The sequence below is a fragment of the Pantherophis guttatus genome, chromosome 4 (assembly GCF_059756535.1).
Source record: "Pantherophis guttatus breed Tessera chromosome 4, ASM5975653v1, whole genome shotgun sequence".
Classification (NCBI taxonomy): domain Eukaryota; kingdom Metazoa; phylum Chordata; class Lepidosauria; order Squamata; family Colubridae; genus Pantherophis; species Pantherophis guttatus.
In genome coordinates this window covers 33889907-34034085 of record NC_142066.1, presented here as the reverse complement: position 1 = coordinate 34034085, position 144179 = coordinate 33889907, and the positions used below count along the sequence as shown (strand labels likewise).

Sequence of the window (144179 nt, the reverse complement as noted above, 5' to 3'; positions counted from 1 at the left end):
AATGAATGAATTTAATTTCCCAAGTACCTGAAACCAGCCAACTGAATTTCATAAAAAGCATGGAAGATAGGATATTGATAATATTAGTGATGGATATTATCTTTACCATTAGATACGTGACAATGCACAGTCTTCTCAACAGCAATAAAGCATTTTTCCCATACACTGTCTGGAAAAGTATTCACAAACAGAAATGTCTTTGTGAATGTTTGCATACCATTCACTTAATTTAAAGGTACCTCAGAATAGGAAAAAGAACAAGAAGGAGAGGACAGTATTGACAGTTCAGGAAGAAAGAAAATAGTGTCTTAGTTCTGAGTTATGCCATGAGAAAAAGGGAAGTTTGAAAAAGGTGCCTGTTCATATACTTCAATTTCAAAAACTGAAACCCAAATGGAAATTAATTCATCCTTCTATATTAGAATAATGGTAAAAGAATATATTAACTTTTTAAAAAAAAAAATTGCAAACCATGCATGTTTCATTATAAAAAATGGTTTGCAGAAATGTGCATTTTAGAGAAGTACAATGTCTATATATTTGGAAACATCTAGATGACAATGTTTTTATGTGTACACCAAATCCAAAATGTTACATGATTTAAAGAAATAAGGGGGGAGGGAAGCAAAATATGTGGCAGATTCATTATGTTTGGCAGATTCATTCTGAGCAATGACACGTTTTAGGACAAGTAATCACATCTTTATTAATAATCAGGCAAGTACCCAAAGTGTGAAAGTTATGTCTTACATGATTAAACCTACTGTTCCAGACCATGAGATTTTCATTCATAGTCAGTTTTGGTTCTCCTAGTTCTTGGGAGTTGATCATTCCAACCTTTATTCCAACGAAAGACTTGTTTGGAAACAAAGCCCAATTTATAACATCAAATGCTGTTAGAAGCACACCATTCTGGTCAAAGGAAACCTTGTCCCCTATGGAATTGTTAAATGACACTTGCTTCAGGAAATAGAGAAGCTGAGGATGAAATAGAAAACAAATACTTCAGAAAGTGTTCCAACTCAGGGAACTGAATAAAGATGTGAATATTTCTTTCACCTATCCACTTCCAGACACACAGTATGTCCTTGGAGGGTGGGATAATTTCTTATAAGAGTCAGCTCCAAATATGTCTCACACTATTAAATTCTATCTCCTTTGAACTTATTTTAACCCAATAATTCAGGTTGTCTTAAGGAGCAATGGTGGAGCAGTAGCTAGATAGTGTAACTTGTTACTTTCAAATTAAAAGAGGAAACCAGACGGGATGGAAGGAGGAAGGAAGAACAAGTAAAAAGGAAGGAAGGAAGGAAGGAAGGAAGAAAGGAAGGAAGGAAGGAAGGAAGGAAGGAAGGAAGGAAGGAAGGAAGGAAGGAAGGAAGGAAGGAAGGAAGATTTCTGATGCTCTCAGCTCCCCATAAGGAAACTCAATGGGGAAATCAGCAGGTAATCAGAAGTCAATTTTACACTCATTGCTTTTTTGCTGACTCATGATCATTATGTTCTCTGCTTAGGTAAGGAAATATCTCTGAAATGAGATCTCAATGGGGCACAGATTATCTACCATTCATTGAGAAATCCAGTAAATGGCTCTCAAAAGTAAGTTGTACTTGAGAACTAATGAAGTGGAACACCAATAAACTATGAGAGGCTTTACATGATCTTGCTGCTCCAGCCACCTGATCAGTCTTATCAGATCACTGTACACTGATCAAAAGTCAAACATTCTGAGCTTGGTTGAGAATCAATAAGGGAATTAAATTGGGATGTAGTTTATTACAATTTTTATGTATGTTGTATGCTGAAGTGATCACATGGAAATTAGACCAGGAACTCCTTGATGTTGGAATGAAGACTGGTGGAAGAACTATAAATAATTTGGTATGCAGATGATGCAATACTATTGGCTGAAAATAGGGAAGACCTGGAAAAATGATGTCAAAAATCAAGGACAAAGATGAAAAAATAAGATTGAGTCTTAACATCAGAAATATAAAGACAATGACAACAGCTATAAATGGACATGAGATGTTTAAATCAACAAGGAGGAAATTGAATTTATCTTCTTGGATCTAAAATTGTTCATAATTGCATTTCTACTTCTGAAATCAAACTTAGGCCTCACCACAATGATTAACATGAGTAAGATCTGGAAAAGCAGAGATATTGGTATAAATATAAAAAGCAGACTAGTTAGAGCAATAGTCTTCCCTATAATGATGTATGGATATGAGAATTAACTGCTAAGAATGGCTGATCAAAGAAGAATTGATGTCTTTGAGTTGTGGTGCTTGTATAAATTGTTGTGTATACCATGGACTGCCACAGTAACTAGCAGAAAGGTGCTAAATGATATAAACCCAATGTCAGCCTCCGCTTTTACTGCTTCAGCTGCCATAAGAAACGGGTGGGAAACAGTTAGGGGGGTGAAGGAAGTGAAGGAAACAGGAGGAGTTTTCTAAGAAACGAAAGTGATTCTCCAAAGGAGCAGTCAGACCAACCATCATTACATTCCTGATGGATGACGCTGCCAGACGTGATTCCACCTGACCTTTGGGAGACCTGTGGATTGGATGATGGACGATGGACAGAGGGTGGGGAGATGCTTTCTAGATGCAATTTCGCATATTTTGCTTAGTCCCAGCTTTACCTGGGTAGCGATCGCTTCATTTTCAGTAAAAGTACTAATCTCTATAAAAATGGAGCTTGGGTCATTCTTTCCTGGAATTTGAAGGAAGCATACCTGACATTAAGCTGGGACTCACCCCAGTCATCCCGGACAAAAACCGAGGGAACTGAAATTCCAAATTATGTCAGACCGAGAAAGTGATGAAGAGATGGGGGCAGCGGTTTCCATGGCAGCCACTCTCCAAGCTGAGAGAGAGAATGCAGAATGGTTGGAAAAACTCCAGCTGGATTCTGAAGAAGCTAGATGGTCGAAAGGAGTAGGAAGATTGCCGGACTGGGGGGGAGACCCCCAGGGAGTAACGAGCTCCAGACCTCGTAAGAAAGAGGCCGTCTGGCTGCAGGAGCAAAGGGAAAGCCTCATGCTAGCACAAGCCTTGCAACTTCTCCGTGATGTGAAAGAGAGCAAGAAAAGCCGGGAGAGCCGTGAGTCTTTTGGGTTCCCTGTGGAGAAGGGAGGAGAAGGCCCCAGGGGGGAGCCAGAAGAGACAGCCTGTGGGGGAGAGGAAGAAGCTGAGGAGGGAACATCCCAGGCTTCTGCAGCTCAAGGGAGGGATGCAGCCGGCCAGGGACCCCCAGCCTTGCAGGGCCCCCCCTGCAGATATAAAAAGCCAAAAATTTCCCTCCCACCTGGGAAATATGATGGAAATCTGAAGACCTTGGGATTTTTCCTGACCCAAGTGTGGAACCACATGCAGGACTGGGGGGAAGACTACGTATCAGATGCTGCCCGAGTGAGAAGTGTCACAAACTCCTTAGAGGGATTAGCAGCTGAATGGATGGTGGTCCTCCACAATAATAACTCCCCCTTACTGAGAAATTACAGCCAGTTCATGGGGGCCCTTAGGAGGTGGTTTGAAGACCACTTAGCTGAACGAAAGGCGAGACTCAGGATGAAGGGCATCCAGCAGGGCCGGAGGCCTGTAGCAGAGTATATCCAAGAGTTTCGTGAACTGGCACCTTATATGACAGGGTGGTCAGAAATGGCTCTGTGGGAAAGTTTCAAGGATGAGCTGAATGAAGATATATACCGAGACTGCAGAAGTATGGGGTTCCCCGAAGACTTGCAGAGTTGGTACATAGTAGCTGAGGATGTGGAGATCCAATTGAACAGAAGCCAACTCCGAGGTGGACGTGCAGGAGATCAGTCATCTTCCTTCCACCATAAGGGAGCACCAAAACCGGCTGGGGGAAGAGCAGAATTCAAACCCAAATCAAAGCCTTTCACCTGTTTCAAATGTGGGAAGGGCGGCTGAATGTTTCTCCAAACCAGTGCCAAAAGCGGCTGACTCCGGGCCCAAGAAAAGTGACAAAACACCCGCCAAGACCTGCGGCACCACCCTGAAAGGAGAAGTTGTTGAGTTCACTCCCCGAAACCAGGGTGAGTTGGGAACTCCGACCAACGACGATGACAGCGAGACGGACTCCGATTCTGACACCGACGGTCGGGTGAGTCACAAGGAAGACCCTCTGCTCATCCCCGTAGAAGTAAGGGTGCCATCCACAGGGACCCATGCCCAAATGTTAGCTCTGTTAGACTCGGGGTGCACCAGGTGCATAATTAGCCCCAAGGTGGTGAGGAAATGGGACTGAGACTAAAAATGCTAAAAAGACCTATTGCATTCTGTCAGTTAGACGGATCGATTGCAGGAGGGGGCCCCGCCAGTTTTATGACTAAACCCCTTGAATTGCAGTTGGGAGATCATGTAGAGAATCTCAGATTTATTGTGGCCCCTGGCATGGAGAGACCCCTCATACTTGGACTGCCCTGGCTTCGTAAATGGAACTCACGGGTAAATTGGAAAACAGGGGTCCTGCGCATCCGCACTGCAAAACCAAATCCAGAGAAGGAAATCTCACCCCTGAAGGACAGTACAAACCCGGAAAGAGCGGAAGTAGCAATAGACTATATTGAGGGACAGGAGAAAATTCCAAAGGAATATTGGGATCTCCGTGAAGTTTTTAGTGAAAAGGCCTCAGACACGCTGCTTCCCCACCGGGCTACCGACTGCACCATTGAGATACTCCCCGGGGTGAAGCTTCCCAAACCGAAAATCTACCCCATGACCCCTCGAGAATTAGGGGAATTGCGGAATTTTATTGACAAAAATCTAGAATGGGGTTTCATCGAACGAGCCAAGCCCAAGGTGGCGGCACCAGTGATGTTCTGCGAAAAGAAAGATGGCTCCTTCCATTTGGTGGTTGATTATAGAAATATTAACGCTATTTGCGTGGAAAATGTTTACCCCCTTCCCCTCATGAAGGACATGTTAGCCCACTTAGGGACGGGAAAATTTTTCACCAAACTTGATTTAAGAGAGGCGTACTACCGAGTGAGAATTAAAGAGGGGGATGAATGGAAAACAGCATTTAATTGCCCACTGGGATGTTTCCAGTTCAGAGTGCTTCCTTTCGGCTTACAGGGAGCCCCTGCTGTATTCAAACAATTGATCAACGAAGTATTGCATGAGCACCTGTATAAGGGAGTGCTAGTCTACTTGGATGACATCCTTATCTACTCTGACAACATGGCCGACCATATGAAACTGGTGCGAACTTTCTTGAAAAAACTCAGGGCTGCTGAACTATATGCCAAACTTTCTAAATGTGAGTTCCACCAAGACAAAATCGACTATCTTGGATATCGCATATCGCATGAGGGAATAGAGATGGACCCTGAGAAGGTTCGAGCAGTATTGGAATGGGCCGCACCCAGTGGTCGGATTCTGGGGGTTCTAGGGGCTTTGGCTGAACCCTTTGTTAAATTGCTGGCTCGCCCCACCCCTTGCCCCGCCCCTCCACACTACTATTTATTGCCAATAAATGGGGCGGGCGAGCCAGCAATTTAACAAACGGTTTGGTGTTTTTTTGTTATTTATTGGCCCCGCAGCACACCGAACCGTTTGTTAAATTGCTGGCTTGCCCGCCCCTTGCCCTGCCCCGCCTCCCATCCACGCGGTGTCAGCCTACCCTAACCCAGGGCTGGACAATTGTGGCTCTTTTACAACGTTTGGACTTCAACTCCTGCCTAGCCCATTCTGGGGAATTGTGGAGAATTCTGGGAGTTGAAGTCCACAAGTCTTAAAGCTGCCAAGATGGGAGACATCAAGCATGAAGCTTGCCAAGTATCCTCCTTGAAAGACAACAGTTGAACATCAGGAGAGCTGTAAGAGGGCAGGGCTACGTTTGGAAATTTTCGCATTTTTGCAGGTGGTGCATTACGATCTGGTGTCTGCAATGGAGAGCAAAATCCGGCATATTTGAGGGACAAGGCAGCCCTCATCTCCTGTCGCTTGGGACTCGGGGCGGTAAACAGCGTCTGGTTCGGGGAGCAGCCGGATTTTGCTCTCCATTGCTCTCTCAGCCCCCTGCAAGCTCTCGTCTCTCGAAGAGCGCTCCCTGAAGTGGCGCGGGAAACTTTGGTTGGGCTTCTTGAGAGATGAGAGCTTGCAGGGGGCCGAGAGAGTAATGGAGAGCAAAATCCGGCTGCTCTCCAAACCAGACGCTTTTTACCGCTCCGAGTCGGTAGGAAACGCGCCGCAAATATACCGAGGTGGTTTTTTTGCTCTCCGTTGCAGACACCAGATCGGCCCCCTGCAAGAGATTGAGAGAGAGAGAATGGGGGAGAGAGAGAGAAAGAGAAAGAGGGGGGGAGAGAGAAAGAGAATGAGAGAAAGGGGGAGAGAAAGAGAAAGGAGGAGAAAGAGTGGGGGAGACAGAGAAGGGGGGAGAGAAAGAAAATGAGAGAGAGAGTGGGGGAGAGAGGGAGAGAAAGGGGGGAGAGAAAGAGAATGAGAGGGAAAGAGTGGGAGAGAGAGGGGGAGAGAGAGAGAAAGAGGGGGAGAGAGAAAGAGAATGAGAGGGAAAGACTGGGAGAGAAAAGAGGAGAGAGAGAGAGAGAAAGGGGGGAGAGAGAGAAAGGGGGGAGAGAGAAAGAGGGGGGAGAGAGAGAAAAAGAGGGAGGGAGAGTGCCTGAAGGACCCTATCCCGTCACTGGGAGTCCAGGTGCTTCAGCAAGTGACGCGCTCGATTCGTATTAGTGGTCCATGAAATTTAAAATTATGAACTTGGTGGTCCCTGAGGTCCAAAATGTTGGGGACCCCTGCTCTGGAGGATTTAAGTAGCTTAATTGTGCTTGCTTGCCAATACCAGAATTACAGAGTTGGAAGGGACCTTTGGAGGTCATCTAGTCCAGAGATCTCCAACCTTGGCAATTTTCTCTGCCTGGGCCTGATGCTTCCTGAGAGGCAGGGGGTCTCTCCCCAAAAGGGACCCCCTCCCCAAAAGGTGGCCCCAAAGCCCTAGCTCAGAGGTCTTCAAACTTGGCAGCTTTAAGACTTGTGGACTTCAACTCCCAGAATTCTCTAGCCAACATAGCTGGCTGGGGAATTCTGGGAGTTGAAGTCTGCCAGGCTTAAAGTTGCCAAGGTTGGAGATCTCTGGACTAGAAGATAAATGATGACCGGTCAAAAGTGTGAGGACCTTGCAGAAATCACTTTTTTCAGCCCTCTGAGTAGTCCCTATGTGCATAGGGACTACTCAGAGGGCTGAAAAAGTTATTTTTCACCGGTCCTCGCACTTTTGACCAGTCCTTGAACTTATGACTGTCCTCACATTTTATGTTTTGCGTCCTATCTTGTCACCATGGTGAAGAGAAGTAGTGGTGAAATGATTGACACGGTTGTTAAGAATGCCGCAATGAGTATAAATGTGAGGATGGTCATAAGTGCGAGGACTGGTCAAAAGTGCGAGGATCAGTCAGAAATGACTTTTTTCAGCCTTCTGAGTAGTCCCTATGCACATAGGCACGCCCACCCCGTCACATGATCAGCTAGCCACGCCTACCCAGTCACATGACCAGCTAGCCACACCCACCCAGTCACATGACCACCAAGCCACACCCCCAACTAAGCCACGCCCACAGAACCGGTTGTTAAAAAAATTGAATCCCACCACTGGCCGCGCCATGCACTCGCAAACAACTACAGAGTTTCCTGGGGTTTGCTAACTTTTATAGACAGTTCATCCCCTCGTTTGCCAAAATCACGCTGCCAATTACAAATCTTCTGAAAACAAAAGGTGAAGTAAAACCAAGACCATCAAAACCACTTGAATGGACTATGGACTGTCAAGCCGCATTCGAAAAGTTAAAACAGCTGTTTGCGGCTGAACCAGTACTCAAACACCCCGACATGGAACAGCCATTTGTAGTACAGGCTGACGCGAGCGACGTAGCTGTAGGAGCAATACTCTTGCAAAAAAATGCAAAAGGGGAGCTGCAGCCTTGTGCCTACACGTCCCGTAAACTATCAGAAACAGAAAGGAGATGGGCCATATGGGAGAAGGAGGCTTTTGCAGTGAGATGGGCGCTGTTAACATGGAGACATTTTTTAGAAGGAGCGAAACACCCTTTCGAGGTTTGGACTGATCACAAAAACTTGGAGGCGTTAAAAACACCACGTAAACTGTCCCCAAAACAAATTTGTTGGGCCCAACATTTCAATCATTTCAATTTTACCCTACGCTACCTTCCTGGTGGAAAGAACTTCATGGCAGACGCACTGTCCAGATTGCCTCAGTACAACAGCATCAAGAAGGAGGTGGTTCAGCCTATTATCCCTTCGACACAATTGGCAGCACCAGTTACTACCAGAGCACAGGGAAAGGTTGAGCCAGAGCTCTCGGAAGATTTGGTTCTCAAATTACGAGAAGCCCTGAAAACTGACGAGTGGTTTCACAACCACTCGAATGAATGTACACTCCATGATCGACTAGCATGGATTGGGGCAAAATTGTATGTTCCTGCCAGTTTAAGACCAACAGTATTACAGTATGCCCATGACGCTAAGACAGCGGGACACTTTGCATTTGTTAAAACTCTACACCTTGTTAAGAGACAGTTTTGGTGGCCTGTGCTCAAAAAGGACATAGAGGCATATGTGGCTAGCTGTCCAGTGTGTGCCTTGGCTAAAAGACCTCCACGGAAGCCACCTGGATTACTTCAAAGTGTGGCTAGACCGAATGCTCCATGGAAAGAAATATCCATGGATTTTATTGTGGACCTACCAGAGAGTGAAGGGTGTACTGTCATTTGAGTGATGACGGATTTGTTTTCAAAACAAGTGCATTTCATCCCTTGTTCAAAGATCCCTTCAGCAAAAACCCTTGCCAAACCGTTTATTTATCAAATTTACCGATTACATGGAGCTCCAAAGAGAATAATTTCAGACAGGGGTGTACAATTTACTTCCAATTTCTGGAAGGAATTTTTGAAGTTGATAGGCTCTGCCCAGGGACTAAGTTCCAGTCACCACCCCCAAACAAATGGGGCTTGTGAAAGGCCCAATGGGATTTTAGAACAATACATGAGATGTTACGTAAATTATCAACAAGATAATTGAGTGGATTTACTGCCATTTGCAGAAGTGGCATATAATAATTCCATACACAGTAGCACCGGTTTCACTCTGTTTAAAGTAGCATCGGGCCAAGATTTTGTACCGATCCCCGAACTACCTCAAGATGATCCCCAGAACCCATCCTTGATTGACTGGATTGAACAATTGAGGAGCACTTGGGCAGTAACTCAAAAAGCGTTAGATGAGGCGCACCGAGCCCATAAGGCCCAGGCCGATAAGAAAAGGTCCCCAGCACACGTGTATAAAGGTTTACCTCTCCACTCAGTACTTACAAACTTCCCAAAAGTCTAAAAAACTTGATCCCAAGTATGTGGGTCCTTTTCGTGTGATTAGATTGATTAATCCAGTAACAGTTGAATTAGAGTTGCCAAAAATGTTGAGACGAATACACCCCGTATTTCATGTTAGCTTGTTTAAGCCTGAACACTCGTCTCCTCTAAGATGGACCCAAAGCTCCCCTCCAGTTCCCATACTCATAGAGGGGGAGCAACATTTTGAGGTTAAGGAAATCTTAGACTCTAGGAAACACCATGGTAAAGTGCAATATTTGGTGGCCTGGAAACATTTCCCTTTGTCTCAAGCTGAATGGGTGAATAAACGGGATGTGCGGGCCCCAAAGAAAGTACAGCAATTCTACACCAAATACCCAGAAAAACCCTAATTCCTGTATATATTTTGTTTTCCCTTTTTTTTCTTCTTCTTTTCTATTCTAGGACTAACGTCTTTTCTGCAGAGGGGCCGAATGTCAGTCTCCGCTTTTACTGCTTCAGCTGCCATAAGAAACGGGTGGGAAACAGTTAGGGGAGCGAAGGGAGCGAAGGAAACAGGAGGAGTTTTCTAAGAAACGAAAGTGATTCTCCAAAGGAGCAGTCAGACCAACCATCATTACATTCCTGATGGATGACACTGCCAGACGTGATTCCACCTGACCTTTGGGAGACCTGTGGATTGGATGATGGACAATGGACAGGGGGGGGAAAGATGCTTTCTAGATGCAATTTCACGCATTTTGCTTAGTCCCAGCTTTACCTGGGTAGCGATCGCTTCATTTTCAGTAAAAGTACTAATCTCTATAAAAATGGAGTTTGGGTCATTCTTTCCTGGAATTTGAAGGAAGCATACCTGACACCCATACACATCACTAGAAGCTGAAATCATAAGACTATGCCTGATTTACTTTGGCCATGTCATGAATTCAAGTTTATTGGAAAAGTCAGTAATGCTATGAATGATTAGAAATATTTAAGTGAACATGTTTCCTGAATACCAATGAATTATTCTGGAACAAATTTTAAATTTCAAATTAACTGAGTAGGTACTTTCCTTGAACTAACTATATTAAATTGAATTGAACTACTATTTACTTAGGATTAAGTTCTATTTAACTCAATAGGAAATAATTATGAGTAAACCATTTAACATTATATCAAGCATGAAAAGAGAAGATATTACAAATTTTGTTTTTTAAAGAAAAGAAAATTACATCTTATATAACATTAATCATGTAACAACATTTTAAATAGGTCATCCAAGCATTTTATGTCAAAGAATGGATTGTGATCTTAATAAAAACAATTGCGTCTTATGCAAAATTTTGTAGAATTGTTTGTTACACAATAATAAGAGTAATAAGTTTAATAAATATTGATCAAATTCATATAGCCACCGTGTTATAAGAAACATTATACTAATACATGGATTCCTACTAACAGGTTTGCCCACTATAGTTTACTTAAAGAATTACTAGTATGATTTTATGGTATTAGCCCCACCACTGAGAATAAAGAACCAGTAGGCCTTTCAAATATACATTACCTCCCACGACTGCTGAGTCAGAGATGTCCATTTTTTCTTTTCCACCATCTTTTTGTACTTGAATCTGGAGGAATACATGGCATACAAAGCATGAGCCACAGCAAAGACAGCATTATAGATGCTGTAGCTATGCCCAGTAATGGTTTTCTCTAAAAGGTTTTCAGAAATGTTCTCCAAGTTCTCCAGTCCACTGCAGAGATTTCTATATCTACGGTTCAGAATCCAGTTGGGGAAGTTGCAGCCAAAAGCAGAAGACCAAAAGTCCCTCATTAAAAAATCTTCTTTCACATTGGAAGGCTTTCTGCCCTGAATAAATTCTTGAAATCCTTGTAGTCTACTGGAATGGATAGCCAAGGATAAAGCACCATGGTAGATTAGTTCAGCAGTTGTTTGACCCCGTTTATTACTATAGAATTTAAGTTCTAGCTGAGCAGTCAAAATCCACACTTTACCATTGATCTTGTTTGTTCTTTCAGTATCCTTTCCTAGACGTAACAACCTATCCAAAAATGCTGGAGTGCGAATATCACCAAAGAGAAGAAATATATTAGCTGTGCTGGTCATAATTCTATTCCATACTTTAAATTTCCATTTTTTAATATTCCCATATTCACTTTTCATTCCTATATTGTAGACTGTATCTATAAAAGCAAAGCAAATGCCACAAGTAATAAATTCTGGAACCATAATTTGAAATATCCATTCAGAATTTATTCCATTTGCAGTGAAAAATCCAACCCAGGTCCACCTGAAATAGAGAAGTAATTTGAGAATCTCCCTGTATTGATGAGCTTCATTTGGAACCATTTGGTAGAAGTAAGAGGTTTGGGTATGATCCATTGTCAATGGAGCAGAGCCATAGGAGAGCTAAAAAGATTGGTAATTGGAGAAGAGGCAAAGAATGAAATGGAATGGAACAAAATTAATGTGTACATCTGCTTATTCTTTTTTTATTGTTTCATATTTCATTGAGGAGTTCAAGGGAAATATCTATAGTGCTTTCTCCTCCATTTCCCCCCCTAGAAAGAATGCTTAAATAAATTAGACAGAAAGGCAGTGACTAGTCAAATCTCATCTAGATAGCTTCCAGGGCTAACAATGGACTAGAACACAATGTTCTGTTCTCTATTCGTTATTTAAAATTCTGCAGTGCGTATCGATCAGTACTTAAAACTGTAGAGTTTATCTTTTTGTTAGAACCAATTTTGTTAATATGCTAAAGAGTATTTTCTAAAAATATTGAAAATTCTTTTGGGTAAAAAAGTACCTTGTTCTAAGAATTTATCTTTCCCAAGAAGTATAAAGATTTGATAGTATTTCATAAAGTATCATTTTAAATGTTATGAAGTCTCCTCTTCTTTAACTTCTAAATTTTCAGCTATACTAGCAGCACTGAAAAACTTTTTAATACTGGAATAGTCTGGGCTGATATTTCTCAGAGGAGCTATGTTGCCACACCAATAAATTTGATACGATTACAGGAAATAAATCCAAATCTGTCTAGAGAATGGATCAATATCTGATAAGAAAAAAAGATAATCGGATCACTTCTAAATGCATATAATCTATACATATGTCCTACCTGAGGAATTTTGTAGATGCTAAAAATATTTGGGATCTGATAGGAAGATTCAATGCCAAGTCCTTCTATGATTGCAATAAGATTGTCTTTACTATCACAATGGTAATTGGGAAGAAATTGCTTCTTTGGAGAAATAAGTTGCATTGCAGAACGAAAGGCCCACCTGGTATTGATATGGCTGTCATAGATATGGAATCCGAGGGTCATGTTGGGTAAGAGCTGGGGATCTTCATTTATTTTCTTTATTGCAAAGTCCAAGGCCAGAATATGCTGGTAGTTTTGAGTCATAACCCTACAGTGGGATTTCCATTATGTGTCAGACTAATTCAGTTTAAAAAAAAATATGCCATAGTTTAAGAGGCATACTTGGTACAAAAATTGACAATCACCCAAAAGATAATATATCAGTTAGAGGAAGACAGGGATGGACCTCATCTATGTAGTTTTTAACAAAATTACATAAAATGTATGTGAAATTTCTAGAGTAAGGACAAATTAAGTATTTATCTTTTTTGGAAGAAACAAGATTCTCTGCCATAAAGATGAGTTCTACGTAGTAGTTTAGGAGTCATGCTTGATATAAAATTTTTAAAAGTTACCTCAGCATGATGGCCCGCAGCAAGCTAAAGGGTGAGATTTACTCCACAAGGTTACTATTTACAGCAGGCTATTTTTAGAACAAAGGAAAATTTAACATTTTATAATATGCAAGCTTCTGTTCTTTCACTCCCAGGTTGATTTTAGAATTCATAAATGTATCTGTTGATATGTCTCTATTCAGAACACTGGCTGATTTTGTCCAATCACCTTAAAAGGCTACTTTCAGGTAACTTTCTGCCAAGAAAGTTATATCAAACTTATGTGAAATCTCTGGAAGCTGAACTAGATTTTCATAAAATTTACATTGCTTTTTTACCTTATGCATATTTGTATATAAAGACTTTTTCTGATTGATTTAAGATTGCTACATCTTTCAGATTCCTCCAGAGGGATAAATTCAAAAACAATTGTACAGAGTAGAATTCTAATTTGAAACAACTGTTGAATTAAAAGAATCTTGGTATAAATGAATGAAAATTCATTCCTTAGTAAGAAGTTAATTATGCATATTGCTCTTTTATGTATTTTTCTAGTTATCTTTAGTAATCTTACTAAACTGTTTTCAAATGTAACTAAACATTAATCAATATTTTCACTTCATTAAAATATCTTAAACACTTTCTATTTAATTAATATTTCCTTGGAGAAGCAGGGCAGCAAAATCAGATTTGCAATATTATTGGATTTCTAGCAGAAGAACATACTATATCCCTTGGTGCAATAAATCATATCAATAAAATTGCTCTGCTGCATATAATCTATGCAAAGATATACTGAAAGCAAACCCAATTCCTTACTGGTACTTTTCAAAGTATGTTGGAGGTGGTGGTTTATCAAAAGTTTTTGGGCTGGAGACAAAGAAAGTGTGACAAACAAGGCCAGCAAGGAGAAGATCCCCTGGCTGAAGATACGTGTGAAAAATAGGATGGTGATCCACAATTCGACACTTTATATTCATCTGGTATGTCATGCGAGGCAGCAGTAGAACAAACAATGCTACTACTATCAACATACTAAGTACAAATTGACCCTCTAAACTGAAACACAAATGCATGTATAGCTACATCTATGAAAAGAAGAGCTAGATTTAAATGAAAATTGAAATATAATGACTAAATCACAAGGAGCATATGTTTGGAACAATCTGACTCAAAACCTATCTGTAAATCATTTTTAGTCCTGTGTTTATATATACTCGCCACAAACATGCATGCGTGTGCACATACACACACACACACATACACACACAACCACATAAGGATATGCTGTTATACTTGTAAACAAGTTGTGATAAAATCAACAGGGACACTGGAAAGCAATAGAAATAATTATAGTTGTTTGATCGTTGCCTAAAATTGATGAATCCTGAATGAGAATTAGGTTTTTTGTTATCTTTTCTGATCTTTTATTATACTTTTGTGGTTTGGCAAATATTTTTTTAAAATTTACATTGTTACAAGTAATTATTTTTCCCTTTCTTGGAGAAAAATTGAAAGAATAAAGACACATAGAAAATGTGCAAACATTCAGGTCAGCAGTTTTAAATAACTAAAATACCTATATGATTGTAGATATAATATTTATAAACGTAGACTATCCTTGCCCGTTTTTTCCTTCTCCTCCTGTTCCTTCTCCTTCTTCTGGTAGATGTGTGTCTTTCTTTCATTCTGTAAGGTCATGGCAAAAAATCTTATATGGATTGGAAAGCTCTGACAATAGTTTGAAAGTGATGCACAGGGATAGTATTATTCTGCTGGTTAATTCTGAGGGCTGGTGTCAAATAAACTCTGGTTCTACATGAACAGGCAATTAAAAAACACCTCATTTTTATATCTGGTCAGGTATTACATGTTCTAGACATGGAGATATTTCCATCACCCCATTGCCATGATCAAATTATATCACGATTCAGAGGCAACTGATAGCAACTTTTATTTCCAAAATTTTACAATAACCAATAGTATAAATAAATTTCTGTAAAAGAGGGGAAAAACAATTCACAAAAATCAATATTACTATTTTTTAGTATTCCTGTCAGATATTAATATATTAATCTATCTTAAACAATTATAGTTCCCTAGGTTAGCATAAAATAAAAAATTATATCATATATTTGAGAAGGTGATTGATAGCTAAACTTACATGGTATAAAGGGACTTAAATACTAGACTACTCAGCACTAAATGAATTCAAATTATTTCCAGAAGGTGCTTTGGTAGTTTAGCAGTAACCCCAAATAGATCCTGGATAAATCATTGGCAAAATCTAAAAGAGCAAGATGCAATTACCTGAAACAGTGTCTTCCTAGGGCTTCTAATTAGAACAGAATAGAATAACAAAGCTGGAAGGCAACTTGTAGGTCATCTAAGTCCAAGCAGAAGACCCTAGACTTGGGGTGTCAAACTCAAGGCTCACGGGCTGGATCCTGGAAATAGAAAAGGACTGGCCCGAGGTGCCTCTGGCAGCCAAAATGGGGCATGGGCAGGGATGAAATACTCCTGATTCAGACCGGATCGCCCGATCCAGTAGCGATGACAGCGGGTGGTTCGGAGAACCAGTAGCAAAAATCCCTGCCCACCCTACATGCCCAGCTGAGCCACACGATCATCAGAAGCTTTTTTTTTTTTACTTTTAAAAGCATTTTTTCTTTGGCCAAAGAGGTTGTAAATGCTTTTAAAAGGCTCTGGCGATCCCAGCTGAGTTGCCTCATTGTCAGATGCTTTTGTTTTCATCCCGTTGTGAACCGGTAGTAAAGGTAAGTAGAACCCATCCCTGGTTTATACACTCATAAATGAAAAAAAATAAGAAAAATCAGGGAAAGAAAAATACTTCTTTAGTTTCAGGTTTCTAGTGAGTTTTGAATTAAGTGCACTCTGCATGGCAGTTCAGTTATAATCACTATACCAGTGAACAAGACCTTCTGTAAAATGATAACTTCAACACATTTTCTTGAGAAACAGCTGAGGAAATACAGGAAAGGTTTTTGCTTTATTTATTTTATTCTAAATTTATTTTTTTTAAATTTGCATTTATTTCGTTTTATTGCTTTCTGATTTATAGCAAAAAAGGAAAAGAATAAAACACAAAGATAATAATGGTGCAAATACAATGAAAATATTATTCAAGTATGTATGTTTTTTAATACATTTATATGACTATCATTTTTATTTTTGTTTGTTTTTAATCAGCAGTATATTGTATAAAGTCCATATTTCATTATATTTTTCATACAGAGTTTAATCTATAGGTATAGATCTATAATCTATAATCATAAGTGGCAAAAAGTGCAATCAGATCTTCAATCTATTGAATAAATCAAGTCATATGTATCTTTCCAGTGCTAAAACATCAGTCTTTTGTCCATAATAAGCTTACAGAGAAGGCATTTACATTATCTGGTTATCATAATCCATGTACTACTGTATATAATTCCAAATAATATTACCCTATGAAAACTTTAGTTCTGTCCTAAATTTGGAGGCATAATTACATAATTCACCACTTTTTCCAAAACATTTTTAAAGCTGCTGGTTTCTATCTTTATATCCTTAGCTTTGTACATATATATTCAATTTAACTTTGTATTATATAACATTGTAGATGTGAGCCTATATCAATATCTATATGTATATGTAAACAGTATATGCTCTGAAAGAAGATGAAGAAAACAACTGAAAAAATGTTGTTTTGAAGCAAAAAGTTGGAAAGGTAGCACATTTGTCAAATGAAAGGACATTGCAAACTGAGGTATGGATCAAACTTTAGTGTCTTGAAAAACACTGGCAAAGTATCTTACCCAAAAAGCCCAACTGCTTTGGAGGCAATTCAGCATAATCAATTGATAGGATTAGTTTAAGGGTATGGTGAAGATTTGCCTTTTGTTAGTGGTGAGAAATCTTTCAAGTTCAGTGCAGACTGTCAAATTACTAACCTATACAATTACTGCAAGAACTTATCTTAGAAGAGAGTGAGGGAGCTCTATTGCAATTGTGCTAAATTATCTAAAAATTAAAAACTAGAATTAAGTAAATTGTTTTTATTAATTTCCATTTTAATGCCTGTCCATTGATTTTAATCACTTGTATTTTATTGTGTTTTAGCTGGAAAAGAAAAAATTAAAATGGATATAAATACAACTGAGTGTGACCTGGATAATTTTCTTTTTTTGCGGTTTCAAAAGAGACTTGCTAAATATTAGAATAATCTTGTGACAAGAGACAAAGAAAAAATAAAAGGAAATAAAGTTCAAAAAATTATTTGAATGTATGAAAAGTTAAGATTGTTACACATAAAATGAATGAATATAAAATTGATTTATTTGATCAAAATTAAAATAGGGATGCTCCATCCCTAGTAACCTTTAATGGACTTTTACTGACAACAGGACCCTAACAACAAAGTTTTACCTACTTATTTCTACATAAGAAATAGGACATGGGAAGAAGAGGTAATTTGTTGTATTTTAAGAAGGGCTAATAAATTTCTAAAATTATATTTGTAATGAAAATTATTACTTTTCTTTTTTATCTCTCTCATTTTTTTCTTTTCTTAACTTCCAGTCTTTCTTTTTCTTCTTTTTTCAGTTTCTACTAGTTTTTATTGCTATGGGTATAATCTTTATTAAATACTATCATACCAAAAGCAAACATACAAATCCCATCAGAATCAGCCAAGATAGGGTGACGTCAGCGTGATAGGAACCGAGGGGACAGCGCTCCGTTCCTAGGTCCCAATTTTCGGTCTGAAAGCTGAATTTTTTTAGCTCTATTGACCACGAAGAGGTCAATAGATAAAAGGGAAAATCCTGAGGACCTCGGGAGTATAAAAACTTGCCCCGAAGGTTCAAGGAAAGTCCCTTAATTCAGCCCGGAAAAAAACCAACCTCTTGTCGGTTGGCCAGAACGCTGACGGTTGCTTTTAAAAAAGGGAAGCGAGGATTGAGCAAACAGCATCAATAAGAATAACTAATTACTCTTATTCTGAAACATTTAAATATTTAAAACATCGGATACATAACTAAAAAGAGAAACTGATCGGCAAAGCAGAATTGTTAAGAAGAAACGGAGTGAAAATATAACGGAGTGAGTTAACGAGGCTAATTGAAGTGTGAGGGGGCGAAACTGACAGGCAACGGAGCTGAGGCGATTTTGAGGAAGTGCAACGGAGAGGTGTGGATTGGAAATAAAACACATAGTTATAGATTTACCAGACAGAAATTGGGAAATAGACAAAGATTATTCATTTGGGGAAAGAAATACAGATCCAAGTGTTGGACTTATTTTAAAAAAAAAGAAGGTGGTGCGGAGACAATAAAGAAGAGACGAAGAAGAAACAGTATCTAGTTTCCGGAGTGACTGTGAGGGATTTAAAAACTTTGTAACGGTGGCAGAGCTTCAGTGAACAGATACTGTAACTATATTAGAGTATTAACTTGCAAATAAATAAAAAACATTGAGGCTCTGGAAGAGGTGTTTAAAATATTTTCAGAAGGCAAATTGAAGGACTTTGGAAACAATTACAAACTAGACGACTGAAAAGACACAAAACCAAGTGAGGATTGCAAAGACTTCAATTCTGGAACCTAATACAACGAAAGAAATTTATTTTATTGTTTGAAAGACTTAATTTATTTGAATTATTTTAATTGAATTATTTTAATAATATTTTAAGTACTTTTAAGTACTTTTATCTATTTGTTTGTTTATTTATGTAATACTTAATGTTTTAATATAGAATATAGTATATAATATTATAGCCCAAATAGCATAAGGTTTAGGATTACTTAAGTTTAAATGTTAAATATATACTTTTTAATATATTCTGGAACCTAATATAACGAAAGAAATTTATTTTATTGTTTGAAAGACTTAATTTATTTGAATTATTTTAATTGAATTATTTTAATAATATTTTAAGTACTTTTAAGTACTTTTATCTATTTATTTGTTTATTTATGTAATACTTAATGTTTTAATATAGAATATAGTATATAATATTATAGCCCAAATAGCATAAGGTTTAGGATTACTTAAGCTTAAATGTTAAATATATACTTTCTAATATAAGTAAGAAAAGTTGGAATATATAAGTTTTGAATAGATATAATAATATAACACATAGCATATCTGTTTTTTCTTATTTCTGTTTTATCTTGTTTTTCTATTCTAATAGTTTTTTTATGTGACACAATTTAATATTAATTTAAAAATTGATATGGTGTTAAAAGAATGAATTGAAAATTGATTATTAATATTGATATATATTGATTTAAATAAGAATAAATTTATTAAAATTGATAAAATTTATTAGAGATATAACTAAGGATTTAATAGAACTTATTAGAATTAATAATATATTTAAATAGAATATTTAGTTTAGAAACTGAAATATGACTTGCTGAGATATCATATTTTATCCCTGCTCCTTATTTAAATTTAATTAATCCCTCATATAATGATATTATAGTTTGAAATTTGACTGTATTTGAAAACTAAACAAGTGATATTGGCTTCTGTAATTATCAGAAGGAAAATCTTACTATATGCTATAGACAGTGCGTGAAAATTTGGGAATTATTAAATTAGAAAATTAAGACGACAACTACTGGCTTATTAATAATGACAAAACCAGGTAAAAAGGCAATAGCCAACCAAGCAATGTCTATTACGTCATCAACACAACAGAAAACAATAGACACAATGTTACTTTCAGAAAAAGAGAAATCTCCTCAATCAATTAACATCAAAAACATTCACTCAGTATTATCAATGATACAAGAGACTATGAACAAAACACAGGAATCAATTGCTGATAACCATCAAGAAAGTAGGAAAAACCATGAGGATTTGAAAATGGACATAGGTGAAATTAAAGATAATCTTAAAAAAATGGATAATAAGATAGAGAAAATTCAACAAAATATTGCTAAAAATGAACAAAGGATCCAAAATATTGAAGATAAGATGGGCAAAGTAGAAAAAAAGATAGAAGAGTCAGAATGTGCTCAAACAACAATAAACAAAGAACTGGAAGATTCAATTTCATTTTTAGAAATGGAAAAGGCGTTATTTTACCTAAGATTTCAAAATATAGTGGAAAACAGAGAGGAAGATTTGAGAGATGTAATGGTGGGAATTCTGGCTGAAGCAACGTTAAAGAATAAAGAAGAAATTAATAAGGAAATTGATGAAATTTATAGAGTATTCACAAATTACGCCCGAAGAAACAGGTTACCAAAAGAGGTTCATATTAGATTTGTAAGGAAGTTGGTAAAAGAGGAAATATACAAAAAAATGAGAGAAAAACCAATTATATATAAGGGAAAAGAAATAATTACATTAAAACAAATACCAAGAAGAATAAGAGAAACAAGGAAAAATTATAACTTTCTGACAACAGAATTACACAAACATAAAATAATGTTCCGGTGGTTAACGCCAGAGGGACTGCTTGTTTCATGGCAAGATAAAAAATATAAACTTGATACACTAGAGAAAGCACAGCAATTTTTTGATAGCAACTTTTTTCCTGAGGAAGAACAAGAATCTGAACCACAGCAAGAAATTGCAAATCAGGAGAACAAACCGAGAAAAATACAGCAAGAAGAAAGAAAAAGAGGGGAGAAAGAAAGAATGGAAAGAGAAGGAGCAAGGGATAAAATACAAATTACAGGAAAAAAAAGACACTAGGAAAATAAGAACATCAAGAAAATAGAAATTTGAAATGGAGAAAGATTTAAAATTGATATCGATTAACATAAATGGACTAAACATTCCATCAAAGAGATCACGTACTTTTAGAAATTTACAAAAATTGAAGATAGATATTATAACATTACAAGAAGTTCATATTAAAAAACAACAACGCAGTTTATTAGAGAACAAAAGATTAGGAAAACTTTATACGGCACTAACAGAACAAAAAAAGAGAGGTATAGCAATGTACATCCAGAATCATATACAATCAAAGCAATTATTTGCAGATGAGGAGGGTAGGATGCTGATGGTTGAAATTGAAACAGAAAAGAAGAAGATATTACTAGTATCACTTTATGCACCAAATGGAACCCAAATTGATTATTTTAAAAAGATGCACAACAAAATTAAGGAATTGGAATACCAAAACATATGCATAATTGGAGATTTTAATGCAATTGTAAACATAGAGAAGGACTATAGGAGTTGTAAACATAATAAATCCAGGAAAAAAACACTTCCAGAAACATTTTATGATATAGTAGAAGAATTTCAATTACAAGATGCTTGGAGGGAACTCAATTATGATAAACAACAATACACATTCTATTCAAATCCACATCAATCGTGGTCCAGAATTGACATGGCTTGGATGACAGCAGAGCTTATAGCAGACATTAAACAAATAGAAATTACAACAAACACATGGGCTGATCATAGCCCCATTGAAATAACATGGAAGGGACACCAAAAGCGTAAAAGATGGATGATGGATAGAGATATTATAAATGACAAACAATATGTGGATATGATCCAAAAAGAATTGAAAATATTTCTACAAATTAATGTGAAAGAGCACACCAGTCTACAAAATCTATGGGACACAACCAAGGCATATATCAGAGGCTTAACAATTGCCTATACTGCACAAAAAAATAAAAACAAACAACAAATAAAACAAAATTTACAGACAATATTACATCAATATGAATTAGATCTACAGAAACAGCCATATAATCAAGAAATTAAGGAGAAAATAAATTTAACAAGGCATAAATTAAATTTGATCACAACAACAGAAATAGCAAGAAAAATAAAAATCGCTAAACAAAACCAATTTGAACATGCAAACAAAACTGGACGGTGGTTAGCATATAAATTGAAAATAGAAAAACAGAGGAATATTATAATACAGTTAAAAGATGTAGATGGTTGTTTATACCAGAATATTGAAGACAAAAAACGAATTGCAAAGGAATTTTTCAAAAACTTATACGCAAAGGAAGAGATTAGAGAAGAAAATATCATAGAATATTTAAATAAAATAAAGATTCAAGAATTAGAAGAAGAACATATAGAATTATTGAACAGACCAATCTCAATGTTAGAATTAATAGAAGCGAGAAAGAAACAAAAAAATAACAAGACACCGGGAACAGACGGTATACCGGCAGAGTTTTATAAGACATTCCAACAACCATTAGATGATATATTAATACAAGTTTTCAATGATGCATTAATGGAAGCTGAAATTCCGAAGTCATGGAATGAAACAATAATCACATTAATACCAAAACAAGATTCGGATCCCACGGAAATTAAAAATTATAGACCAATTTCTCTTCTCAATGTAGATTATAAACTATTCACATCAATTATAACACAGAGATTGAAAAACCTAGTCAAATACTATATACATCCTGATCAAAATGGTTTTATTCCGGGAAGACAAATTCATAACAATACAAGAACAATTATTGACACTCTGGAATTCTATGAGCAAAGATCGGAAAACCAGTTAGCTTTAATTTTCCTAGATGCGCAAAAAGCATTTGATAATCTCAACTGGACATTTCTATTAGCACAATTAGAAAAAATGAAATTTGGAGAAAGATTTATAAAAATGATTAAAAAGATATACAACACCCAAACAGCAAAAATACAAATTAATGGCGATACAACTGAACAATTTGATATAAAGAAAGGAGTGAGACAAGGATGCCCATTATCTCCTATATTGTTTATATTAACATTGGAAATATTACTAGAAGAAATCAGGAAAGATACAGAAATAACTGGACTAAAAATAAAAAATCAAGAATATAAACTGCAAGCCTTTGCAGATGATATAGTATTCATTTTAGATAAACCCATACAATCTGGACCAAAATTAATGATAAAAGTACAACAATATGGAGAAGTAGCGGGATTGAAAATTAATAAACAAAAAACTAAAATTATAACAAAGAATCTTAACAAGTATCAAAAAGAAGAATTGGAAAATATATTAGGGATACAAATAGCAAAGAAAGTTAAATACTTAGGAATATGGATTACAAACAAAATATCAACTTTGAAGGAAGACAATTATATTAAATTAGCTAAACAAATAGAAAAGGATTTGGAAAAATGGGCAAAACTCCAATTGTCTCTTTTAGGCAAAATTGCTACCATTAAAATGAATATTCTGCCAAGAGTGTTATACTTATTTAGGGTAATACCAGTAAACCCAGGAAGAACATATTTTAAAGATTTAGACAGAATGATATTAAAATTTATTTGGCAGGGGAAAAAAGCAAGAATCAAATTAAAACATCTACAAGACAAAAGAGAGAGAGGGGGAATGGGACTCCCTGATTGGCAGAGTTATTACAAAGCCTCAGCGTTAATATGGATAAAAGATTGGATCGAACTCAAAAACATAAGAACATTAATATTGGAAGGTTTTGACTTAACAAGAGATTGGCATGCATATCTTTGGGGAGAGAAAATTACAAAACAAGAACAATTTCGCAAACATATTGTAAGAGATAATTTGCTTAAAATATGGAATGAAATCAGAAAATATCACTATGATAGGATTCCTAGGTGGACTTCCATAATGGAAGCACATATTTATCCAAATACAATAGATACAAATAAATTAAAAACATATAAGGACATCTTAAATGAAGAAGGAAAACTAAAAACAAGAGAAGAATTGAGAATGCAAAATGTGGAAATAGAGTGGTGGTCATATTTGCAATTAAAATCCAGATATAAATCTGATATGGAAAAAACTGGAATTCAAATGGAACCAAATCAGTTGGATAAAATTTTATTAGGCCCCAATGAGAAATTAATAACCAAAATTTATAATTTTCTATTGGAATATAAACTAGCAGAGGAAGTAGTTAAAGAGAATATGATCACATGGGCGACGAATTTTGGGTATGCAATAGAATTAAATAAGTGGGAAAATTTGTGGAAAAATATTAATAAATTAACATTATCTGTACCATACAAAGAAAATGCTTATAAATTGTTCTATAGATGGCATCTACCACCGGCGCGAATTTCTAAAATGTTTCCTGGCACATCTCCACTCTGTTGGAAATGTAAAGCGCATAAAGGGACATATTATCATATATGGTGGTCATGTTCCAAAGCTAAAAAATTCTGGAACAATATAAAAATGCAACTAGAACAAATAATAACTCAAAAGGTGCCATTAAAGCCAGAAACTTATTTATTAGGAATACCTACAAGCAAATATGAAAAAGAAATAATATATTTAATAACACACATTTTGACTGCAGCAAGAATTATATACGCACAAAATTGGAAACAAGAAGAGGTCCCGACTCAAGAGAAATTAATATCCAAAATTATGGAATGCGCTGAGATGGATAAACTTACCAAGGAGATCCAAGGAAAAGAAGAATCTGAATATTATCTAGTCTGGCAAAAATGGTATAAATGGTTAGAGGGAAGTGGAAAAAGAAGAGAAGAAGAAAGAAAGAAAAATTGAATAAAAGAAAAGATATCAATAGAGTAAAATAAAGTTTTAAATCAAATGAAATTTAAGAAAGAGACACGAGATATCAATAAAATAATATCATTATATAAGGTGAGAGAAATATTGTATATTGAAGAATATAGGATATTGATATTGTAACAATTCAGATATTATAGGTAGATGTTATAAAGATGATGTTTGTTGTAAATTGTTTTACTTGCATTTATAAATGTATTATGTGGTTTCTTAAATTAATAAAAATTAAAAAAAAAAAAAGAAGTAATGTATCTGCTAAGAAAAAAAAAAAAAAAAAAGAATCAGCCAAGATAGTTTCAAATAGTTCATCAATAGACTTTTTTTTAAAAAAAAAAAAAATGTGCCATATTATCTTCTACATGTAAGGGAAGATGTAGATTCTTTTCTTCTTCAGTGCTTTCTCCACTTAAGCTGATCCCGGATGTTTAGTTCAGGCCTCACAACAATAATGTACCATTTGGGTAAAAATATAAAACTCAGCAATCCAGCACTGGAAGCTAAAATAGAGAAAATCTCAACAGCAACCATGTATTTTCCTTTAGTGCTCAGGTAAGTTGGGACAAATAACAACCACACACTGCAGAACATTAACATGCTGAATGTAATAGATTTGGCTTCGTTGAAACTGTCAGGTAAATTCCTGGCAAAGAACGCCACAATAAAGCTGGCAATGGCTAAAAAGCCCATATACCCAATCATACTATAAAACATGACAGGAGATGCCTCATTACATTGCAGGATAATTTCACCCCTTACTGAGTGCGTATCAGCATCCAGGAATGGGGGACTGGTTGACAGCCACATGGAACAAATGCCTACTTGAATAAGAGAACAAGAAATAACAATGGAACTGGCCAAACCTTTCCCCATCCCCTTAGTCCTCTTTGTCCCTGGTTGGGTAGCCATGAATGCCAGAACCACAGTGATGGTTTTGGCCAAAACTGAAGAAACAGCCACTGAAAAGACAATGCCAAAAACTGATTGCTGTAGGAAACACATCTCCTTCTGAGGCTGCCCAATAAAAAGCAAAATACAGAGGAAGCAGAGAAGAAGGGACGCAAGAAGAATATAAGTGAGATACCGGTTATTAGCTTTGACGATGGGAGTATTGTGATGCATTCTAAATGTTTTTAATAAGGCAATAGTTATTAGTGAAAAGAAAAGAGCCCCAGTGGTTAAACCGATTCCCATAGGTTCATTATAAGATAAAAATGTTACAATTTTAGGAATGCAGGCATTCTGATGCTTGTTTGGGTAAAGATCTTGTTTGCACTCAACACAGTTAGACATATCTGTAAAATAGAAGCTTAGTCTTAGATACACACATATATTACACTGAGATAATCCATATAAGTTTTAATGAGGAAGAATAGTGTTTTTTCTATAATAGACACTTTTCTCCTGGGAGATGGCCCATTGCTGAAGGAACTTACAGTATTTTCCTTATATGCATCTGGCCTGAATGCATTCAGTCTAATACTGGGTCTACTAATTTCTCTTATTCTTCATTTATCCCCCCCTCCCCCCATTGAAAGTGCTGTAGGAGGGAATAACCTGTGTGTTCATTAATAGAAAGCATTACTTTATGAAACCTCTTTTCCATATTCAGCAATATTCAGAACTGCTATCTACCAAAATCTAGGTCCAACCTCTTCAAATTGCAGCAACTTTATATTCTGTTAGTAGCTTTTTTCCACTTAGGTATTTACCCAGATTTCCAGTGAGATGACACCAGGAATTCCCTTATACTATTACCTCCTTCTTTAATCCTTTTCATTGTTACGATTTTCCTCCTAATATCTGCATGTTTCTTCTTCATTGGAGGATTAGTATCATTATATTATGAATTGTATAGGCAACTAGATAAGCTGAGATATTTTCTTATCTAAATAGATACACAGAATGCCATAGGCAGCCAATAAAGCAGTGACAGCGTGAGAGAGTTCTGATTTCCTGTGTATTAAGTTTTCCTTCCTTCCTTCCTTCCTTCCTTCCTTCCTTCCTTCCTTCCTTCCTTCCTTCCTTCCTTCCTTCCCCCCTCCCCTCCCCTCCCCTCTAGTCCCCTCCCCTCCCTCTCTCCTTTACTTTCTTTCCTTTAGTTTCTTCCTTTCTCTTTGTCCCTTTCTTTTATTCTTCCACCCTCCCTCCCTCATTTACTCTTCTTTTTTCCTTCCAAAGATCCCATAAACTGGTGGGAATGTCTAAGGGAATGCTGAAAATGAAGTTAACATAAGTGCAGCTGACATGGTAGCTCACTGGCAGTGATGAAGCAACAAATATGTTTCCAAATTTCATTTTCTCAGAAATGAAGAGTCTGTTTCATTGTTTAATTTAGCCCATTTGGAGTACTTTTCTTGGTGCACAGCAGTGGTGAAATTCAGGGGAATTTATCCAGCTTGTGTGATCCGGTAGGGCCGGTGGTGGGAGGCTCACCCACCAGGCCGAATGTCACCATGTCCCATTTTTGACCCTCACATTTTCGATCTGGTAGCGAAGGTAAGTGTATTTTACCCCTGGTGCACAGTTTCACCCAACTGAAGATTACAACACTTCAAATAGGTACAAGTATTTTATAATATATAGCTAAGGATATAAATGGCAAGAATAGCACATAATGGATCTTTCATAGAAGCTAATATTCCACATAAATCATGTGTAGAATAGCAAGTAATCAAAGAGAAAATCTCTTTGATATTTAAACAATTTGCTTTAAAAACAGTTTTAGAAAGCTGCATTTTTAATGTGAGGGAGGCATTTTCTACAAGGACTCAGCAGACCTTCTATTAAAAATAAAAAATGGGAAGGAAATGAAATTTGTCATGAGTTGTACATTGTTGTACTTTGTATGTTTCAAAGTTCAACATAATTTCTGAAACTTGCACAACTCTGGTTCAAGTCTACAACAGGACAGTACTTCTTTACAGAGTCATTCAGAAATGGTGTGAGCACAGTCATATCCCTTTAAATATACCATTTCCATTTCAGTGTAGTCAAGGTCATTTTCCTATTTATTACTGTTTCTTGGCCTTCAGGATTAATTCAGGATTTCCAGGATTTTGTACTTTATTCTCTGATAATAAAGTACTCGGAGGCTTCAGCTAGTGCAGAATGCGGCCGTGCGGGTAGTGATGGGAGTGTCCTGACACTCCCATGTCACACCCCTCCTGCGTGACCTGCACTGGCTACTGGTTGCCCTCTGGGTGAGGTTCAAGGTGTTGGTGATTACCTCTAAAGCCCTACATGGCTTAGGCCCAGGTCATCTGGCGGATCACCTGCAGCCAGCAACAGCTCCCCATCGCGTGCACTCCCCTGTGCTCACACACAGAGGGCCTACTTGGGGTTCCATCAGCCAAGCAATGTCGGCTGACGGCCCCTAGAGAACGAGCCTTCTCTGTAGGCACACCTACCCTCTGGAATCAGCTCCCCTTGGAACTCCGGGTGGCCCCCGACCTTTGCTCTTTCCGCCGTGACCTTAAAACATGGTTGTTTCGCCAGGCTGGCCTGGACTGAAGGGGTTTTAATGGGAATTTTAGATTCTTTTATTGTTTGAATTTTAATTTGGACTTGTTGTTGCTTATTGCTGTGAGCCGCCCTGACTCCTTGTGGAGAAAGAGCAGGATATAAGTCCAATAAATAAATAAATAAATAATAATATTAGCCCATCTATAGTTATTCACTGTTTAATACCATTTAAAGAAGATAAAAGATAACGCCATTCCTATTTGTTCAGAAATACACTTCATTAATTTTAGATAATATAGAAGAATGTACTCTATTCTCCAATCTTTTATTGCAGTTCTAGATTGAAATTATTCCTGTCCTAAGGTCTTGAAGAGCACTGAGACCATCTCTTTCTCCTTTTACTGCCCAGAAATTTCAGTAAAACTGTATCCTGCTGTATATGCTGAAAAAAGAATTAAGGAATAAAGACTGAGTTTACCTACTTAGGATGCTAACTAATTCACCTACTTTGGACACTACCCTAACCCTAACCCTACCTCTTTTTATTATGTAATAATATATTTTATTAGAGAGCGATTAAAATATATTTGTCTCTATAATATTTTCTTTCTATAATATTTGTCCTTCTATCACCTATCTATTTTCTCTTTAGGCTAAGAAATTTACTGCAACTTGAAACCAGTGTGAAAGAATTCAAACAATGCAATCTGCTTTTTTTTTTCTGAGGTAATAACACAATTAAAACAGTAAATTAAATTTAGTCAGACAAGTAGATGGGTAGAATTTTGTTTAAGCCCATAAGAAAAAGGTCCAATATCTAAACAGTAGAAGGATAAATTAGAGGAAAAAAATACAACTCTAGTGTGATCTTTGTGATAGCTCATGTACTTTGAGAAAGCACAGTATCTCTTACCTTCCCACTCAGAAATCTTGTCTTCTGGACAGGGAATGCAATCATAGCAGCAAAATGGCTCCCCTTCTTTCTTTTGTTTGCGGTAGCCAGGTTGGCACTTGTTATTACAGACTGAGAGAGGTTGCACCTAATTCACCAATGTGAGTAGAAATCAGAAATTAACAAATATTCACAAGAATAGTTATAGAATATTTACAGTTCAGAGGAGAACATGGCATACAATAACATTTCACAGGTTATTGTCTTCATAGTCCTTCAGGCTAAAATATTTTTATGCGAAATTATCCTTTTCTGACTTTGGAACAGTTATTCCAAGCTCACGGGAAGAATCCCAAATTTGAAATTGGCTATTATAATCCTTTCTATGAGGAAATTCACTCATTACTCTTTAACATTGGTTCAAATTCATAGTGCCAATTATTTCATGGATTGCTTTTAGGTAAAGTTGCTTGCAGATGTAGATTATGTATTAATTATTAAAATTGAATGCACATTAAAAAGCCTAATACCATTAATATTCTGTTTACAATGTTGTCAGATGGTAATATATAGTCTCCTCATACGAATTAATCAATAACCAAAATTGAAATATGAACAAAAATGAATTCATCCTCCAATATTAGAATAAGAGCAGTAAAAAGAAATTATTACAAGTAAGATAAAGTTATATTTAATATTCATATACATGCATGTCCAATTATAGAAATTGAATTGTGTAAATGTTCATGTTAGAGGAACATAATGTTTGTATGCTTGGGGACATTCAGATGAAATTTGTGTTTATGTGTACATTAAAATCAGTAACTGAACCCAAAATGTTACTAAGGTTAAAGAAATAAGAAACAGAGTAAAACAATAAAATGTTTGGCAAATCCATCATGAGCAAGAAATATATCTAGTCATATTTTAATAGAATTATGTCCTACCTCATTAAACCAGCTATGCCAAACAATGGGATTTTTGTTCATCATCAATTTGTGGTCTCTTGTTACTTGTGAGTTGATCATTCCAACTTTTACTCCAATTAAAGATTCATTTGGAAACAAAACCCAGTTTATAACATCAAATGTTGTTAGAAGTACACCATTCTGGTCAAAGGAAATCTTTTCCCCTATGGTATTATTAAAAGACACTTGCTTCAGAAAATAGAGCAGCTGAGGATAAAAGGAAAATTAATGCTTAAGAAAATGTTCCAACACATAAAACTGAACAAAGATGTGACCAATTGTGTCAGGCCCCCAAACTAGGAAAGATATCTGATAATTTCTTTCAAGCACAGTTCTTTATTGTAGCACACTTATAGTCCAAATTTTGCCAAGTGAAGTACTCTACTATACTCTTGAGAACTGTTAGGGAGGGGCAGTCTTTACCCTTTTTACCTCACACAAAATATCTGGACTGACCTGCTTCTTATTCGTCTTAAATGCACCCCCCCACCACCACCACTGGAAATCCTGCCTACTACATTCTATCACAATTTAATTTAATACTAAGCAATTTGTTACACCTATGCACTCACAGACTTAATAACATATAGTATATGTACTTAAGGTTAATGAGAGATAAAAGACAACCTCAAATGCCTCTCATAGTACTAAATTCTGTAACTTCTAAAATAATCTAACTACTTTTTAAAAGTCAGGTTGTCTTAATAAGCAATGATGAACATTTGTCATGCCCAGCACGACAATTATAATTTAAGTCCCCCCAAAAAACCACACCACATTTGGCAATAGATTATTCATAGTGTTGAGAAATCCAGTAAATGGGTAAAGTAAATGGATGTAAATTAGGACTTCAAAGATAACGGGAACATTGTGATCTTCATTCAAGAAGATTTATTCCAACTGAAACCTAAATAGTTTGTGTGAGAGCCAGTGTGGTGTAATGGCTAAGATAACAGGCTAGAAATCAGAGCATGAGTTCTGGTTCTGCCAGTGGTGGGTTGCTCCCGGTTCACACCGGTTCACAAAAACTGGTAGTAAAATTTTTTAGTAGTTCAGAGAATTTGTAATAACATTGGCTGGCCATGCCTCCGCCTGGTCGCCGCTCGCTTACCCCGCCCACCTCATCAGAGGCTTTTTCTTTTTTACTTTTAAAAGCATTTTTTCTACAACCTCTTCAGCTGAAAAAATGCTTTTAAAAGTTAAAAAAAGAAGCCTCTAATGATCGCACAGCTCAGCTGGGATCTCAGAGGCTTTTAAAAGCATTTTTTCTACAACCTCTTTGGCCAAAGAGGTTGCAGAGGGAAAAATGCCTTTAAAAGCCTCTGGCGATCCCAGCTGACTTGCCTGATCGTCAGAAGCTTCTAAAAGCATTATTTTCTGCAACCTCTTCAGCTGAAGAGGATGTAGGAAAAAAAAGCCTGATCATCAGAGGCTTCTAGAAACATTTTTTTCTGCAACCTCTTAAGGTTGTAGAAAAAATGCTTTTAAAAGTAAAAAAAAAAAGTTGGCCATGCCTACCCAGCCACATTACCCCTCACAAGCCACACCCACAAAATAAGCCAGACCCACAGAACCGGTAGTAAAAAAAAATTAGAACCCATCCCTGGATTCTGCCTTAAGCCAAGTAGGTGAACATTGGCCAGTCCCTCCCTTAGCCTTGGCGGGGGCAGGGGGGGCAATGTTCTACCATATCCAAACATATAGCCAAGAAAAGTGCAGGAACTAGTTGCCAGGAGTCACCTACAGGTACATAAATAACCTGGATGTGTTTGTGATATGAATGTGTTTCTTGAACACCAGTTAATCTTTTGGTAGTTAATTGTAACATTAATTAATTGAGTAAGTAATAGTTACAGCTATTATAACTCACCTTGTAGTAACTGTAACTGTAACTATACAAAACTGAGTTCAACTATAATATACCTAAAATTAAGCTCTATTTAAATTAATTGAAAGTAATTTTGGGTAAACCTATTTAGCATCAGGTTGAGAATGAAAAGAAGAGAAGCCTTCCCAAATTCTACATTAAACATTAAAGAAAAGGAAATGACATATTATATAATATAAATAATATTTTACATAGGATTCTCAAGAATGTTATGTTAAAGGATGTAGTGATCCCTACAAAAGTGTTTCAATTTAGCAAAATATTTCAAGTGTCTTTTTTATATACTACTTAAAATTAAAATAAAAATGGATCAAAATATTGTACACACAGTATCATAAACATGATTATGCTGACACATGGATTTTTACAATAAGTTGGCCCACCAGGGTTTATATAAACAACTACTACTATACTTTTATTGTGATAATGGTCCCACCATGAAAATAATGCATTAGTAGACTTTTTAGATTTATATTACCTTCCATGACTGCTGAGTCAGAGATGTCCATCTCTCTCTCTCCAACATTCTATTGTGCTTGAATCTGGATGAGTACATGGCATGGAAAGCATGAGCCACAGCAAAGGCAGCATTATAGATACTATAGCTGTGCCCAGTAATGGTTTTTTCCAAGAGGTTTTCAGAAATGTTTTCCAAGCTCTCTAGCCCAGTGCAGAGATCACTATTTGTATGGTTCAAAGTCCAGTTGGGGAAGGTGCAACCAAAAGCATAAGACCAAAAGTCTCTTATTAAAAAATCTTCTTTTGCATTGGAAGGTTTTCTCTCCAGAATGAATTGCAGAAATCCTGGCAGCCCATTGGAATGGACAACCAATGATAAAGCCCCAGAGTAGATAAGTTTAGCAGATTTCTGACCCTGTTTATTACTACAGGACTTAAGTTCTAGCTGAGCAGTCAAAATCCACACTTTACCTTTTGTTGTGTTTGTTCTCTCACTATCTCTTCCTTGGCCTAATAACCAGTCCAAAAACACTGGAGTTAGAAGATTACCAAAGAGGAGAAATACATTGGCTGTGCTGGTCATGAATTTATTCCATAGTTTAAATGTCCATTTTTTAATATCACCATATTCAATTACCATGCCTAAATTGTGGACTGTATCTATAAAAGCAAAACAAATCCCATGAGTAGCAAATTCTGGAATCATAACTTGAAGTACCCATTCAGAATTAATTCCAGTTGCAATGAAAAATCCAACCCATGTCCACCTGAAATAAAGAAGTAATTCAAGAATCTCCCTGTACTGATAGACTTCATTTGGGACCATTTGGTAGAAGTAAGGGGATTGGGTGTGATCCATCATCACTGGAGCAGAGCCATAGGAGAGCTAAACAGATTGATATTTGAAGAATTAACAAATAATGAAATAGAAAGGAACAAAAGCTGTGTGTGTGTGTGTGTGTGTGTGTGTGTGTGTGTGTGTGTGTGTGAGGGGTGTCAAACTCAAGGCCCGGTGGCCTGATCTGGACTGCGGGATGCTTAGATCTGGCCTGTGAGGTCACCCTGGAAACAGCAAAGGAGCAGCCTGCAATGCCTCTGCCAGAAAAAAATGGAGCTCCCGAACTCCGTTTCGCTGGCAGAGGGTTGCAGGAAGCCATTTCACCTGAAAACAGAGCTCAAGAGCCCGTTTTCACTGGCAGAATGCTTGGGTCACCATAGGTACCCCCAATACGAGTGATATTGAGCTGGCCATGCCCACCCTGGTTCCCCCAAAGGCAAACACAATCCTGATGCAGCCCCAATAAAATTGAGTTGACACCTCTGGTGTATATATATATATATATATATTTTCCCAAGGGATTCAAGGGAAATATCTATGCTGTTGCCTCTCCTGTGTTCCACAAAGAGAATGCTGTAGTAAATTATGTGGAAAGGCAGTGACTAGCCCAATTTCATCTAGAGACCTTCCATGGCTGAGAATTGACTAAAGCACGACATTTTAGCAATGGATGAACCTCTGCTTATTTCATTATATAAAATATAGCAATGTGTCTCTTTCTATATTTTAAACAAGAGACCTAATATTTTTTTAGAACCCAAACTTCATCAATACACTAAAAAATAAATTATTTACTATAATGTAGAGTTTGAAGTTCTCTTTGGATAAGAAAACATTTCCACTTTTTTGTGACTATCATTTAACATTACTCAGTAAAAAGAGCTTTTAAGGAAAACAAATTCTATTCTGATAAGTTATTCACAATTTTTAATATACATAAACATGTATAGAAATGCATTCATGCATACCAGCTATGAATACTATTTTGGAAAGGGAAGAGAATTTAATTTATGTTTGGTTATACTCACTTATTTCAAAATATTAAAGAATTTCATAATGGACATTTCTGGCAGCATATCTAATGTTAACCAGTTAACCAGATATCAACTGGGAGACAAACTCTGCAGCAAGTGGAATATCAAATAGATTCCTAACCAAACCTGACAACTTTGTCATCCAAAAGGTAGAGGAGGGAACTAGAGGAAAAGCTATACTCTACCTAATTCATACTAATAGAAAAGAAGAGAGAGTTGAATTTGCCGGAACTTTGGGCGAGACTGACCATGTCATATTGAAATTCAATATAAAGCAAATAGAACATAATCCAGCTAATGTCTTAAACTGTAAAAGAGCTGATTTAACAAATTCAGAGAGTGCCTAAGAAAAATTTCACGGTGAAAATCCTAAAGGGGAAAACAACTCAAGATGCATAGGAAACTCTGAAAAATAGGATCATAAAGTCCAGTCTAACACAATATTACTGAAAATGAAAAACAAGAAATCCAAGAAGAAACCAGCATGGTTGCACAAAGATCTCTCTGATAAACTGAAAGACCAAAAGGACAAGTACACTAAATGGAAATAGGGACACCTAACTAAGGCAGAGTCAGCATATAGCCCAAATCTGCAAAGATGAAATCAGGAAAGCAAAGGCTCAGATTGAACAAGGTCTTGCAGCCAAAGTCAAAGATAATTAAAAAGCTTCTTGCAAGGTATAAATAACAAGAAAAAAGTCAAAGAAACAGCAGAGAGAATGCAGAACTGCTTAACTCATTGTTTGCATCAGTCTTTATCAATCTCTGTAGTTATGAAACTATAGCCCAACCTATGAAAAATCTAACTGTAAAAACATATTGTAAATAAAAATTAAAATAAACAAGAAAATGGTTAAAAAATACCATCATGTTCCAGTGAATATAAATCACTGGAACCTGATGGTTCTGAAGGAACTGGCAGATGTTATCTCAGAACCATTATACTATAACTTTCAAAACTCCTGGAACACCAGGGAATTACCTGAAGATGAGAAAAGAACTGATGTGGTTCCCATCTTCCAAAAAGGAGAGAGAAAAAAAACTGACCCAGGAAACTACAACCAATAAGCCTAATACCAATACCTGGGAAGGTACGGGAAAAGATAACCAAAAAATAAATCTGCAAACATTAGGAACAAATAAAGTTATAACTAAAAGTTAGCATAGGTTTGTTAAAAACAGATCATGCCAAACCAATTTTATTTCATTCTTTGACAAAGTGACAAAATTAGTAGACCAGCGAAATGCTGTGGACATAGTATACTTAGATTTCAGCAAGGCATTTGACAAAGTAGACCATAATATACCTCTTGGTAAACTAGAAAAATGTGGGATAGACAGGTAGATTTGTAACTTGCTGACAAACCATATTCAACAAGTAGTCCTTAACAATACTACATCTACATGTGGGAAAGTAAGCAATGGGGTACCACAAGTTTCCGTCTTAGGCTCAGTACTCTTCAATATCTTCATAAATGATTTAGATGATAGAATAGAAGGGAGAGTTGTCAAATCTGCAGCTGACACTAAGCTGGCAGGAAAAGCCAACATTCCAGAAGACAAGTTCAGGATCCAAAAAGATCTTGACAGACTTGAACAATGGCCCTATCCAACTAATTAAAATTTAATGTGGAGAAAAGCAAGGCAGGACAAACCAAAGGTACAAGTACATATTAAATGAAACCTGGCTCAAAACAGGAACCCTAGTGGACAATCACTTAAACATGAGTTAGCAGTATGCAGCAGCAGCCAAAAAAGCTAATACAATCCTTGGTTGTATAAACAGAGGCATAGAATCAACATCATGTGAAGAATTAGTACTGATTTATAAAGCCTTAGTAAAGCCACACCTGGAATACTGCATCCAGTTTTGGTCACATTATAAAAAACATGTTGAGACTTTGAAAAAAGTGCAAAGAAGAGCAAGTAACATGGTTAAATGCCTGGATACTAAAATATGAAGAATGGTTGCAGGATTTGGAGTTGACTATTCTAGAAAAAAGGACTAGGAGGGACATGATAGCATTATTCCAGTATCTGAGAGGTTGCCACAAAGAGGAGGGAGTGAATTTATTTTCCAAAGCACCAGAAGGCGAGACAAGAAACAATGGATGGAAACTACTCAAGAAGAGAAGCAACCTGGAATTAAGGAGAAACTTCCTAAAGTGACCACTGGAACAGCTTGCCATAAGAAGTTGTGGGTGTTTCATCACTGGAAGTTTTTAAGAAGAGACTGGAAAGTCACAAGTCTGAAATGATATAGGTTCTCCTGCTTGAGCAGGGGGTTGGACTAGAAGACCTCTAAGGTCCCTTCCACCTCTGTTCTGATTGACTTAATGGTGTGACATCCTTTCCTGAACAAAACATAGCAATAATTCATCCTTCCCAGATAGTGTGAAGGTTTTGATAGGTATTTGATGGTTATCAGCTATTATTTAAATTTTGTGCAAGGAAAGATTTTTAATGCTAGAACTCTCTTGGCTGACAGATGTTGCCATACCAATAAGCTTAATATGATTACTGGAAATAAATCAATATCTGTGTAGGCAGCACTCTAATAACTGATGAGAAGAAATGATAATTGGATTACTACTAAATGCTTATAATCGATATAACTTACCTGAGGAATTTTATAGATGCTAAAAATATTTGGTATTTGATAGGAAGATTCAATATCAAGTCCTTCAATAATTGCAAGAAGATTGTCTTTACTATCACAATGGTAATTGGGAAGAAATTGCTCTTTTGGAGAAATAAGTTGCATTGCAGAACAAAAGGCCCACCTGGTATTCATAAGTGTATCATAGATATGAAATCCGAGAGTGAAGTTGAGTAAGAGCTGAGGATCTTCATTGATTTCCCTTATTGCAAAGACCAAGGCCAAGATATGCTGGTAGTTCTGAGTCATGACCCTACAGTGGGATTTCCATTATGTGTCAGACTAATTCATTGAAAAAAATACACTATAGTTTAAGAGGCATACTTGGTACAAAAACTTGACCAATCACCCCAAAAGATAATCTACAGATTAGAGAAAGGCAGAGGTACACCCTTTTATACAGTGTCAAACAAAATTAAATAAAATCTATGTAAAGTCTCTGGAGTTGATTTACAATATAGTTTACATCTACATTTTATGTCTGTATATATTTTATGTACAGAAATTATCTGATAGACTTAAAATCATTATATAGTTTTGATTCCTCTAGAGGAACAAATTTAGAATTATTTTTTTTTGGAAGAAATATGGTGATCTGCAATGAAGAAGAGTTGTAATTTCAAGCAAGAATTAAAAGAAACACTATGAATGAATAAGAATACATTTCCTGTTATAAAGTTAAACATTGTAAATGCAATTTTTAATGAAGAAAAACTTGAATTAAGAAAATATTAGCCTAAATGAATGAAAATGTATTTGCTAGTTGAGAGTTAAATGTATAATTATTGCTTTTTATGTACTTATTTAGCTAAATATAAGCATCATAGTTAAGTTGATAGTTTTTTGGTTTCATTAAAATTATTTTAAATACTAGTATGTAATTAATATGTCCTTGGAGAAGTAGAGCAAAAATAGATTTCCAATCTGTCCTTTATTTCTCAAAACAATTTACTTCATGACTTTACTGCAAACAATCACAGTCATAAATTTGGTCTGCTACATATGATCTGCACAGAAGCATACAGAAGTGAAGCTCAATTCCTTACAGATATTTTTCAAAGTTTCTGGGAGATGGTGGTTGATCAAAAGGATATGGTCTGGAGGCAAAGAAAGTGTGAGAAACAAGGCCACCAAAGAGTAGATCCCCTGGCTGAAGGTACTTGTGAAAAATGTAGTGGTGATCTACAATTCGGCACTTTATATGTGTCTGTCCTGTCATATGGGGCAGCAACAGAAAGAGCAATGCTGCTACTATCAACATGTTAAGTACAAACTGACCTTCTAAACTAAAGCACCAATGCATCTACGGCTACATCTGTGATAGCAATAGCTAGATATACATGAAAATTGAAATATAATGACAAAATCATAAAGAGTATATGCTTGAAACAATCTGGCTAAAATCTGTAATTTAGTCCTGATTTTATATACATACAATATATGCACGTGCACACACACACACACACACACACACACACAAAGATACAATTACATAGGAATACATGACTGTACTTGCAACAGGCTTTTTTAATAAAAACAAGAGGGAAATAGGAAAGCAATATAAATAATTATAGTTGTTTGATAGTTAGCTAAAATTGGTGAATCCTCTGTAGCATTGCTAAGAACTAAGTGTGTTACATTTCCCTTGAAAATTTATTGTATTCATGCTGTTCTGTAAATAAAAATAAAAATGTTTTTAGAAATACATTATTTCTAATAAAATTCATTATTCCAAAGAATGCTTTTTATTTCCTTCTTGGAACCAAATTAAAGTATAAAGGCACATAGAAAAAAGGCAAATTTTCAGGGCAGAAGTTCTTAAGTAACTAAAGTAGCTGGATGATGCACATATTATCTATGGGAAAGTTTAGAACTAGGACAACCTACTTTTTAGACAAGCATTTTCCTTCACTGAGCAAAGTACACAGTCAAAACAAAGACTTAAAATGATGGTGTCCATGTGCTTTATTAATTGGGGTAGATTGCATTGTTGTCACTGCAAAGCCAAAGTACTAAATCAGAACTCATTTATTATACTAAATCTTACTTTGTTCAAAAACCTTTAGAGATTCTCATGTATTTTTGCTAATATCCAATGTATCTGAACTTATTGTATCTGCCACAGACTTGATGTGTTTGGTGAAGGCTTCAACTTCCTGTGGTTTAATCTTAACCCAAGTATCAACCACATTTTACCTTTATACCAGTAAGTGGATGGAGTTCCTATGAAGGAATTTAGGGCTATGGTTTCCATCTCTTCCATGTGCAAATTTGACATAATGGGGAATATACATAAACCCAAAACTCAGCCGTATTTTTTTCTGTAGAAATCTTCATTGTATTTAAGATAGGTAGGGTTAGACAGAGGTCCAACATGGCACAAATGTGTCCTGACTGAGATTAGTTCTGATACCATATGTGCTATTTTGTAGCAGAGTTTCTGCATACACAGCACCTGCATCTGTTACGTGGTGTTCCTTACATCAGATCAACAAAGATTAATAGTATAGTAAATTCATTAACCTGCCACAAGGCTTTGCATTGTTGTTCTTCAAAAGACTAACACAGATATCCTATGTAATATGATTACCTAAATGTTTAAAGATAAATATTTCAATCTGGTTTTCTAATATAGTTTTCTTAAAAGATAGATTGCAGTTAAATGCAGGAATGGGATTTTTTGACCTAAAAGAAAAAACAATGTGAAGAAATATTTTTTCAATAAATAGTTATGAATCATGTAAGTATTTTATAAAAAACACAAAAGATAAACCACATATTTGCCACATATTTTTTTATTGTAAATTCAATTTGTCAGTAACTGGATAACTAATATAATTCCCATACCAATACATTGAAAAGTAGTCTCATATAAACTGTTTCAAAATTTAAAGAATTTAAAGAATACTTCATTTATGGAGTCATTGAAGGAGTTATTTGCCTAACTTCATTATAGAGGATGGACTGAACACGTGTCATCTCTAGGTTCTATATAACAGCAAAATAGGCCTTTAGTCTTCAGCCCTTCCTTCTGATCAATTGTTCTCTCTTATTTAGCTCTGGCCTCAAGAGAATAATATAACTTTTGGGGAAAAAAATAAATCCCAGCAAACCAGCACTGGAAGCAAAGATGGAGAAGATTTCCACAGCAACCATGTACTTTCCTTTGGTGCTCAAATAGGTTGGAACAAAAGACAACCACACACTGCAAAACACCAACATACTGAATGTGATGAATTTGGCTTCATTGAAAGTGTCAGGTAATTTCCTGGCCAGAAAAGCCACAGAGAAGCTGATAATAGCCAGAAAGCCCAAGTAACCCAGGACACAATAAAACATAATCACCGACCCCTCATTGCACTGCAGTATGATTTGTTCACTCACTGAATGAGTATCAGTCTCTACAAAAGGTGGAGAGGTCCACATCCAAGAAATGCAAATGCATGCCTGAATCAGGGAACAGGAAAAAAGTACTGAGTTGGCCAGTCTGGAACCCACCCATCTTCTCATCTTGGATCCAGGTTTGGTGGCTAAGAACGCCAAAACTACTGTGATAGTTTTTGCCAGCACACAAGAAACTACCACTGAGAAGATGATGCCAAAAGCAGTCTGTCGGATAAGACAGGTCACCTGCTCAGGACGGCCAAGGAACAAGAACATACAGAGGAAGCAGAGCAGGAGGGACACCAGAAGTGTATAAGTGAGGTTTCGATTATTGGCCACAACAATTGGACTGTTGTGATGCTTTAGGAATATTCCCAGCACCAGAGCTGTAATCAAAGAAAAGAAAAGGGCAGAGAGGGACAAACTAATCCCAAGAGGTTCTCCATAAGATAAGAAACTTACATATCTAGGCAGACAGAAATTTTTGTTTTTATTTGGATAGAATTCATTTCTGCAGTTATAACAATCTCTCATGTCTGAAAAAGAAAAATACATAGTTTCAATTCCTGTATCAAATCTATGTACCTAATGATGCCACAAACATAGTTTCTTGGAACTACTCTTTGCCTGAATCAGCAATCCAAGTGGGTCATTTTCAATTTTTTTCAAGGAGATCCTAGAAATATAATTTTATTACACTTCTTTATTTCAGAAAGTGATAATTGACTCTTGCTGCTATTAATTATAATTACAGAACCATTCAATTATTAATACTGAAAACTCTGCTACCTGAATCTTCTTCTCATGATGATCATGACAATAAAAATGATGATGATGATGATGATGATGATGATGATGATGATGATGATGATGCCCTAAAATCCGTAGAGGTATCTTTTTTCCCATTCCCTCCCATATTTTTTTTCTTCTCTATCATTTCAAAGGAGAACATTAACCTAAACGTATGCATCATTTATCCTTTCCTAAGCATCCTCTTTCTATTCAACACTTTTCTCTGAATTTTTAGCTATGACAAAAGCAGAAAATTACTGATTTATCGTTTTATTTATACCCTATCTTTCCTTTAACAGCTAAATGTAATATACAGTACATCTCTCATTTTACTTCCATAACAATGGAGACCCAATCAATGTGTCTATTTGGGAAAGACTACTGTGACCTACAATAGTTCATTTAGTGACCTTTCAAATTTACAATGGCACTGAAAAGTGACATGACATTTTTCACACTTATGACCATTACAGCATGCTGATGGTCATGTGATTAAAATTCAGACACTTGGCAAGTGACTCATATTTATGATGGTTGCAGTATCCCCATACACTGCAATCCTTATCCTACATGTGTATCAGTGGTGAGTTTCAATTTTTTTTTACTACCGGTTCTGTGGGTGTGGCTTGGTGGGTATGGCTTGGTGGGCATGGCAGGGGAAAGATACTGTAAAATCTCCATTCCTATCCCACTCCAGGGGAAGGATACTGCAAAATTTTCATTCCCTCCCCAATCCAGGGGAAGGTTACTGCAAAATCCCCATTTTCTCCTGATCAGCTGAAACTTGGGAGACAGAGAATAGATGGGGGCAGGGCTGGTCAGAATTTTTACTATCGGTTCTCCGAACTACTCAAAATTTCTGCTACCGGTTCTCCAGAACTGGTCAGAACCTGCTGAAACCCATCTCTGATGTGTACATATCACACATGATCAACTTTTACAACCTTCTGACAAGATAAGTCAGTGGGGAAGCCAGACTCACTTTACAATCATGTTATTAATTTAACAACTGCAGTGATTCACTTAACAAATGTGGCAAAGAAAGTCATAAAATGGGACAAAACTCACTTAACAAATATCTCACTTAAAAAAGTGCTCCATGGCATGGGACCTGGGTATCTACGAGACCACCTTCTGCCACTGATAGCCTCCCATCGACCGGTACACTCCCACAGAGAGGGGCTCCTCTGGGTGCCATCGGCTAGGCAATGTCAGCTGATGACCCCCAGGGGGAGAGCATTCTCTGTGGGGGCCCCTACCCTCTGGAATGAGCTGCCCCCGGAGATTCGTAGGTTTCCCGACCTGCGTACCTTTCATCGCGCCCTAAAAACATTATTATTCCAACAAGCAGGGCTGGCCTAAATAATAATAATATTTTACTATTTTAATGGGTTGTTTTATTAGAGTTTTTGGCCAATTTATTTAATTGTTTTAAATTGCTTTTAATTTTTATATTGTCATGGTTTTATTTCTGGCTGTACACCGCCCTGAGTCCTTCGGGAGAAGGGTGGTATAGAAATTTAATAAAATAAATAAATCTTGTTTAACAACAGAAAATTCTGGGCTCAATAGGGGTCATAAGTCAAAAACTACCTGTAATTTAAAATCACTTCATAACCTCTATGATTGAATAGGAATTTAAAACATATTTATACAGGTCCACATCTAACATGTTCTAGATATAATTTTCTGTGCATAAAAGTTCATTTATCTAATTTTTACCTTCCTTCTCTGAAATCTTTCCATCTGGACATAGAATGCAGTCATAGCAACAAAATGGCTTCCCTTCCTTCACTTTCTTGCTAGTACCAGGTTGGCAATTTTTGGTACATATCGAGATTGGCTGGACCTAATTAGAAATGTAAGAAGAGAATAAATTTGAGAATAATCATAGATTCAAAACAATTGATTTTTATTCTTCTCCCTTTGTTATTAGAGTTGCAGAACAATAAGATTGTAAGAGTTCACTTTTCTTTTACAAAATACAAAATCCTGTAGGTGGGATCTACTGCTGATCATCTGATTGCTGCATAAAGATGAATAATTACATGAATTTAAAAGCATTTTAATGTTTGAAAAGATTTTTCACTGACTTTCAATATATTTTTGTTTATTAGATTTGTTGGTCTGTTACATGTATTTTATTCAATGGACAAGATATCTAATAGATCAAATATTTAATAATTTAAAGTCTGTCAGACCATGTTCTTTTCTGATCAGAATTTGCACTTTCATTTTTTTTAAAAAAAATCTACCAAATATTTGGATAAATGATAAAATGATATCATTATCAAAAATTTCTACATACTAAAAATTTCTTAATGTGTATGTTACTTTTTGAGCAGGAAAGATTGTTCCTATTATTCTTCGCAGCTTGGTTGAAAATTGGAGGAAAAGACTTTGTTCTCAAAAATAAATCAATGTATATTCTGCTCTACATTTCCATCAACACATTTTCAGTCAATTTAAAGAAATGTTCAGATATTGTTTCAGTAGACCTTCATTTGTTATACCAGTGTATTTATATTACTTTTTCAATTATTGTCAATCAAATGTTATTAGAATTCATCATTAAACTGAAGGACGGTGAAACTTACTTGGTTAAACCAGCTGTGCCATACTATGGCATCTTTACTGATGGTCAATGCTTCTCCTAGAGCCATTCTTCCAATTTTCTTTCTATGAAGAGATAGATTTGAGGAAATAATCCAGTTGATTATGTCCATTCCAACCAATAACCTCCTATTCTCATCAAAGGAGATATAGTCTCCAGCACTGTTGTTAAATGAGACACTGCTGAGAAAGTGATGAAGCTGGTTTGAAAAGGAAAATTCAATTTAAGTCAAGGGGTTTTCCTTCCTTTTCCTGTCTTTCCTCTTCCTTCTAATTTAAGGGAAGCCATAATGAGGGGAACACTTCCTACCAGGCTTCTTCATTTGTGTTGCTTAATCGGGAAAAATCCTATTGAATAATTTATCATTGCTTTACAGAGATTTGCAAATATTGACCAGTCAGTTTCTCTGCTCACAGATTAGATAGATTTTTTGAAAGAAAGAAAGAAAGAAAGAAAGAAAGAAAGAAAGAAAGAAAGAAAGAAAGAAAGAAAAAATCCTTTACATCTTGGTCAAGTGTTAAGTTTACCCAAACAGGGTTAATGTTTTTGCTCTTCACTACATTTGTAATATAAAATTTCTTGTATTCAAAGGAAGGCACTACCACAGCACTGCACTTATACTGGTGAATTTTCCAACATTTTATTTTATTTTATTGCATATCATGATAGGCATAAAATATTACTGTTAAGCATGAACTTTCTCTAAAATTCAAGTTCATGTACAATGTACCTGCAAATTTATGGAGAACAGATGGAGAAGGTAGGGATAAAAGTTCTACCAGGTTCCCATACAGCTTTTTACCTGCAAAGAGTGCATCAGTTTGGATTGATCCATTCTTGCTTTTTGACTGAGCCTCGATGCAGTCATGGCATGTAAGGCATAAGCCAGGCTATAGACAGCATTGTATATACTGTAGCTATGGCCAATTGTATTCATTTCAAAAAAAGGGCCAGGAACGTTCTGCAGCTTTTCCTTGCCTGTGCAAATGAGTCCTACAACTTTATCCTGAATTCTATTTGGAAATGCACAATTAAAGACATGTTGCCAGAAGTCCATCATAAAGCCATCCTCTTGGTTACTTAATGGCTTCTGACTCTGAATGAAATCTTGAAACCCAGGAAGTTCTTTGGTGTGAATTGTAAAGGACAGAGTACCATGTAACAAGTTTAAACTCCAGGTCCTTTGATAGTTCAAAACACTGAGCTCCATTTGAGTAGTCATTACCCATACTTTACCTTTTAATTGATTGATATATGATGTTTGCACTCCAAATTCAGAAATGTGGGGAAACCATATCAAAAACAAAACAGAATAAGATACTCCATAGAACACCACTATATTGGCATTGCTGGCTGTGATAACTTCATACATTTTTGCTTCTTCATTTAACATATTTTCATGTCCAGCAGAGTAATCTATTCTAGGGAACATTTCTATGAAGGCAAAACAGATGCCTCGATTGGAAAATGATGGAAGAATATCATGCACAAATCTTTCTCCTCTGTCATCATCCATAGTTAGGATCCCAATCCATGTCCATGAAAAATAGAGAAGCAGAGAGAGGATTCCAACATGCTGAAGATCATCATTAGGGGCCATTTGGTAGAAAGACAGACCTGGAGTTTTGTGATTTATCACTGGAGCTGCTCCATAAATGATCTGAATATAATTCGTTAAAGGAAACAGATTACTAATGGCATTTCCATAGCAAATTCTGGATTGCTATACTTTCAAATCTACTACACTTTATACATATTTACAGGAATACTATGTACTCAGTATCTTCTGAGGTTCAGGCAATTTTAAAATACAGTTCAGATCACTTCTTGTCAACATTGGCACTATTAATTTGATCCAGTATTATCCCAGATACTGATATGTTTTTTAAAAATCTATGACCATCTCACTCAGAATCATACATCAATTCTAGCTTTATTCCATGTACACTTGCAATGATTATGAGATTAGAAGTGAGTCTTCCATTTTTTTTCTTCTGTTTTTATCGTGTCTGATTCTTAGAGACTGACTGGACAACACCCTGCAATTTTCTTGGCAGGTTTTTTAGAAGTAGTTTGCCATCTCCTCCTTCCTAGGCTGAGAGAAAATGACTATCCCAAGGTTACCCAGTTGGCTTTGTGCCTAAGGCAGGACTAGAATTCACAGTCTCCCAGTTTCTAGCTGAATCCTTAATCACAACACCAAACTGTCTCTTCGATCAATTTACTTAATGGTAAAAGAAGCAAAAAAATTAAATTATTTGAGACATATTCTTATGGCAGACATTTATTTCACCAAATAATGCCTCCTCCCAGACAGCAGTGGACAGAAGCTAAGATTTAAACCCATAACCTGTGTAAGCATTATAAAAATTAAGGAAATAATTGTTTTGGTCTTTATTCTGTAGATTCCATTAAAACAGGAGCAAATATTATATATTGGTATTGTAGCTTCAGGAAATAAGTTATGATATATATTCAGAAAGATTATATGTAAAAGAACATTCTGCAAAACATTAGTTGCACTCCTATCTAAATATACTTAAATGAAACAGAACGAAAATAATATGAAATAATTCACTCTACTTGATTACATCCCTGGCATACTGCTTGACATGTGCATGCACAAACCCAAAATGCATATATACTTGTGTATGATAGTAGTCAGTTCCAATCTGATATTAACCTGAAGTTTTGGGGGCTTAACTGTCTCCAACATTTCTAAATACAATTCTGAGAATTTTGATTTCACATATAAGAAAGGAAATTGGAAGGACTGTTTTGCAGTGCATTGCTTTAATATGCTGTTGAATTCACTCTGTCAACTTTATTCTTTGTGCCTCTTCAATCCCATCATAACCTCCCACCTCACTCTAACATCTTGTGAAATTTTCTGACAGGCTAGCAATGTTCCAGTATCTAAAGGATGCCATAAAGAAGTGGGGGTCAACCTCTTTTCCAAAGCACCTTAAGGCAGAACAAGAAGCAATGAATGCAAACTAATCAAGGAGAGAACCAACCTAGAAATAAGGAGAAATTTCATTGTGAATAATGATAATTTTCTGCAGAAAATAAGGAGACATTTTCCACAATTAATCAGTGGAACAGGTTGCCTTTAGAAATTGTGGGTGCTCAATCACTGGAGATTTTTAAGAAGAGATTATATAACCACTTATCTGAAATAGTATTAGTCTTCTACTTGAGCAGCGGCTGGGACTAGAAGACCTCCAAAGTCTGTTCCAACTCTGTATTCTGTTATTTTTCATCCTAGTCTAAAAACATGAATAAATTTTCTTGAGCCCATTTATCCAATCAAAGAGCTCCCATATCTTAACGTCAGCCTGAATCACCATCAAACTGATTATGGAAACCTTTATATCTGGCAAGAAAAATAATGTTTAATGGATAATTTCCAGGTTGCAAGTGATTCTAAGAGGAAAGAGTCTTTTGAAGCATTGTTGAGGAAGAAAAATGTAATACCTTGGATCAAGGCATGGGAAAAAAATGAAATTTAGTAAGTGCAACCAACTGTCAATATTCTCCCAACTAGCAATTGTTCCCCATTGAATCTGTACAGTATGCCTTGCTGAAAATGTTACTTCTCTATGAAGAAACGATAGATGAGTATTAAATTGTCTGCCGGACCATGACCTCTAGATTTTAAGATCTTGTGATTACACATTGAGTCATACAATTCCTTAAAATTAATATTTATAGGAAGGAAGATGGTAAATATGTTTCTCTTTCTGTTGATTCTAAAGAAAATGAAGATAAATGAGCCTAATATATTGTTTCATTGCCTTTATTGAAACATTTTCAGAAGAATACATGATTCATATTTCTTTCTTGTTAATTTCTCATTTTTCTCCTGGAAGGATTCCTATAGAAATTTGGCACAATAAAATCTTAGTTAGCTCACCATATCTAAATTTGCAATAGTATATTAGCTCTAATGCCCAGGTAGGTGGATCACCTAGTCAATGGATTCTCTAAAACATAAGCAAAGATCAATTGGGTTAATACAGTAGTGAAAGCTCTCAGAATTCCCAGGGTTGTATCCTGGAACTGAGAAATGAACAGCAATTAGAGAGAAGCAAAGCAAACCATTTCTATATTTGAATTTCCATGAAAATTACACAGGTAAATTTATAAGGTCACCAGGAATTGAGCTTCATCTGGAAGAGATTTTATCATTCTTCTAGTAATTGAGTAGGATATGTGGATTTCCAGAGGATTAAATACTTTCTCTCTGATACTAATTTCCTCCAGCCAATGTTTTTCAGGCTAGAATAGTTTGTTAAGTAATTTTATTTTAAAATGTTTATTTATAAATATATGAATACACAATCCTTCTTTTTCATGTGTGTCTCGTCTACACAAAATTTAAGACCTGCCAGGACCTGATCCACTTATTTCAGTCTCTTGAATAGAAAAATCCAATATGAAAGATAAGAATGAAATGTCTAAGAGTGATGAGGGACAATAAGATTGCAATTTTCTTCCTTCCTTCCTTCCTTCCTTTCATTTGATTTGCCTTTTATTCTAGGAAAAAACAATCTTAATATAAATAAAATAAAATAACAACAAAAATGAAGCCTAATTCCAAAGTTACAGTCTAAGAGAAAAGCCATTATCTTACCTGCGGAATTTTATAGGTATCCAAAATATTTGCCATATGAAGGGAGGTTTGGGCATCAAGTCCTCCAATGACTGCTATTAAGTTATTTTGGATACCACATTTATAATTGGGCATGAATCTATCTGATGTAGACATCAGCTGTATTGTGGCACGATATGTTCTCTTTGCATTGAAATAGCTGTCATAGATGTGGAAACCCAAGGAAAAATTAGGTAGCAACTGGGAATTTTTATTTATTTCCTTTACCGCAAATGCCAAAGCCAAAATGTGCTGATAATGCTTAGTCAGGATGCTAGAATAAGAGTTGCATTATAAATCAGCAGGATAGTTTATAGCCCACTTATTTCTAAATATTTCACATTAAATTTATGTTGTTATTATTATTGAAACAAACCTTACTCTGGCAGTTACATAAAGATAAAAGATAAACTTTATCAATGTAAGTTATTAAGTTTATAAGTAGAGAACTTCCTTATCACTGTCTTTTTTCTAGATGGTTATTTATAAAAATTATTTAATTATCCAGTTCAAATGCATATTGAGAATCACATACCCATGTAGTAATCATATCAAGCCAAGATATTTGGCCCACAAATACAAGGTTCATTCAATAGAAATGCAAAGGAGGGGTCCAAATGGTTTCCTTATCAGATTTTGACCAAACAGTGTTACTGTTTGTGTTACATGTTACTTTTTTAAAAAGGAACGTTCTAAAGACCCATGTTCATTTCAAACAAAGTCATATTTCCCAGCAGGTTTAAGTGCTGATCTGTATTGTTCAAAAATGGAAAAACCAGAACATGTAAGTACTGGATGTTATAGTGATTAACCAGGCTAGAAACAATGACTATGAATTCTAGTCTGTGAATTCTAGTCCTGCCTTGGGTACAAAGCCAACTGGATGACCTTGGATTACACCCTTTCATCCCCAAAAAGGAGGCAATGGCAAACCATTTCTGAAAAAAAATTACCAAGAAAACTGTAGGGACATGTCCAGGCAATTTCTGAAGATTGGACACAATTGAATGGAAGGGCAGGAAAAGTTATAGATAGGGAGAGACCAAAAGTACTGCCAATTTATGTTTTTTTCTACAAGAGATCTTGGAAGCAACTCTTTACGATTCCAAAATGACTGGATGACATGGAAAGATCTCTACTTCTGATCATGTACAATGGAAATCTATAGTGTTTGGTGGAGTAAGCAATGAAGCTAATTATCCCAAAGACAGATACACCTCTCATTTGATGGCAATGAAAATACAGCAGGTCAGGACATAAGAGAGCGGGGAGCAGGGTGACAAAAGAATTGCTAAAAACCCAAACATTTAAAGGTATTTAAAATCAAGCAGCTAATTTACTGCAAATCAATATTTGATATATTGTAGCAACTTACTTCCTAGTAAGCATGCAGCAGACTACTGAAAATATCCATCTTAAACTGTAGATTTAATGGGGACGGAGGATAATTTCATACCTAAGATCCTGGTAAACCACTGGTGGAGGTTCTACATCAAAAGTCAGAGGATCAGAAACAATAAAAGTTAGAGAAACAACAGCACCAATGATGAGATCTCCAAGCTCATAATACTTATGAACTGGAGGTTGTGGATCACGGACATAATATCCGAGTACATCACCATGGCAAACTATTTGAGAAAGTAGCAGCACCAATTGTACCATCATTTTGAGTACAAATATAAATAATCCAAATCAGACCTCTTTTTTAAAACTACAATGCTTTAATTAAAATCATGATTAAAATAATTTGGATGAATAGTTTCAACATCTCAAGTTTTTCAAGTTATTTAACTGGAATATATAAAGTAGGAAATCTGAAGAGTAATTTTGTTTGCTCAAATCTTTAGCTCTGCTAAATGTCATGGTCCTTTTGTTAAGGATAAGGTATTACACAGTAGAATTGACAAACAGCAGGATTAATTAGTGATTAACTCATAATAACTACTTTACACTTGGGAAATCCTTATGCTCAATTTGTTTATCACAAATGAATAGAACATTTCCAAGCCTAACAAGAGACAATTGAGTCTGAAATGACTTGTCTCAAGAAACAGATATAGAAATTATAGGACTATTATTTGAGGCTACAAAAAAAATGTTCACGCATAAAAGTCTGGTATTCTCTAAATGTTTTCAGATTTTAATACGTCAAATTCTGAGTCTATAGTTCTGAGTGTTGTCACTCTAATCATACAAAAGTGACAAGGTTGATGAAGGACACCCATAAATATTTCTGTTGCAATGCAGTCAGTTGTAAAAACTTGATAACTTATCAAAAATTGATAACCCCCAATAGACAGCGATGGCACCAGCTGGCTATATCAGGATGCCGGAAGCCACAGCCACTCGGTCTTGGAAGGGCTGAGTCGAAGCCTGTTACTCCCCATCCAGGTCCGCACGGCCTCCAGGCACCAGGACATCGGGATTATTATTGTTATGAATATTATTGTTATTATTTCTATAATTATTTATGTGTGTGCATGTGTGTATATGTTGCCTGGGTACAGTTAATTTTGAAAAATAATAGAAATAATAATAATATTCATAACATTAATAACATTTATTTATTTATTTATTTATTTATTTATTTATTTATTTATTTATTTATTTATTTATTTATTATTGCGATTTATATGCCACCATTCTCCTGAGCTCGGTGGGCAAATCATTCCAGAGAGTCAGGGCTCCCACAGAGAACGCTCTCCTCCTGGGGGCCATCAGCCGACATTGTTTGGCTGAAGGCACCCTGAGGAGGCTCACTCTGTGAGAGCACACAGGACGGTGGGAGAGCAACTGGAGATGGTCCTGCAAGTACTCCAGGCCTAAACCATGAAGGGCTTTATAGGTAAGCACCAGCACCTTGGAACGAATCTGGAATGTCACTGGCAGCCAGTGCAGCTCACGCATGAGAGGTGTTACATGGGAGTATCAAGAAGCCACCGTAATTACCTGCACGGCTGCATTCTGGGCTAGCTGGAGCCTCCGGATGCATCCCAAGGGCAGCCACATGTAGAGGGTGTTACAGTAGTCCAACCTAGAGGTAACAAGGGCGTGAGTGACGGTGGTGAGGGCATCCTGGTCTAGAAAAGGGTGCAACTGGCACACAAGACACACCTGTGCAAAGGCCCCCCTGGTTACGGCCATCAGATGGTCATCCAAGGACAGCCAAGAATCCAGGAGGATGCCCAGATTGCGAATCCTATCAGAGGGAGTAAGATTAATATTAATATTAACATTAATATATGTGTGTGTGTGTGTGTGTATGACACACAGATGACTTACTCTCTGGAAAAAAATGCTGTCAGGGATAACACACCGCTCTCTCTGTGTGTGTCTCTGTGTGTTCCACCATAACTCTGGAACGCCTTGAGCAATTTTAACGAAATTTGATACACAGATGACTTACTCTCTGGAAAAAAAATTGAAAAATTTTTGAAAAAAAAATGAGACTTGCATTCTCAATCATGATCAATAAGTCACAGGGTCAGTCTATTAAGTACTGTGGAGTGGATTTGAGATTACCTTGTTTCTCCCATAGATAACTTTATGTTGCTTGCTCAAGGCTGGGTTCACCACATAATTTATTTATTCTTCCTCCTGGAGGTGAAACTGAAAATGTTGTTTATAATCAAGTTTTGTCTTAAATTAATATTATACTTTATTTATTTATTTGTTTTAATTTGTATATTTATTTGTTTTAATTTGTATACTGCCCTTCTCCAGCAGGACTCAGGACGGTGAACAGCCAGAATAAAACAGAACATACAAAATTTAAAAACAGTTTAAAAATAATTAAATATTTTTGGCCACAATTTAAAACAACCCAATTAAAATCAATTCAATTTAACTGAAACAGTGGGATCAAGCCAGCCTGGCTAGGTGAAATAAATAAGTTTTCAGGGCCCAATGAAAAGTCTGGAGGTCTGGTATTGTGCGTATCTCTGGGGGAGGTTGTTCCAGAGGGCGGGCGCCGCCACAGAGAAGGCTCTCCCCCTGGGGGTCGCCAGCCGACATTGTCTGGTGGACGGCACCCTGAGGAGGCCCTCTCTGTGGGAGCGTACTGGCCGGTGGGAGGCTATTGGTCTCGTAGATACCCCGGCCCTAAGCCATGGAGCACTTTAAAGGTGGTTACCAACACCTTGAAGCAGACCCGGAAGACCACTGGGAGCCAGTACAGCTAGCGCAGGAGAGGTGTCACATGGGAGCGCCCCATTGCTCCCATAATCCCCCGCGTGGCTGCATTCTGGACCAGCTGGAGCCTCCGGGTGCATCCCAGGGGGAGCCCCATGTAGAGAGCATTGCAGTAGTCCAGGTGGGAAGTGACGAGTGCCTGAATGACCGTTCATAGGGAGTCCCGATCCAGAAAGGGATGCAACTGGTATATCAGGCAAACCTGATAAAAAGCCCCCCTGGCCACAGCCATCATATGCTCTTCTAAAGACAGCCGTGCATCCAGGAGGACACCCAAGTTGCAAGCCCTCTTCGTGGAGGCCAGTGATTCACCCCCAATAACCAGTGATGGAACCAGCTGGCTATATCGGGACGCCGGAAGCCACAGCCACTCGGTCTTGGAAGGGTTGAGTCAGAGCCTGTTTCTCCCCATCCAGGTCCGCACGGCCTCCAGGCACTGGGACATCACTTCAAGGCACTGGGACATTACCTCCAGACACTGGGACATCACTTCATTGAGGTGGCCTGGGGTGGAGATGTACAGCTGGGTGTCATCAGCGTACTGATGGAACTCCACCCCAAAGCATGGATGATCTTACCCAATGGCTTTACATGAATGTTGAACAGAAGGGGCGAGAGGACCGACCCCTGCGGCACCCCACAAACAAGGCACCTCGGGTTCGACCGCTGCCCCCCTGTCAACAAAGATTGCGACTGGTCAGAGAGGTAGGAGGAGAACCAATGCAAAATGGTGCCCCCCACCCCCAACCCCTCCAATCTGCGCAACATGATACCATGGTCAATGGTATCAAAAGCCGTTGAGAGATCTAGTAGGACCAGGATAGGGGAGCAACCCCTATCCCGAGCCCTCCAGAGATCATCCACCAATGCGACCAATGCCGTTTCCATGCTGTGCCCAGGCCTGAAGCCGGACTAGAGCGGATCTAGATAGACAGCTTCATCCAGGTACTGTGGCAGCTGCTGTGCCACCACACTCTCAACAACCTTTGCAATAAAACGAAGGTTGGAGACTGGATAATAGTTAGCCAAAATTGCTAACTATCGAATCAAAAACTTAATTTGAATAATATTTTACTAATTTATAAACTGTGCTTATACTTTTAAAACCCTGTAAATAAAATTACTTTGATTTGACACTAAAGATATAATTCATTCCTTTTTCTATCAAAAACAATGACTTGTATTTGAGGACCAACTTTAAAATCACAGGTGAAGGATTCAGGAATTATACCGATTAAACTGAACATGAAAGAAAGAAAGAAAGAAAGAAAGGAAGGAAGGAAGAAAGAAAGAAAGAAAGAAAGAAAGAAAGAAAGGAAGGAAGGAAGGAAGGAAGGAAGGAAGGAAGAAAGAAAGAAAGAAAGAAAGAAAGAAAGAAAGAAAGAAAGAAAGAAAGAAACTGAGTACAGAAAAAAAAGAAGAAGGTTAATTCATCCTGAATGAGATACATAACAAGAGTCATATTTTAGAAGAGACAAAAAAAGGGAGGTGGGGTTCACTTGTCCTTTGTATATACAGTATATACACACAAACACGCACATAAACAACTATTTGGCTTAGGGCCTGGATACTATGGGACCGCCTTCTGCCACCGATAGCCTCCCACCAGCCAGTATGCTCCCACAGAGAGGGACTCCTCAGGGTGCCGTCGGCCAGACAATGTTGGCTGGCTACCCCCAGGGGGAGGGCCTTCTCTGTGGCAGCACCTGTCCTCTGGAACGACCTGCCCCCGGAGATACGTAGGATCCCAGATCTCTGTGCTTTTCACCGTGCCCTTAAAACTTTTTTATTTCATCAAGCCGGGCTGGCTTAACCCCCCCGCCTTAGATATTTTTAATTGTTAATTGATTTTAGTTGGGGTGTTTTAAATTTATTGGGCCAAAATTTGTTTAATTCTTCTAAAAAAAATTTAAATTTTTGTATGTGATGTTTTTATTCTTGGCTGTTCACCGCCCTGAGTCCAGTGGGAGAAGGGCGGTATAAAAATCTAATAAATAAATAAATAAAATAAATTTTGGGTTATTTTTATGGACATTCCCATTCTTATGTATACTGCTTGGTAACTTCCCAACAGTTGGCATTTATATCCTACCTGGTTAAACCAATGGTGCCACATAATGGAATTTTCGTTAATGATAACTTTTTTGTCATCTGGAACTTGAGAATTGATTATTTCAACTTTTACTCTAGTAAAAGAGTAGTTTAGAAATAGAAACTAGTTCGTGACATCAAATGCTGTTAGAAACACACCATTCTGGTCAAAGGAAACTTCATGCCCTAAGCAATTGTTAAAAGACACTTGTTTCAGAAAATGAAAGCGCTAGAGGGAAACAAATGTTTAAGAAACTTTTCCAGAAAGGAGAAACTGAATATTTGTGAAATATATCCTCAAAACAAAAGGCTATATGTATATGTATATGCATAATCCAGGTTTGCTGAGGAATAAGCAGTTTTCTTCCTTCCTCTCCTCCTCTCACTACCCGCTTGGGGCCAGGAGGGTGCTCACGAAAGAAGAAGGAGGAAGCCTCTGTCACTCATTCCTCAGCAAGCCCAGATTTCCAAAAGAAAGAAAGAAAAATGGGTAGTGAAAAGCCCCAAGGAAAACACGCAAGTCTTTCTTAGACAGTGAGAAGACACACAGAGACAGGGAGCAAGAGAGACGATACACACATACACACACACACACACACACACACACACACACACACACACAGAGGGAGACTGGGTGATGGGTGAGCATCTTTGGAAAGGGCCGAATAGCAGAATCTGTCTCTCCTCTCCCCCTCCCCTCTCTGTATGCCTGACTGGCGGGAAACAGCGGGCGGCTACTTCCAGGTTTGTTCTCCACTCCAAAAAAGAGAGAGAGCTCCCAGGGGCAAGTGGGGCAGGGAATGGGTTCCTGGAGGAGGACTTTGACTTTGACTTTTATTAGATTTCTATACTGCCCTTCTCCCGAAGGACTCAGGGTGGTGTACAGCCACACTAAAACACATATAATTTACAAAATTTACAAAACCATTAAAATCAGATATACAAAAATTTGGCCCACAAATTAAAACTAACATACACCCATTTAAAATTCATATTCATGTTAGCCAGCCTGGCTTGTTGAAATAAAAGGGTCTTCAGGGCACGGTGAAAGGTGCGCAGGTCGGGGATCATACGTACATCTAGGGGCAGCTCATTCTAGAGGGCTGGTGCCCCCACAGAGAAGGCTCTCCCCCTGGGTGTCGCCAGTCGACATTGTTTGGCCAATGGCACCCTGAGGAGCCCCTCTCTGTGGGAGCGAGTTGGCTGGTGGGAGGCTGTCGATGGCAGAAGGCGGTCTGGGAATCCAGTCTCCCCCATTGTGAAGCATGCTAGCTTTAGCTGTGCGAGAGCAGCAGGCAGGCATGGAAGGGTATTGGGTCTTCCCACTCAACCCCACACCAGATGAAAGCCAGCCGGGCTTCTTCTTCCCTCCTACCCTTCCCCCTGCTCCCTTCCACCCACTCAATCCTACTTTGTATCAGAGAAGCATGCACTGGAAATGCATCTTCTGGCTTGCCAGTGCTTGGCTACAACTCTGTGCTCCTCAAATCCCAGCTTGCTGAGGGGGGGGGCAGCCTTGACACCTCTTCTAGCCCCCCCCAGCCATCGCTGCCTGGAAAAGTCACAGACAACAGAAAGCAGTGCACTTCAAAGACCTTCCATTGTGAGAGCCGGGCCATCCAACTTGTCAATAAGGGTGCTCCTGCTGAGCCATTGGCCCCTCCCCACTGGGCTGTTGTGCTCGGCACTCGGCAGGGGAGGGGAGCACTTCCCCATGCCACCCCCTTCTTTATTTTGGCCCTGCCAACAAGGGAAGTGGAAGGCCATGCTTGGGGGATAGCCCCCACCTGCAGGATCTGTCCCTGCCATTCTCTCACACCCACTCAGTGTCTCCATCCCCTGTGGTTTGTGGGAACCCGCGGTGAGCTTTGCAAGCCCTGCGGGCTGGAAGATGAGACTGATGGCACTCAGCCCCTCCCGCAGCCCGCATTGCCACATGAACTCTGCACAGCACAAGTGCTGGGGGCAGACAGGGACCACGTGGCTATGTCACCGGCATCACTTCTCTGCCAGCCGGCCCTCAACCACCCACCTGCTGGCCCGTGCCCTTCAACCTTACTTTGCAGTGAGCAGTTCCCCATGGGCTGGAAGATAAAGGTGACTGCTGGGAAGGATGGTGAGGGGGGGGCTTAATCACCACTGCTCGTGGGCTAGATAGATTGCATCAGCAGGCCAGATCTGTCCCATGGGCCATAGTTTGAGAATGCCTGGATTAGGGGAAGGCAAGGTCATATTCGTTCTACACAGTTGTCAAGAAATTTGTATGAAACATATGAATTCTCTGAGTATTGATCGTGACTTAAATTAAACTTTACACACAATTGCTTACTGGTAGCTTTCAGAGTACGTTGGAGGTGGTGGTTCATTGAAAAGTTTTGATTTGACTGAAATCTTTCACTAAATTTTAAATCTAAGTATACAGTTAGTTTAAATACTAAGTATACTTTAAATCTAAGTATACAGCCAAAGAGGTTGTAGAAAAAAAAATGCCTCTGACGATCCAAGATGAGTTGCCTGATTGTCAGAGGCTTTTAAAAGCATTTTTTTCTACAACCTCTTTGGCCAAAGAGGTTGTAGGAAGAAAATGCCTTAAAAGCCTCTGGCAATCCCAGCTGAGTTGCCTGATCATCAGAGGCTTTTAAAAGCATTTTTTTCTGCAACCTCTTAAGGTTGTAGAAAAAATACTTTTAAAAATAAAAAAAAAAAAAGTTGACCATGCCCACACAGTCAGATTACCGCCCCCCCCCCAGGCCATGCCCACAAAATAAGCCATGCCCACAGAACCAGTAGTAAAAAAATTAAGATAGGTTGGGTCAGACAGAGGTCCAACATGGCACAAATGTGTCCTGACTGAGATTAGTTCTGATACCATATGTGCTATCTTGTAGCAGATGTTTCTGCATACACAGCACCTGCGTCTGTTACTTGGTGTTCCTTACATCAGATCAACAAAGATTAATAGTATAGTAAATTCATTAACCTGCCACAAGGCTTTGAATTGTTGTTCTTCAACAGACTAACACAGATATCCTATGTAATATGATTACCTAAATGTTTAAAGATAAATATTTCAATCTGGTTTTCTAATATAGTTTTCTTAAAAGATAGATTGCAGTTAAATGCAGGAATGGGATATTTTTGATCTAAAATAAAAAACAATGTCAAGAAATATTTTTTTCAATAAATAGTTATGAATCATGTAAGTATTTTATAAAACATTCAAAAGATAAACCACATATTTGCCACATATTTTTTTATTGTAAATTCAATTTGTCAATAAATGGCTAACTAATATAATTCCCATACCAATACTCCTTTTCACTAGTTGAAAAGTAGTCTCATATAAACTGTTTCAAAATTTAAAGAATTTAAAGAATACTTCATTTATGGAGTCATTGAAGGAAAGGCCATATGATTATTTGCCTAACTTCATTATAGAGGATGGACTGAACACGTGTCATCTCTAGGTTCTATATAACAGCAAAATAGGCCTTTAGTCTTCAGCCCTTCCTTCTGATCAATTGTTCTCTCTTGTTTAGTTCTGGCCTCAAGAGAATAATATAACTTTTGGGGAAAAAAATAAATCCCAGCAAACCAGCACTGGAAGCAAAGATGGAGAAGATTTCCACAGCAACCATGTACTTTCCTTTGGTGCTCAAATAAGTTGGAACAAAAGACAACCACACACTGCAAAACACCAACATATTGAATGTGATGAATTTGGCTTCATTGAAAGTGTCAGGTAATTTCCTGGCCAGAAAAGCCACAGAGAAGCTGATAATAGCCAGAAAGCCCAAGTAACCCAGGACACAATAAAACATAATCACCGACCCCTCATTGCACTGCAGTATGATTTGTTCACTCACTGAATGAATATCAGTCTCTACAAAAGGTGGAGAGGTCCACATCCAAGAAATGCAAATGCATGCCTGAATCAGGGAACAGGAAAAAAGTACTGAGTTGGCCAGTCTGGAACCCACCCATCTTCTTATCTTGGATCCAGGTTTGGTGGCTAAGAACGCCAAAACTACTGTGATAGTTTTTGCCAGCACACAAGAAACTACCACTGAGAAGATGATGCCAAAAGCAGTCTGTCGGATAAGACAGGTCACCTGCTCAGGACGGCCAAGGAACAAGAACATACAGAGGAAGCAGAGCAGGAGGGACACCAGAAGTGTGTAAGAGAGGTTTCGATTATTGGCCACAACAATTGGACTGTTGTGATGCTTTAGGAATATTCCCAGCACCAGAGCTGTAATCAAAGAAAAGAAAAGGGCAGAGAAAGACAAACTAATCCCAAGAGGTTCTCCATAAGATAAGAAACTTACATATCTAGGCAGACAGAAATTTTTGTTTTTATTTGGATAGAATTCATTTCTGCAGTTATAACAATCTCTCATATCTGAAAAAGAAAAATACATAGTTTCAATTCTTTGCCCCAATCAGCAATCCAAGTGAGTCATTTTCACTTTTTTCCTCTCAAGGGGATCCTAGAAATGTAATTTTATTACACTTCTTTATTTCAAAAAGTGATAATCGACTCTTGCTATTAATTCTAATTACAGAACCATTCAATTATTAATACTGAAAACTCTGCTACCTGAATCTTCTTCTCATGATGATCATGACAATAAAAATGATGATGATGATGATGATGATGATGATGATGATGATGATGATGCCCTAAAATCCGTAGAGGTATCTTTTTTCCCATTCCCTCCCATATTTTTTTTCTTCTCTATCATTTCAAAGGAGAACATTAACCTAAACGTATGCATCATTTATCCTTTCCTAAGCATCCTCTTTCTATTCAACACTTTTCTCTGAATTTTTAGCTATGACAAAAGCAGAAAATTACTGATTTATCGTTTTATTTATATCCTATCTTTCCTTTAACAGCTAAATGTAATATACAGTACATCTCTCATTTTACTTCCATAACAATGGAGGCCCAATCGATGTGATATTTGGGAGAGACTACAGTTCATTTAGTGACCTTTCAAATTTACAATGGCACTGAAAAGTGACTTATGCCATTTTTCACGCTGATAACAATTACAGCATGCTGATGGTCATGTGATCAAAATTCAGACACTTGGCAAGTGACTCATATTTATGATGGTTGCAGTGTTCCCATACACTGCAATCATCATCCTACCTGTGTACATATCACACATGATCAACTTTTGCAACCTTCTGACAAGAAAAGTCAGTGGGGAAGCCAGACTCACTTTACAATCATGTTACTAATTTAACAACTGCAGTGATTCACTTAACAAATGTGGCAAGGAAAGTTGTAAAATGGGACAAAACTCACTTAAGAAATATCTTGATTAGCAACGGAAAATTCTGGGCTCAATAGGCGTCATAAGTCAAAAGCTACCTGTAATTAAAAATCACTTCATAACCTCTATGATTGAATAGGAATTTAAAACATATTTACACAGGTCCATATCCAACATGCTTCTGTGCATAAAAGTTCATTTATTTATCTTAATTTTTACCTTCCTTCTCAGAAATCTTCCCATCTGGACATAGAATGCAGTCATAGCAACAAAATGGCTTCCCTTCCTTCACTTTCTTGCTAGTACCAGGTTGGCAATGTTCAGTACATATCGAGATTGGCTGGACCTAATTAGAAATGTAAGAGGAGAGTAAATTTGAGAATAATAATAGATTCAAAATCCAATTGATTCTTGTTCTTCTCCCTTTGTTATTAGAGTTGCAGAACAATAAGATCTTAAAGAAACATTTCTTTTTCAAAATGCAATCCTGTAGATGGGATCTACTGCTAATCATCTGATTGCTGCATAAATATGAATAAGTACATGAATTTAGAAGCATTTTAATGTTTGAAAAGATTTTTCACTGAGTTTTAATATATTTTTATTTATTAGATTTGTTGGTCTGTTACATGCTTTGTACGAAACTGTGTTAGGAATATCTGTGTAATGCATCTACTTTCTATGTCTGTTTGTGTTTGGGCACCCTGAGACAGTCTTACAAGCATTATTTAAATAAGGAAGACTACCATAAGTAAGTTTTGTATCCAGTAAGGAGCCAGGGCCAGAAACCAGCTCCAGGAAAGCCACCAAATACACTAGTCTCTAAAACTTCTACAGCTATTCCACAAACATGCCCATACTTATTAAGGACATGCAAGACGGCAGAATCACAAGCAAGTGCTTGCATATACCAATAACTAGCCAGATGTAGTAGGTGAATAGGGTTAATCTTTAAGAAAACCAGAGCAGATCCAAGTCAACAGACTTGGGTGAAATCAGTTCTTATAGTAATTATACAAGCAAAGCTATTATGAAGGATAAATGATGCAAGATTTAGAAATCCCATTGCTGTTGGACTAAATCCCATTGCTGTTGGACTAACTCCTGACACTTTTAATATAATTTGTCTTTGGAATTATTTATTTTTGTTCTTAGCCTCTCTGATTAAAAACTCTTAATAAGTATGAACAAGTTAGAAGATAAATCTGATGCTGAAGTTTAAGGCAAATAAGCTTGTGAGGACTGGAGTGCATGCTTATACATATATCAATATGTAAACCAGTAGTGGTATTCACTTATCTTCTCTAATGGTTCACAAATGTGAGCATACACAAACTCACCTTGCTTGTGCACGCCACCTCTGTACATGTGCAGAGCGTCCATGATGACGTCCGGATGGGTGGGTGGAGACTCCTACCACCGCCATTACTGGGTCACCTGAACCAGGTAGAACCGGCTCAATACCAGCACTGATGTAAACTCATATGTGTTTATTGTCGCTAAATATGCACACCTGGAAAGATCGTAACCTAAAACCTAAATTTATATGTGACTTTTTGAACAGGAAAGATTGTTCCTATTATTCTTCACAACTTGGTTGAAAATTGGAGGAAAAGACTTTGTTCTAAAAAATAATTCGATGTATATTCTACTCTACATTTCCATCAACACATTTTCAGTCAATTTAAAGAAATGTTCCGGATATTGTTTCAGTAGACCTTCATTTATTTATATATTTATATATAATAATATAATAATAAGTAATAAGTAATATATTTAATATTAATATTACTTTTATATATCAATATTAATATATATTACTATTGATATTAATATTAATATTAAGTAATATTAATATAAGTAATATATTTATATTACTTTTTCAATTATTGTCAATCAAATGTTATTAGAATTCATCATTAAACTGAAGGACGGTGAAACTTACTTGGTTAAACCAGCTGTGCCATACTATGGCATCTTTACTGATGGTCAATGTTTCTCCTAGAGCCATTCTCCCAATTTTCTTTCTATGAAGAGATAGATTTGAGGAAATAATCCAGTTGATTATGTCCATTCCAACCAATAACCTCCTATTCTCATCAAAGGAGATATAGTCTCCAGCACTGTTGTTAAATGAGACACTGCTGAGAAAGTGATGAAGCTGGTTTGAAAAGGAAAATTCAATTTAAGTCAAGGGGTTTTCCTTCCTTTTCCTGTCTTTCCTCTTCCCTCTAGCTTAAGGGAAGCCATAATGAGGGGAACACTTCCTACCAGGCTTCTTCATTTGTGTTGCTTAATCGGGAAAAATCCTATTGAATAATTTATCATTGCTTTACAGAGATTTGCAAATATTGACCAGTCAGTTTCTCTGCTCACAGAATAGATGGATTTTTTTAAAAAAAGAAAGAAAGAAAGAAAGAAAATCCTTTACATCTTGGTCAAGTGTTAAGTTTACCCAAACAGGGTTAATGTTTTTGCTCTTCACTACATTTGTAATATAAAATTTCTTGTATTCAAAGGAAGGCACTACCACAGCACTGCACTTATACTGGTGAATTTTTCAACATTTTATTTTATTTTATTCCATATCATGATATGCATGAAATATTAGTGTTAAGCATGAACTTTCTCTAAAATTCAGGTTCATGTTCAATATATCTGCAAATTTATGGAGAACAGATGGAGAAGATAGGGATAAAATTTCTATCAGGTTCCCATATAGCTTTTTACCTGCAAAGAGTGCATCAGTTTGGATTGATCCATTCTTGCTTTTTGACTGAGCCTCGATGCAGTCATGGCATGTAAGGCATAGGCCAGGCTATAGACAGCATTGTATATACTGTAGCTATGGCCAATCGTATTCATTTCAAAAAAAGGGCCAGGAACGTTCTGCAGCTTTTCCTTGCCTGTGCAAATGAGTCCTACAACTTTATCCTGAATTCTATTTGGAAATGCACAATTAAAGACATGTTGCCAGAAGTCCATCAAAAAGCCATCCTCTTGGTTACTTAATGGCTTCTGACTCTGAATGAAATCTTGAAACCCAGGAAGTTCTTTGGTGTGAATTGTAAAGGACAGAGTACCATGTAACAAGTTTAAACTCCAGGTCCTTTGATAGTTCAAAACACTGAGCTCCATTTGAGTAGTCATTACCCATACTTTACCTTTTAATTGATTGATATATGATGTTTGCACTCCAAATTCAGAAATGTGGGGAAACCATATCAAAAACAAAACAGAATAAGATACTCCATAGAACACCACTATATTGGCATTGCTGGCTGTGATAACTTCATACATTTTTCCTCCTTGATTTAACATGTCTTCATGTCCAGCAGAGTAATTTATTCTAGGGAACATTTCTATGAAGGCAAAACAGATGCCTCGATTGGAAAATGATGGAAGAATATCATGCACAAATCTTTCTCCTCTGTCATCGTCCATAGTTAGGATCCCAATCCATGTCCATGAAAAATAGAGAAGCAGAGAGAGGATTCCAACATGCTGAAGATCATCATTAGGGGCCATTTGGTAGAAAGACAGACCTGGAGATTTATGATTTATCACTGGAGCTGATCCATAAATGATCTGAATATAATTCATTAAAGGAAACAGATTACTAATGGCATTTCCATAGCAAATTCTGGATTGCTATACTTTCAAATCTACTATACTTTATACATATTTACAGAAATACTATGTACTCAGTATCTTCTGAAGTTCAGACAATTTTAAAATACAATTCAGATCACTTCTTGTCAACATTGGCACTATTAACTTGATCCAGTATTATCCCAGATACTGATATGTTTAAAAAAAATGTCCATGATCTATGACCATCTCACTCAGAATCATAAAATCTATTCTAGTTTATTCCGAGTGTATTTGCAATTATTAGAAATGAATCTTCCTTTTTTTTTCTTCTGTTTTTATTGTGTCTGATTTTCAGAGACTGATTGGACAACTTCCTGCAATTTTCTTGGCAGGTTTTTAGAAGTAATTTGCTATCTCCTCCTTCCTAGGCTGAGAGAAAATGACTATCCCAAGGTTACCCAGTTGGCTTTGTGCCTAAGTTTTCTAAGTCAATGCCTTAACCATGACACCAAACTGTCTCATCCATCTATTTACTTAATGGTAAAGAAACCAAAAACTTATATTATTTGAGACATATTCTTATGGCAGACATTTATTTCACAAGATAATGCCTCCTCCCAGACAGCTGTGGACAGAAGCTAAGATTTAAACTCATATACTGTATAAGCATTACAAAAATTAAGGAAAATACAGTATTTGTCTCTATCCTGTAGATTCCATTAAAACAGGAGCACAAATTATATAATGGTATTACTAGCTTCAGGAAATAAGTTATGATATACATCCAGAAGGATTATATGTAAAAGAACATTCTACAAAACATTAGTTGCACTCCTATCTAAATATACTTAAATGAAACAGAAGGAAAATAATATGAAATAATTCACTCTACTTGATTACATCCCTGGCATACTGCTTCATATGTGCATGCACAAACCCAAAATGCATATATACTTGTGTATGATAGTAGTCAGTCCCAATCTGATATTAAACTGAAGTTTTGGGGGCTCAACAGTCTCCAACATTTCTAAATACAATTCTGAGAATTTTGATTTCACATATAAGGAGAGGAATTGGGAGGACTGTTTTGCAGTGCATTGCAATGTAGTGCATTAATATGCTGTTGAATTCACTCTGTCAACTTTATTCTTTTTGACTCTTCAATCCCATCATAACCTCCCACCTCACTCTAACATCTTGTGAGATTTTCTGACAGGCTAGCAATGTTCCAGTATCTAAAGGATGCCATTAAGAAGAGAGGGTCAACCTATTCCCCAAAGCACCTGAAGGCAGAACAAGAAGAAATGAATGCAAACTAACCAAAGAAAGAACCAACCTGGAAATAAGAAAAAATTTCATGTAAATAATAATAATTTCCTGATGAAAATAAGGAGAAATTTTCCATAATTAATCAGTGGAACAGGTTGCCTTCAGAAATTGTGGGTGCTCAATCACAGGAGGTTTTTAAGAAGAGATTGTAAATCACTTATCTGAAATAATATTAGTCTTCTACTTGAGCAGCGGGTAGGACTAGAGACCTCAAAATACGTTCCAACTCTGTTATTCTGTTATTTCTTATCCTAGTCTAAAAAAATTTCTTGAGCCCATTTATCCAACTAAAGAGCTCCCATCTCACAATGTCAGTCTGAATTACCATCAAATTGATTATGGAAACCTTTATATCTGGCAACAAAAATAATGTTTAATGGATAATTTCCAGATTGCAAGTGTTTCTAAGAGGAAAGAGTCTTTTGAAGCATTGCTAAGGAAGAAAAATGTAATACCGTGGATCAAGGCATGGAAAAAAGATGGTAAATGTGTTTCTCTTTCTGTTGATTCTAAAGAAAATGAAGATAAATGAGCCTAATATATTGTTTCATTGCCTTTATTGAAACATTTTCAGAAGAATACATGATTCATATTTCTTTCTTGTTAATTTCTCATTTTTCTCCTGGAAGGATTCCTATAGAAATTTGGCACAATAAAATCTTAGTTAGCTCACCATATCTAAATTTGCAATAGTATATTAGCTCCAATGCCCAGGTAGGTGGATCACCTAGTCAATGGATTCTCTAAAACATAAGCAAAGATCAATTGGGTTAATACAGTAGTGAAAGCTATCAGAATTCCCAGGGTTGTATATTGGAACTGAGAAATGAGCAGCAATTAGAGAGAAGCAAAGCAAATCATTTCTATATTTGAATTTCCATGAAAATTACACAGGTAAATTTATAAGGTCACCAGGAATTGAGCTTCATCTGGAAGAGATTTTATCATTCTTCTAGTAATTGAGTAGGATATGTGGATTTCCAGAGGATTAAATACTTTCTCTTTGATACTAATTTCCTCCAGCCAATGTTTTTCAAGCTAGAATAGTTTGTTAAGTAATTTTATTTTAAAATGTTTATTTATAAATATATGATACAATATATTACACAATCCTTCTTTTTCATTTACACAAAATTTAAGACCTGCCAAGACCTGATCCACTTATTTCAGTCTCTTGAATAGAAAAATCCAATATGAAAGATAAGAATGAAATGTCTAAGAGTGATGAGGGACAATAAGATTGCAATTTTCTTCCTTCCTTCCTTCTTTCCTTCCTTTCATTTGATTTGCCTTTTATTCTAGGAAAAAACAATCTTAATATAAATAAAATAACAACAAAAATGAAGCCTAATTCCAATGTTACAATATAAGAGAAAAGCCATTATCTTACCTGCGGAATTTTATAGATATCCAAAATATTTGCCATATGAAGGGAGGTTTGGGCATCAAGTCCTCCAATGACTGCTATTAAGTTATTTTGGATACCACATTTATAATTGGGCATGAATCTATCTGATGTAGACATCAGCTGTATTGTGGCACAATATGTTCTCTTTGCATTGAAATAGCTGTCATAGATGTGGAAACCCAAGGAAAAATTAGGTAGCAACTGGGAATTTTTATTTATTTCCTTTACCGCAAATGCCAAAGCCAGAATGTGCTGATAATGCTTAGTCAGGATGCTAGAATAAGAGTTGCATTATAAATCAGAAGGATAGATTATAGCCCACTTGTTTCTAAATATTTCACATGTGTTACTTTTTAAAAAGGAACGTTCATAAGACCCATGTTGTATTTATATGTTCATTTCAAACAAAGTCATGCTCCCAAGGAGGTTAAAATGCTGATCTGTATTGTTCAAAGATGGAAAAACCAGAACATGTAAATACTGGATGTTATAGTGATTAAACAGGCTAAAATCAATGAATTCTATGAATTCTAGTCTGTGAATTCTAGTCTGTGAATTATAGTCCTGCCTTGGGTACAAAGCCAACTGGATGACCTTGGATTACACCCTCTCATCCCCAAGAAGGAGGCAATGGCAAACCATTTCTGAAAAAAAATTACCAAGAAAACTGTAGGGACATGTCCAGGTAATGTCTGAAGATTGGACACAATTGAATAGAAGGGCGGGAAAAGTTATAGATAGGGAGAGACCAACATTACTGCTAATTTATGGTGTGTTTTTTTACAAGAGATCTTGGAAGCAGCTCTTTACGATTTCAAAATGACTGGATGACATGGAAAGATCTCTACTTCTGATCATGTACAATGGAAATCTATAGTGTTTGGTGGAGTAAGCAATGAAGCTAATTATCCCAAAGACAGATACACCTCTCATTTGATGGCAATGAAAATACAGCAGGTCAGGACATAAGAGAGCGGGGAGCAGGGTGACAAAAGAATTGCTAAAAACCCAAACATTTAAAGGTATTTAAAATCAAGCAGCTAATTTACTGCCAAATCAATATTTGATATATTGTAGCAACTTACTTCCTAGTAAGCATGCAGTAGACTATTGAAAATATCCATCTTAAACTGTAGATTTAAGGAAGGGGCGGAGGATAATTTCATACCTAAGATCCTGGTATACCACTGGTGGAGGTTCTACATCAAAAGTCAGAGGATCAGAAACAATAAAAGTTAGAGAAACAACAGCACCAATGATGAGATCTCCAAGCTCATAATACTTATGAACTGGAGGTTGTGGATCACGGACATAATATCCGAGTACATCACCATGGCAAGCTATTTGAGAAAGTAGCAGCACCAATTGTACCATCATTTTGAGTACAAATATAAATAATCCAAATCAGACCTCTTTTTTAAAACTACAATGCTTTAATTAAAATCATGATTAAAATAATTTGGATGAATAGTTTCAAGTTTTTCAAGTTATTTAACTGGAATATATAAAGTAGGAAATCTGAAGAGTAATTTTGTTTGTTTCAAATCTTTAGCTCTGCTAAATGTCATGGTCCTTTTGTTAAGGATAAGGTACAATGCAATTGCACAGTAGAATTTGACAAACAGCAGGATTAATTAGTGATTAACTCATAATAACCACTTTACACTTGGTAAATCCTTATGCTCAATTTGTTTATCACAAATGAACAGAACCTTTCCAAGACTCACAAGGGACAATTGAGTCTGAAATGACTTGTCTCAAGAAACAGATATAGAAATTATAGGACTATTATTTGAGGCTACAAAAGAAATGTTCATGCATAAAAGTCTTTCAGTTTGGTATTCTCTAAATGTTTTCAGATTTTAATGTCTCAAATTCTGAGTCTATAGTTCTGAGTGTTGTCACTCTAATCATACAAAAGTGATAAGGTTGGTGAAGGACACCCATTAATATTTCTGCTGCAATGCAGTCAGTTGTAAAAATTCTGCAAATTGATAGGGATTTGACTGGAATGAATTTCAGAACAGAATAGAATAAGGGAATTGGAATGTCTTCTAATTCAACCTTCTACTCAAGCAGGAGACCCTATACCATTCCAGACAAATAGTTATCCTTGTAAAAAAACCTCCAGTGTTGGAACACTCAACTTCTGGAGGCAGGTTGTTCCACTGATTAAGCATTCCAACTGTCTTAGTTAAATGCCTTTTTTCTAGGTTAGATCTTTCCTTAATTAGTTTCTATCCATTGCTTCTTATTCTGCTTTCAGGTACTTTGGAGAATATGTTGACCCTCCCTCTTCTTTGTGGCAACCTATGAGATATTGGTCTACTGCTAGCAAGAACTGTTTTCTACACTTGCTTGCTAAACCAGGGTAAGAATTCTTAGAACATTAAGAAGGGCTGCCTTTGTTCTCAGTGCTATATATTGTATATCTCTTTCTCTTGGTTATGGCAAAAAACCTTCAAAATTTTGATTTTGTTCATTGCAACAAAACATCTATTTTTTCTTTTTCCTTTCTTTTATAATTGTATTAAGGGAATTTTTTATACTATCCCTATTTTCTGTATTTTATGACACCAGAAATTAACCCATATTGTACATTTTCTTTATATGATACTGATTTTAAATCAGTGTATGCTTCCCAGACTCACCATTCTGAGAATGGTAGTCATATAAATCCTTTACACAAACAAACAAACACAGTTATAAGTTTTATTCAGGTAGTTAAAAAGGGAGAAATGGCTTTGGGCAAAAAAAAATAAATAAATAAACAAATGTGAAGCACCACCTCCAAATTTAGAACACCTTGACTTGCTTTTGGATATAATTTGTATCCTGTGTGAAAAATGTGATTAAGTGTAGCAGCAGAAGAGAAACTTGTAGGCATGTAGTTAGCTGGTAGCTACCATTCCAAGAGTAGAGGTTCATGTGCATCTCTGTGATTAGAATTTTCTTATGGAGACCACAACTGATAGTCCTCAGTAGGACAGAAAATTTTCAGTTCCTTAAGAAATGGTTTGAATGAAATTGAATGAAAGTTCATAGTTATATATTCTGAGTTCATAGAAGGATGCATTTTTGGCATCCCTTATTTTCAGTCTATTTGTCCATCCTTTTATAACCAGATTGAACAATTCAGTTTCTATTTTTCAGCATTGGAATTTAGACACAGTTCCATCCCTCTTTATACAGATGATGCTTTATTACTTTTACATGTGCATAGAAGCCTGAATATGAACATATTTCATATGTTTCCCAAGTACTGTTTAAAAAAATCCTCAAGATCAACTACCCCAAAACCAAGATCATGGTGCTTACTAAAAATCTAATGTTACATGTGTATCAACTAAAATATCATCTGATAGAGCAAGTCAAAGTACTCAAATGATGACTTATTCTTTTCAATATCATTTGTAGAGTCCATCCTGACAGTACTATGCACATACACAGTCTCTTTTCCCTTTCTTCAAAGAAGAGCCTTGGTAGTACAGTGGTCTAAAGCACCTTGTTATTAAGACCAGCTGCCTGCAATTACTGCAGGTTCGAATCTCGCAAGGCTCAAGGTTGACTCAGCCTTCCATCCTTTGTAAGGTAGATAAATTGAGGACCCAGTTGTGGGGGCAATAAGCTGACTTTGTATAAATATACAAAAAGGATGAAGGCTATTGCTTAGCACATTGTAAGCCGCCCTGAGTCTCCGGAGAAGGGCAGCATATAAATCAAATTTAAAAAAAAAAAGAAAAGAAAAAGCTCAATTTGTACCTTTAGTGTTAAAGCTTTCTAAGCTAAGGTGCATGTTCAACTCATTTTTGAAATTCAGTTAGATGATAGATATTTTTTCACAAAAAGTAAACCTAACTAATTCATTTAAATGTCAAAAAAATGTTTCGTTCAGCCATGCATAATATTTATCTCAAAAGGAAAAGAGAAAAAGTTATACATAGGAAACAAGGGAAGAAAAACATCCAGAGAACCAGACTGTAAATTATTACCAAAACACTATTTCTTTCTTTTTCTTAACTGTTTCCTACTGTTCAACTCAGGCCTCCACAAAATAATGAAACACTTAGGGAGGAAAATGCACCCTAGCAGTCCAGCACTGGAGGCTAAGATAGAGAAGACCTCCACAGCTACCATATATTTTCCTTTAGTGCTCAGGTAAGTTGGAACAAAGGATAACCAAACACTGCAGAAAACCAACATACTGAATGTGATAAACTTGGCTTCATTAAAAGTATCTGGTAACTTCCTGGCAAAAAAGGCCACCGTGAAACTCACCATAGCCAAAAAGCCCAGATAGCTCAGCACAGAATAAAACATAGTCTTAGAACCTTGATTACATTCCAGAACAATTTGATCCTCCATTGAGTGCATGTCAATATCTGGGAAAGGAGGAGTGGTTGACAGCCATATAATACATATGCTTGATTGAATAAGAGAACAGAAAAGAACAATTGAATTGGCAAGTCTTTTCCCCACCCATTTTTTCAAAACAGAATCTGGCTTTGTGGCCAAGAAAGCTAGAATAACTATGATGGTTTTTGCCAGCACACAAGAAACAGCCACTGAGAAGATTATACTAAAAGTGGCTTGGCAGAGGAGACACAAGACTTTCCCAGGTCGGACAATAAAAAGCAAGGCTGATAGAAAGCAGAGCAGGAGGGAAATTAGGAGAGCATAGGTGAGGTCCCGGTTGTTGGCTATGACAATGGGAGTGTTGTGGTGCTTTAAAAATATTCCAAGCATGAAAGCTGTGATCAGAGCAAAGAAAACAACAAACAATCCTAAGCAAAGTCCCAAAGGTTCTTCAAAAGACAGAAAGCTTATAGTTTTTGGAATGCAGAAATCCTGGGTCTTGCTTGGATAGTTTTCATCTGAACATTTGTAGCAATCATTCATATCTGGGGGGAAAATGAAAATTCGCTTTCTGATATAAAACTTGCAAACAAATCACAAGGATTGCAGATTACATAATCAACATCTGTCATCTTCCCTGCTGGATTCCTACAAGCAAAGTCAATGGGAAAGCTGGCAGGAGTTTGCAATTGGTGACCATGTGACATTCTCACTTAACAATCCACAGTGATTTGCTTAACAATGGCAACAAGGAGTGCTACAATTTCCATTGCTAAGTGGCATAATTGCATGACAGTATGTTTATGACCTCATTGCTAGCAGCAGAAATACTAATCCCAATCACTGTTGTTATGAAAGACTATTTCTATATTTTCCTTTCCTTCCATGCATACCTCTATATCTATATCTGCAGACAAAAAAGGAATAAAATGATATGCATATTTATGTATGCATGCAGAAATAGATATGGAAGAGAGAGAGCGAGAAGGATGGAGGGAGGGAGGGAGAGAAATCCTTTTTATTACCTTTCTAGTTTTTATTTTTATTATTTTTTATATGTATGTTGTGTATATAATTAGCTAAATATGATTTAGTAAATTAACTAAAAATTAATTTAGTACTTATGACATGTAATTCTAATTAATTGAACTATTTTTAATCAGGACTGCACAAACTGTGCAATACTTCATAAATACAGTAAATAAAAACTTTGGCAGTTTAAAACAATTGCCTATTTTTTAGAAAAAATACTCCAGAAAGTTACAAAAACAATATAAGAGATGATTATGTTGCTGATGATGATATCAGATGATGAAGAAGAAGAACCATTTAGTTAACTGCTTCAAGATCATATAGATTAGCTATAAATAGCAGTATGACAAGTAGAAACAATGGTGCTTTGGAAGATCTGCAAGAAATATTATTTGCCTGCAAGCAAGAACTGGTGGGACCATAAAATAAACAAAGGATTAAAAAATGAAGACGCTAAACTGTACTGGTACTTTAAATTCAAATGAAATTTGAAAAACAGACACCTGCTACATAACACACCAGATTTAACAATTGTTGGTATGAAAGACAAAATGCCTGGACAGTGGACATGGCAGGATCTGCAGATACAGAATAGAAGAGAAAAAACTGGAGAAAATTAAAAAAAAAATACAAAAACCTGCAGATAAATATATTGTGACATATGATTGTGGCAAAAGAAAGGAAAGGTAGTGCCAATATTAATAGGTGCTTTAGATGAAATCCCAAGACAAGTAGAGCACTGACAAAATTACTAGAAGTCAAGTGCAAAAGGCAGTTTTACTTTGGAACAGGTTAACCAAATACTAGATTTGGAAGGGACTTTGGAGGTCTTTTAGTCCAACTCCCTACTCAGGAAGGAAACCCTATACCAAGTAAGGCAAATGGTCTTCTTAAAAAAATTCCACTGTTGGAGCATTCACAACTTCTGGAGGCAAGTTGTTCCACTAATTAATTGTTCCAAATGTCAGGAAATGTCTCCTTAGTTCTAGGTTGGATCTTTCTTTGAATATTTTCCATCCATTGCTTCTTGTCCTGCCTTCAGGTGCTTTGGAGAATAGGTTGATTCCTTCTTCTTTGTGACAACCCCTTAGATATTGGAACATTGCTGTCATGTCACCCCTATTCCTTGTTTTCATTAAACTAGACATACTGAATTCCAGCAACCGTTCTTTATATGTTTTAGCCTCCAGTCCCCTAATCATCTTTGTTGCTCTTCTCTGCACTCTTTCTAGAGTATAGACATCTTTTTTACATTTTGGCGACCAAAAGTAGATGCAATATTCCAAGTGTGGTCATACCAAGGTGTTATAAAGTGGCATTAATACATGGTGCTTTTAACATCATCAAACAATATCTACCTATTGCAGCTTATTGGGAAAGAAACGGTAGATAGATAAAAATGCCAAATCAATACAAATATCTGGCTGACAATGCAATGAACCATAATACAGGTAGTCCTCAATTTATAATAGTTTGTTTAGTTACCATTCAAAGTTAGAACGGCACTGAAAAATGTGACTTATGACTGCTTTCACACTTATGACCATTGCAGCATCCCCATGGTCATGTAATCAAAATTCAGACTCTTGGCAACTGACTCATATTTATGATGGTTGCAGTGTCACAAGGTCATGTGATCACTTTTTGCAATTATCTGACAGTAAAGCAATGGAGTGGTGGAATGCTGCCAGTTTAACAACCAGTTCAGTGAGTGTGCGCTTCACATGTGCACGCATCTAAGGCACTTACGGGCAGCACTGAAAATGGAGTGCTTAACCAGAATGTTTCTAATTTAACAACTGCAGCAAGAAAGGCTGTAAAATGGGACAAAACTCACTTCACAATTGTCTTCAGTTCACCTAGCAACAGAAAATTTTGGCTCAATTGTGGTAGTACATCGAGGTACATAGTATGTAATAACATCAATGATACCTTAAATCAACCTTCAATCAATTCAGACTAGAAATGAATCCAATGATGCGCCTACAATCTTCAACAGCTCAATCTGTGGACCTGCATGGACTTGTTCAATATGATTTTCAGGTGCAATGCCTTACGCCTGCATTTTCCTAATGGTTGGGTGAAATTCATTTTTAAGAATGAGCTTGATATTTCTCAGGAATCACTACTTAACTATTTATTTCAGATAAATGTAAATAATATCATTGTACTCTGTTTAACAATATTTTTCTTTTCCTCTCATCTTACAACTTCCAATATGGTAACAAAATGTCTCCTGAGACTGAGGAGTGCATGAGGAGTGCAATCTCCTGCATGAGATTTGAGTGCTACATATGGCTCTTATACCTAAGGTTCTGCATTGCTTTTCTAGATAAGACATGGCTGTCATTTGTCAAACCTGCTTCAGGTGGTATGGATGATACAGTTAGGTTGGTTGCTTAAACTTTTAATATTAGGATGTGGTAAGTCAGCTGTGATTGTAAAGCACTGTCATCATAGGTAACTCTTGAATCCTCAGTCAAGAACATCTCAATGAATAGAAGCAACAAAGACATTATTCCCAAAGAATCCAATCCAAACCAGAAACAACACCCCATTTTATGTTGTATCATACACGACTGATAAAAAGTTGTATTAAGATGCTTACCCTTCTTGCTTGAAATCTTCCCTTGAAGACATGGAATGCAATCAAAGCAACAAAATGGCTGCCCCTCCCTCATTTTCTTCCTCGAACCTGGAATACAGCTCTGACTGCACAGAGAGATGGGTTGTGCCTAATTTTCCCACAACAAACAAACAAACAAACAAATTCAACAGATAAAACCTTAACCCTGGAAACTATCCTCTTAGAAATTTCTCATGAGTAAATGCTCCCAAAGTTGCAAAAAGAAATGCAGGGAAAGATCTTGTGTATTTCCAACTTCTTGTAAATGAAACACATAGAAAAAAATGCACAGAAACACTGCACTGCACTGAGAAACTGGTTGTGACTAATATAATTACATTTTATTGAAAGTCACCCAGATTTGCTGTTTCATGGATATGTGCAGCATATCAATTTAATAAATAAATCTCCTTTTCAAATATTTCCATCAGATTAGGAGTCCAATATTACATAAATAACAAATATTATTCATTTTATTTATGTATTTATTATTAATCAAATTTATTCACCACCTGTTCACTGTATGTGACTCTGGATGGTTTAAAATGAAAGAGACCATAAAGGCCATATTAAAAAAAATGCAGAGTTAAAAAAATGGCAAGAGAGTCCTAAAGTTACCAGCCACACTCAGGGCTGTGATTCACTGAGTTCAGTCCTAGGTACTGGCAGATGTTTCTCTCTCCTAGGGTGCAAAGAAAAAATATCTGCTGCAAACCCTGCATGGTGTCAGGAAGGGCATCTGGCCAGTAAATGCTCAGCTCTATCCAGTCACCTTCACTTTACCGCAAATTAAGGAATTACAGGACATAAAAAAGAAGGGTTTTTTTTATTATATAGTCTAATGAGCAATAGAAGTTTAGAAGAAAAGTAATGACAAAGATAATATAAACTGTACATTTCTTCCTAAATAAACATAAAGTAACTTTTTTGTATTTTAATATAATGTATTTAAGTCATTACCAGCTTTAATGCATTGCAAAGGACTAAGTCTGCTTAAAATATTTTTTTTCTACAAACTAAATTTCTCAGTACAACCAATTTGACAAAACCAAGATAAGTATGTTTAAAATGACAGAAATCTTAATAGAATAAAATGTGTATTTGCCCTAGTCCAGGGGTCATCAACCTTTCAGACCTCAGGGACCTCTAAATTCATAATTTTAAATCCCACGGACCACTAATGTCATCTGCCTAATGACCAGCTAGGTGGGCATGGCTAGTTGGTCATGTGACTGGGTGGGTATGGACAACTCATTGCCTCCCCTCCCAGGCTCCTTAGGGCCCCAATAGGAAGCAGTTGTTGGAGCTAAGCAGCCACCATAAGAAAGAGTTGGCAAAACAGCTGACTCAGTTCAAATTGGATCTGACCCAGAAGGAGGCTCAGCAGAAGCATCTCACTGAGGACTACGAGCAAAGGAAAGACCTGCGGGAGTGCAAGGCCAGGTACCGGCACCTGGAGGCTCAGCGGGCTGAGATGGTCAGCCAGTTCTAGCCATTATGCAATCCCACTCGAACAAGGTCCTCCGGCTCTTCGCCATCAGTGGCGTTCCCCTCCAGCCTTCACCAAAGCCTCGCACCAAGAGGCTGAAACAGACCACATGTCGGAGTTTCTGCTCCCCTCCGACCCACACAAAAAGACCTCAAAGGGAGAGACTCTCTGCAGCAATACAAGTGTTCATTGCACATATTTGACAAACCACCAAAATTTTCTCGTGGACCACTAGTGGCCCATGGACTAACAGTTGGTGACTGCTGCTCTAGTCTCCTGTAACCATTTCAATTCAATCAGTAGCATTAAAAAAGTACAAAAGTTGGTTGAAATTCATTTGTTATACATCACCAAGTGATGTATCACCTACATTAAGCTAAAGCAATATTTGACTTTAATGTACATGGGATTTCTTCTGAGAAATGTGTCTTTTCAAATAACAAAAAATTATACCTGATTAAACCAACTATGCCATGTTATAGTATTTTCATTGATGGTGAACACTTTGTCTGGAGGGGCCTGGGGGTCCATCCTTCCAACTTTCACACGTTGAAAGGACTGATTGGAAGAAGCGATCCAGTTAATGACATCAAACCCAGCTACCAATTCTCCATCCTGGTTAAAAGTGACAGTTTCCCCAGCACTATTATTGAAGGAGATGGTCCTAACAAACTGGTGGAGCTGGATTGAACAGGAAAAGACAAAAATAAAAGATAAGGTTAACAAGAGTGGATAGATCATGCATAATAACTTGCCAAAACACCCATAATTTGATTTTTCTTTTCAGAAATTCCAATTATACTGATACTGTCATACTGAACTCTAAAAATCTAGACTTCAATCATCTTCTTTTAATGACTCTATAATCCCTTGAGGGGTGGAGTCTGGGCAACTGAATGGAGCTGAGTGTTTACCAGCCCTTCCTGTTGCCAATGCGGAGGATTTTTTTTCAGCAGAAATGTCCTCAGAGAAAGGAATATCTGCCTCTACCTAGGATCGAACTCACAGCCTCCTGATTGTGAAGTGAGAGCTCCACCTCTAGGCCACTGCACCATTCCTAAATCCAGACTTGAATACACTCTTTAAACTCTAGTTGGAGATGTTATCAAATACACACGTCAAGTTAAATAATTTCCTTTCCACCTAGTAATTTTCTCACCAGTTTCCTAGTTCTTGTATGTCACCTTCACAGTTTAAGAAGGATTTCAACAGTGAGCACAGGGATAAACTATACAAATCAGCAATGATTTTGGTAAATGAATTCATATATTTATTGTTCAAGACAAATGACATTGGAAATAAGCTTCACCCACAAATGATTGCTAATATTTCTTGTTGTAAAGGGATAGATTGGTGTCGCTCATTTACCGATGGTACTTTTATTGGACAATGACCGAAATAAAACGCTGTTCTACCAAATATATATTCCATGTTAGACTATATTTGCCTTGTACATTTAAACTAGACACATAGCCATTCTACCTTTTGACTTTTTCACCAGCTTCTTTGTTTAGTGCTGGAACTTTACAGCAGTAGAAGAGTTTCAGTGCTGAGCACAGGGATAACACTATACAACATTGTAAAATGTAAAGTGAATTCATATATTTATAACATAGTACAAATGACATTGAAAATGTGATTTCCTTCTCAAATCTGCTGGAAGTGTCTATCTCTTTCTACTCTTCAAAATAAAAATAGATGAGTCTTGGGACATACAGTAGAAGAAGCTATGCTTACTACGATTAAACTGGTTCAGGTCCAAAATAGATTGCAATGAGAAAACTCTTTCAACTTGATTGAATGGGGAAATAACTTAACTTATTTCACAAATTACCTTCCACAAGTCATGAACATTAAGTTTTACTTCTTTAGCCATTCTTTTTCCTTTATATTTGAGTCCTCTAGTCATCTTAGAAGACATTTCATTTAAAGCATGGGCCACTACATAAACAGCATTGTAGACATTGTAGCTTTGACCAGTCATTTGCATTTCAAAGAAAGTTGCAGGAAGACTCTTTAGGTCCTCTTTCCCTGTGCAAATTTTTCCTTTCACTTCATCTAGATGTTGATTTTGAAACACACAACCAAAGGCCTGTTGCCAAAAGTCCATGATAAAGCCATCTGTGTTGTGGCTTCTTGGGTTTTGATTTTTAAGAAACAGCTCAAAATCTGGTAGATCATTGGAGTGTACTACAAAGAACAAAGCTCCATTGGAAAATTCTGCATCCCAATCCTTTTGAAAAACAAATGAAGTGAGTTCCACCTGTGCTGTTAGTATCCACACCTTACCTTTTGGATTCTCAGTAACATGTTCTAGTTCAGATAGATATGGGAACCATCTAAAAATAGCCATAGAATAAGAATCTCCATTGACAACTAATACATTGGCTTCACTGAGCATGATTTTATCATGTATTCTTGCTCCCTTTACCATATTTTCTCTTCCATCAATATCAAAAGATGGTTTAGGAATTTTTTCTATAAAAGAAAAACAAATACTATTCCGGGAGAACAGAGGAACAACTGTTCGTATAAATCTTTCTCCATCATCATTATCCATAGTAATGATACCGATCCACAACCATCTGAAATGCAGAAGCAAAGAGAGAATCCCTACATATTGTATTGATTCTCTGGGCACCATCTGATAGAAAGGCAGCCCTGGGGTTTTATTATCCATCACTGGAGGAGAGCCATATATGATCTATAGAGAGATATGGAGGTAAAGGAGAAGAGTCCAATGATGATGACATGAAACATTGTCCAAACATCATTGTTAAAAAGTTTTTGTATTTTTAAACATTGCTATTTGAACATGATATTTAACTGTGTTAACTCTTAACACAGAGTTTGTTAAAAAAATCATATTCATTATCTTTCATTTTGTTCAAAGTGAATGGTTCAGTTTCCGTCCAACTTTTCCATATCATCATCTTTTTCCCAATTTTTAGTGTTCCCCATAAAGTCAATTTAGCATGGAAAAAAAGATTGAATATTTTTTATTAGACACTATATTGCATATGTTTCTATCGAATTGATTCCAGAGACTGTGGGGTTTTAGTTTATTTAGATCCTAATGCTGTCCATCCAACCAAATGTGTGTGTGTGTGTGTGTGTGTGTATGTGTGTGTGTGTGTGTGTGTGTGTGTTCCAAAATTTACCAAATCAGAAAATTAACACTGTTGCCTTCCTATATTTCTTAGTTGACTATAGGTAAACTTAATGATATAGCTCCAGTTTTGGAAAACTAAATCATCCCTCATGAATTAGAAATTACTAATTAGTAACTGTATTTTCTTGAAGATATTCGCAGAATTGGAGAACCCATAAAAATGTATAAAAGAATTTATTTCTGCGAAAATATTTTTCAGATATATATAAATTGGAATTCATTTTACATTATAAATTAATCTGGGAATAATATTCATATTGTGAGTATTAACCTTTCCCCAACATTGCAGCAATTCAACATTTAAAAAAAAAAGTGTGCTCCATTTCACTTCAATGGATGGTGGATCTGATTACATTTGTCACCTATAAGCAGATTGTAGTTGTAGTTAATATTTGTATGGATAAACTCATTTATACAAAATTCAGCAGATTAAAAAAGTATAATAATTATAGTTAGTTAAATCTATTATAAATATAGATGTACTTTAATAATTAATTAGATAACCATACTTATAATTGTAACTCATTATTGATAAAATGTTATATTTTACTTTTCTTTTTCTTTTTCTTTTGGTGTATTTCCATTTTTAAGCCACTTTCTGGTTATATTTTTCTTTTCTTTGACAAGGTATCTATTTTTATGTTTTGCTTTGCTCCATTTTTGGTCATTATTTTAAAAGCAACAAAAATGCATTAAAATGTAACATTCTTGGTGATAGTATAAATTGAGAATTATTTTCCCTTTACCTTATGTACTAGTAAGTACACTAATGTACTACTGGTGGGGGATTAATTTAACAGGTAAGGATTTTGGCAAGAGACATAATTGGAATTACAGTATTTCTCTATAGTGTTCCTTTCATTAATTTATCTATTCAACCAGAATAATTCACAGACTTGAAATTCATAACTCTATCTTAATCCATTTTATCTTTCTATGATATACATGTAATCCAGTTATTATTATTATGGTTCATTGCATAGTCAGCCAAATGTACATACTGGGTTTGGCATTTTTGTTTATCTATAAAGTCCTTTCCAAGGACCTGGGATAAGCAGATCTGGATGTTTGATAGTATTACAGGATATTGTCACAGGATGGAAGCTGTTCTGAGTAATTTTTTTACCTTTTGCAATTGACTGATGGTGAATTTGTCAATGTCAATGGTTATTATTATCATTCCTTTTCTACATTCTGCATCCATGTCATTAAGAATTCAATGACATAAGCTACAAACATCAGTATGGCATAGAATTAGTGTGCTATTTTTCTTCCTTTTTTTCAAATTGCTTCAACAATGGATGCTTTTCAGCATATATATCTTACTATTAAAAAAGACATCACTGGATATCTCTGCATATAGCTTTTGTCTCAGGTCCAATATTGCACAGCTGTTTTACACATAAACAGAAAGAAATATGTCTTACCTGTGGAATTTTGTAGATATCCAAGACAGTTGCTACATAAAGGGAGACATCAGGATCCAGTCCTCCAATGACTGCCATCAGATTATTCTGGGTGCCACATTTAAAATTGGGGACAAAGTTCTCCAATGAGGATAGGAGTTGTATCACAGCATGATAACTCCACTTTGCATTGAAATAACTGTCAAAGATGTGGAAGCCCATAGTGAAATTGGATAAAATCTGATGGTTTTCATTAATTTCCTTTGTTGCAAATGTCAAGGCTGTAATATGCTGATAATTCTTAGGCACCATACTATAAAGGAAGTTTTATTTTAGTACAGTGTTTCAAAGAAATTGTGTGTATTTCTATTCTAACCTACTGTGAAAAAAAAATTATTGGGCAGATGATTAACTTCATCAAACTATTCAATTTTTATAAAAACTAAAGAAAGCATAATAATAGAATCCTGCAAATATGAATGTTATAAATTGCTATAAAACATACCTACTATTTACGAAAGAGGAGGGACTAGCCATTTCATAGCTTAACTGTGGGAAAAAGGAAAAACCTCAAAAGATATCATATCACCTTCCAGATATAACATCCTTTGTCATATACAATACCCAAATGCTTCCACACTTTTTCCTACCGGTATCACAATAAATTTCACCCCATGTAAAAATGAAGAAATACAATTTCTCTTCCGCCAGCCTATTTTTTTTTTATTTGATTAACTTTCTCCATTACGCAAGACATAGGTTAAGTTTGTAGCTGCTAAAAAATGTCTTGGAATTTGAGAAATAAAAGAATGCCAATTTCATACATAATTTCATCCAACATTGTTAGAGGAGGCTCTACATTAAATGTTATTTTATCATCAATTATGTACGCTTGAGATGTAATGAAGCCAACAATAATATCTCCCAATTGATGGTATACATGAACTGGAGAATGTGGCTCCTTCTCTTTGCAGATCTTAGCATCAGTCACATTCAGTATTTGAGCAAGCAGTATTTGCAGCTGTGGAGCTAGCAACCCATACATATTAAAGAAAAGGATTGTGTGTCCTTATTTCTTTGGAAATAATGTCTGTGATTATCATAGCTTGATTTCTACCCTTTGTTCCAAGAATATCACCATGTTTTTTCTAAAATTGACATGGTTCCTTGATATATGTAGAGATTTCAAGAAATATTGTCAACTAAGGCTGTAATTAAAGAGAGGTAGGCCATGTTGGGAATTCCCATTGAGGTGAAGTTGAAAACATGCCTTGCTTTACAGGATCAACATGTTTATTGGACTATAATGTTTTCACTGCTTGTACAATAAGAAACCCTTCAGACTGTAATTATTTCAAACATGAAGTAGGAATAAGCTATGTGAACTAAATCTAGGATAAAATAATTTTTCTACAAGATTAGTAACAAAAGATTAATAACAAAAAAGAGTTGACATACTAATGGCTTTAACCATACTTCATATCACATTATTAAAGGGATCAGTGAGGCAGAATATAGGCAATATGAGAGTGAGCTACAGCCAAGATAGTCAAGCAACTATATCTCTGTTTTTTGGAAAGGTATGATGAGATTTGGGTGGCATGTCCATGTATGTTAAGACAAGATTAAAGTTAATGTAGATTTTAGAAATCCTTTTATTAGACATGCCATCCAGGGAATTTGGAATAAATATACACTTAGAATTTGTCCAAAAATATATCTATGGCTATCCCAACAAGAAGCATATTATGTAAAAGAAATAACAATTAAACACAAATAGCTAAGATATGATGAGTTGCTAAAACACTCAAAAGGTGCATTTAAAATAAAAACAAGAAAAGATTTGGTATCAGAAGAATGGAAATATCAATGGTTTACATAAAGATTTAAATTTGAAAAAATAATTAATGGTATGAACATGATTTGAAATTGAGTTGCCTATTACCAATGAATAACTTATTGCTAAATTTAATATATTTCTGATGAGGCTGGAAACAGAGTATGAACAAGTTGAAGACTGCATGTGGCCTTGCTCCACAGATTGCCACATGCGAGATACTATTACTTAAATTGGGAACCATGGGATGTCAGTTAGGACTGTTGTTATTATACAAGCTTCCCTGCTACATAGCAACCTCCCTGCCTGCGCTTGATGTTGTAGTTGGGCTATCAGTGGAATACCCCAGACTTATGATACTAGGGGATCTTAACATGCCATCCCTAGCTGTGGAGTCAGAAGCAAGACAATAGTTTATGGCTACTATGGCAGCCATGGACCTGATCCAAGTCATTCAGGATATAACTTATAGTGGTGGTAATATATCTGATCTTGTTTTTCTGTTGGAGCAATGGCATAGTGTACTGGATTTGGAGGAGATTTTGATTTCTGCCCTGCCATGCACAGATTACTCATTAGTGAGCCTCAGTTTCTTGGCTGCTTCACCACAATGCAGATCCCTATTTGGATCTTTCTCCCTTCACTTTGGTAAATTTCTAGGTTTTTTTAATATACAACATTAAGAAAAAAAAGATCATTTATATTCTGGTTATTATTTAATATATATTTGAATATAGCAACCATGTTAGGTATTGGATATATGAGAGACCACAAGAGATTATAGAATCAGCATGTTGCCATGGGCCTGTGGAGACTGGCAAAGGTTCTTGACATTATCAGTGCTGGGATCACACTTGGGGTCACACTAGTGATGTAATAGTCCTCCAGATAACATAGAAGTAGTGGCGGTTAGGTACTCTGTCATGTTTGGTGCTGTACCTTGTGTCAGTCTCATTTGGGCTGCTGGTTGTAGTATGGGTATGGGTAAATATTTAGTAGTTTCTTAGTGCAGTACCTTAAGAGGGATAGAGCCAACACAAATAGTACTAGAAAAGTCTGGAATTTGAGTTCCCAGATTGATGGCTATGGAAATCTGTTATAATTGTGGTCCTTGGGAAGTGATGAAAGCATTGGTGGGTCTTGGCAGCTCAATTCATCTGTCTGATGTCAATCATCTGTACATTAAAAACATAGCTTATTGTTTGGCTAAGGGTTTCTGAGAAGTGGTCACATTGGTTGATGATCTCTGGAGGGCTTGGGACAGAGGTTGCTCCTCTGTCCTGGTCCTATTAGATCTCTCAGCGGCTTTTGATACCATCGACCATGGTATCATGCTGCACCGGTTGGAAGAGTTAGGGGTGGGGGGCCCTGTGTTGCAGTGGTTCTCCTTTCTCTCTGACCGGTTGCAGTCTGTGTTGGCAGGGGGGCAAGGGTCGACCCCGAGGTGCCTCATATGTGGGGTGCCACAAGGGTCGGTCCTCTCACCCCTTCTGTTCAACATTTATGTAAAGCCGCTGGGCGAGATCATCCGTAGTTTCGGGGTGAAGTACCATCAGTACGCTGATGATACTCAGCTGTACATCTCCACCCCAGACCACCCCAATGATGCCCTTGAAGTGATGTCCCGGTGCCTGGAGGCCGTGCGGGGAGAAAGAGACTCAGGCTCAACCCATCCAAGACCGAGTGGCTGTGGTTTCCGACGTCCTGATATAGTCAGTTGGTGCCATCACTGACTACTGGGGGCAAATCGCTGGCCCCCATGGAGAGGGCTCGCAACTTGAGTGTCCTCCTGGATTCACGGCTGTCTTTAGAAGAACACTTGACAGCCATGACCGGGAGGATTTTTCATCAGGTTCACCTGATTCGCCAGTTGCATCCCTTTCTGGATCGGGACTCCTTACGCACGGTCACTCATACCCTCGTCACTTCCCGTCTGGACTACTGCAATGCTCTCTACATGGGGCTCCCCTTGAGGTGAACCCAGAGGCTCCAACTGACGCAGAGTTCAGCCGCGCAGGTGGTTATGGGAGCGACATGGCGTACCCATGTAACACCTCTCCTGCATGAGTTGCACTGGCTCCCAGTGGTCTTCCGTGTGCGCTTCAAGGTCTTGGTTACCACCTTTAGAGTGCTCCATGGCTTAGGACCTGGTTACTTATGGGACCGCCTGCTGCCACCAGTAGCCTCCCACCGGCCGGTTCGCTCTCATAGATAGGGGCTCCTCTGGGTGCCGTCGGCCAAACAATGTCGACTGGCGGCCCCTAGGGGGAGAGCCTTCTCTGTGGGGGCACCTACTATCTGGAATGAGCTCCCCCCGGAGATATGGAGGATCCCGGATCTACGCACCTTCCGCCGTGCTCTCAAGACCTTTTTATTCCATCAGGCTGGCCTAGCCTAACTGTTTCCCTTTTTTCCCTTTTTAAAATGTAAATTTTAATTCATTTTTAATTTATTGGGGTGTTTTAAATTTGTCTTCAGCCAAATTGTTTAATTCGATTTTATTCAGTTTTAAATTTTGTATTTATGTTTTTTATCCTGTGGCTGTTCACCACCCTGAGTCCTTCGGCAGTAGGGTGGTATACAAATCAAATAAAACAAACAAACAATAAAACAAACAAAACAAGTGGCATGCATCCCTGAATTCAGACCCACTAGATAATTTTTCAATATGGAAAATTTATAACTGCAGAGGGCCCTGGTGGAAGCATATTATCTAGATTTCATGTAATCAGTTTAGAGGCCCAGGTAAAGAAACTTTTGACTGCTTTTGTGAATGAGCTCTGGTGAACATGGGATGGGATTGGTTCATCCATCCTAATTTTCTTACCTATCCAATTTAGGTATACTTCACAGCATGATGTTCTGTGTTTCTCCTCCTTTCATTGGGAGCTAGGGCAGGACATTACATTTCAACAGTAGATGATATTCAACTATACATCTCTACTTAGGCAACCAAGTAATGTGTTGATGTTCTTTCTTATACCTGGAGATCTGATGGTTTAGAAGAATAAGAACAGTTTCAACTCAACTGTAGCAAGACCAAATGTCTTTGGATTTCATGCCCCACCAAATACAGAGGGAGGAAAGATAGATGGGTGGGTGGGTGGGTGGGTGGATGGATGGATGGATGGGAGGCAGGGAGGGAAAGAATGAAGGAAAGAAGGAAGGCAGGGAGGGAGGGAGGGAGGGAGGGAGGGAGGAAGGAAGGAAGGAAGGAAGGAAGGAAGGAAGGAAGGAAGGAAGGAAGGAAGACATGAAGCACTGAAAAGAAGTTAAAGAAAAGTATACAGATAAGTACACTGCAAAAGATAACTAAAAACCCATGGTTTTTTTTTCATTTCCTTTGGTATATCAGCTGTTTCTTATTGTTCAGCTCAGGTCTCCACAAAACACTTGGGGAGAAAAATGCATCCTAGCAGTCCAGCACTGGAGGTTAAGATAGAGAAAATCTACACAGCTACCATATATTTTCCTTTAGTGCTCAGGTAAGTTGGAACAAAGGATAACCAAACACTGCAAAAAACCAACAAACAGAATGTGTTGGTTTCATTGGCTTCATTAAAAGTATCTGGTAACTTCCTGGCAAAAAAGGCCACCGTGAAACTCACCATAGCCAAAAAGCCCAGATAGCTCAGCACAGAATAAAACATAGTCTTAGAACCTTGATTACATTCCAGAACAATTTGATCCTCCATTGAGTGCATGTCAATATCTGGGAAAGGAAGAGTGGTTGATAGCCATATAATACATATAACTAATTGAGTAAGAAAACAGGAAAGAACAATGGAATTGGCAAGTTTTTTTCCTACCCATTTTCTCAATATAGATCCTGGCTTGGTGGCCAAGAAAGCCAGAACAACTATGATAGTTTTTGCCAGTACACAAGAAACAACCACTGAGAAGATTATACTAAAAGTGGTTTGGCAGAGGAGACACAAGACTTTCCCAGGTTAGTCAATAAAAAGCAAGGCTGATAGAAAGCAGAGCAGGAGGGAAATTAGGAGAACATAGTTGAGGTCCCGGTTGTTGGCTATGACAATGGAAGTGTTGTGGTGCTTCAAAAATATTCCAAACACAGAGACTGTGATCAGAGCAAAAGAAACAGCAAAGAACTCTAAACAAAGTCCCAAAGGTTCTTTATAAGAAAGGAAGGTTACAGTTTTGGGTATGCAGAAATCCTGGGTCTTGCTTGGATAATTTTCATTTGCACATTTATTGCAGTCATTCATATCTGGAGAAAAAAAAATGAAACATATTTAAAGAAGCTTATTTAAAGCTTCTACAATACTATAATTCTAACATGTTTATTCTTTTATTATGTCAGCTATGTCCATTATAAAGCAATTCTAGGCAGTTTACAGATGTAAAGAGACAAATAAAAAATAATTTAAAAATCCAGGACTAAGAGAGGGATAACATAGGGATGAAGTCTTGCTTAAACTTTCAACATCAGGTTATGGTAAATTGGCCATGAGAGGAAAGCACTGTTATTATAGGGGCCACTTGACAACTGAACAAACAATATCTCAGTGAATTGAAGGAACCCAAATGTTATTCAAAATAGCCTACCAAACCAGAAACAAACATCTAATCCTACACTGTATCATACAGTGATGATTAAAAGGATGTTTAACCCATCTTGCTTGAAATGGAACATGGACATGGAAGACAATAATAGCAACAAAATTGCTGCCCCTCCCTCATTTTCTTCCTGGAACCTGGACTGCAACTCTGACTTCACAAAGAGACAGGTTGTGCCTAATCCAGCAACAAAAATCAAGAATATTCATCAGAATAATTAAACCTTAAAATGAAATTCAGCCTCTTGGAAATTCCTCATGAATATATAGTCCCACAGTTACAAACAGAAATGGAGGGAAAGGTCCTGTGTATTTCTTAATCCTTGTAGATTAAATTGAAGGGAAAATAAGGGAAGGCTATCTCTTTCAAATATTCCCATTATAATATACCTCCAGGACTAAGAGAACAATCTATATTGAATCTTGTTTAATATATCTTCTTTATTTTAATGATATATATAACCATGTTGTTGAGATTTAAGGAGCAGTAATTGTAAGAAGAGTTGTATGCATGATGTAAATAAAACAAAAACTTATGTACTTATTGTTAGTTGCATTTCATGTTAAAGAAGCATACTAAAGTACTAAACTTCTTATTGCAAGAAAGTAATTCTGAAATTTTAATAAAATTGAAATTGAAAGGAATCTTATAAAATGCAAGTTAATTTTATTGTGGTCTCCTGCAACAAAATTAATTCAATTAAATCAGCAGTGTACAGAAGTGTGTATAGCTTCATTTGCTCAGCAACATGCAGATCTACTTTATAATCTAAGGTAGTATTTAACATCAAAACATCATTGTTTAATGACCTTCACTTGGAGTGGTACTAGTGAAATATGACTTTGTTCTGAGAGTTGTGCCTTTCCAAATATTGAAGAAGTTGTACCTGGTTAAACCAACTATGCCATGTGATAGCACCCTCATTGATGGTGAACACTTTGTCTGGAGGGGCCTGGAGTCCACCCTTCCAACTTTCACATGCTGAAAGGACTGGTTGGAGGAAACAATCCAATTGATCACATCAAACCCAGCTATCAACTTTCCATCCTGGTTAAAAGTGATGGTTTCCCCTGCACTATTATTGAAGGAAATAGTCCTTAGAAACTGGTGAAGCTGGACTGAAAATGAATATGCAAAAATAAAGAAAAAGATAAGGTCAATAAGAGTGGATAGATACAATCACGCATAACTACTTGCAAAAATGTAATTTGATTTTTTTGCCCAGAAATTACAATTATACTGGAACAATCACACTGAAGGCCAAAGTCAATTCAAACTTCAATATACTTTTTAAAATTCTAGTGGAGATTTCTATCAAATTTATAGGTCATGTTAAGTCATATTTATATTGTACTTTTAAAATAAGCATTTCCAACAGCAATCCAGAAGGAGTTGAGCTTCTATAGCTTCTGCAGTGATGCCATCTTAACCTTAGAGTTACATAGATTAAGGCAGATCAATACTAAGGCAAAGGTTCTTAGATTTAGAATGTCAAACAGAATTTATTATATTTCTCACAATATAATTGTATATAACTAAATATTAGTGTTTAAACCAGCTTCATATTTACTATATATGATATCATAGTCTTCTAAATTAGGAGAGTTTTATCCCCACAACTTTCTCGGAAGAAAAATATAGGAAAACCCACTGAATCCCAATACTGCCCCTGTGATATGGATGCCATTGAATCCAAAGCTCATGTTCTTCTGTATTGCCAGTTCCATTGTTACATTCACTAGATGTTGATTACACCATTAAAATTTCCAGGGCAGTCTTATAGCTTTTAGCTTATAATGTGTTATTTTTAAAATAATAGATATAAAATTATTTAATTTTGCTGCATTATATATAAACTTCACCCACAAATGATTGCTAATAGTTCTTGCAGTAGAAGGATAGATTGGTGTTGTTTATTTACTGATTGTACTTTTATGGCCAATGACTGAAATAAAGTTCTGTTCTATCAAATATATATTCTATGTTAAACTATATTTGCCTTGTACATATACACTAATAGACACATATCCATTCTACCTTTTGACTTTTTCACCAGCTTCTTTGTTTAGTGCTGGAACTTTACAGCAGTAGAAGAGTTTCAGCGCTGAGCACAGGGATAACATTATACAACATTGTAAAATTAAAATGAATTCATATATTTATAATATAGTACAAATGACATTGGAAATGTAATTTCCTTCTCAAATCTGCTGGAAGTGTCTATCTCTTTCTAATCTAACATATATCACAAACATAAATGGGTCTTGGGACATGAAGTAGAACCATTATACTGGTTCAGGTCCATAATAGATTGCAATTGGAAAACTCTTTCAAGCTGGTTTAATTTAGCTGGTATTCAGAATAAAGATCTTTGTAGTTGGAAGAAGAAGAGGAAAAGGAAGGCTTTTACTATATTCTTTAAAACTGAATGTTAAAGAAGGAAATTATTCAAAGTAAACTTATTTCAAAAATTACCTTCCACAAGTCATGAACTTTAACTTTTACTTCATTAGCAGTTCTTTTTCAATTATATGTGAGTCCTGCAGTTGAAAACATGTGATTTAAAGCATGGGCCACTACATAAACAGCATTGTAGACATTGTAGCTGTGACCACTCTTTTGCATTTCAAAGAAAGTTGCAGGAAGGCTCTTCAGGTCCTCTTTCCCTGTGCAATTTTTCCTTTCACTTCATCTTGATGTTGATTTCGAAACACACAACCAAAGGCCTATTGCCAAAGGTCCATGATAAAGCCATCTGTGTTGTGGCTTCTTGGGTTTTGATTTTTAAGAAACAGCTCAAAATCTGGTAGAGCATTGGAGTGTACTACAAAGAACAAAGGTCCATTGGAAAATTCTGCATCCCAATGAAGATAGGAGTTGTATCACAGCATGATAACTCCACTTTGCATTGAAATAACTGTCTTTGATGTGGAAGCCCATAGTGAAATTGGATAAAATCTGATGGTTTTCATTAATTTCCTTTACTGCAATGTCAAGGCTGTAATATGCTGGTAATTCTTAGGCATCATACTATAAAGGAACTTTTATTTTAGTACAGTGTTTCAAAGAAATTGTGTGTATTTCTATTCTAACCTACTGTGAAAAAAAAAATACTGGGCAAATGACAAGTTTAGGGTGTTTTTAAAGAAAATATACTAAGAGAACTAATAATACAACTGCTATAAATTGCTATTAAAAAATTTCACTATTTAAAAAAGAGGTAGGCTTAGCAATTTCACAGTTCTAATTTCATGGAAAAAAGGGAAAAGAAAAAACCTTAAATAATATCATAACAAGATCTATATAATCTAATCTTTTGCTAATCTTCTTCATATACAAAACCCAAGGACTACAGTGCTTTTTCCCATGACAAATTTCACCCCATCTGAAGAAATAGGAGATTCAATTTCTCTTTCACCAATCTATTTCTTTTTGTTGATGTTTTGCATTACTCAAGACATAGGTTAAGTTTGTAGCTCATTAAAAATGTTTTGGAATTTAGGAAATAAAAGTAGAATGCCAATTTCATACACAATTTCATCCAACATTGTTAGCGGAGGTTCTATATTAAAGGCTTTTTTATCATCAAGTATGAACTCCTGAGATGTAATGAAACCAACAATGATATCTTCTGGTTGATGATACACATGGAATGGAGAATGTGGCTCCTTATCCTTGCAGATCTTAGTGTTAGTCACACTCAATATTTGGGAAAGCAGCATTTGCAGCAGTCGAGCTAGCAATCCATACATATTAAAGTAAAGGACTGAGTATCTTGATTTCTCTGGAAACAATGTATGTAATTTCCATACCTTGATTTCTCCCTTTTGTTACAAGAATAAATATCACAATGGATTTTCTAAAGCTTCATGGTTCCTAGAATCTGTAGGGATTTCAAGAAGAAACACTGTCAACCAAGGCTGTAATTAAAGGAGAAAGAGAATAAAAATAAAGTAATGTACTTAAGAAATCGGATTGTTTCCTCCAAATCCCTGTTTTTAACTCTCCATTAATTTCCCTTACTTCAGGCTGCCATTATTTCAGGCTGGTAGGCTTTGTCTCAAATTTTTACTTCTCTAAATCTGTTTATTCCTTTCACTTTGTTTTAGGTTGGTAGGAATACATAAAATGCTGAGAGTACGGGAGAGAGTACGAGAGTATGGGCACAAAAATTTTGCTATTGTGTATATTGTTTATATTATTCTAGCATACAAAATTTCTTTAAGATTAAAAGTTGAAAAAGAAGAATGAAGGAGAGATTAAAATCCAGAACCAGGAAATCTTAAATTTAATTCTCTAATTCCAGAAAAAAAAAAATTCCACCACAAGATTGGGATCCCATGAGCTTTATGTTCCCAGTGATGGTTTGAGGACCACATAAAAATAAAAACACGCATAATACAAATCAGGGGTGGTTTCTACTTTACTACCGGTTCACAACAGGATTGCATGAGCGCATGCGCATATTGCTGATGACGACATCCAGGGCAGTGGGCAGGGCCTCCCACCGGTTTTACTACCGGTTCTTGCAAACTGATCTGAACCGGGCAACCCACCACTGATACAAATGCATCACTCTTACGCAGATATGATCCACAGATACAACAAATACTTGATACATGATACATATTGTCATACCAACATCACATAACATATGTTGCATGTTGAATTACAAATTATAGTAAATCACTCATAAGCTTTATTCAATGCCTTCTTCTTATTAGGTATTCTCTATTGTTCAGCTCAGGCCTCATTATAATTATGTAACATTTGGGGATAAAGATGCAAACTAGAAGCCCAGCACCAGATGTTAAGATAGAAAAGATCTCCACAGCAGTCATGTATTTTCCTTTGGTACTTAGATAGGTTGGAACAAAAGCTACCCAAACACTGCAAAAGACCAACATGCTGAAACTGATAAATTTGGCTTCATTGAAACTGTCAGGTAATTTCCTGGCCAAAAATGCCACAATGAAACTCACAATGGATAGAAAGCCCATATAACCCAGAACACAATAAAACATAATCACTGACCCTTCATTGCATTCTAATACAATTTCTTCAGTTACCAAATGCAGATCCTCATCTGGGAAGGGTGGCATAGTCCCCAACCAAAAGGTACAAATACCCATTTGAACAAATGAACAAGAAAAAGCAATGGAGGTAGCCAGTCTTTTCCCTAACCATTCATTCATTCTGGATCCTGGCTTGATAACCATGAAAGCTAGAACGACTGTGGTGGTTTTTGCAAGGACACAACAGATAGCTGCTGAAAACACAATGCTAAACACAGTTTGTCGGAAAAGACAAGTCACCTTATTAGGCTGACCAATAAAGAGTAATGCAGAAAGGAAACAGAGCAGAAGGGAGATGAGAAGGCTGTAGGTCAGGTCCCGGTTGTTGGCTTTAACAATGGGAGTGGCGTGGTGCTTTATAAATGTTCCCAGCACCAAAACTGTGATTAATGAGAAGAAAAGTGCTGTAGTGCATAAGCAGACACCCAGTGGTTCTTTATAAGACAAAAAAGTTACAGTTTTGGGAATACAAAAATCATGTTTTTTGTTTGGATATGTTTTGTCTGCGCATTTATAACAGTCATTCATATCTGAAAAAATGGAAAAGAAATATAATTTAAATCTCATAGCTCTGTTTTAAAATCAGCATTTATTTATTTGTTTGTTTGTTTATGTAGTTAGTTAGTTAGTTGATTATATCTGCACTTCTCACAAACTTACAAATTCAAAACAAAGAATCCCACCAATCAGCTCCCAGTGCCCAAGGAAAACATAGACACCATTCACTATCAACAATAGCAGAGCTCAACCAGCCCCTGACCCAAATGCTTGGAAAAACAGCTAGATCTTCAGTGTCTTGTAAAAAATTAACAGAATTAAAGCCACCTGAACCTCTGGAGGGGCTACTGTTCCATAGACAGGTGCTACCACTAAGAAGGCATGATTCCACAAAATTATATTAGTAGAAAAGACCTGGAGCATGGTCTAACTACTATATCTAGTGGGAAAGGTAGAAACAATGAAGAGATGTGGTCCTACAAGTAGTTTGGCACTGTGCTATGGAGGGCTTTATATGTAATGACATATAAAGTGAATTGCATTTCAAAACCTAAACCAGGCTAATAATTTCATCAGCAAAAGAGAAACAAATGATATTATACTGACAATATATATATATATATATATATATATATATATATATATATATATGTATATATGTATATATGTATATATGTATATATGTATATATGTATATATGTATATATGTATATATGTATATATGTATATATGTATGTATGTATGTATGTATGTATGTATGTATATATGTATATATGTATATATATATGTATATATATATATGTGTGTGTGTATATATATATATATATATATATATATATATATATATATATATGAGAGGTTTTCAAAGGTAACGTGACATACTTACATCCACTTGGTTGTATGTTTGCACATATCCTGTAGGAACAAACTCTGATTCTCCCAGAATTCTCCTCCTTCAAACTATATATCTAACATAGACATAGTCCCTAAATAGCACCTTCGTTAATGGAAGAACCAGAAATGCTTCTTTCTTCCCTGAATTATATTTCAGATTATTTATTCTTATGGAGCTTTGCAGATTTCCTACCCTACAATTTCATCCAAAATCTTTCTTTTAGGTAGAAGTGTTTTTGAAAACTATCATTGAACAGTTAGAAATGGCATACATAGATATAATAGAGGAAATTTAAAATAATTGGGAAATCAAAAATAAGACGGCAAATCATTGCCTCTTTGCTTGGATGAAGAAAATCACATTGTCTCTGTAGCCAAGCCTATTTGTCCAGGCAAATCTAAATAATTATGCACAGACTTAATTAATACATCTGCACAAAATATGCCTTACCCTTCTCATCAGCTATCTTCCCTCGTGGACATGGGATGCAATCATAACAGCAAAACGGTTCTCCTTCCTTTACTTTCTTGCTGGATCCTGGAGAACAGCTTTCACTGCACACAGAAAGAGGTTGTGTCTAATTAAAACACAATAAAAATAGAGTATAAGTATATTTCAAATTGTAGAGATTCTACCATAAATCCAAGGTACTAGGAACTCATTGTTTTGCGAACACACTTTATGCTGCCTTTTATGTATATCTGAACATGGCTGTTTACCTGCAAAGGATCATTACCTAACCAGATAACATCATCAATATGAGGATGCAGGCAACTAAGCTCAAAGAACTCTACAGGTCAACTTGGAGTTACAGATATTCTCTTCCATTGGATCCCTTTTTATATTGTAGGAACATACACTTGTGTTTATACAGGATTATTAGCTTTATAATTAGTTGGTCTAAAAATGATTGACTGGCCTAAAGTAATGTAGTAAGCTTCTGTGGCTGAGACCACATTTCAATTAAATCACCCTAGTTCTTCTCTGACCCCATAACTTTTACTATACACTGGCAGTTTGTATGTAATAATGTAGGATCATTTGTGAAGAAACTGTAGGAAGAATAAATAGTTAATGATGAAACGCTATTAATAATTACATTAGTCCCAAATATTATTATTATATTTATAACCCAGAATTATCAACCCTTCCAAGACCGAGTGGCTGTGGCTTCCGGCGTCCCGATATAACCAGCTGGTACCATCGCTGGCTATTGGGGGTGAGTTATTGGCCCCCACGGATAGGGCTCGCAACTTGGGCGTCCTCCTGGATGCACGGCTGTCTTTAGAAGAGCATATGACGGCCGTGGCCAGGGGGGCTTTTTATCAGGTCCGCCTGATACGCCAGTTGCGTCCCTTTCTGGATCGGGATTCCTTACGCACAGTCACTCAGGCACTCGTCACTTCCCACCTGGACTACTGCAATGCTCTCTACATGGGGCTCCCCTTGAGGAGTACCCGGAGGCTCCAACTGATGCAGAATGCGGCCGCGCGGGGGATTATGGGAGCGAGGGGTCGCTCCCATGTGACACCTCTCTTGCGTGAGCTGCATTGGCTTCCAGTGGTCTTCCGGGTGCGCTTCAAGGTATTGGTTACCACCTTTAAAGCGCTCCATGGCATAGGACCTGGGTACTTGCAGGACCGCCTTCTGCCGCCGATAGCCTCCCACCGTCCAGTATGCTCCCACAGAGAGGGACTCCTCAGGGTGCCGTCGGCCAGGCAATGTCGGCTGGCGACCCCCAGGGGGAGGGCCTTCTCTGTGGCAGCCCCCGCCCTCTGGAACGATTTGCCCCCGGAGATAAGAAGGATATCGGATCTTCGGGTCTTTCACCGAGCCCTGAAAACACTTCTTTTCCAGCAAGCAGGGCTGGCGTGAACCCCGCCCCCCTTTTTTAGTTTTTAATGGTTATTAATTGTTTAGTTTTAATTTGTTAATGGGTTTTAATTCGCACTGTTTTAATTCGGGCCAAAGTATATAATTCTTTTAATTAATTTTAAATTTTGTATTGTTATGTGTTTTAGTTTTGGCTGTGCACCGCCCTGAGTCCACTAGGAGAAGGGCGGTATATAAATTGAATAAATAAATAAAATAAATAAATAAATTCTATACAACTCAAGGTTATACACATAATATTTCTGTTTCCTATTTTTTCCCCTCAACAACTCTATGAAGTTGATTGTCTCCAAGTCATCAAGAAAGCTTTCATGCCTAAGGGAAGACTAGTAGTCATGATCTCCTGGTTTATGGTTCAGCACTAAAATCACCACAAATCTTTATATCTATCTATTTATCTATTTATCTATTTATCTATTTATCTATTTATCTATTTATCTATTTATCTATCTATCTATCTATCTATCTATCTATCTATCTATCTATCTACATACATACATTTGATATCCATCCATCCATCCATCCAATATGCATATGCATATACATACGTGTGTGTGTGTGTGTGTGTGTGTGTGTGTGTGTGTGTGTGTGTGTATGCAAGTTTTGGTGTATTCGAGTCTTTTCCCATGTAAGATTGAGAGTATCTTGGCGACGTTTCGACGAGGTCCCACTTGTCATTTTCAGGCTGGTGCCTTCGGCTTCATGCCTGTGTGAGCAAAGCGTGATCGGAGCTGCCATCTCTCTATAAATACTGGTGGGGAGTTGTGGGATGCTGGCTTTGTTGCTGTGAGCCGGTTGGTTGCCTGTGTTGTTACATCTTGTTTAGTTAATGGAGTTGATGTTTGCAGATTAGTCGGCTGTTTGGTAACATCCTGTGTGGGTGAGGTCCTTGATGTGTTCCCATTAGTCTTTTGTGTTTTAATGATCTGGGTAATGGGCTGTGTGTTAACATCCTGAGTCCTAGTGTTGTGATATCATGAGTTTTTTGATGTAATGTCCTGAGCAGATGGCTGTGATGCCACATGTTGGGCTTTGGCTTGTCTCCGAGTTTGAGGACTTGCCATGTGTTCATGGCATGTGTCGGTTTGTTTTGTGTGGGGATCCAGACACCAAACGCCTAGCCGACAAAGACCACCTGAAAACTGAATTACACACTCTCACAAACGTATTAATCTCTAACGGATTCCAAGGAAACACAATTACCAACCTAATCCAAAGGGAGACACCCCCAAGAACCGAGACACAGAACAGGACAATGGCATTGCCCTCCTCCCTTACATCAAAGGCACCACAACTAAAATCAGCAAAATTCTCCAAAAACACAATATCAAGACAGCCTTCTGCACTGACCAAAAAATAGCCAACATCTTAAGAAAACCCAAAGACACGATCCAGCAAGAAAACCAAGGAGTCTATGAAATACCATGCAAAATCTCCCAGTCACATACAGTGGACAAACTAATAGGAGAATAAATGCACGCATTGCAGAACACAAGGACTCAATCAGAAAAGAAGAAAAAAACTTCCTCCCTTTTCCAGCACCTTAAAACAACAGGACACGAAATTGACTTTGAAGGAACCAAATTAATCTCCAAAACTGAACAAGAGAATAATCATAGAAGCCATCGAAATAGAGAAAGACCCCATAATATGAATAAATGCAGTGATACTTCCCACCTACTGGACATCTGGAAACTAGCCCTAGTTAACAGAAGAGTCCCAGCCACGAAGATTAACACTGGACCCAAGATAACACATGACACCACCACCAATCATCCTCATCAGATTCAAACCCAAACCCATCCCATAGACGAAATACAACCACCATCCAGAAGCCAGACCATGGCGGCATCACCAGTTGCTGCACCCCCCCCAATTCCCACACAAAGCAAACTGACACACGCCATGAACACATGGCAAGACCTCAAACTCAGAGACAAACCAAAGCCTGGGATGTGGCATCACAGCCATCTGCTCAGGACATTACATAAAAAAACTCAGGGTATTACAACACTAGAACTCAGGATGTTAACACACAGCCCATTACCCAGATCATTAAAACACAAAAGACTAATGGGCACACATCAAGGACCTCACCCACACAGGATGTTACCAAGCAGCCGACTAATCTGCAAACATCAACTCCATTAACTAAACAAGATGTAACAACACAGGCAACCAACCGGCTCACAGCAACAAAGCCACCACCCCACAACTCCCCACCAGTATTTATAGAGAGATGGCAGCTCCGATCATGCTTTGCTCACACAGGCATGAAGCCGAAGGCACCAGCCTGAATATGACAAGTGGGACCTCGTCGAAACGTCGCCAAGATACTCTCAATCTTACATGGGAAAAGACTCGAATACACCAAAACTTGCATACCTCTACCCGTGAAAATCTATGAACGCACACATATACATAAAACAATGTGACCTTTGAAATATTCTAGAAGATATTTGAAGAATAAAGACAGAAACTAGCAGCTAGAATGTCAGCAATGATGCCTGTATCTAGGGGTAGATTATTTTCAAAAGAAGAAATGGAAGATGTTAAACAGAAAGTTGGAAAGTTTACAGGATAAAGAAACATTTGATAGAGAAAGAATATAAATACATTTTTAAAATACTGAATAAAATAAATACTAAAATTTAAGATACTAAAGTTTACAAAAGAGGTTTGCTAAAGCCTTGAAAAAACCTTTGAGATGTAAAAAGTAAAAGCTGAAGAGATATCAAATCCTACAACAACATCTGAATAAATCAAAGATCAAGATTGTTATATATAAAAAGAAAGGGTTGCATAGTTAGTTTTTTTTTTTACTTTATTGCGGTCATAGACCAAAAAACCAAAACATCCAAGATACATAGCTGGCACACGACCAGACTGAAGTGCAAAACGGCAACAAGATCAGTGGTGGAAACCACTCCGTCGAACTCACAGTTCATGTATTTTAAATTTTTAGCTCCAATCTATATGGACTATGGTCAATTAAAATTGTACATAGGTAGAAAATACTATATTGCAATTAGCATAAAATCCACTCATCGGCACTTTATACAACCACCAGCTAACTCAACCGCTGGCGGTCAGTAAAGCTAACCTCAGTCAATGGGTCCAGCCTATCCTTTTCCCCGGCTCTTACATCCCAGGACTGCAGCAAAAAAATTTGCTACCTTTAGTGTAATCTTAGAGTCAGTATCTTAGAGTAAGAAGCAAAGACTAAGATTTTCAGATAATCCAGGAAATCTTTGGCAAATGGGAGAGATAAATTCTGACCTTACCTCCCGATAATGGGGGCATATAAATACGATGTGAGCCAGCGATTCCGGAGATCGGCCGTTACATGAACAGTGGGTGGATTTCACACACCCCGAGCACCTGCTTTCTAGGACATTCGAGGGGATCACATTAAAACGTGCCTTTAGAAAGGCCAACCTGTATTTAACAAAGGATAGCATAGAGAGATATTTGGGGGGGGTGCATTCGGGGAGTAATACCGAGAGAAAACGGAGAACATACTCCCGCACCAAGTGCCAGATTCTGTTGTTTTCAATATCATCCAATCGCTGAAATATCAGTGATTTGGCTGCATCTGGGCCAAGCATAAGGGCTTCAATAGGGGGAATACCTATCTTCATAAATTTGGTGTGAATATTGCGGGCCCAAGGACTGTGGAAGTCGTCCCGCCAGTTTGTTTAATCAAGGTTAAAATAAGACATGTTTCTATATAACTCTGAGAACCCTTTTTGGTGATACCAGGACTGGAATGTTAATGATTTAGTATGTGTGCTTGAATAAAAGAGAAGAAAAGGCGGTAAGAAGAAAAGATATTTGTATTTAAATGTTTAGGGGGCAAAGTATCACTATGTTTGTTTGTACTTGTTGTGATGAAGATCTATATTTCTTTTTTTCTCATTCTTTTTTTTCCCCCTTTGTTGTACTTTCTATGCTTTACTTTTATTTTTTCTGACTTTACTTGGTATTGTATTTGTATTATTTAAAAAAAACAACAATAAAATTATTTAAAAAAAAACATTAGCCAGAATATTTATGGGGAAAACATCCAACTAAGTTTTATTTCAGGAATAAAATTATTAAAAAAACTGGGGAGAGGAACAGATATAAAACTCAAGCCATTAAGAAAGCTCATTACATATAAATCCATCACATACAGTATAACACTATATACAGAATAACACAATAGACAATATTCTCTCTCTCTCATTTTCATTGATAAAATATAGTGAACTAGGAGATTAACTATGCTCATCTCACTGACTTGCTCAAAGACATCTCAAATTTTTAGTAGCTCAATCTTCTTACCTGATTGAACCAACTATGCCATGTGATGGCATCTTCCCTGATGATCAGCTTTTGATCTGCTGAAGTCTGAGGATCCACCCTGCCAACCTTCACTCTTGATTTGTTTGAGGAAGTAATCCAGTTAATCACATCAAATCCAGCAACTACTTCACCATTCTGATTGAAGGCAATTTTATCCCCAGCACTGTTGTTAAATGAGATGCTTTTCAGACAGGAATGGAGCTGGATTGAAGGAGGAAAAGCAAAATTTAGAAGAGGCTGTAAAAAGTCTTTAATGGCATAAATAGAAAAAAAGCATGGCTGCTTTGGTGATGAAGGAAGCTTAGTGGAAGAAAACTATATTTTATGAAACAGAGATGCCCAAGAAGTAAACTAAATTCTAAAGCTATACATATACTAGAACATATTTGAATATATTTCAATCTGTTGTTTTTGTTGCTGTTGCTGTTAATATGATTGCTATTTTTATTACCATTGCTATAGTTACGATTCATTGCACAGTCAGTCAAATGTTCCAACTGTATTTGGCATTTTTATCCATCTTTGAGTTCTTTCCAAGAATGTGGGATAGGCAGAGTGGTGATGGTGTTAGTGGTATTGTTGCAGGATATAAACTGTTCCGAGCAAAGCTATCTTTTACAATTGACTGATGGCGACTTTGTCAATTCCAATGGTGTTTAACTAGTGCTCCAATTGTTTTGGGATTGCACCCAAGTTGCCTATTACTATTGGTACTACATTTGTTTTCTTTTACCACAATCATTTTATTTCTATTTACAGGTCTTTGTATTTTGTTATCTTCTCCAGTTTTTTCTCTTCTATTTTGCTAAGTCCAGGTACTGTCATGTCCTTGTTGGTATTATAATTATGGCCAAATTAATGTTAATAGTATAATTGACTGAACATTGACTCTTATATGGAGGACTTGCCAGTATCTCCAATTAGGTTTTTAGGCCATTGTGGTGTCAATATAATACATTTATTTTTATTTATTTTTTAAAAAAAATGGTGAATCCCTTTGGTAACACACTAAGACAATCAGTATGATAATTAAGTTTTTCCTCCATACTCTTTCAGTCACAATTTTAAAATCATGATATTTTGTTGTTGTTTTTACCAGTTTTCATCAAATTGTCATTAAATTGTCTCTAGAAATGGCCCAATCAATGCCAATATCTTCTTGAGCCTCTGCCCATTGGAATGTTGAAATAGCAACAGCAATACCACTTAGACTTATATACCGCTTCATAATGCTTTACAGCCCTCTCTAAGCAGTTTACAGAGTTAGCATATTGCTCTCAACAATCTGGGTCCTCATTTTACCCACCTCGGAAGGATGAGTCAATCTTGAGCCTAGTGAGATTTGAACTGCCAAGTTGCACTCAGCTGGCAATCAGCAGAAGTAGCCTGCAGTACTGCACTCTAACCATTGCATTACCTCGACTCTTCTACTAATTCTACTAATGTCTTCATTTTACAAAAATATTGTTGTTTTGAATTTTGTACTGTAGTTCAAGAATGAGTTATAAAAATAATATAAAAGAAAAGAGCATATTTAAGGAAAAGCATTTTGTTTAACAGCGATGCTGCACAATGTTATTAAAATCAGCACACAAATCTAATACCTTATTGGAATTTATTTTATTTATATTTTATTTATTTTATTTTATTTTTGAATTTGTATACTGCCCTTCTCCCTGAGGACTCAGGGCGGTGAACAGCCAAATAAAAACATCAAATACAAATATTAAAATACAGTTAAAAATATATATATAAATTTGGCCCCATTAATTAAAACAATAAACAAAACAATTAAAAACACTTAAAAAGAGTTAGGCCAGCCCGGCTTGTTGGAAAAGGAAGGTTTTAAGGGCACGGCGGAAGGCACTGAGGTCATGGATTCTCCTTATCTCAGGGGGCAACTGATTCCAGAGGGTGGGAGCCCCCACAGAGAAGGCCCTCCCCCTGGGGGTCACCAGCCTGCATTGTTTGGCTGATGGCACCCCGAGGAGGCCCTCTCTGTGGGAGCGCATGGGTCGATGGGAGGTCGTCGGTGGCAGCAGGCGGTCTCGGAGATAGCTAGGCCCTATGCCATGGAGCGCTTTAAAGATGATAACCAACACCTTGAAGCGCACCCGGAAGACCACTGGGAGCCAGTGCAGCTCACGCAGGAGCGGTGTTACATGGGAGCGCCATGCTGCTCCCGTCACTACCCACGCTGCTGCATTCTGGACCAGTTGGAGCCTCCGGGTGCTCTTCAAGGGGAGCCCCATGTAGAGACCGTTTCAGTAATCAAGGTGAGAGGTCACGAGGGCATGAGTGACTGTGCACAGGGAATCCCGATCAAGAAAGGGCCGCAACTGGCGGATCAGGCGAACCTGATAAAAGGTCCCCCTGGTTACAGCCGTCAGATGTTCCTCCAAGGATAGCTGCGTATCCAGGAGGACTCCCAGATTGCGAGCCCTCTCTGTGGGGGCCAAAGACTCGCCCCCAATAGTCAGTGATGGAGTCAACTGACTATATCGGGATGCCGGGAACCACAGCCACTCAGTCTTGGAAGGGTTGAGCCTGAGCCTGTTCCTCCCCATCCAGATCCGTACAGCCTCCAGGCACTGGGACATCACTTCAAGGGCATCATTGGGGTGGCCTGGGGTGGAAATGTACAGCTGAGTATCATCAGCGTACTGATGGTATCTCACCCCAAAGCCATGGATGATCTCGCCCAGCGGCTTCACATAAATGTTGAACAGGAGGGGCGAGAGGACCGACCCCTGAGGCACTCCACATATAAGAGGCCTCGAGGTCGACCTCTGCCCCCCTGCCAACACGAACTGCGACCGGTTGGAGAGAAAGGAGGAGAACCACCGTAACACGGTGCCCCCCATCCCCAACTCTTCCAACCGGTGCAGCATGATACCATGGCCGATGGTATCAAAAGCCGCTGAGAGGTCTAACAGGACCAGAACAGAGGAGAGAACAGAATTTGCTTACAAATACATTTATATATTAGAACATCCCAATTTACAATACATATATTGAGAAAAATGATTTTTTCCCTTTCCTTTATAGTTGTTCATTATCTCATAGTCTTATCAAAATACGGAATAAAATTTATAGCATTTCACCATAAAACCATATGTAACAGTGGAGTATAAGAAACATATTAAATGAAAATCCAATTAGAAATACAATATCGTATATCTGAGTGACCACTATGATTGAGAAAAATGATTGTTAAAAAGATGAATACATTTTCATGCTGCTTTGTTTTAAAATAATTTCATAAAATGAATATGTCTATAAGTCAAAATGAATTCATTATTGGAAAAACTGAGAAAGAAAAAAATGAATATATTTTTGAATCCCTACAGGTGTGACTTACTGTGATTTGATATTTTAATTTAACTATTTTTGAAAAAAATATTGGCAATGAGAAAAAAAGAGTTCAAAAACATTGGCTTGATTTTTTTTTTAAAGGCACAATTATGTTGAAATTAAGTGTTATTTATACAACCAAAAATAAATCTGTTGGCAGTTACCTGCCAAAATTGTCTATGCTGTCCTTTCCTGTCTCCTTTGACCATGGTTGCTTGGTCTTTGAATCTGAATGATGACATGTCTTGCAGAGCATAAGCTACTGCATAGATGGTATTGTAGATGCTATAGCTATGGCCAGTCATGCTCATTTCAAAGAATGAATCAGGAAGGCTCTCCAGCTTCTCCTTCCCTGAACAAATACTCTTCATGTTATTTCCTCCAGCTGCATTTGGGAGCCTACAATTGAAGGCAGCTTCCCAGAAAGTCTTTATAAAATCATCTTCAGGTACATGAAAAGGATTTTGTCTCTCAAGAAATTGGGGAAATCCTGGTATGTAATTAGCATGAATTGTGAAAGCTAGGGAACCATCGAACAATTCTTCATTCCAGTCCTTTTGGTAGATGAAAGCAGTTTTCTCCACCTGAGCTGTCATTATCCACACTTTACCTTGTAGTGTATGGTCCTCCAATAAAATTGCAATCCATCTAAAGTATGCCATAGAATAAGATTCTCCATAGGCCACAACGACGTTTGCTTTTGTCTGTATTAGTTTATGGCGTATCTTTTCTCCCTCTTTTATCATTTTATCAAATGCAATAGCATATCTTAGTGTAGGGATCCTTTCAATGAGGGCAAAACAAACACCACTCTGTGAAAATAATTGAACAATGGTTTGTAGAAATCTTTCTCCATTGTCATTATCCATCACAATGATCCCAATCCATGTCCATCTGAAATGCAGGAGCAGAGCAAGAATTCCTTCATATTGAAGATCCTCCTGAGGAATCATTTGATAGGAAAAAATGCTTTCAGCTTCCTTATTTCTCACAGAAGCAGGACTATAGATTAACTGAATATTTATATGAAAAGGAAAAGATTGAAAGAATACCATTATATTTTGCTTTCAAATATATATGACATATGAATTATCTGGATCAAAGAATAGGAATATTATAATTTTGCAAGTAAATTAGAGAAAATGTAAACATTGGCAATGCTCATGAAAGTTAGCCATAGACCTTTGATTATGACAAAAATGAAACCACTGATTTCTAATACCATTATTTAATTTGGCTCTAATTTAAAGTGCTTTCAAATTTCAGTGTCCAATCCATAAAACAGAATCTATATATGCAAACACTCATACTAAAGACATTAACATACTGAACATATACAGTACATAGATTATTAATGAAACCATATAGACTTTACCTGTGGAATCTTGTAGGTATTTACAAGAGTTGCAATGTGAAGGGAGGTTTGGACATCAAGACCACCAATGACTGCTATGACATTATTCTGAGCATCACATGAATAGTTGGGGACAAATATGTCAAAAGCAGATATAAGAAGCAATGTGGCATGGTAAGTCCACTGTGCATTGAAATAGCTGTCATAAATGCGGAAACCCAGGGTGAGATTAGTCAAGATCCGAGGGGTTTCATTGATTTCCTTTACTGCAAATGTCAAGGCCAGGATATGCTGATAATTCTTAAGCAATAAACTAGAAGAAGAGTTACAACTCTATCAGAAGAAGAATTTACTTTTATCTGTCACTATCACTGATCTACATTATGTTCATCAGAAGTTATTACTATTTAATCTGTTTTTATGGAAATCACTATCATTATCATAAGGTAGCCTAACCATTGAAAAATCAACCACATTAATGTTGATCTTGGGAGTTTATATAAAATAAATATTTGCAAAATGTTATTTGCAAAATAAGTAGTAGACGTATTTGCAAAATAATTATTATTTTAGCAATGGAAGTTAAGGCATTTTTCTACTCATACCCCCAGTCTTATACCATACACATTCATCCTTTATAATATTTTAATTCTACTAACTATGTACTAATAAGTATAGCAAGAAAAATATTTCCATTTTAATAGTTTGATAACAGAATAAATTGAGAGTAAGAAAAGTTCCATTTTATTTAATATTATAAATGTGAACCCAATGAAACAAGCTGTGATCTGTCAATGCAGTAATTTACATTGGAAAAAATCACATCTGGCAAAATTTGTCACTATATTCCAAACATCTGGTTCTTCCTTATGAAGTTGGCTGCATGACTAACTGACTGTTACCTACCTGATCTTCCTTAACTACATGAAAATTAACCCTTACTTGAAATCATCAACTGATGCTGGCAGAGGATATTCTATGAACTCTATTTCATTATTAGATAAAATAAAATTCTGAGATACAATGACACCAATTATGTAGTCTCCTTCCTGATGATACTTGTGGATTGGATTGTGTGGATGATGGATTCTACATCCTACAATATAAGGCTCACATGTTGTATGAGGAAACATCACTAGAACCAAAAGGTACAATACCATCATCCTAAGTGAATCTGTTTCTCGTTATTTTTCCCACTTATAATATCTTCATAACAATCCCAAGTCCAAAATTATGGTGAGTTGATTTGAATTTATCCTGTTATCATGTAGAAAGTGTAAATGTTAAACCATCAGCCAGATCCTTGCCTATTCTTCACTTCTGACAATTAGTAGACAAAGCTATGCATCCTCCATAACCCATGTTGTTATTGTAAAGGTGACTGGATTCCATAGAGGATGACTAGAAAAACATTAATTATGGCAGTTTCAATAATTATACAAGAAGTCAGTCTTCCAAAAATATAAGTGAAAATTGCAGAAAAAACAACAGTTGCCACATATTTTGAACATAAGTCCTTTCTTCTACTTAAATGGAAAAGAATGAATCAGAATGGAGCTGGAAGGCACTTTGGAAGTCTTCTAGGCCAGCCCCCTGCTCAAACAGGAGATCTTATATTGTTTCAGACAAGTGACTATCCAGTCTCTTCTTAAAAACCTCCAGTGATGAAGCACCCACAAGTTCTGAAGAGAAGCTTTTCTATTGGTTAATTATCCTTAGTGTTAGGAAGTTTCTCCTTAATTCCAGGTTGCTTCTCTTCTTGATTAGTTTCCATCCATTGTTTCTTGTCCTGTCCTCTGGTGCTTTAGAAAATAAATTGACCCCCTTCTCTTTGTGGCAACCACTCAAATACTGGAATACTGCTATCATTTCAAACACACACACCATTCCTTCTTTTCTCTAGGCTACCCAAACCCAAATCTTGCAACCCTTCTTCATATGTTCTTCATATGTTCTTCATATGTTTTAGTAAATTGTTTAATTACCTTACTGCTCTTCTTTTCCCAAAGTCTCAACATCTTTTTTTATAATATGGTGACCAAAACTGGATGCAGTATTTCAGGTGTGATCTTACTAAGGCTTTATAAAGTGGTACTAATACTTCGTGTGATTTTGATTCTTTCTCTGTTTAAAAAGCCAAGGATTGTATTAGCTTTTTTGGCTGCTGTCACACACTGCTGACTCATTTTTAAGTGATTGTTCATTAGAACTCCAAGGTCCCTCTCACAGTTAGTTTTTGAGCCAGGTTTTGCCTAATCTGTACTTGTACCTTTGGTTTTTCCTGCCCAGGAAAAAAAAAACCCTTGCTTTTCTCCACATTAAATTTCATTTTGTTGGATAGGGCCCATTGTTAAAGTCTATGAAAAAAGAATTGGATCCTGAGCTTGTTTTCTGATGTATTTGCTATTTCTGCAAGCTTCGTGTCATTTGAAAATTTGATGAGTTCCCCTTCTATTTCCTCATCTACAATAAGTCATTTATGAAGATATTGAAGAGTACTGAGCCTAAGATAGAACCTTATGGTACTCCATTGCTTACTTCCCTCCGTGTAGATGTGGTATCATTAAAGACTACTAGTTGAGTACCTGAGCAAAGTTTTTCACATGCTTATTATTTTGGTGGTAACTAGCAGATTAAAATTATAAGTGAATAATAAAATTGTGCTCTATAAATATTGCAACATCCTTGCTAAAATATGAGCAAATGGTATCATAATATATGACTACTAATCTTCATTGATTTTTTTTCCTATCTTCTTCAGTAATAAATATATTCCCCTTGGCCCCAGTACTGGGCTGTAGAAAGAATGATAACCTCAAATATGAAGACTTTGATTCCCAACTGACACTTGATGCATATTATCCTAGAATTAACCTGCTTTTCAAAATGGTTTCCAAAGACTGAAATATTGTCATTTCAATGCCTGGAAACTCTAAGAGGAATTTTTTTTAATAGACTTTGTACTTTTCCCCGCTTTCTCTGGTATTCTAGTGTAATGCTAGTTCATTGGATTTTTCAGTGAACAAATGTGCCTTAAGAGATGGAATTAAGGAATAAAAACATTATTTAACATTAGAGGGACACGATTTACAGATAGGGTGGCATGTCTTCTTATGGGATGGAAAAAACAGACAACATAGCTACTTCCAAACACATTTAATTAGAGATGTGCTGCTACAAATATGGCAAAGGATAAAAAAGAATCATTACAATAAAATTCCATATTGGCTATCAACAATGGAGGCACTAATTTACCCGAATGTATTGGATATTGACAAAATTAAAAGATATAAAGGTTTATTAAATAGTCAAGGGGAACTGAAATCAAGACAAGAACTAAAAGAACAGGATGCAGACATTGGTGACCATATACACAGATACAATCCAGATACAGGACAGATTTAGAGCAATATGGATTTCAAAAAGAAACAGACGAATTAGAAAAGATCCTTCAAGGCACAGAGGACAAATCGATAAAAAAAATTATAATTATTTATTGAGATACAAAATGGAGGAGGAGGTAGGCAAAGAGAATTTGATAATTTGGGCCAAAAATTTCGGCTATAACATTGAATTGAAGAAATGGGAGAAATTGTTGAATAAAAATTACAAACTGACAATGTCTGTAGCCTACAAGGAAAATATGTATAAAATGTTTTATAGGTGGCACCTTCCACCGTCGAGACTGACCAAAATGTTCCCCAATACCCCATCAACCTGCTGGAAATGTAAACAAAGTCAGGGAACATACTACCACATATAGTGGATGTGCCCCAAGGTAAAACAATATTTGAGTAAAATTAGACTATAGAACAGAACAGAACAGAACAGAATAGAGTAACAGAGTTGGAAGGGACCTTGGAGGTCTTCTAGTCCAACCCCCTGCCCAGGCAGGAAATCCTACACCACTTCAGACAAATGGTTATCCAACATTTTCTTAAAAATTTCCAGTGTTAGAGCATTCACAACTTCTGCAGGCAAGTTGTTCCACTTATTAATTGTTCTAATTATCAGGAAATTTCTCCCTAGTTCTAAGTTGCTTCTCTCCTTGATTAGTTTCTACCCATTGCTTCTTGTTCTGCTTTCAGGTGCTTTGGAGAATAGGTTGACCCCCTCTTCTTTGTGGCAACCCCTGAGATATTGGAACATTGCTATCATGTCTCCCCTAGTCCTTCTTTTCATTAAACTAGACATACCCAGTTCCTGCAACTGTTCTTCATATGTTTTAGCCTCCAGTCCCCTATATTTCTATATTTAGAAGAGATAGCCAGACAACGTATAGAGATGAAGCCAGAAACATATTTGTTATGAATACTTCCAGGAATATATGACAAAAAATACAATATTTAATTATACATATTACAACAGCGGCAAGAATAATATATGCACAAAATTGGAAAAATAATAATACACCAACGGAAGAAAATTTGATTAGAAAAGTTTTGGAGTGCACAGAGATGGACAAGCTCACAAAAGAAATACAAGAAAAGGAGGAAACAGAATACTACATGGCATGGGAGAAATGGTATGAATGGTTAGAGGAGAGGTTTAAAGGCCAAGGAAAGAGAAAATGAGGAAGATACAGGAGTTGAAATGTAGTAACAAACAAGTGGAAATGGAACAGACACGGAATGTATGATTGAAATTGAGTACATTGTTATCTTTATGTATATAAATCAATATTAGAATCATATGTATAAATGACAAATTGAAGTAAGGGAGAAAAATGGATATGTAAGAAATGTTTACTGATCCGAAAATGTTGAAAAAAAAGAAAATTGTAAAAATTTCTCTCTTTTTTTGTTTTTTTAAAAAACCTGTTTAATAAAAATTATTTTTAAGAGAGAGAGAGAGAGAGAGAGAGAGAGAGAGAGAGAAAGAGAGAGAGAGAGAGAGAGAGAGAGAAAGAGACCGAGAGCCTTTATTTTTAGACTATCTTCCTTCCACAAGAACATATTGATGAAAATAGCACAATTTTTCTTATTGTTTTCTCCATCAGCCTCCCAAATTCTCCAAGATGCTCCAAACCCATATGTAACTTTGTCATTGATGCTTCTACTGGTATGCCAAAACATGACTTAACAAAATAAGTTTCCTGATGCTGCAGTATACAGTTCAGAAAATGCTTAAATGCTGAATGACAACAAATAGAGATATCAACTCATTGTGGCCGCTGGATTGCAAATATGCATACTTTCTCTGGTAAATGATCAGAAACGATCATATGGTCTATTAACTCTTCCAATGCTGTAGTTATTTGTTAAGATTTTTCAGAGGTCAGCAAAGCAAAATAGGTTGTGAACATTTGTCAAATAGAAAATCCAGGTATTTTCTAACATAGTTTGCAATGCGTAGTAGATGAAAAACTGTCTCCTTGACCACATCCACAATAGCATAAATAAAACTAGATTTTCCTATAGGATAGAATCAATTTACAATCATAACACAGCAGAAAAGGTACCACTTGGCTCCCCCCCCCCAAAAATTAACCTATATTATCTGCTCCATTCTGAATGAAAATGTTTCTCAACAGCCTGTTTCTTCAGAGTTTTGGTATACAATAAATGATCACCAATCAAAACAAGAAATACCATGGAATGGCACTCTGAAAGAGAATTATCGGATCCAGTCTACATTCAAAACAATATAATGTTTCTCTGAAAATCTCCCCTTCTTTGCCTAATTGCTTTCTCTTGGTGAAGTTCTGAGAATCTTTGAGACAAAAGTGATAGTTTTATGGCACAAATAATCCCTTATAAGGCAGCATCATCCCATTACAATGTAATGATTTTTTTCAATACTTATGACCAAAACAATACTTATGATCAAAATCCCTATATTTTCTACTCCTTACATAAGTAAGGAGTATTTTCTATTCCTTACATAAGTAAGAGTATTTTTGCTCTAAATTTCTCCACATTTTATACCAAAACAAACAAACAAAGGTTGCAAGCTAATTAAAGAACCAGCATTCTAAATACTTCAATTCACTTCCTAAGAATTTGGGAAATTATTGCCTTGTGATTAGAATTTAAATGATACATTTAAAATATCTGTGTTAATATTTATCAAATATGGTTCATTTAACTCATGCATAAGGATATAGCTTCTAAACAAATTTCATATTTTGGGTTGGCAAAATACATATGAAGTATATTATATAAGATTCATTTGAGTTTGTTTGTTTCCATACTACACAATGATAATTTGAATGCAAGTATTTCTTGACTTATGACCACAGTTAGACCAGGAAATTCTGCTGCTAAGCAAAGCAATTGTGAAGTGGGCATGCCCAATTTTACAATCTTTTTGCTGCATTTGTTAAACAAATCACCATGGTTGTTATGTGAGTCATGTAGTCATTAAGTGACTCCAGCTTTTCTCATTAACACTGCACTGTGGTGGTGCAGTGGGTGGAATGCAGCATTGCAGGCTAACTCTGCCCTTAGGCAGGAGTTTGATGCTGACCAGCTCAAGGTTCAGTCAAATTTCCATCTTTCAGAGGTCAGTAAAATGAGATCCCAAATTGTTGGGAGCAATATTCTGACATTGTAAACCACTCAGCGAGTGGTTTACAATGTATACATATATCTACATATATACTATAGGTTTACATATATACTATGGAGCGGTATATAAGTCTAAGTGCTATTGCTATTGCTGGAAGACAGGAAGGTCACAAATGACAATCATGTGACACGGGACACTGCAACTATCATAAGTAGATGGTGGTATCCAAATGCCCAAATTTTGAATATGTAACCATGACAGTCATAAGTGTGAAGACTTGTCATAAGTCATTTTTTTTCACAAACATTGTAACTTTGAATATTAAGTGAATGGTCATAATTGGAGAACCACCTGTAATGAAAGCTCTGTAAAATAACGAATTGTGATAAAATATTTTCTGTGAATTTGATTACCATTGCTATTACCAAAACTTTATATTATTATGAACTGAAAAAGGTATTTTGGGAAGGGGAAAATTTGAAGATACCTGCTGGTTATTTTTCCAAGTATCTTCAAAATGAAAGTGTTCCTAATGAAATATAGTCCATTAAAAACTTAAACAATATAAATGCTAGGAAAAATATTCAGCAGCATTTCTATTGTAAACCAACATAAAAATTCAAGTTCATCTGCAATGCCAGATTACAACTACATTCTTGGGAACATTCACCATTTTCTCTGTCTTTTTAGCTGCCTGTTGTTCAAATCTGGTCTCAGAACAATAATATAGCATTTGGGGAAAAAGATACAGATCAGCAGCCCAGCACTTGAGGCTAACATTGAGAAGATCTCCACAGCCACGAGGTATTTCCCCTTGGTGCTCAGATAGGTTGGAACAAAGGAGAGCCAAACACTACAGAAGACCAACATGCTGAAAGTGATGAACTTGGCTTCATTAAAAGTGTCTGGTAATTTCCTGGCAAAGAAAGCCACTAGGAAACTGATCATGGCCAAGAAGCCCATATAACACTTTGCAAAATAAAAAATAATCATGGACCCTTCCTTACATTGTAGGACAATTTTTTCAGCCTCTGTGTGCAGGTCAGCATCTGGGACAGGAGGAGAGATTGACAACCATAGAGTGCAAATCCCTACCTGAATTAAGAAGCCAGATAAAACAAAAGCATAGCCCAATCTTTTCCCCACCCACTTCTTTATCCCACTTCCTGGCTTTGTTGCCTTGAAAGCCAGGACCACAGTCACAGTCTTGGCCAGCACACAGGAAATAGCCACAGAGAAGATGATGCTGAAAGTAGTTTGTCAGAGAAGACATGCCACCTTGTTTGGCTGACCGATGAATAGTAATGCACAAAGGAAGCAGAGCAGGAGAGTTACCAGGAGCATGTAGGTAAGATCCCGATTGCTGGCCTTGATAATAGGAGTGTTGTGATGCATCAGAAATATTCTTAGTATGAGAACTGTGATTATGGAACAGAAAAGAGAAAAACAAGCTAAACTTATTCCCAAAGGTTCTTTATAAGACAAGAAACTTATATCCTTGGGAATACATGAATCCTGGTTTTTGTTGGGATATTTTTCTTCTGTACAATTATAGCAGTCATTCAAATCTGTAATTGAAAGGGTCTGGTCTAAGTATCAAATTTATACATAAATACTATCATTGATAACTATATTGATATCCATATCTTTGCATATGAACAGTAAATCCCATAATATATGACTATATTTATAATATTGACAATTTTTTAATAAGGTACTTTATAGTAATTCATGGAATTTTAGTTTCTATATCCTGGCTGAAAAAAATATGATTGGTGATAAAAGGATAAAGAAATTCTTACTGTGCTGTATAGTGATCTTCATGATCATCTAAATTCTAGAATTAGTGGTCTTTAGCTTATGAGTTATAGTGGATATCAGTTGAATTCGTCTACATTGTTCCATCTATCCTGAATCCAAATAATTCAATTCTTGAACCCTGAGGGTTCTCAATTTGCATAAATCAGTTATATAATAGATAGAAGTTTCTTTAATTTTATTTCTAATTTGAATTTATTTAGCTTCTCAAGAATATTCTCCTAAGTAGAGTTATATATATATATATATATAAGTGCAGTTTTGCATGTCTGACTTGCATGTCTGATTAAAGGTATTTGAGGAAATTTGGTAGGCCAATTTGGAATACTAAGAAGAAAAAAGAAAAACTGAATAAGACTTAAAATTTGGAAAAAATGGAGGATACAAATTGGATAATTTTAAGGACTATAAATTTAGGGCAATTTGAAGAACAGTTCCAGGACTGTGTGAATTTTATTAATACTGCTGATTTTGGTATTTCTGGACAATTGGGATATTGAAATTTTGGTGGAATATTGAGCAAGGATTAGTGTATTAATGATCAACACAAAATGTCTCAGCAGGACAAAATAAATGCAGTCTATAAGGAAATAATGCTGATGTTTCAATGCATTAAGGAAGATATAACAAGGAATCATAAGGAAATGATGGAATTGATGCAAGATACAGTAAGATTAAGAAAACTCCAGCAAACAACCATAAAAAATGAACAAAAAATTCAGAAAATAAAGAAAAAAGCAGAAAGTGTTGAGGAAAAAATAGAGATCATTTCAAAAATGATACAGGTAGACAAAAAGATATAATAAATAGCAATAATTTCAAATATGGAACAAATAAAATATTTTTGAAGAATTCAAAATAGAAAAGAGAATAATGAGAAAGATTCTTTAAAAATGATGGATGAACAGAGGATGGGTACTCTAGAGATTGCAGTGGAAATATTTAAATTAAATAAAAATGACAAAAGGAGTTACAAGATACCAGAGGAGAAGCAGGGCAGATTTATCAAAAAGTAATAAGAGTTGAAATTCTAAAAAGGGCAAGAGATGATGGATAGACATAAAATACTTTTTAACATGGTGGTGATTCTAATAAGTGTTAGAAAAAAGAAGTAGAAAGTAGAAATTGGGAAAATAATATTATGCATACTGAAATATAATAGAAAATATTATGATTACTATGTATACACAAGTTAGAAGTTGGAAAAGTATGATTATGTATATTCAAATGGTAATATCGCTATTAGAATTGTATGCAAAATATATTGACACAGATAATACACTGTCCATTAAACACTTATGGATATTAAAGAAAAAAATATAAATAAAATTATATTTTAAAAAAGTTCACATATACAATATTCACTTGTATATTTACTTGTATATTTAAAGTGAAAAAGAAATTCTAACATACATTAGAGACTGAACTTTAAATAGAATTACTATTGTAAATAGAATTTTTTTTTCATCCATTGAAAATATTTTTAAAAAATGGGGGAACCACTCAAAGTCTAAGGATAATACTGAGTGCAGGAAAAGTCTTCAAAAGGTGGACAATTAGAAATGTATGATTTTGAATTGTAGTGCTGGAGAAAACTTTGAATTGTAAAGCATATATTCAGTACTACAAAGTAAAACCAGACTGCTCAGTCTAGTGCAAAAACAAAGATAAAGAAAAATATTTGGGCAGATAATAGGAAGGCAAGAATCTTTGAAGTAGGCCTTGATATTTGGAAAAAATGGATAATAATCAACAAGTGAGACACAGAAGAAACTGCGTTTCTATATTATTCTATATTATAAAAATATAAAATATTTTTATATTTGCAGGTAGTTCTTACAAAATGATATTCATCAGCTCATGAAGATTTGAAAACAACTAAGGAACTGAAAAACAATATTATCTTCACCTTTCTTTTCTGCAATCTTCCCTTTGGGACATGAGATGCAAGAGTAGCAGCAAAATGGCCTCCCTTCCATTACTTGCTTCCTAGAACCTGGATTACAGTGAGGTGTACATAGGGAAACAGGAGCAGTCTAATTCACAAACCAAAACAAACATAAAAGAGTGTTAAATTTTTTCAGTACTTTAATTCTCAGCTGTAATTGTTCTCTCTAGCATGTTTAATAAATGCATAGTTTTCCAGCATACTGTCCAGGGGTGGGTTCTAATTTTTTTTACTACTGGTTCTGTGGGCATGGCTTGTTTGGTGGGCATGGCTTGATGGTCATGTGACTGGGTGGGCGTGGCTTGGTGGTCATGTGACTAGGTGGGTGTGGCCAACTTGATGTCACTCACGTCAAAGGTTAGGGTTAGGGTGCCTGGCCTCTCCTCACCTCAAAGGTCTCAACAAGATACAATTTCCCAATTGTACAATTTTTACTACTACTGAGCATCCAAAATATGTGTACATATATATTACATAGTATAGTGTGTATAAGCACACAAAAAGAAACATTATCTACTATATATACTGTGTGTATGTGCACACACACACACACCCCTCTTCTAAAACTATACACGTTCAACCTCACTTACTACATTTGGAAAAACACACCCAGAGTCCACTTTCTGTCATACATTTAACTATAACTTCTGTACATTAGAACATTACACAGGCCTTCAGATTTACTTTCCTAGCCTGCATATGACTGTTAGAGCCAGGAGAGATCATGGATTGAGTAAAATGTGGTGAAACTCACTTAACAACGCTCTTGCTTAGCAACCAAAATTTTGGACTCGATTCTGGTCATAAATCAAGGACTATCTCTGCCTTCCTCTGCATGGCAGCCTTGTTCTAGTAAACTCCTTTTCCTTTCTGGCAATTTTCCTCTCTGTTAGAGGCACTAAAATAATCCAGATGATGTAAGGTTTCCTGCTGGAGAAGGGGATTGGACTAGATGGCCTCTAAGGTCCCTTCCAGCCCTAGATTGCTGTCCTGTTTCAATGTGTCTTCTGAAGCCACATCTAGTGCCAAGATTTGTGGTCCTTCCTTCCTCTTCTCTCTCTCTCCCTCTCTCTCCATCCCCCCTTCCTTCCTCTTCCTTCCTCTTCTCTCTTTCTCTCTCTCTCTTTTCTCTCTCTCGCTTCCTTTCTTTGTCTTTCTTTTTCTTTCTCTCTCTTTTCTCTCTCTCTCCCTTCTTTTCTTTCTTTCTTTCTTTCTTTCTTTCTTTCTTTCTTTCTTTCTCTCACTTTGTCTCTTTGTCTCTCTCTTTTCTCTCTCTCCCTTTCTTTCTTTGTCTTTCTTTTTCTTTCTCTCTCTTTTCTCTCTCTCTCTCCCTTCTTTTCTTTCTTTCTTTCTTTCTTTCTTTCTTTCTTTCTTTCTTTTTCTCTTTCTCTCTCTTTGTCTCTCTCTTTTCTTTCTCTCTCCTTCTTTCTCTTTCTTTGTCTCTCTTTCTATTTCTCTCTCTCTCTCTCTCTCCCTCCTTCCCTCCCCTTCCTCCTGAAATGCCAGCAAAATCCACCACTTTGCTCCTAAAGTGGTCTAGGGCAGGGGTCACCAACCTTGGCAACTTTTATTCTTGTGGACTTCAACTCCCAGAGTTCCTTAGTCAGCAAAGGTGGCTCTCTCTCTCGGCTTCTCGGCCTGAGCAACAAAGCCCCCCTCCTCTGGACCTTTGGTCTCCAAAGCCTGTCAGGAGAAGGAAGGATAGGCGGGAGGGCACTGGGGAGGGGGGCGCTGTCCAGCCAGGTCAAGTGCAGGACCAGGTATTAAAGGAGGAACCATCTGCACTTAGAAGAGGATCGTGAGGGGGGGAACAAATCCCACCCCACCCCGCTTCCCTTTTACCTTTCTTTAATGCATCCCGTTTCCCTCCCCAAACATTGAGAGGTGGTGTCCTCCATGCCACCAAGCCCTTGAGGTGATGCAGGAGGGGGAAAAGAAAAAAAAAGCCTTGGCCTCTGAAGCCTCTCGAAGGCTTCGAAGGTGTGTGTGTGTTTGGCGGCACTGAAGTGAGCTACACGATCGGCCCCTTGCCTTCCGCTGCCACCGCCACTTCCGTCTCTTCCTTTTCTCTGCCAACAGAAGTCAGAGAGGAATTTCCATCCCAAGTCAGCCACCCTCACTCGAAACGCGGAGAAACACTCAGAAAAGCAACTGCCTTTTCCTTTCTGACTTCTGTTGGCAGAGTGTGGTGGTAGGCCGTTCTCACCAGGTTCTCACCTGGAGCAGCCAGGAGAAGGAGAAGCTGCCAGTGGGGCGGCGAGCTGCCCCAGAAGGACCGGAGGAGAGTGCAGCTTCTTACTCATGGAGATCTACCAGTGGGGAAGTGGGCATGGTAAGAGGTGTGCTGGCCAGGAAGCATTCATGCTCCTGGGCGGAGAGAGTTGCACAAACCTTTGCTGGAGTGAACATGCAATCCTCTCCTGCCAGGGAGCATGACCGCTTCCTGGCTTGCGCATTTCTTACCGCTTTCCGCAACCACTTCCGTGCTGGTGGATTTCCATGAGTGAGGAGCTGTGCTCCACTCCAGTCCTCCTGGGCAGCTCACCTCCCCGCTGGTGGCTTCTCCTTCTCCTGCCTTCTCCAGGAGCAGCCTGTCTGTTACCCGGCGAAAATGGCCTGCCACCACAGCCTGGCCCACCCTCTCTGCCCCAGCAGTTGCTCCTGGTGCTGCCAGAGAAGTGGCAGCACAAGAACCGCTCTTTCTGGGGACAAGGGGGTGGCGGAGGCAGGAGCAGCAGGCCAGGGCTTCCCTCCCTCCCTCCCTCCCTCCAGAGGCCTGGAGCTATGCCAGAAGTCTGCTCTGGCGGGGAGACAAGGAAGCCCCTGATGGCCCATCCTTGCCACCACCACCCCCCTCGCCCTTGGCGGCAGCAGTTCTTGCACAGCCGCTTCCCTGGCAATGGCAGGAGCAGCTGGCAGGAGAGAGGGGATGGCGGCAGGCTTTGGCAGCAGACAGTTCGAGCCGGCTAAGAGGCAATGTTCCTCCTCCTGCCAGCCTTGAGCTCAGCTCTGGGCAGTGTCCAGCTAGCCATGCCTGGCTTCAACCTGCGGCAGCCCACGTGGATCCCAGGCAGTGCAACTTCGGGGCCTTTTCTCATGGTGGCGATGATGAGGCAGGCAGGCAGCCAGGTGCATGGGAGCGACTGGCGGCAGCACTCCTGGCTGGTAAAGGGTGGAGTTCCAGGGCTGCATGCAGGCAATGACGATGGGCGGGGTAAGCGAGCGGCGACTGGGCCTGGAACTGGTTCAGGGGCATGGCCAGCCAATCTTATTACTGGTTCTCCGAACAACTAAATTTTTTTACTACTGGTTCTTGGGAACTGGTGCGAACCAGGAGCAACCCACCACTGATACTGTCATATTCAAACTGAACAAAGTTACAAGCTTTGGGAAATGTTGGGCTGGAGCATTTAGTCACCATAGTCTAGGGAACACATGTCATTAGTGAATGTGGCTGGCATGTTCAGAGGCAAAGTGGTCTGCTACATACATATCCCAATAGTATTAACAAGAAAAAAGAAAGTCTGAAATTTAACAAAGTCAAGTTACCTGCTCTGGACAATATCAACAACCTACCCAAGGTCTTGCCCAGCCAGGAATCTGTTCCCCAAAATAGGCAAATCAGAAAACTGCTTCCTTCCCAATAGATACTTTCATGGCCATGAAAGTCCATAACACACCTTTGTTTGTCAAATAATGAGCTGCTTAATCAGTATCATTAATTATCCTTACAAGTATTTTATATTGTTCCAAAATATAGTAACCATGTAACATGTGTGCAATACATTAGACAACAAAATCCTACACATTTCCAATTTTCAAGAATAATAACAGAAACAGGTGGAAAAAGAAACAATGGATGAAAACTAATGAAGGAGAGAAGCAACCTGGAATTAAAGAGAAACTTCCTAACAGTGAGAATAATAAACCAGAGGAACAACTTGCCTTCAGTAGTTGTGGGTCCTTCATCACTGGAGGTTTTTAAGAAGAGACTGGATAGTCACTTTTCTGAAATGGTTTAGAGTCTCCTGCTTGGGTAGAGGGGTAGACTAGAAGACCTCCTAGGTACCTTCTAGCTCTATTCTAATTGATTGATTGAGTGAGTGAGTGAAAAATTAAGATGCAAAAATGCCATAGCTAATAATGATATGATTGCCCTACTTAACAATTAATTTCAGTGCTCCTATTCAGATTAGAAATTTCTCAGATTGTGTGTTCCTGCAACCTACCTGGTTAAACCAGCTGTTCCATGTTATGGCATCTTTGTCAATAATGAATGTTTGGTGTGCAGGAGACTGAGGGTCTATCCTTCCAATTTTCACTTTTGACTGGTTTTCAGAAAGAATAAAATTGATTATATCAAACCCATCCACTAACTTTCCATCTTGGTCAAAGATTATCTTGTCCCCAAGACTGTTGTTAAATGTAACATGTCTCAGAAAAGGATGGAGCTAAATTTTAAAAAGATAAAAAAACAAAAGGAAGATTAATATAAAAATATTGTAGATCAAAATACATATGCAGAGAAAATGTCCCAGGGCTGGTTTCTTTTATTTAAACATTGATCCTTTAATTATTCATTTAAGTTAGAAATATTTTCATCCTTTCGTCGGGCCCTAAAAACTCATCTTTTTCAGTTAGCCGGTCTCTCTTGATTTAATGGTTGGTTTTAAATTTTGATATGGATTTTAAATTGATAAATTGTAAACTATGGGCCAAATTTAATTATTTTAAATCTATTTTTAATTGTACTTATGTATAAATGTTTTTTTATTTTGGCTGTTCACCGCCCTGAGTCCGAAAGGAGAAGGGCGGTATAGAAATTCGAATAATAATAAATAATAAAATAAATCCTTTCATTAATTGAAGGATTTCTCTTCCCTGTTTGTCAATCTTTGTTTTAATGTTTCTGTTATTGTTGTTAATTGTGAGAGTTTGTGAGACTCTTGCAAAACAATTCTGCTCTGATAACATCAACTGTGATACCAAAACTGATACCATCAACTACTATTGGCAGCACGTACAAATACATGTAAATATCCCTCCTCATAAAACAGTAGAGGAAAATATACGCTCACTCATTCTTATTATTATCCCACTCATTCTCTTATCACTGAGAACCAGTGATTCTTGCATTTTAGTTTTATACAAGGCTACTAAAAGCCAATAGTGATTATTATTAGGCTGAAAGAGCATAAGTGGTAAATATTTCAGTACACCTGCAGTCAAATACTATGGACCCCAAGCTTTAGAGAGGGGGAGCCAATATTGCAATATCTGTTTAGATAGCTAAACTGCAGCATCAACATTCCTCCTTCATTCAAAAAATTATTGTCCTCTATAATGCATTTTGTGTCAAGGCACTAATGATTAAAAACATGGTTTCAGATTTTTTATAAAGGTTGGAATGGAAGAAAAAAGAGGCATCTTCTACAATTGTCTCTGAGCAATTTGTCCAGGACATTAGGAGTTTGGGAGGGAGGGGGGATAAAGACAGAAAGATAGAAAGGGTGACTTAAGACTAGCAATCCTAACCGGAGTTGAATTTTCCTGCAAATAGAAAAACATAAATTTTGCAAAACTGCAACACTTGAGAGGGAAGAAAAGTTTTTGGCTAAGCTAGCACACAACTAGGAATAACTTTCAGAAAGCACTGATGGGCAAATAGAACAAGGGCTGATTCTGATTTCTAAAAATGTTCTTTCTGCTGTTTTATACACAGACACATATAACTTTTGAAATTCTTCTGTAGTTAATTAACAAATTAAAAAACAAGGATAAGCTATAGATAATAGCATGCTGTCTTTAAAATATCCTAATAATATATCACAAAATGGTATACATTATTCTGATGTGTGTTAGAGATGGTATGAGATGTAATTAGTCTTCATAAACTATCAATTATTAAAAAGCGATTGCAACAAAATTAAATTTGGATTATGTTATGTCATACAAATATAACTTTATCAGGTTTCTAGAGAATCTGGAATCAGGACTCTAGAATATAATGAACACTTTACCTGCCAAAATGGCTGATTATGTAGCTTCAGTCCATTCTCTATCCTTGTCCTGTGTTTGAATCCAGTTCTAAACATATCATGTAAAGCATAGGCTATAGCAAAGACAGCATTGTAGACACTGTAGCTATGGCCAGACATGCTCATTTCAAAATTGGGGTACAGGAGGCTCCCTAGTTGTTCAGCTCCAGTACAATGATTTTCCTCCATTTTATCCATTAGTGTATTTGGAAATACACAGCCAAAGACCTGCTCCCAAAAGTTTTTGAAAAAACCATCTCCTTTTGTAGTGAAAGGGTTTCGACTCTCTACAAACTGCTGAAATCCAGATACATCCCTGGAGTGAAACATGAAAGCTACAGCTCCATGGAAAATGTCTAAATCCCAATTTCTTTGAAATACAAAGGATGAAAACTCCATTTGGGCTGTGGTGATCCATAGTTTTCCTAAGGATTTCCTATATTTACTGTCTATATCTTCATCTGATTGATAGGAAAGAAATCTAAAAAATCCAAAGGAATTAGATTCACCATAAGCAAGGATCACTGTAGCCTTACTATGTGTCAATATATTATAAGTATTTCTTCCTTTAAGCAGCATTTCTGATATATTAGTAATAAAAGTTACAACTGGGATTTTCTGTATGAATGCAAAACAAATGCCCTTCTGAGAAAACATGGGCATCACTTTTTGAATAAATCTCTCTCCACTCTCTGTTTCCATAACCACCACTCCAATCCATATCCATTTGAAGTATAAAAGCAGAGACAGAATCCCCTCATATTGAAGGTCTTCCTTAGGAACCATCTGGTAGAAGGGAAGACCAGGAGATTTGTCCTTCACAACTGGAGTGGGACTATAGGTGAGCTAAAGACATCCATGAAGAAGAAAAAGAATAATTACAACATCAAGCATTACGTTGCACTGCTTATAGTAATATATTATAAGAATAAATTGAATGTATTGTTTCAACTGTCAATTATAACGTATCAGATGAGATAGGCAATAACACACTAAGTAAGAATATATCTCTCAATAGAATAGAATAGAATAGAATAGAATAGAATAGAATAGAATAGAATAGAATAGAATAGAATTCTTTATTGGCCAAATGTGATTGGACACACAAGGAATTTGTCTTGGTTCATATGCTCTCAGTGTACATAAAAGAAAAGATACATTCATCAAGAATCATAAGGTACAACACTTAAGGATAGTCATAGGGAACAAATAAGCAATCAAATCATGTTAAGAAACAGTCAATATAAATCGTAAGGATACCAGCAGCAAGGTTACAGTCATGCAGTCATAAGTGGGAGGAGATGGGTGATAGGAACGAAGAAAAGATTAATAATAGTGCAGACTTAGTAAATAGTTTGACAGTGTTGAGGGAATGATTTGTTTATTACTGTTCTTGTGCGTAGTTGTTCTGATGTGTACTGCTCTATAGCATCATTCTGAGGTTAGGAATTGAAACAGTTTATTTCCAGGATAATATTTTCACAGCCCACTTTTTACCTTGTGCAGTATACAGGTCCTCAGCGGAAGCCAGGTTGGTATCTACTGTATATCTATCATGTGTATATATATCTACATCTATACCTATATCTATATTGATATATCAATAATATTTATTTGTCTATCTATCAAACAAATAATGCATTAAAGAATATTTCACTTCACATAACAAATTCTTTTTCTGACTGAACTAATTAATATAAATCCTCAATATCTTAATATAACATTTCAATATTCATTGCACATGTGCGCTCCCTTTCTGTTACTTTTTCACAAACCAAAGTTAGAAAGACAAATAAATCTTCCATTCTTTGCTTTCTGACAATGATTATTTGTTTGTTTATGATTTAATGTTTATGCCGCCTGTCTCCGTTATAGAGTGACTCTGGGTACTTGCAGGTTACTAAACGAATAAAAATAGTTAAAATATTAAAATATATCATTGTTAAACGTAATGTCCTACTTGGAACAGACAAGTTTCCAGCTTTCTTGGAGGTGAAGTCTGGATGATTCTAAATTACAAAAGTTGTATTTATAACCTATTCTTACAATTTTGAAATTATTGTTTCTTCTCACAAGAACCTAAGTAGTATCCTGGTGGATCGGACTCATTATTCCTACACAAGGAAGCAAAAGGAAATCTCCTAGGTCAATGGCTTTCAGAGACCGCCACATTGTCATCAAGTTTAACAGGCATTAATTCACATGATTTCCATAGATTCTCAGAGATTATCTGGCTTTTTGAAGAGATCTGAGAAGTCGAATAATTGAAAATACTTTTATGGCATTCCCCTCAGACCAAACATACTATATGTATTGAGTAAATATGATTTGTGGGGAAGTTGTGTTCTTAGCTTAATTATATAGATATTTTTTTTTCACATGTAAGAAGATTTACTCATGAATCAATTTGCAATTAACTTTGGATACCTTAATTATGTAAGCTGCTTCCAAGATACTGAAAGAACAAAAGTAGACTCACCAAAACAAAGAAATGATAAAAAGAAGTGTTAAACTTTATTGCAAACCTTACCTGAGGAATCTTATAGGTATCCAGAACAATTGCCATATCAAGAGAAGTAAGAGAATCCAGTCCACCAATCACAGCAAGAAGCTTATTCTGCATGTTACAGTTGTAATTTGGGAAAAATTGTTCTAGCGTATATATAAGCAGCATGGTGGAATGATATGTCCATTCTGCATTGTAATAATTATCATAAATATGAAATCCCAAGCTGATATTCGGTAAAATCTGAGGATTTTCATTAATCTGCTTTACCGCAAAAGCCAGGGCCAGGATGTGTTGGTAATTCTTGGGAAATATTCTAGAATGAGTGTTGCAATCTGTATCAGATAATATTTTACAGTTCTGAAACTTTTTGCAATAATTGTAGATTATAGAAGATGTATATTACTTTGGAGTGCATAATGTTAAACATAATGTAACATTCATAAATTCAGATTGTTATATTTTCATATTACCTCATATTCCCAATCATCATAAAAAATAATGTCTTTAAAAATTAAACACCTTCCTTCTGCACAATTGCATTGTCTGCCTAGCATCTAAAGTTCCTTCAATTCCCTATAACATCATCTGGCATTCTAATTAACATAAATGCACCTACAGACTAAAATGAATTGCTTACGAAAGTTCCTCAGGCATGGTTGGTGGAGGTTCCTTTATGAAATCTTTGGCATTGGAGAGGAAGATCCCATGAGATACGATGCTGCCAATGATGAGATCTCCAGATTGACGATAGCTGTGAAGTGGGTGTTCTGGATATCTGACATTACATTTTACTTTGAGAGCTTCATATGCCGTGTATGGAAGCAGAGTTAACAGAAGCATCGCTTCTACCAACATCCTGAAGTCACTGGAAAAATCTTCTCTTTGCAGATCCTTTTATCTAGAAAGCAGCCATTAGAATCTCTGCTGATTCATCAGCATACAAGTAGAAGGAATTATAATTGTTATAATTCCAATATTAAATGAGTCTTCTGGCCAATCTAAAACTCCAAATATTGTATACCGGAAGTCATACTGACAAACACATATCCCCATCCCTACCACTAATGCTAGAGGTTAGATTTCTCCAATATTTCACTGAGTGTGTTCCATCTTTGGGAACAAACTGCAATTTTATAACAGTTAATTTAATTATAGATATTATGCTAATTGTAGGAATGGGAATTATTTCTTATACAGAACTGAAATTCCATGTAGAATATTTTTAAAAAATGGAATGGAATTAGCAGAGATGGCTAAATTTTGATTAAAGAAAAAAATACAAATACCTTTATTTCTACTTGAAAACCACTTCTGGACTTTGTGCTTGAAATGGAAAAAATGAAACTTTGGTTTTGGGTTTTACCGATTAGATACATTTCTTGTAATAGTTTATATTATTGTATGAAAGTAAAAAGTTGAGGTTAGATGTTAATGCCTTATTTTACTGCACCAAAGGAGTTGGAAGTCAATGACTCCCCCCCCATTGTTTTCCTCCACTATCCACTTTCCCTTTTTCTTTCCTTAATTTCCCTATTTACTTTTGTATTCTCTTTATATGCCATATTATAAACTAATAAAAATTTAATATAATAGAATGTCTTTAAAAAAGCACCACTTTTAAATTTTCTTTAATTTCTTCAATAAGAAATATATTTAATTTTATTTTTCTGGGAACTGGGCTGTCAAAGGAGAGATAATCCAAAATATGACAACTGACATTTCATTCATGTTATCATAACACTGCCCTGCTTTTCAATATAGTTTACTGAAACTGAAGAACTAAATTTCTAACACGTAGAAAGTCTAAGAAACATTGATTCCTGCATATTTTAATTAGAAATAAAACAGATATTTCCTTGTGAACTGAAAATACATATTTTTAGAATATGTTCTCTTTCCAGGAGAAGGTATTCATCAAAGTAGCATAATTTACTATTACACACCCAAATTTTCCAAGATCCTCCAAACCATGTGCACTTTTGTCATCAATAGTGCTACTGGGAGGCTATAGGAAAATTATATATGTCTTAAGTTTATAGGCTCAGCAATTTCATTCATATTACTTAATTCTGTATTAAAATATTTACCAAAAATATTTTTTATGAAGATGTTCCCAATAAAACCAATGTGAACAAAGGAAATTGGATTTTTTTTTTCAATTATAACCTCAAGAAATCAGCAAGAAATGTTAGGTTCCAATTTTAATTGACACAGACAAATAGCTGCCGCAGTGTATAATTCTTAAACATTGAATGTCAAGACTCAGAAGGAAAAAAATGAAGCTTTGATTTTGAGATTTATTGATTAGAGAAGAGTTCTTTGTTATAGAAATGACTAGTATATATTGAGAATTTAAAGTAAAAAGTTGAGGCTACAACATTCATTTAACTGAGGGGTCCTTGGTGCTCTCTGAGCTTGCTTATTTTCATGCAAACGTTTCATTACCAAACTAGGTAACATCTTCAGTGTTAGTAAGGATGCTGCTTACTGTCAGTTTATATTTTAGCGGCTTGCCTGTCAGTGCTGGTTGGGGTGGGAGTCTTAGAGATTCTTTTATTGCGTTGTTAGCTGTTGGCTTCTCTGGCAGCTTCTTGATTGGGGTATTGTTTACTTGTTTGTTGGTCTGATGTTAACCTTGGAATTTATCTATGCTGATCTGGGTGCTGATTGCTGTTGGAAAGTAGTCTTGGAGTTTTTTTGGACTGAGCGATAGTTTCTTATGCATAGTCTAGAGATGTGGTTAATATCTATGTGACTATTGATGGCTGATTTGTCGGAATGCCAGGCTTCTAGAAATTCCCTGGCATTTTCGGAATTGGCTTGGTCTAGGACAGTGATGGCTAACCTTTTTTCCCTCTGGTGCCAAAAGTGTGTGTGCATGCACTACCACGCACTCACACGTGCCCACACCCATAATGCAATGCCCCTCCTGCACACCCCATCCCCCTGCACATTCATACGTGACCCCCCGTGCATGCAGACATGACCCCCGCATGTGACCCCACCCCCTGTACATGTGTGCATGAATCTCCCCCCCTTTGGCCTCATATCCCAAAATGGCTGAAAGTGGGGGAAAAAAGCTTCACCTCCCAAAATGGCTGGGAGGGGGAAAAAAGTCTCACCTCCCAAAATGGCTGGATGGGGGGAAAACCTCACCACCCAAAACAGCACTGGGACGGGAATCAGCAGAGAACTGGGAAGGCACAGACAGCAGAAAGTGAGGAGAAAGGTAGGTCCCCGACATGTCTCCCGCTTGCAGGGCAGACCCGAAAATTAGCTGGCCGGCAGGAAGCGTGTGTGCATGGACAGTGGAGCTGAGCTGGGTGACGGCTTGCATGCCCGCAGAGAGGGCTCCGCATGCCACCTGTGGCGCATGTGCCATAGGTTCGCCATCACGGGTCTAGGATGATCACATTTTCCCAATTGAAACTTGCAGCAACTTGAACACAGAAAAAAGGAAATAGAGCATCTATACAAAATATTCCAACAAAATGGATATCCATGCAACTTTATCAAGAAGTACCTAACCACTCAAGCTATCAATAGTCACACAGCCATTAACAACATCTATAGACTATCCAAAAGAAACTCACCCAGCCCAAAAAGGAACAAAAAGATTTTTGGCAAAACATCTGCACATAAGATTAGCATAGATTAACTCCAAGGTTAACATCAGAGCATCAAGTAAATAATACCTCAATGAAGAAACTGACAGAAAAGCCAGTAGAACAGTGCTGGTGAACCTTTTCGGCAGTGAGTGCCAAAATGGGAGCATGCATGCACGAAACCAGAAAAGCAGCTATCCTGCACGCATGTACGTGCTGGGAACATGATCTTCCAGTTTCTGGTGCATGCATGTGCACTGGCCACCTGGTCTTCTGGTTTCTGGCACTCATGCACACAGGAAAACCAGCTGGACAGTGCACAGGCATGCACCGGAAACCGGAAGATGATCTTCCCAGCACATGCATGCGTGCAGGATAGCTGCTCTTCCAGTTTAAGGTGCTCCCACGCACATGAAGATCAGCTGGCCGGCATGCTGGAACCTGGAAGAGCAACGGGCAATGGCTCGCGTGCCCAGAGAGATGGCTCTGCATGCCATAGGTTCACCATCACAGCATTAGAATATAAACTGACAACAAACAACACTCAGTACTCGTACTTATGATGTTACCTAGTTTGAGTAATGAAACAACCCCTCATGTCAACTCTCAGCTACAAATATTCTCCTTTATTTGATCATTTAACTGCAGTGAAAAGAGACAGAAATTAATGGTTTTTTTTTCCTTTTCCCCTTTATTTTACACTTTTTTCTTTTCCTTTTCCCCCTTTCCCATTTTTTCACTATTTTCAGGTTCATAAATTCTAATAAGTATAATAAAATTATATTATAAAAAGAAAGTCAAGACACAAAATAGCAGTTCATTGTGGGCTCAGGTGTGCAAATAAACCTACTTTCTCTGGCAAGTGAGCAGAAGCCATATGGTCTATCAACTCTTCCAATGCTAGCTTTCCACATGCTATTCTGTTCAGGTAAAAATAATAACTATGTATTATTAGAATTTAAATGAGAATAATTAAGATATCTGTGTTAATATTTATAAAGCATGACTCGTTTAATTCCTGTATAAGGATATAGCTTCTAAACAAAATTCATATTTTTAGTTGGGGAAATATACTGTATATAATGCATACATATATATATATATATATAAGATCTATTTGACTCCCCCCTCCTTTCTGGACTAGATAATGTTAGTAATCCAAATACCTCTTGACTTCTAACTACAATTAGGATATATTGGAATGTCTGTTGCTAAGTGAAACAGTCATGAATTCAGTCACACCCTATTTTACAATGTTTTTGCTGAATCATGTAGTCATACAGTGAATACGACTACCCTGAATAGCTTTGCTTGCTGGAAGACAGGTAGGAAGGTGGCAATCATGTGACCAAGGATGCTGCAACTATTGTAAATACTTGGTGGTGGCCAAATGCCCAAATTTTGTTCATCTGACCATGGGTATAGGTCATCTGACCATGCTGTGATAGTCCTAAGTGTCGTAAGTCAATTGAATGGTTAATAAATAAATGGTCATAATGAAAATGTAATGGAAATTGTGTGCAATACAAATTGAAGTAAAATGTTTTCTTGAATTTGATGATCATTGTTATTACCCAGACTTTATAGTCATATTATTAACTCAAAATGGGGAAGGAGAAAGATGACTTGAAGATACATGCTGGATACTTTTCCAGGTATCTTCAAATTGAAAGTGTTCCTAATGAAATATAATCCTTTAACAATTTAATCAATATAAATGCTTGGAAAAATATTCAGCACAATTTCTACAGTAAAACACACATAAACATGGAAGTCCACCTACATATTACCACCACATTGTAGGGCACATTCACTACTGTGTCTGTCTTCTTAGCTGCCTGTTGTTCAAATCTGGTCTCAGAACAATAATGTAGCATTTGGGGAAAAAGATACAGATCAGCAGCCCAGCACTTGAGGCTAACATTGAGAAGATCTCCACAGCCACTGTATATTTCCCCCTGGTGCTCAGGTAGGTTGGAACAAAGGATATCCAAACGCTGCAGAAGACCAGCATGCTGAAAGTGATGAACTTGGCTTCATTGAAACTATCAGGTAATTTCCTGGCAAAGAAAGCCACTATGAAGCTGATCATGGCTAAGAAGCCCATATAACACTTTGCAATGTAAAACATAATCATGGAACCTTCTTTACATTGTAGGACAATTTTTTCAATCTCTGAGTGCAGGTCAGTATCGGGAATAGGAGGAGAGATGGACAACCATATAGTGCAAATCCCTACTTGAATTAAGAAGCCAGATAAAATAAAAGTGTAGCCCAGTCTTTTCCCCACCCACTTCTTTATCCCACTTCCTGGCTTTGTTGCTACAAAAGCCAGGACCACTGTCACAGTCTTGGCCAGCACACAGGAAATAGCCACAGAGAAGATGATGCTGAAAATAGTTTGTTGCAGAATACATGCCACTTTGGTTGGCTGACCAATGAATAGTAGTGCACAAAGGAAGCAGAGCAGGAGGATGACCAGGAGCATGTAGGTAAGATCCCGATTGCTGGCCTTGACAATGGGAGTGTTGTGATGCATCAGAAATATCCTTAGTATGAGAATTGTGATTATGGAACAGAAAATAGCAAAACAGGCTAAACTGATCCCCAAAGGTTCTTTGTAAGACAAGAAGCTTATGTCCTTGGGAATACATGAATCCTGGTTTTTGTTGGGATATTTTTCTTCTGTGCAACTATAGCAGTCATTCAGATCTGTAATTGAAAGGTTCTTAATTAAGTTTCAGATGAATGGATAAATCTTAGGATTGTTCTTATATCTATACACATGAAAAACAATAAGAAATTGAAAATAATAACCTTATAAAAAGGACTAGATACAATATGTATTGAAGAAAATTTTACACATCATATAAAATGTTCATTTAACATAGAAAATGTTCATTTAACTATGAATAGGCAAATATTTACTGCAAATCTATATACTACTAAAATTCTCATTTTTACAATCTTTAACTGGGTAAAACACTGTATCAAAGAGCAAAAACTTTGAACCAGTGTAGCTCAAATGAGGTATCTTACATAATGGTTACAAAATCCAGGATCCATGCCTCCTAAGCATAACTCCCAATTCTCCTCGTTCAGACTACATATCTAACATAGACATAGTCCCCAAATAGCACCTTCGTTAATGGAAGAACCAGAAATGCTTCTTTCTTCCTGAATTATATTTCATATTATTTATTCTTATGGAGCTTTGCAGATTTCCTACCCCACAATTTCGTCCAAAATCTTTCTTTGAGGTAGAAGTGTTTTTTAAAACTATCATTGAACAGTTAGAAATGGCATACATAGATATAATAGAGGAAATTTAAAATAATTGGGAAATCAAAAATAAGACTGCAAATCATTGCCTCTTTGCTTGGATGAAGAAAATCACATTGTCTCTGTAGCGCAAGCCTATTTGTCCAGGCAAATCTAAATAATTATGCACAGACTTAATTAATACATCTGCACAAAATATGCCTTACCCTTCTCATCAGCTATCTTCCCTCTTGGACATGGGATGCAATCATAACAGCAAAATGGTTCTCCTTCCTTTACTTTCTTGCTCGATCCTGGAGAACAGCTTTCACTGCACACAGAAAGAGGTTGTGTCTAATTAAAACACAATAAAAATAGAGTATAAGTATATTTCAAATTGTAGAGATTCTATCATAAATCCAAGGTACTAGGAACTCATTGTTTTGCGAACACACTTTATGCTGCCTTTTATGTATATCTGAACATGGCTGTTTACCTGCAAAGGATCATTACCTAACCAGATAACATCATCAATATGAGGATGCAGGCAACTAAGCTCAAAGAACTCTATAGTTCAACTTGGAGTTACAGATATTCTCTTCCATTGGATCCCTTTTTATACTGTAGGAACATACACTTGTGTTTATACAGGATTATTAGCTTTATAATTAGTTGGTCTAAAAATGATTGACTGGCCTAAAGTAATGTAGTAAGCTTCTGTGGCTGAGACCACATTTCAATTAAATCACCCTAGTTCTTCTCTGACCCCATAACTTTTACTATACACTGGCAGTTTGTATGTAATAATGTAGGATCATTTGTGAAGAAACTGTAGGAAGAATAAATAGTTAACGATGAAATGCTATTAATAATTACATTAGTCCCAAATATTATTATTATATTTATAACCCAGAATTATTCTATACAACTCAAGGTTATACACATAATGTTTCTGTTTCCTATTTTTTCCCCTCAACAACTCTATGAAGTTGATTGTCTCCAAGTCATCAAGAAAGCTTTCATGCATAAGGGAAGACTAGTAGTTATGATCTCCTGGTTTATGGTTCAGCACTAAAATCACCACAAATCTTTATATCTATCTATCTATCTATCTATCTATCTATCTATCTATCTATCGATCGATCGATCGATTGATCTATATACATTTGACATCCATCCATCCATATGTATATGCATATGCATATGCATATGCATATGCATATGCATATGCATATGCATATGCATATGCATATACATATACATATACATGTACATGTACATGTACATGTACATGTACATATACATATACATATACATATACATATACATGTGTGTGTGTGTGTGTGTGTGTGTATCTATTTTCTTACTTTTCATAGGTTTTATGTGTGTTTTTCTTTTAGCCAGGTTTTCCTACGTAACCAAGATTTTTCTACAGCCCTAGCTCAGTGGAGTCACATTCTGGCCAAAAAGCCCAGAATCGAGTGGATGTGTGTGTGTGTGTGTGTGTGTGTGAAGCTTCGTTGTTATCTCCAAATAAACGTCTGATCTTTGAGGAAATTTTTCTCTTTATTGAGCATAACAAACTGACCCTGACTCAAGGCACAGTTAGCACTGAACTTTGGCCCCCCCAAAACTCTCTTTCCGGTTCCCAATTCTCTGTGTCTCATTGGCCATCTTCCAAGCCACTCTTATCATCCCATCTCCGTCAGTTCCCAGGAATGTCCCCCCTCCCATCCCATCTCCGTGGAGACAGTTCTTCAGGGGAATTAAGTAGGTGAAAGTTCAAGCCTCTCCTCTCCTTCCTTATGGCAGCTTGGAAGCTGACATCCAGCCCCTCTCCCTTCATTCTCTCAGTGAGGCCTGTGTAAGACAAACAACAAGTTTAGTACCTTTACCCCATCCGAGGGTGTGTTCCACCCCCTCCCGGCTTGTCCAGGTGATCTGCATTGAATTTAGCTATAAGGCGGTCAGCTTGGATGTTTGTGCTCTTCACCCAGGAAGCTTCTGACAAAAGGTAACCCTTCCACTTAATTAAGTATTGGAGCCGCCCCCTGTGCCACCTTGAATCAAGAATCTGCTGTACTTCATAGTGAGTGTGGCCTCCAATGATCAAGGGCCCTGGGGGATCATGTGGCACTGGCCTTAAAGTTGACCCTACCACAGGCTTCAGGAGGCTACTGTGAAAAACGGGGTGTAACTTCCCTAGTAACCGGGGCAACTGCAATTGTACTGTAACCGGGTTGATTATTTTTACTATCAGAAATGGTCCTATAAATTTCGGGCCCAGTTTCCTGGTCGGGAAATATTTGGTGGAGAGGTAGACCTTCTCCCCTACTCGGAACGGCCTTTGGGGGGCTCGGTGCTGATCTGCTTGTTTCTTATAAGACCGTGCCGCCTTGTCTAATGCCTTCTTGATGTTCTCCCAGGTTTCTCTCAGCATTGCCATCCAGTCAGTCAAGCTAACTGAGGAAGGAGGTTCCCTTGGGTACTCTGGCATGGGGACAAAATCCATGCCGCTCACTATCTTAAATGGGGTTAGTCCTGTGCTACTGTGGACAGCATTGTTATATGCGACCTCTGCAAATGATAAGAGGTCCGCCCAGTTCGATTGTTGGTAGTCAAAGTAACACCTCAGGTACTGCTCTATCATGGCATTCAACCTTTCTGCCCCGCCCCCATTGGTGCTCGGGTGAAACGCTGAGCTGAGGCCTTGGGATGATCCTATGGATCGAAGGAATTCCCTCCAGAATTTCGCTATAAACTGGACACTTCGATCGGAGATGATTCTTCTGGGTACTACGTGCAGGTGGTAGATGTGTTTCATGAACAGTTTGGCCAATTGGCGAGCTGAGGGTAGTCGCTGCAGGGTATGAAATGTGCCTGTTTGGAGAATAAGTCTATTACAGTCCAGATCACTGTGTTTCCGCCACTCCTCGGCAGTTCGACTATGAAGTCCATAGCAATCTCCTCCCATGGCCTTGACGGTTCAGCTACTGGCTGCAGCAGCCTGGGAGGTCTTCCTGGTCGGGTTTTCTTGTGGCACAGATGGTACAACTTTTTACATAGCTGTTTATGTCTTTTCTCATGTGGGGCCACCAAAACTGTCTCTGTGCTAAATGCAGAGTTTTTAGGAAACCAAAATGCCCCGCTGGTTTAACGTTGTGACTCCTCTTGAGGACCAGGGTGTGTAGAGTCTCTGGGACATAAAGTTTCATCCCTCTCCATGCTAGGCCATCCCTCTTTGTCAAGAGATGTTGATTGTCTCGGAACCAGGGGTCCGCCAATGTTTCTGCCTTGAGCCTTGTCGTCAGGTCACTTGCTGGTTGCCCCTGCTGGTCACGATGCTGCCATCTGGTGGTTACCTGACCCACTCCTTGGGCAGAGGGGATGATGGCATTCACCACCTGCTCCTGTTCACTGTTGTATTGGGGCATTCGGGAGAGGGCATCGGCCAGAAAGTTCTTCCCCCCTGGGATGTGCTTCAGCTTGAAGTTGAAATGATTGAAGTATTGGGCCCACCGGACTTGCCTGGGCGATAACTTCCGTGGGGTCTTGAGGACCTCCAGGTTTTTATGGTCAGTCCAAACCTCGAACGGTATTTGGCCTCCTTCTAGCAGATGTCGCCAGGTTAACAGCACCCACCTCACTGCAAAGTCTTCCTTTTCCCACACTGCCCATTATCTCTCTGTGTCGGTGAGTTTGCGGGATGTGTAGGCACAAGGTTGTAGATCCCCCTGGCTGTTCTTTTGGAGTAGGATTGCCCCTACTGCCACATCGCTGGCATCTGCTTGGATGACAAAGGGTTGTTCAGGGTCAGGATGCTTCAATACCAGTTCTTTTGCAAACATTTGTTTTAGTGTTTCGAATGCCTGTTGGCAGGCCAGGTCCCACTGTAGAGGTTGTCCCGGGTGGGGTTTTGTTGTCGGACTCCCTGTTTTTAGGAGGTCCATCAGAGGTCAGGCAATTCTTCCAAAGGAGGGGATGAATTGCCTGTAGAAGTTTGCAAACCCCAGGAAACTTTGCAGTTGTCTGCGGGTGCGAAGGGGTCACCAGTCTAGGACTGATTGTACTTTGGCCGGGTCCATCTCTATCCCCTCGTTTGACACTCGGTAACCTAAGTAGTCTAGCTGCGATTGGTGGACCACACATTTTGACAGTTTGACATAGAGGTTCCCTTTCAGCAGTTTTTCCAGCACTTTGCGGACGAGGGGTATGTGTTCGTCTATGGTCTCCGTGTAAATGAGAATGTCATCTAGGTAGACGAGGACCCCCTTATAGAGGTGGTCATGGAGAACTTCATTTATCAATTGCGTGAACACCGCTGGGGCTCCCTGTAGCCCAAATGGCATCACCTTGAATTGGAAACTCCCCAGGGGGCAGTTGAATGCTGTCTTCCACTCATCTCCTTCCCTGATGCGTATTCGGTAGTAGGCTTCGCAGAGGTCTAGTTTGGTGAAAACCTTCCCCTTGGCCAGGTGGGCTAGCATGTCTTTCATGAGGGGAAGGGGATATAAGTTGCGTATGCAGACAGCGTTAATATCATGAAAATCGACCACTAGGCGCATAGAGCCATCCCTCTCTTTGAAGAGGACTGGTGCCACGACCTGCGGTTTGGCGGGCTCAATGAAACCCCTTTGTAGGTTTTTGTCTATGTAGTTTTACATTTCTTGCATTTCACGGGACATCATGGCATACAATTTAGGTTTTGGTAGTTTCACCCCAGGGATGATTTCGATGGGGCAATCGGCTTCGTGGTGGGGTGGTAAAACGTCACACTCGGCCTCGCTAAATACCTCCGCAAAGTCTTGGTACTCTCTTGGGATCTGTTCTGTCTCGTGGGGGTTTTTGGATGTGGCCCCAACTGCTTTGCCATACCCTTTGGGACGGGCTCTCATGTCGGCACCATCTTCTTTTGTCCAGGCGGGGAAGGTTGGGGCTCTTGTGGGTGGGGTGTCTCTCCTGATTGGAGCAGTAAGGGTTGGGGCCCCTTTGCTATCCTCAATCTGCGGGTTCCCTCTTGCCACCAAATGATTGGGCCCCACTTGTCTAGCCAAGAGAGTCCCAGTATGACTGGATCGGTCATTTTGGAGGCTATCATGAACCGAATCGTCTCCCAGTGATCTCCTAGCTCCAGCTTCACTGGCTCGGTCAGGTGTGTAGCGTAAGTCCTGCCTACGAGGGTCCCGTCCACTTGTTCAAATCGAATTGGGTGGTTGAGCTTCTTAGCTCGGATCCCCAATTTCAGGACTGTAGGTAGGTTAATCAGGCACCTCATGCAGCCCGAATCAATTAGGCCTTGGAAAGTTCCTTGGGTTCCTGTTTTAGGAGATGTTAGGCGTATGGGGAAGAGAAAAGGGTGGTTGGGTCCACTCACCATCAGGTCATCTTCACCATCGTCCTCGCTGTCATACGAGTTGGGGAATTGATCTCCATCATCTGGGACTCTCCTTGCTTCAGTCAGGTGGGCAAAGAGCTCTGTATCTGGGGGGAGTTTTTGTGGCGCATTGGTGGCGCGCTTGGGCCCTCGCTCCGGTCGCGCCTTCGGCGATGGGTTTGGCCTCGGCCCCGGGGTTCCACACGCTGCTGCCAGGTGCCCCATTTCCCACATCTGTAGCACCTCAGCAGGCTCTGCAGAACGAAAGGCCTTTGGGTGGGCCATAGTGTCATGTTTCCGCATCTGCTATGTGGTCTTGGGTCCGATTGGTACCTCTCCTTGACATCTGGTTGCTCTAGCATGTCATTGGCATGCAGCCCCCTTTCAATTTGTGTCGCTACCCAGAACCATTCGGAGAGTCGGTTCGGGATGTCCTGATAAGTGGTCACTTGGGCGATTCGCTTGTCTAGGCTTGTTCTGAAGAAATACACCAGTAGTCGCTCTGGTAGGGGAGGTAAGGTGCCAACGACTCTTCTGAATTCACGAATGTGCTCCCTGATGGGCTTCCCTTTCTGCATTAGGTTTCTGAGCTCATCTTCCATATAGGTGTCCTCCCCTGCCTCATTGAACCTGGCTCGTAGTAGTTACAAGAAATCGTCTGCATCTTGCAGTTGGGGGGCCCTATTCTTGTAGAGGGCTGCTGACCAGCTCCTTGCTTCTCTCTCCAGCCCTTCTGCAATGGCACTGACTAGGGCTCTGGGGAATGGGTAGAGGTGTCCATAGCTCTTGATGTAGATCTCAGCTGCATTGAGGAATTGCGCTACCTGGTCTGGATCCCCATTGAACTTCCCTCTGAACTGGGGTGGCTCCGCCCTTGGTGCTCCCTCCTCCCATTGCGGGGCTCTCTGAGCCTGCCTAGGGTGCCATTGGGCTTCTTCCTTATCTCTCATTCTGGGGGAGCAATGTCCTGCCCAGGCTGGTGTGCTTGCAGGGGAGAGGGGAAACCCATGGATGCACACTGGGACCATCTCTCCTTCTGGCATGGGAGGGGGGATGGCTGCACTCCCATCTATGGTGACTCAGTACAGCAGGCTTGGCTGGCCTCCCGCTCTCCTTGGGCCTGCAGGAAGGCCCCTCCCCCAGTCAGACGGCATGGTCAAAATCATCCTTCAATTTTTCCATGGGGCTCTTGAGTGGCAGCTTTGAAGCTTTTTGCTGCCTGGCTTGTTGCCAGTCCCAAAGCCAATCTGCCCTCCCCAATTCACTCAGGGGCTTTTCTTTACCTTTCACGTCCGGAAAAGGGAACTCAGCTTCTGCAGCTTTTCGCAAAGTCCACCAAGGTTCTTTTTTTTTTCTTGGCTTGGAGCATGGTTGTCTGACCTTCGTAATGTTGCGGCAGTGCTGGAGGAGGGGGGGGGCTTGTTCCCAGCTGCTTGAAGTAAGCTTTCAGTAGAGAGTTGGCTTTCTGCCATGGCTTCGGAACCTTGGCGCCACTCCATCCAAACATCTGGCAGGGAGCTGGAGGGCTGGAGGTTTGCCAGTTTGGCTTTGAAAGTAGAGTGCTAACTGTCTGTCAAGCTTCATTGTTATCTCCAAATAAATGATTTTCCAAACGTCCAATCTTTGAGGAAATTTTTCTCTTTATCGAGCATAACGAACTGAGCCTAACTCAATGCGCAGTTAGCACTGAACTTTGGCCCCGCAAAACCTCTCTTTCCGGTTCCCAATTCTCTGCGTCTCATTGGCCATCTTCCAAGCCACTCTTGTCATCCCATCTCTGTCAGTTCCCAGGAATGTCCCCCCCTCCCATCCCATCTCCGTGGAGACAGTTCTTCAGGGGAATTAAGTAGGTGAAAGTTCAAGCCTCTCCTCTCCTTCCTTATGGCAGCTTGGAACCTGACATCATGCAAGTTTTGGTGTATTCGGGTCTTTTCCCCTGTAAGATTGACAGTATCTTGATGACATTTCGATGAGGTCCCATTCATCACCTTCAGGTTGGTGCCTTCGGCTTCATGCCTGTGTGAGCAAAGCATGATTGGAGCTGCCGTCCCTCTATAAATACTGGTGGGGAGTTGTGGGGTGCTGGCTTTGTTGCTATGAGCAGGTTGGTTGCCTGTGTTGTTACATCTTGATTAGTTGATGGAGTTGATGTTTGCAGATTAGTCGGCTGTTTGGTAACATCCTGTGCGGGTGAGGTCCTTGATATGTGCCCATTAGTCTTTTGTGTTTTAATGACCTGGGTAATGGACTGTGTGTTAACATCCTGAGTTCTAGTGTTGTGATATCCTGAGTTTTTTGATGTAATATCCTGAGCAGATGGCTGGGATGCCACATCCGGGGCTTTGGTTTGTCTCCGAGTTTGAGCTCTTGCCATGTGTTCATGGCGTGTGTCAGTTTGTTTTGTGTGGGGATCCAGACACCAAATGCCTAGCCAACAAAGACCACCTGAAAACTGAATTACACACTCTCACAAACGTATTAATCTCTAACGGATTCCAAGGAAACACAATTACCAACCTAATCCAAAGGGAGACACCCCCCAAGAACCGAGACACAGAACAGGACAATGGCATCGCCCTCCTCCCTTACATCAAAGGCATCACAGATAAAATCAGCAAAATTCTCCACAAACACAATATCAAGACAGCCTTCTGCACTGACCAAAAAATAGCCAACATCTTAAGAAAACCCAAAGACACGATCCAGCAAGAAAACCAAGGAGTCTATGAAATACCATGCAAAATCTCCCAGTCACGTACAGTGGACAAACTAATAGGAGAATAAATGCACACATTGCAGAACACAAGAACTCAATCAGAAAAGAATGGGCGTTGTACTTACCTGATACACCCCTTCTCTCCTTGCTGTCATGGCAGTCAGGATTGCCAGCTATCTGCCTAATAGGACCGAGCCCACTGGAAAGCAAAATCCCGCCTCTTCCTCTTAGCTCCAGTTTTGAGGCGAAGGTATCCAGCAGGCTGACGTGTCTATCGGATAAAAACACAAGAGAAGTGAAAAGGCACCCCCTCCCTATGGATTCCAGAACCCCGACCGGGTGGGGCTGACTGCTGTGACAGCAAGGAGAGAAGGGGCGTATCAGGTAAGTACTACGCCCATTCTCTTCCCAGGCTGTCACGGCAGTCAGGATTGGGACATACCAAAGCCACATGTCCTACAGGGAGGGATCAGGTCGGACTATCTGAAGCACGCGACGGCCGAAGGCAGCATCTGCCGAAGCATAGGCATCCACCCGGTAATGACGGATGAAGGGAGTCACCGACGACCAGGTTGCAGCCTTGCAGATCTCCTCCCAGGGAGCTTGGGTGGCCCAAGCGGCCAATGTGGCCGCGCTCCTGGTAGAATGCGCGGTGATCCTTCGGGGCACCGGTAAGGATTGGGCGTCATAAGCGGTAGAAATAGTGGCCCTCAGCCAACGTCCAACGGTTGTCGAAGAGACCTTAGACCCCATGGATGACGGTTGGAATGAGACGAAGAGGGCCTCCGTTCATCGGAAGGATTGAGTATGAGACAAATAGACCTTCAGAGCTCTCCGTACATCAAGGGTGTGCCAAAGTCTTTCTAGGTGATGACGAGGGGAAGGGCAAAAGTTTGGAAGGACTAACTCCTGGGACCTATGAAAGGTGGAGTTGACTTTGGGTAGGAAGGCGGGGTCCAGACGGAGGACTACCCTGTCCTTGTGGAAAAGGCAAAGGTCAGAACGAGAGGACAGGGAAGCGAGCTCTGATATACGACAGGCGGAGGTGATTGCCACTAGGAAGGAGACTTTGAAAGACAATAGCTTGAGGCTGGTCTCGCGGAGAGGCTCGAATGGGGGCCTGGTCAGGGCCATCAGCACCTTGTTGAGGTCCCAGGTAGGGAACCTGTGAATGACGGGAGGACGCAAATTCGTGGCGCCGCGCAGAAAGCTCCGGATTAGGGGTTCCTTTGACAGGGGGATCAATGACCTGAACTGTAGAACGGAAGACAAGGCGGCAACTTGACGACGGAGTGTATTAGGAGCCAGGCCGGAGACGAAGCCATCATGTAGGAAGTCCAACAGTTGCTCAATTGAAATATCAGACGGATCCAGGCCCTTCGAGGAGCACCAGCGGAGAAAGGCCTTCCATGTTGAATCATAAATGTGTACGGTGGCCGGCCGGCGAGCTGCTAGGATGATAGCAGCAGCTGCAGGGGAGACCTTAGAGGCAGCTAGATGGCGCCGCTCAACCTCCAGGCGGTCAACTGGAGGGCCTGAGGGTCCGGATGAAACAGACTGCCCTGTTGCAGCTCGATAAGCTCATCTGGGATGTGCCATGGAGGAGCCACCGACAGGGCTACAAGGTCCTCAAACCAGGGCCTGCGGGGCCAACATGGAGCCAGAAGGAGAAGTTCCGCTTTTTCTAATAGCAGTTTCCGAACCACCCTGGCGATCAGGGGAAGTGGCAGGAAGGCGTACAGCAGGACTCCCCGAGGCCAAGGACTGCGGAGGGCGTCCACCGCTTCCGCTCCCGGAGATGGAAAGCGGGAGAAGAAACAATGAAGGCGGTGATTGGCGCTGGAGGCAAACAGGTCGACATGCAGTGGACCGAAGCAATCCATGAGAAGCTGGAAGAGTCTCGGGGAAAGACCCCATTCGGTGTGGTCCAGGGAGGTCCGGCTGAGAGCATCCGCTCTGATGTTGTCCCTTCTTGAGATGTGATCGGCCCGTAGGGAGCGCAGGTTGGCCTCGGCCCAGAGACCCAGACAAAGGGTTTCCCTCATCAATAATTCGGAACGAGTGCCGCCCATTCGGTTTATGTGGGCTTTGGTTGAGATGTTGTCCGTTAGGACCAATACATCCCGACCGACGACATGGGTCTTGAAGTGTAGGAGGGCCAGGTAAACCGCCCGCAGCTCCAGAATGTTGATGCTGAGAGACTGCTCCTGCAGGGACCAGAGGCCCTGAGCCGAGAAGGGGCCAAGATGAGCCCCCCAACTGAGGAAACTTGCATCGGTAGTCACTGTTGTCCGATGGGGCTCGAGGAAATTGCTCCCAAGAGACAGGGCCGGAGAAGTCCACCAGCGAAGGGACTCAATGACTGCTCGAGGAAGCCGAATAGGCTGGGAGTTGGACATAGAGGCTGACCATTGGAAAGGGAGAAGCAGCCATTGGAGTGCCCTGCTGTGGAGATGAGACCAGGGAACGATCCCATAAGAGGAAACCATTTTGCCCAGGAGCATTGACAAGTCTAAAAGGGAGGCTGACCTGTTAAGTCGGACACGGGATGCCAGAGAGGACAAGCTAAGAATGCAGTCCAGTGATAGGGACACTTCCCCAGTGGTAGTGTCAATAATGGTTCCCAGATGTTGGATCCTGGTGGAAGGAACTAAATGGCTTTTTGACCAATTAATGGAGAAGCCATGGGATTGCAAAATTTGGATGGTTCTATCCAAATCTAAGAGGGCTAGTTCAGAGGAACGGGAGAGGATGAGGATATCGTCCAAATAGAACATACTTCTAATAGGAATGGAGGAAACATGTGCCATAAGGGCAGCCATTATCTTGGAAAAGACCCGGGGGGCTGAGGCCAGACCAAAGGGGAGGGAAGTATACTGAAAGTGCCTCCCATTGTAACAGAAGCGAAGAAATTTGCGGTGACCAGGCCGAATCGGGATATGGAGGTAAGCTTCTGTCAAATCAATGGAGGTCATATAATCTCCATGGCGAATACCTAGGAGGATGGTTTGGAGGGAATGCATCTTAAACCGGTGGTAGATTATGTGCCGGTTTAAGGATTTTAAATCGAGAATGGCCCTTCAACCCCCCGAGTTCTTGGGGACGAGAAAAAGGCGAGAGTAAAAACCCTGGCCTTCTTGGGAAGTAGGGACAGGTTGGATGGCCCTGATTTCCAAAAGGTGAAGTATGGCAGAGTCCATCCGGGCACGCTTGGAAGGGTCCCAGGAAAGGGGACAGCTAAGGAAGAACTTCAGAGGGGTGGAACGGAATTCTAGGGAAAGACCAAAATGTATAGTGGATTTTACCCAGGCATCGGAGACCGTGACATCCCATTGATTAAAGAAAAGGGACAAACAACCCCCTAGAGCCATAGGGGCAGGGGGCTCAGCGGGACCTCCTAAAGGGACGGCCCCTGCCTCCTCGAAAGGACTGTTTGTAAGGGAACCGGGAACCAGGCCTGACCTGAAATTCCGAAGGAGCCTGGCCTCTAGCAGTGAAGGAGCGCTGTGAGCGTTGAACTGACGAGGAGGAATCCTGTGGTCGGTAGGATGAGGAACGAAAGGAGGAGAATGGACGGTTATCAGGACGATGATTGAGAGTGGGTAAGACCTTGCGGTGATCTCTTGTCTCCACTAGCAGAGGATCCAGCTGAGTGCCAAAGAGCTTTTCCCCGGCAAAGGGTGAGGAAGCCAAGCGCCATTTACTCCGGATGTCCGCTTGCCAATTACGGAGCCACAGAAGCCGGCGGCCAGTGATGGCAGAACCAATGGCCTTGGCAGAGAAGCGAGCGGCATTCAACGTGGCATCCGCTGAAAATTCTACTGCAGCTAAGATCTTGTTCAGATCTTGGTGGGAGCGGTGATCTGAAGGAGGCAAACGGGCCTGCAGCTGGCGGAGCCAGAGGATCGTGGCTCTGTTAAAGAAAGAAGCTGCAGAGGCAGCTTGTACTGACCAGGCCGAGGCCTGATGACCCTTGATGTATGTCCTTTCAGCCTTCTTCTCCTCAGGTCGTAGGCACTCCTCTGGGGGACCTGCAAGAGGAGACGGAGAGGAGAGAGCCAGCACTGGAGCATCCACCAAGGGAACCTGCAGAAGCTGAGAAAAGTCCAGAGCCATATTATAAAATCGTTTATCCAAATTGTTTGGGACTGGGCCAGAGCTTGGAAGGGACCATTGGCGAAGAAGGACATCTGAAAACAATTTGGGCGCAGGAACCACTTCCTTAGGAACGGCAGGCTCTTGAAAGAGAACTGAGGCCGGGTCAGTCGAGGAGGAGGTACCTGTAGCCGCTGAAGAGGAGGCGCCAAGGTGATTACATTCTGAGCTTTAAACAGCAAAGATTTGAATAATTGAGGGCAGAAAAGCCCTATGAAAGCGGGTTGATCAGGCTCCAACCCCTCATCATCTGACAAATCATTGTCCATGATCTGGCCTTCCTCAGAGAGGGAATCTCGGCTTTCTAAATCCACATTCGCCCCTGCTTCCATGACCTCCTCGACCGGATCCTGGTAAAACTGATCCCTATAAGATGGACCTGCCCTGACTTGATCAGAAATTACGGAAGAAGGTCTCTGTTGGAGCCCCTGCGCAATACCCTGGCGAATGGCAGTAGAGATTAAATCTGCCAATTCAGGGGTAATATTTTGACTTGGAAGGGGAGGAGCACAGGCCAAATGCGTTTCAGGCGCTAAAGAAGGTACTTGATCCGGAATTGGAAAAACGGAATCCTGTTGGGCCAGCGGAAAAACGGATGCAGCTTCAGGATCGAAGGAAAATTCACCCTGAACAGATCTATCAGGGAATAGGGCTTGAGGGGGCCGTGGAGGAACCACACTTGCTTGATCAGGGCCAGGTTCCACAGCAGATGGGGCCAGGGCCTTTTGGAAAGCCTTCTCTATGGCCATATGACGTCTCTCCTCCTCCCTCGATTGTTTATGAGTAGGAGGAGAGGCAACCCTTGGGGCCTTGGAAGGAATCCCCCTTGATGGGCCCTCTTCTGGATCGTCCTGACGAGGACGTTTCCCTTTCGCAGCGGCTTGGCGGGAATGGCGTGATTTTGAGGTGTCCGCCATTTTGAGTACAAGGCCTTGAGAGAGATCCGACCCCTGCTGTAATGGCTGCCAAATTGAAAAGGGCCGGGATGCAAACAAACATACCGTTCGATGCGGCTTGAGGCGGCAGCCTTTAAATTCGCCGTCAGAACCCTCTGGCAAGCCTCCTGTAGCGCGGCGCTGGGGCGGCTGAGGGAGACGCTGGAGGCGGCAAACTTGAAATCGCCGTCAGAATCCTCGAGGCAGGCTTTCTGTAGCACGGCACTGGGGTGGCTGAGAGATACGCTTCTGGGCAAAGGGAGCCCTCAGATGCAGCGAAGACCACCGTGGGAGGCGGGAGTGCCTGGATAGTGACCCTGAGGAGAGGTGCCTGGGTCAGATAGCCTCCGCCGGTGAGGGTGGGAAAGCCAAGAAGCGTGGCAGGGCGAACCCGTGCGCGCGCCAATGAAGCCGTGGCTCGACGGCTAGCAGCAATTAGCGGCAGCGAGATATAGCCAGAAGGGTCGTATTTGAGAGGAAATGGAGAAGTCGAAGTCAATCCGTTCCATGGTCAAAATAGAGGAATAAAGCAATAGCAAGTTAGAGAAAGCGATAGACACGTTTGTCCAGGCAAACCGAGCTGAAAAAACTGGAGCTAAGAGGAAGAGGCGGGATTTTGCTTTCCAGTGGGCTCGGTCCTATTGGGCAGATACCTGGCAACTACCCAATCCTGACTGCCGTGACAGCCTGGGAGGAGAAGAAAAAACTTCCTCCTTTTTCCAGCACCTTAAAACAACAGGACATGAAATTGACTTTGAAGGAACCAAATTAATCTCCAAAACTGAACAAGAGAATAATCATGGAAGCCATCGAAATAGAGAAAGACCCCATAATATGAATAAACACGATGATACTTCCTGCCTACTGGACATCTGGAAACTAGCCCTGGTCAACAGAAGAGTCCTAGCCACGAAGATTAACACCGGACCCAAGATAACACATGACACCACCACCAATCATCCTCATCAGACTCAAACCCAAACCCATCCCATAGACAAAATACAACCACCATCCAGAAGCCAGACCACGGCGGCATCACCAGCTGCTGCACCCCCCTCCAATCCCCACACAAAGCAAACTGACACACACCATGAACACATGGCAAGATCTCAAACTCGGAGACAAACCAAAGCGGCATCACAGCCATCTGCTCAGGATATTACATCAAAAAACTCAGGATATCACAACACTAGAACTCAGGATGTTAACACACAGTCCATTACCCAGGTTGTTAAAACACAAAA

At 38.2% G+C, this 144179-nt stretch overlaps 9 protein-coding genes and 1 long non-coding RNA gene across 10 annotated transcripts; all 10 read right to left on the bottom strand.

Moving 5' to 3' along the window:
• Positions 1 to 10904: 10904 nt before the first annotated feature.
• LOC117657105 (vomeronasal type-2 receptor 26-like) lies at positions 10905 to 14071 on the bottom strand. The gene is made up of 3 exons (XM_087893583.1): positions 13899 to 14071; positions 12502 to 12793; positions 10905 to 11786 (listed from the first exon to the last, which is right to left on the bottom strand). The coding sequence occupies exons 1-3, from the start codon at positions 14069 to 14071 to the stop codon at positions 10905 to 10907; spliced, it is 1347 nt and encodes a 448-aa protein (XP_087749709.1).
• A 14398-nt stretch (positions 14072 to 28469) lies between these two features.
• Positions 28470 to 37058, bottom strand: LOC117657106 (vomeronasal type-2 receptor 26-like). The gene is made up of 5 exons (XM_087893582.1): positions 36771 to 37058; positions 32298 to 33164; positions 29911 to 30138; positions 28985 to 29111; positions 28470 to 28513 (listed from the first exon to the last, which is right to left on the bottom strand). Exons 1-5 carry the CDS (start codon positions 37056 to 37058, stop codon positions 28470 to 28472), a joined length of 1554 nt encoding a protein of 517 aa, XP_087749708.1.
• Positions 37059 to 39716: 2658 nt separating this feature from the next.
• Positions 39717 to 49918, bottom strand: LOC117660416 (vomeronasal type-2 receptor 26-like). The gene is made up of 6 exons (XM_087893581.1): positions 49710 to 49918; positions 48236 to 48527; positions 44402 to 45259; positions 43583 to 43798; positions 42708 to 42834; positions 39717 to 40729 (listed from the first exon to the last, which is right to left on the bottom strand). Exons 1-6 carry the CDS (start codon positions 49916 to 49918, stop codon positions 39828 to 39830), a joined length of 2604 nt encoding a protein of 867 aa, XP_087749707.1. The 3' UTR covers positions 39717 to 39827.
• Positions 49919 to 57773: 7855 nt separating this feature from the next.
• Positions 57774 to 62387, bottom strand: LOC148113977 (vomeronasal type-2 receptor 26-like). The gene is made up of 4 exons (XM_087893580.1): positions 62370 to 62387; positions 61766 to 61981; positions 60040 to 60166; positions 57774 to 58937 (listed from the first exon to the last, which is right to left on the bottom strand). Exons 1-4 carry the CDS (start codon positions 62385 to 62387, stop codon positions 58036 to 58038), a joined length of 1263 nt encoding a protein of 420 aa, XP_087749706.1. The 3' UTR covers positions 57774 to 58035.
• Positions 61927 to 67528, bottom strand: LOC132712410 (vomeronasal type-2 receptor 26-like). The gene is made up of 3 exons (XM_087893578.1): positions 67320 to 67528; positions 66134 to 66425; positions 61927 to 63408 (listed from the first exon to the last, which is right to left on the bottom strand). Exons 1-3 carry the CDS (start codon positions 67526 to 67528, stop codon positions 62527 to 62529), a joined length of 1383 nt encoding a protein of 460 aa, XP_087749704.1. The 3' UTR covers positions 61927 to 62526.
• A 2524-nt stretch (positions 67529 to 70052) lies between these two features.
• On the bottom strand, positions 70053 to 80544 carry LOC117657107 (vomeronasal type-2 receptor 26-like). Its single transcript, XM_060693688.2, has 5 exons — positions 80254 to 80544; positions 77489 to 78358; positions 76108 to 76335; positions 74148 to 74274; positions 70053 to 71052 (listed from the first exon to the last, which is right to left on the bottom strand). The coding sequence occupies exons 1-5, from the start codon at positions 80542 to 80544 to the stop codon at positions 70151 to 70153; spliced, it is 2418 nt and encodes an 805-aa protein (XP_060549671.2). The 3' UTR covers positions 70053 to 70150.
• A 5645-nt stretch (positions 80545 to 86189) lies between these two features.
• LOC148113976 (uncharacterized) lies at positions 86190 to 90735 on the bottom strand. Its single transcript, XR_015734321.1, has 3 exons — positions 90463 to 90735; positions 87537 to 87768; positions 86190 to 86300 (listed from the first exon to the last, which is right to left on the bottom strand). It is a non-coding gene; the product is annotated as an uncharacterized LOC148113976 (long non-coding RNA).
• Positions 90736 to 91353: 618 nt separating this feature from the next.
• Positions 91354 to 116645, bottom strand: LOC148113975 (vomeronasal type-2 receptor 26-like). Its single transcript, XM_087893577.1, has 6 exons — positions 116560 to 116645; positions 104088 to 104379; positions 102877 to 103725; positions 99338 to 99559; positions 93569 to 93695; positions 91354 to 92255 (listed from the first exon to the last, which is right to left on the bottom strand). The coding sequence occupies exons 1-6, from the start codon at positions 116643 to 116645 to the stop codon at positions 91354 to 91356; spliced, it is 2478 nt and encodes an 825-aa protein (XP_087749703.1).
• Positions 116646 to 116701: 56 nt separating this feature from the next.
• LOC148113974 (vomeronasal type-2 receptor 26-like) lies at positions 116702 to 123729 on the bottom strand. The gene is made up of 5 exons (XM_087893576.1): positions 123527 to 123729; positions 122911 to 123202; positions 120363 to 121226; positions 118720 to 118793; positions 116702 to 117044 (listed from the first exon to the last, which is right to left on the bottom strand). Exons 1-5 carry the CDS (start codon positions 123727 to 123729, stop codon positions 116702 to 116704), a joined length of 1776 nt encoding a protein of 591 aa, XP_087749702.1.
• A 4387-nt stretch (positions 123730 to 128116) lies between these two features.
• On the bottom strand, positions 128117 to 135414 carry LOC148113973 (vomeronasal type-2 receptor 26-like). The gene is made up of 3 exons (XM_087893575.1): positions 135130 to 135414; positions 129983 to 130109; positions 128117 to 129206 (listed from the first exon to the last, which is right to left on the bottom strand). Exons 1-3 carry the CDS (start codon positions 135412 to 135414, stop codon positions 128308 to 128310), a joined length of 1311 nt encoding a protein of 436 aa, XP_087749701.1. The 3' UTR covers positions 128117 to 128307.
• Positions 135415 to 144179: the final 8765 nt, after the last annotated feature.

What these genes read in the sequence shown, in the direction of transcription:
- LOC117657105 (XM_087893583.1), bottom strand. Translation starts at nt 14,071, where the DNA reads ATGACATACCAGATGAATATAAAGTGTCGAATTGTGGATCACCATCCT. An exon ending in ACATACTTTGAAAAGTACCA is followed by an intron (nt 12,794 to 13,898) that starts GTAAGGAATTGG and finishes ATCCCACTGTAG; the next exon opens with GGTTATGACTCAAAACTACC. An exon ending in GCATCTACAAAATTCCTCAG is followed by an intron (nt 11,787 to 12,501) that starts GTAGGACATATG and finishes CAATCTTTTTAG; the next exon opens with CTCTCCTATGGCTCTGCTCC.
- LOC117657106 (XM_087893582.1), bottom strand. Translation starts at nt 37,058, where the DNA reads ATGACTCAGAACTACCAGCATATCTTGGCCTTGGTCTTTGCAATAAGG. An exon ending in TGACTCAGCAGTCATGGAAG is followed by an intron (nt 30,139 to 32,297) that starts GTAATATAAATC and finishes TTTTATCCTCAG; the next exon opens with CTGCTCTATTTTCTGAAGCA. An exon ending in GGCATAGCTGGTTTAATGAG is followed by an intron (nt 29,112 to 29,910) that starts GTAGGACATAAT and finishes TTGGTGAATTAG; the next exon opens with GTGCAACCTCTCTCAGTCTG.
- LOC117660416 (XM_087893581.1), bottom strand. Translation starts at nt 49,918, where the DNA reads ATGATGGTACAATTGGTGCTGCTACTTTCTCAAATAGTTTGCCATGGT. An exon ending in GTGGTTTACCAGGATCTTAG is followed by an intron (nt 48,528 to 49,709) that starts GTATGAAATTAT and finishes CTCTTATTCTAG; the next exon opens with CATCCTGACTAAGCATTATC. An exon ending in AACTGATGCACTCTTTGCAG is followed by an intron (nt 43,799 to 44,401) that starts GTAAAAAGCTGT and finishes TTTTCAAACCAG; the next exon opens with CTTCATCACTTTCTCAGCAG.
- LOC148113977 (XM_087893580.1), bottom strand. An exon ending in GGCACAGCTGGTTTAACCAA is followed by an intron (nt 60,167 to 61,765) that starts GTAAGTTTCACC and finishes ATTTCTAATTAG; the next exon opens with GTCCAGCCAATCTCGATATG. An exon ending in GAAGATTTCTGAGAAGGAAG is followed by an intron (nt 58,938 to 60,039) that starts GTAAAAATTAAG and finishes TTTCTTTTTCAG; the next exon opens with ATATGAGAGATTGTTATAAC.
- LOC132712410 (XM_087893578.1), bottom strand. Translation starts at nt 67,528, where the DNA reads ATGATGGTACAATTGGTGCTGCTACTTTCTCAAATAGCTTGCCATGGT. An exon ending in GTGGTATACCAGGATCTTAG is followed by an intron (nt 66,426 to 67,319) that starts GTATGAAATTAT and finishes CTCTTATTCTAG; the next exon opens with CATCCTGACTAAGCATTATC. An exon ending in ATATCTATAAAATTCCGCAG is followed by an intron (nt 63,409 to 66,133) that starts GTAAGATAATGG and finishes AATTATATTCAG; the next exon opens with ATCATTTATGGATCAGCTCC.
- LOC117657107 (XM_060693688.2), bottom strand. Translation starts at nt 80,544, where the DNA reads ATGGTGCCTAAGAATTATCAGCATATTACAGCCTTGACATTTGCAACA. An exon ending in ATGTTCATGACTTGTGGAAG is followed by an intron (nt 76,336 to 77,488) that starts GTAATTTGTGAA and finishes TGTTCAATCCAG; the next exon opens with CTCCACCAGTTTGTTAGGAC. An exon ending in GAAGATTTCAAGCAAGAAGG is followed by an intron (nt 71,053 to 74,147) that starts GTAAGCATCTTA and finishes TTTTCCCCCCAG; the next exon opens with ATATGAATGATTGCTACAAA.
- LOC148113975 (XM_087893577.1), bottom strand. Translation starts at nt 116,645, where the DNA reads ATGAGTAAGAAGCTGCACTCTCCTCCGGTCCTTCTGGGGCAGCTCGCC. An exon ending in AGCATAGACAATTTTGGCAG is followed by an intron (nt 99,560 to 102,876) that starts GTAACTGCCAAC and finishes CCTTCAATCCAG; the next exon opens with CTCCATTCCTGTCTGAAAAG. An exon ending in GGCATAGTTGGTTCAATCAG is followed by an intron (nt 93,696 to 99,337) that starts GTAAGAAGATTG and finishes TGTTTTAATTAG; the next exon opens with ACACAACCTCTTTCTGTGTG.
- LOC148113974 (XM_087893576.1), bottom strand. Translation starts at nt 123,729, where the DNA reads ATGCTTCTGTTAACTCTGCTTCCATACACGGCATATGAAGCTCTCAAA. An exon ending in ACCATGCCTGAGGAACTTTC is followed by an intron (nt 123,203 to 123,526) that starts GTAAGCAATTCA and finishes CACTCATTCTAG; the next exon opens with AATATTTCCCAAGAATTACC. An exon ending in ATCTTTGACCAAGATGGAAA is followed by an intron (nt 117,045 to 118,719) that starts GTTAGTGGATGG and finishes CCTTGTCCCCAG; the next exon opens with AAAGAGCGGTTCTTGTGCTG.
- LOC148113973 (XM_087893575.1), bottom strand. Translation starts at nt 135,414, where the DNA reads ATGGCCCACCCAAAGGCCTTTCGTTCTGCAGAGCCTGCTGAGGTGCTA. An exon ending in ATGGTGAAGATGACCTGATG is followed by an intron (nt 130,110 to 135,129) that starts GTGAGTGGACCC and finishes TGTTTTAATTAG; the next exon opens with ACACAACCTCTTTCTGTGTG. An exon ending in GAAGATAGCTGATGAGAAGG is followed by an intron (nt 129,207 to 129,982) that starts GTAAGGCATATT and finishes TTTCAATTACAG; the next exon opens with ATCTGAATGACTGCTATAGT.